Here is a 120,508-nt window from a genome sequence, read left to right as displayed (position 1 = left end):
ATACAACTGGCCCAAACCCATAACAAATGTTTAATGAACAAAGAAAGCATAAAGTTAAGATGAGTTTCCTTGCAAGATACGCCAATATCAGATTGCCTCATTGCCGACATTTTTAATAACCCAAATCGCCCATAACATTTCAGGCATATCTTTGAACTAATTTATAGCCTAAGTTGAATTTGAAGCTGTTCAGATTATTAAAAAAATATAAGTAGCATGAATTTTCCCCAGAAACTCAGTTTCGAATAAATGTATCAATTGAAAATATGTACCAAATAACAATTAAACATTAAATTTGCAATGTGTCTAAATCACAGGTTAAATTTTCCACTGGCTGACATCTTAGTTACACCTAAAATTAGCTTATATACAGAATTCCTAAATCTTCCCATAACAACTACAGGCTCACTGCTTACCGGGTATCACCACCATCATCATTAGCAGTTGTGCTATTTACTATGCTTGATTAATGATTATGAAATGGTTATTGTTATAAGTAAAGGCAAACACCCACAAACTTTTAAATCTCATGATGGAAACTTCCCATAATGTTTTTTACAAAAATCTATAAACTTATATAAATTTGAATCGCTTAACTAAATGATAAGATTTTTGAGTTGTCAATAATGCAAAGCACACAAAAAACACATAAGGAAATAATACATCAATAATTACACATGAAAAATCTAGTGATGGTTAATGTTACAACCAATTTATTATTTGTGTAAAGCTTGGTGAAACCAATTGACGGTAGCCGATATAAAAAACAGTGGCATGCCAAGCTATTGTGATACAAGTCATGCGACACTTCTTCTCACAGTAGATACTTTTGGCTGCAACAGTGTTGATAACGTTCTCAATAATGCTTTGATGCATGTTTTGCTGCACAATGCAGTAAATGGGTTGCTTGCCAATATATTAACTACTTAGTCATAACAGTGTGATCACCACCGCACAATGCAATGTCAATAATCTGATTTACTGTCTTCATAACTTTATGCTAGACCATGTACAACATAACGGGATATACCAAACAATAATGCTGTTTAGGTTAATTTTAAGTAAAATATCCACTGCAGCAAATTACCAACACAATTAGGTGGGAAAACTTCAAAAGTAGTAGTCCTCAACAGCCTTTTACTTCAAAAAGTAAGTGTTTTTCATTTGGTACCGGAGTCTTTAACACAGCAGTGCAATATATGTACCAGTAATAGAGTTACCTGCTAGACTCAAACTACTAACAAATCAGGTTAAGTAAAATGTATAAAAAAGCTTTGGTTAAGCAGATGATCGCAGATTTCTAGTATTAATTAACTTCAATGCTTCTAAAACCCCTTGACCCCATTTTCCAATTTGTAAACTCCTCAAATCCCAAATAGAGATATGTAAATAAGCCTCTCAAAGAAATCAAAAATTTTATTCTGTCCAAGTTAATTCTCTGCACAGAAATACACTCTTGAGAACAAACATTAGCAACAACTTAGTTTAGATATTATGTAGTATGTTGACCCGTTAGCGCCAAAGTTATTCTCTACAGATTGATGCTATATATTATTCTAAACTACAGTAAATTATTCACACAAAAATAGTAAATTATTTATCTAATCTCAAGTCAAAATCCGTGGTTGATTATTTCTGTAGTCGCATACGCATCTAGAGTATTTTGCAGCGCATATTTCCTGCAGCGGTTTTGAACATAAATGCAAATAATGGAATGGTAAATTTTGATAGCCTTTATTTTGTATGCATTATTCTTTTGTAGTGTGCGTCCTGTAGATCCCTTGCAAAAATCAAGATTCTGAGCAGTTCATCTCTCAATTGGACTAATTCGATAATACTGTGATGCCATTGGCTGTATGGCGAAGCATAACGGCTCTCCATAACACCGCTTTATTACGACAGCAATCACGTGACGTTAACTATATCCGGCCGAGCATGGACCGTTCTTCAGGAGAAAGGTATTTTATAAAATGTGTTTATGTGTTTACCCACGTTACGAACATGAGTTTTATTTACGCTCTGTTAGATTGTTAGCTGTATTGTTTACTACGCTTGAAAGTTTTATTATCGGTGACCGTAACGACAGATGTAATCTAGAAATTAAAGTAACGTAAATAAATAAGACGTCAAAGAGTTAATGCAATTTAAATTAAACAGATTCTAGTTGCAAGCAATCATAACAATTTTTCAATGATTATAACTTTACTTTTTGACACATTTTTTGTTAAATATGAATTCCATCAGCTCTAAAATTACTAACTATTAGTTGATTTGTAATAAAACGCATGGATACGTCACGCTTAAAATTTATATAAATGAAGTCTTATAAGTCGCAGCCATTAATGCATGAAATGTGTGATTTCTAATTAGCAAATCAATGATCACATAACTTGATACACAACAGTCGCTGTTTATAAGATCTATATAATATTTGCACCATACTCATTTGTATGCAAGTGTGAATAGTGGTTTCCTACTCACACGATTAATCATAAAAATGAAAAACAACATTGTTTCTTCTTAATAATTTTATTCTTTTTCAATATGAATACATTTTTCATTGTTTTTTTCTTAGGAAGATAACTGTACACAAACATTTTATTACTTTTTCCGACAATTTGGTCATTTCGGTAGTAAGTCAACCTCTGAGTTGCTATCGTCGCTAAACAATATCACTAGAACATCAGGCTATGGAATATAAACTGTATGTATAGATATGCAATTTTCAATAAACATTATTTAAAACTCTTGTAACAAAAGTAAAAAACAACAAATGTCGATTGAATCTACAATGCTTTTATTATAGCCTACCACAGCAGACAAATGAGTCTTTTCAAAACTTATTTGACTTTGGGTATTGCTCACCTGCAAAAAGTCTTCCGGTGTTTTCGATATTGTAGTTTACCATTGAGTGCAATATTTAATGTGTGGCTCACCCTACATATTCACAAATTGTTTTTTCAAGTGCAACCAGATGCCAAGCCATAACACATCCTATGTGTGCACCAAGTTTAGCTGGTGGTAGGTTACTTTGCAAAGAATAACTATTAATCTTTAAAATCACTGAAAATGATTTTTGCAAAGTTACATCTGCAAATTAATCAAAATCATCTCAATCCATTCTCAATAAGAATGATTGAGAATGGATTGAGATTCTCAATAATACACTCTAAAGTTTTCATAAGAAACTAAACAAATGGAGACATACTAGTTTTGCCCCGATATATTTTGTTTACTATTTTCTTTAGGGGAGTTTGTTATTTATCATCTATCCAAAAGCAAAACAGTTGTAAAAAGAAAAATCCATGACACTAATTATATAGATCAACATTAAAGTGTGCCGGGATTTTGCTATATTGAGTTTAAAGCCTTCTATACCTGTTAGTAATATGGTGTGGACTTATATGATTAAAATAGTTGATCATTAGTACAACAGTAATAATTTTATTGTCAAGATATGTGTTCATTCGAGATCCTATTACAATGAGAAAGTAGGCAGCCCATTGGTTTTGTATGTCATTTTAGGTTGTTTAATAATTGATTGAAATAATGGATTTTTGTCAGTGTTTTGACAAAGTATTTGGTCCTGAAAAAGTTGATAAATATGCCGGTTGACCATAGAATACCTAGTTTGTTTCATTCATATTAGTTCTTATGTTACGGAAAGCCTTTCATACGACTCACATTAGTGCCTATAGAAAAATATTGATCACGGACAACATAATTACCAGATTAACTCAAAATTTTGCCACAATAAATTTAGGGTATTAGATTATTTTGACAAAAACAGGCCAGTTAGTTGTTTTTCACTATCAATTTTCATTTTCAGCCTAGGATGGGTGAAAAGAAAAATGTAAGCAGCGACTGAAGCGTATTTGTTTTAGTGAAATTATTCAACATTCTGACTCAAATACTTTTGTTAGCTGTATTTTTATATTGGAGAGATAACGGTCAGGAGGATATCACTTTTGTTGCATTCAGTTTTACAAAACTACAAAAAATATTAAACATGGCTCTTGTTTTTAAAACGCATTGATTTTTGTGCAGAATTTACTGCGGATTCTAAAAATCTCTAGATTGAAGCCCGAGGACAAAAATTCTAGCTTTTTTCCAAGTGCATGTCAGCAAAAAAAATTTGGCCAGTAATTTATTCCGTCATAACGATCAAAAACTTCCGTAATGAAAGAGTTAATAATAGTATTTGACGGTTTATTGCTTTGGCCAATGTGATCAGTTGGGGCCGATAGATCAAGTTGTGGAGGCATTTGAATGACGAGTTGAAATTTTGGTAGTTTGTTAAATTATTTACTATTGATAAATCTTATGTAGTCATTCGCATTTATTAACTTCTGTTAATGGCTCTACAAGGAACTTTTACAAACTTTGTTTTATTTCACATTAAATCATAACATAACAAGATTATAGAAAAAGTGAGGTGCAATATGGGCCCATATTCGCACTAGCATGGCTATTCGAGGCGCAGTTAACAGATGAGATTGATTGTCAATGAACTTAACACAGTAACAACTTTTTTCTATCTTGATTTTTGTTAGAACCACTTTCAATATGCTTCTCAGTCCTCTCTATGCGCGATGTTATATGGGTTGTCACTTTTACTTACGAAATATTTCATGGAAATTATATAGTGAGATTTTAAAAAAGAATGTTTTCATATTTCTAGTGCAGCTGAAAATAGGGAATCATGTATGTCATATCATAGCCTGCTATATGACTATAATGACAAGAATTTTTGTGCGATTCCATGCTTGCCTAATGATTATAAATTTTTCCGATAAAGAGATCGCTCTTGATTAAAGCAAAGCTATTTATTTACCAATTGTGATTTTCTCAAAATGTTTCAACTTTGCAGCAGACACGCTGTTAAACAACTGTAAGCCTTGTGTACATAACGAATCTTTGCACGAGTTCGCAATACATGAAAGCAAAGGACGCGAGTATTCATGCTCATCAGTGATCATCCCTTAAGAGTTGATTTTCTCTCCTACTGAACTGCGCTACATTCATGCCCGATTCTCAGGGATGTTGGTAGTTTTAATATTTTACCATCTATCCTAGACAATACTTTTATTTTTCGTGACGTCATTTTATCGTTGTCGGCCATCTTTATAGACAATTTTATCGTTAACAACACGAAGCTTTCACAACAAATTTTTGAAAACGATGCTTTTGTTTTTTATAGTTTTATTATAGTATCAAAACAACACCTAAAAGTACTAGTAATGTGCTCGCTGATTTGATACATGTGTACTGCAGAGTGATTTGTTGCAGGCGTAACTTATTTTCCCACGCAAAGGTGAGCACACTCATTGGTCAATTGCGACCTTGTCAGTCAGTGTGTCGTGTGACAACAGACGCAGCAGATTTGTCGAATCACTCTTTTGGCTAGATTAAATTAAATGTGTAAAATGATTGAGAAAAAAGGCAGGTGTGGCTTAAATGTTCTGTATACCAGCAACTCAAAAACCAGCCTAAGTTTGGGGTGCGGCTTATACATGGTGGGAGTTGTACATGTGGGAGACACGTACACGAGGATTTATAGTATATCTGATAACAATTGCTATAAATCCATATCTGCAAATTTTGCAGCCATAATTCATAATCTAAACATGAGAATGTTTCCTATGAGAATGCAGTTGCCTTTAAGAGGTTATAATAAATGTTAAGATAAGGTTAAAGATAAATGATTTAGTATTGCGCTAGTTTTGGAAGGAATTATTAATAATAACCATGTACTTTTTAGTGTGAATTGATTTTATAAATTTTCAGACCGCTAAAAATTATTTTTCGACATAAATGTTATTTAACTATTTGCTTTCCATGTCGATTAATTAGATTTACAAACTTTTTAGGATGTTACAACATGGCTCCAAAATCATTAACAGCAATAATATATATATATATATATTATAGGCCATATAACATATATTATATATAACATATATTATATATATAATATATATATTATTCACTTATCGAAAAAAGTATTTCATTAAACCATCATGGTCAAATTTACTGTAGTCTCACTCAGGGCCCATGCTTTACTTCGTGACGACAAGGGAGTTCACTTTTTTATTTTTTGTAGGTTTGTGAAAGTTCTTGATAGTGCCAATTATATTATAAAATAAAACTGACCGTTTTAACCAATATTGGATTTATCCTTGCTCAAGCGAATCAGCGTTCTCATGAAGCTTTTGATGTGATTACATTTAGTGTCATACTTTGGTCTCACTATATGATCACTTTCACCTGTCATGATCACAGCTGTCATTTAGTCACACTTCTCATTGCCGGAGTTCTATTTGTCTTTTGTATTAATTGACATATTGCGATTAGAGATTATTCATTTTAGCCGTTCATCTAGTGATTAGACTATCCAATCACTTGCTGTTCAGGATAGACTAGGTGACACGTGAGTTTCCTTTTTAGCGATGCCTTATACCCTTTGGAAGGACCATCTTTTACGTCCGGCTCGTTAGATTACTCTAAAAATAGATCTTATCTGCACAGACAGCTGTATCTAATTTAGTCTTACAGTTTCATTTACACTGCTGCTGAGCATGTCCGTCTGTCCGTCCGTGATAATATGTAATGAACAGAGCAACTCTAAACCTCTGGGCTGCATCAAGTTACAGCAGCTACTAGTTCACAGGATAGACTGATTGAAATTATAGCTGAGAGCTGTGTCGAGTGTAGTCGCTTCATTAATTGAATGCTATCTAATTATATCATTCATTCCAACTGGTCTTAAAATAGATGTTATTAGATGCGTATTTGGTGTCGTGCCATCAAGTGGAGAGGCATTACAAATCTATAAACATACAGTGTTACATATTGTCCAGTGATAGCCATTGTTTGAAGACACTTGTACAGTTTTTTTTGTAAACTTGTCACAAAGTTTTTAAACACTAACATTTTTTATAGATTTAAGACTAAGGTTAAAAATTGTCAGTAACTCTCAAGTTAGACAAGTAGCGTTTCTTTCTAAAATCAACTTTGAGACTTGAATGGTTTCACTATTCTAAAAAATGGAACATTTTCATTTTGGTTATTTTAGTTCTAGAATCTTTAGTGTTTATATGAACACACAATCTTAATAACTGTGTTATGGTATAACACCTCTGTATTATTTCAATAAGGTTATAATATTTATAATTTATAATATTCAGGGAAATTGACATTAGTGAGAACTACAGTAAAAAAGTACATTAGCAACGCTATTTGTCAGTGTGTTGTATAACGATGGCAACACAGACCATCAGAAAGGCCTTAACAGAGCTTGACCTCTACAGCATACAACTTGTAATGCATAAAAAAGATATTGCAGAGGCTGAATTTGTATCATAACAAATGAATTATATCCAATGAGCTCGCTAGTCGTGCTATTATTAATACTAGATGTACCTGTGGATCATGTCAGTTTACATTCAGTTGCGCTATTTATGGGTTTATGTTGGCTGCGCACACTGGCTTGATAGGAATCACTGGAAATGCAGGCAGACAGAGTAGAGTAGCCTAGCAAGCTCACTCTAACTAAGTGAGAATAATTTACGAAATGTGTTTTGAATTAAAATAAATTAACGTTGACCTTCGACTGTGTGAGTGTTGAAACTTAGGAGTGTGAAGGATACAAATGGAGAGCTCAGTAGTGTACAACTGACTGTCATATCGCAGTACTTCAAGCTAATCCAACATTCTTCGTGTGAGAATAAAGTTTGTAGTAATTGTACTGGTGCAGGTGCAATATCAGTGTTGCCACCACAGAATTTAATAGACAGATTTCTCATAGATATACATGGAATGGAGGTTGCTTTATTTGCTGGTTTCATGCAGCAGCACGCCGGCAAACCTGGCCCTATTGACCAATTGACAGCTGCTGACTCTTTATAATTCATTTAAAACTGAGTGGGTGTATGTTATACCAAGTCAAGATCTGTATCTATTAAAGCATACTTTGTAGCAATTGACAGTTAGTCGTTACCATGGTAATTTAACTATGTTCTTTTTTCGTATGGATAATTTGGCATTTCTGAAGTGGTTTGCTAGTATTAAAAATCAAACAAGGCTAACAACCAATGACTTATTTAAACAGATCAAACTATATTTAGCCAAGTTTTAATGTTGCCATTGACCAATAAACGTGTGGTGATGACGCATGCAAGTTCCATACATTTTCTGTGCAATCTCGCTTGTCTCAAAACATGTAGGCTAAATCGCTGTCGTGATACTCTGACAGCAGTACCACCTTTGGCTATAATTTCTTAATGATTCCCACTTTAGTTTTTGGCTGATTGCTGGAAGACAGATTTAACGGTAGTCTTTAGCTGATTGCTGGGAAACAGATTTATTGGTCTTACCTCACGGGCATACATATTCCCCCAAAAATAATTTTTTCATCTAAATTGTAAATATAAAAAGTTTTCCATAGAGAATAGAAAATCTTCATGGCACTGTATTTTCAATTTTCCTATGCATTGTATATGTGCATAAATAAAAGTTTTATTAGAAACTAAATATCTTTTCTGGAAGCTATCTAGACTTTGAGATTTATTGATTGTCGAATTGTTCGTCATGAAACTTGTTCAAAGATTTTTAAAAACAACTTTTGTTACTGAAGAATGAAGCAAAGCATTTACCACTGTGTTCCCCGCTTGCAAGACAACTAGCAGAAGCACATTTAAATCTAGTTTAGGTTTAATACAGGCGTGACTGGCAATTTTTTCGATTTGTCAGAAGCATCCACATTTTCATTTTTGTATTGATACTAAAACAGATTTTAAAATTGCGTGATAGCGCGATGGCACATTTAAACGTTACCTATAACTCATCTCTACGACCACCGAAGTTAGAGCTCACATAAGCCTAATATAGTGAGGACTTGAAAATTCGCCGTTTTTATATTTTAAGATCAGAAAAAATAGAAAGTTATCTTTTTTGATCGCTTATAATTTAACTGTGTTCGTACTGACCCCAAAATTTCTGCAATAGGTCCAAATGCTGGCTAATTTTTTATATCACATCAGCAAATGCATGGCAATATTTTACTAACAAATATCAGCTGAATTATTATAGTTGTAGGTGTCGAGGACGTTTTGTTTTTCTCTAAGTTGTTTGTCATTGTCATTAATCTAATTCATTTACATTCGTGCATTTACTGGTCTAATTCAAATAAGTCTAGGTTTAGAACCCTTTACCTTCAATATAAAGAGAAGTTTTTTTGATGGTCTCAAACCATACGGTAAACGAACAGCATTCACGACGAATCATCTCGAAAATACATGTATCTATCTTAGAACTAGGGCCTAAGAACCATGATTTTAACCTAAAAACATAATTTTTCAGATATCCTTTAAAAGCTGCTGTAAACGGCTCTCTGGTTTTCTCGTATCAATTTGCAACCTATCTTCAGGTAAAACCTTAAAAAGCATCTCTTTCTACAGTTTTAATGAAATGTGAACAGAAAACTCTTATTTAGTGTTATAAATATCCCAATATTCTGACAAGGCTGATTATGCTAATTTGACCCAGAGTTCTTATTTTCAAGAGAGTTAATTTAAAATGTTTGGAAGTTTGTAAAACTTAAATAAACGAACTTGAGATCAGTGTGAACATAACAAGATAATCACAAGTATGGCTGTTTGTGTCTGACATTCATGACTCCTGACATCAATACTTATTGAATAGTAAGCCGAATGGCTTTAACTGTTTGTGAATAGTACTATGAAATATGTTTATGTAATAGTACTATGAAATATGTTTATGTAATAGTACTATGAAATATGTTTATGTAATAGTACTATGAAATATGTTTATGTAATAGTACTATGAAATATGTTTATGTAATAGTACTATGAAATATGTTTATGTAATAGTACTATGAAATATGTTTATGTAATAGTACTATGAAATATGTTTATGTAATAGTACTATGAAATATGTTTATGTAATAGTACTATGAAATATGTTTATGTAATAGTACTATGAAATATGTTTATGTAATAGTACTATGAAATATGTTTATGTAATAGTACTATGAAATATGTTTATGTAATAGTACTATGAAATATGTTTATGTAATAGTACTATGAAATATGTTTATGTAATAGTACTATGAAATATGTTTATGTAATAGTACTATGAAATATGTTTATGTAATAGTACTATGAAATATGTTTATGTAATAGTACTATGAAATATGTTTATGTAATAGTACTATGAAATATGTTTATGTAATAGTACTATGAAATATGTTTATGTAATAGTACTATGAAATATGTTTATGTAATAGTACTATGAAATATGTTTATGTAATAGTACTATGAAATATGTTTATGCGTTGTTTAAGAAGAACTTCTAAAAAATTTTAGTAGATTTTATCAAAAAGTGTAGGTATTTTTCTATCATTTGTGATTGTTTTTCATGTTTAAGGTAGTCTGACTGCCAGGATGTTTCTAGATTAAAATTGATAAAACCTGATTGTGATTAAAACACTAAGATCAAACGAAAGTGTGATTATGACGTCTATAGTTGCAAAGAGACCGGCAGAATGGAGGCGCGTAACATTGTAACTTGTACTCAATAGTCGACATCAACTATAGCAACGATAACGATTAGTGATGTCATTTCGCACGTGTTTTTCTTTTGAGTGTTTTGATCTTGATGAAGTTTTGTTGATTTGAATCTTGAAACATCCTGGCAGTCAGATCACCTTTAATATCAAAAACAATCGCAGATGATAAAAATACCTATACTTTTTAATAAAACTTACTAAAAAAAATGTTGTATGAGTTCATTTTTAACAGGTTTTGTATTTGTTTTAAAATGACTTCAATTTGTAACCTTCTGACTAGTAACTTACCGTTTTAATTCTAGTCTTCATAAAATTTGTTTGCTTCAAAATATATATATACAAAATATAAATTTTAAGCATTGCTTACTTTCAGAATGTTAAGAAATGATGCCATAGGTAATGTAGTTTGTACTTATCACAACAATGTCAATAGACCTCGATGATTTAACAATACGAAACAGAAAAACATCAATTTGGTGAGGAACAGTTAATATTGGTAATTTGTGATGTTAAACAATCATTGCTCAACTGTTTAAGAATGTTTTATGTAGACATTATTCTCTATTACAACAAATCTAAAAAATGCCTTTTGTAAATTCCTAGACTTTAGCGTCTATAAACGTTTACTGTCTCTCTGCTGATAATCCAGCAGATAACAAGCTCTGGTATCCGATAGATTTGGAGGGCCGCAGGTAACAAGCTTTGGTATTTGATAGATTTGGAGGGCCGCAGATAACACGCATTGGTATCTGATAGATTTGGAGGGCCATCCTGTTTTTAATGGTCTCTAGATACACTGATTTCTTGTAGGCCTGATTCACAAATTCACAAAGTATTTCGGAGGAATTTACCAGTAAAACTATTTTATGATAACAAAAATGAGGCTTAATGCCAACTAGCAATAGTAACAGTATAATAGTAACAACATCATTTTAAGTTGAAACTCTGGACGTTTAACAAATATGTACACATGTAGTCAATGACAACAAGAACTCTCATACGATCGCATTCAGGCATGTATTTTGTCACTCAGTATTTGTTTCACCAATACTAATACAGCTGTAGTGCTCAGTTACTTCTATCTCCCATAGAGTAAATTTATTAAGAGCGTCTCTATGGCTGTAATTGGTTGGCAGGTATGTGTTGTTGCGCATATGGTAGTGTTTAATCTGTTATGAACTTGCCATGACCAGTGCATGTCTAAGAAATGTTGAATACGTCAGGCTAGCACTAAATGTACTGCATAGGTATATTATTAAATGTAACAATCATATAAACATAAACCTCATGGTCTTAGTAGAGAACATCATATATTTAAAAGCATGCAAACCAACAGATACTGTATCCTTCTTTTTTTCGTGATGTCATTTTATCGTTGTCGGCCATCTTTATAGACAATTTTATCGTTAAAAACACAAAGCTTTTGCAATGATATTTTGAAAACGATGCTTTTGTTTGCAATTTTTTTATTATAGTATCAAAACAACACCTAAAAGTACTAGTAAATAAAAGAAAAACGATCGTTTTTTACAAATATGGCGGCTTTTTCGTGAACGAGCGCATGTGCAAACAACTTGATGACGTCAAAAAAACGATGGATTGTGAATTCCATATGCAGAATAGAATCATCGTTCTGTTGCTTGGTAAAGGATACTTGTATTTCGTTGACTGCTCAAAACATCTTCAAATGGTTGCCAAAAATGTAAACCGACCAGCTAAATGTAATTGTAGTTTCTGAAAAGTGGTGGTTATACAAGACTATTAGCAACTTTTTACAACATTAGCTCTTACATTGTGTGATCTGCCAAAACCAAGTGTCGATTCGTTTCCGTTTATCTGCCCTAGATGTTGAAATTTATATGACAGTGCATTTAAGTTGCTGAGTACGAAATACTCTACATATGGTTATATAGCAAACAATTTAAATCGTGAGCTGTTTTCATATTTTTAGTTAAACTAAAAATTGATATTTTGCATTTTTTTGGTAAATTTACATTTGCGTGATATAAAATACCAACCTTCAATAAATATTAAACTTAGCTTACCTTGCAGCTGTTGCAATAGTGATATATTTTTGCTTGTATGTCTTGTATTCTTAGGCAGTGGTATGCAATAGATTGAAATGTTTTAACGATCGCTGTATACAGGATATATTTTCGCTGCGAATATTAGGCCAACTTAAACTAAGTTCTTAAAAAGCTTAATTCGGAAAGTTAATTCGGGCTGCATACAGGTAACTGTAACAAGACCTTGGCATTGGCGTTAACTTGTGTTCTGTGCCTACGCATACGCGTGCCAAACAATTACAAACAGTTCATGAGGAGTTCCTGGGGATAAATTAAAGTTGTCTACTCACAATGGTTTTTGTAATATGTGTAGATTATTCCGCTGTTACATCTCCTCTAATCGCCATGAAGAGTGACAAGGACAGCATGTGGCTTATATTTGCTAACGTCTCATTGCAGGTAGATTTAGCGTGAGGACCTGCTGCCCGTGTCATGTCTGATACTCAGAAAAGTCCGAACAATGGATTGTCTGATGCAGGTAAGTCGACTGAACTATTAAATATTAACATACACCAACTTTTAGTTGATTGTATCAAAAAGTATCGGGAATTTTCTATCATGTGCTATTGTTTTCGATGGTTGAGGTGATCTGACTGCCAGGATGTTTCAAGATTAAATTCGACAACACTTGATGTTTGTTGAAACATTCAGAGAAAAAAAATGTGTGTGTAATGAGGTCACTAGTTGATATAGTTTATCTCGGCTATTACGTTCAAGTTGCAGCATTATGCATTTTCTGTGTTAAGCATCGCTATTTGATTTAAGCATTACACCTGCAAACAAGTGTTGTCGACTTTAATCTTGAAACATCTTGGCAATCAGACCACCTCAAACATCAAATACGATCACAATTGATGGGAAAATGTCGATACTTTCTGATAAAATCTACTAAAATTTTGCGCAAGTTCATCTGTAAACCTTTAGATGTCGGCACTTGAATCGGCAAGGGCAGCCTTGATGCTGGCCGATTTCCCAATACCTCATCGCTAAACACGTTTAGCTAATGCATCATGCTTTGTTTTTAACAGAAGATCTGTAGAATTACTGCTATTACGCACTTCAAAAGCGATTTTAAATCATTCTGACATATTGATGAACAATAAATCATAACAGAAGACTTTCAGCTACGTAAGCAGTAAATAGTTTTACATTTGAGGCAATAAACCTCCGAAATGAAAAATGTTCCTTTGTAAGTGTTTGTCAACCGCAGCTCATCCGATTCAAATATAACAAATATCTTTATAATATTCTTGTAATCCATTCCAAAGTATAGGTTTTGGTATGTTCAGCCAATGTCGCAATTGTGACTAAAGCGACTCCAGTATTGGTAGGTTTTCTTTTGCAAGATGCTGCCAGCCGTTCTAGTTATCAATTTGACTACATGTATTTGTTCTAAAGTGAAATTTTTATTACTAGTATCTCCATCTTTGACAATTATATAGCACGTTATATAGCACTATATAGCAATTATATAGTTTCGCTTTGTTTTCCGACCTTTCCGTTAGATACCTTTCCGTTAGATACGTTACTATTAGATTCGACGATTTGATTCTCAATATCTCTGAGCATGTTTGAGAAAGGGTAAAACTTGGCTTAGCGAAATTTGGACTTGCATAAATACGGTTCTCAATAGTCAGTATTGTTAAATAAACTGCAAAAAGACATTTCTTTCTATTATGTGACTTCTTGCAGTAATACTCAGCGCTCTCAATGGTATAACAGCCTGCAAACAAGACTGCACTGTTTTATACAATATTCCCAGGTTCATATTGGTACTCAAAAAATTTGGGATGATTTATGTAAACAAGCTTTGGGTTGATGTTGGCAGAGGGGATAAGTCCTCACAAATCATTGACTTTTGGCACAATTGTTGTGTGTGAATTTGTTATTAAAGATTGCATAGCATTTTCTTTGACATAATACTATGAAGCAAAATATTTCAAGGTTTTTGTACGATTTCTTACAGTCTGCAGTGTTTTTCACATGACGGTCTTAAGGTACAGCCACACATGCCAATTTTTTCGTTGGTTCATGCTGAAATCACGAAATGAATGAAAAACATAGAATTGTTCGGCTGAAATTCACAGAATTGTTAGAGCTGTGTATGCACACCGAAGTGGTCGACAAAACGCTTTTAATTGGCTAAACAAATTATTAGCGAGCATGATTCTAGCAGCTTTTGCAAGTTATTTAGTCCGAGACACATAATGCGACACGCAAGAAAAGTGCTAATGCAATTCGCCATAGTAAATACGATGCAATTGACTTGATTGCACTAAAGATGGCAATTCTTTCTAAAATGGAACTTTTGCTGCTAAAAAATTGTTATTATTTAACACGAAACAATTTGTAGCCATAGTGTCTGAATGATAAAAAACCAACAATAGCGCAATTTAGGCAGTTGCATCGTATGTACAGTGCACCCTCGAGATACGATGTTGATGCGTTCCAAGGCTGGCATCGTATGGCGAAAAAATCATATATCTGGGTATAGAAACCATTGTAATTATACAATGAAAAAAAATGGTAAAAGCCCGTCCAAAATTTTATAAAAATGCTGTACATATTGAAAATTAGTAACATAATAGTATGTTAACTTTAGTTACCTACAGTAGCTGCATTGTATTAAGTGCACTTAGTGATTATAATCTGCAATCCTGTAAAATTGTAATCTGTGTACCAAATGCAGCTTGTACGGTAAAAAGTTCTTACCTTCAAAAGGTACGCATAACATCAACTTTGAATTCACTTCAAGTAAGTTTAGCTTGCCTAACTCACTCTTAAAACTAAGTTTTTGTATGTATTTTGAACTATTTTAATGAATTTCGACTTTTTATCACGAAATTTTATCCTTGTTTCTGTCTTCACTTTCATTATAAAATTCAGCGTGTCTGGTTGAAACCTTTTTCAACCAGAATTCAATGAGAAAGGTCGAGTGATGCAGTTATCGAAAGCGGCCTCTCACACACCTGACCATTTAATGGCTACCGAAAAGAAAAATGAAATTTTATTTACTATTATACAGGACGTACATATCTTTGGAAGAATGTGACTTTAGCTGGTATATTGTAGCGAATAAAGCAGAGAGGAGGCAAAAACGTATCAATGCTAATTATGTTGCTGTAAACTCGAAGAATAATTTAATACGTAATGAAATGGAATTTTTAGCAAGCTAAAGAAAGTTGTCTAGTCCTGTCCAATTTTTCTTCTGGTTTAAAAAAAAATGCTGGTGCAATACAGAAAACTGCTAGCTAGCTAAAGCTTGTAAATGGGTCCAGAGAAGGTGCTACAGTAGTTTTTCTTGTATGAAATGTGCACAAGAATCAATGTAACCATATGTACAAAGTTTGTACGTATTTATACCCTAGAGGACAGGGCTTTAACAAGTTTCAGAAAGTAATGTAAATGCGTCAACTATCTTGAGTAGCTAGTTATATGAGTTACATACATACGACGAATTGTATTCACGTAGGAGATATAACAAGCCCACCTGCAAAGACATGGTTAAACAAGAAAATAAAACATAAAATCAAAAGGAAACAAATAAAATGAATAAAATATGAAAAACATGCCACACAAGAGATAAATAATATATATTATACATGCATTGTTTTAATGTACGAGTCCACATCAGTAAATTAAACACTTGAAAATATTTCTGCCAATGTGGGGTTTTTGTATCTTCTATTTCCTCGCCCTTACTAAATGGTTGCTCTTTTTTAATGCTGAATGCGTGCATGGCCTTCTAACTCCTTCAAATCTTCAGTCGTAAGCTCTTTCTTGTGCTTGCATTAATGGAGTTCTTGTTTTAATAATTGCAAATGCTGATTGGTTGCGATCATATTCCTTGACAATGTTAATAATATGGGTGCCTTCTTCTTATTTACGATATCCAACTTGGTTGACATAGAAATCATTTTTCCTTCGTTTTGTAACGTTTGTATCGGTCTCAGATTCCATAGCTAACGAATTAAATGTAGATATTTGTAGTTATATATGTATGCTGACTTGAAAATTTATAGTAAAAGATATTATAACGCTACAAATGAATATTTGCTCTCGCTTGTGTATTTTACACGAATTTTTCCATGCGGAATGCTGACATGAGAGATGTCGATCATCGTGTCTCTTCTAAACGTTCTGAAAATGTTTTCAGCAAACTATATTTCGGTGTCTTTTTTATTTCGACGTGCGTTATGAGCTCCCCGACCGCCAAATTTTAACTCGGGCGAAACTTTTCTCAAAATCGTATGGTGAAATAAAATTCATATAGCGAGGTGAAGATATCACAATGTTCGACTTCGTAAGGTGAAAAAATCGTACATCAGGGTAATCGTATCTCGAATGTACACTGTACTATGTTGAATTGCGCTGGTATTTTTATTGTGGCGTAATACGTGTCCCCGACTATACCAATTGCGAAAGCTTCTAGAATCGCGCTCGCTAATAATTTGTTTAGCCAATTAAAAGCATTTTGTCAATGATTCCGGTGTGCATGCCCAGCTCTGACAGTTCTGTGAATTAAGGTCGAATAATTTTGTGTTTTTCGTTCACTTCGTGATTTCGGTGAAAACCAACGAAAAAATCGGCACGTGTGGCCTTACCTTTAGTCATGCTTAGTTAGATCCTAAATGGCGTATCAAAGCTGTTGTCCTTGCATGATTTTCGTATTGTTGGTAAACAACAATCCAAGAATAATTTTTTCATTCAGATAAAAGTTGTAGCTCGATAGGATCGTGCCAGCTTCATTGCAAGGAGGGACAGCTCTAGATTCAAGCTCGATACAGTCACATATTTGATAGGGATGTTCAGCTTGCTTGTTATACTAAATATGAACACAGTAGTAATATTCTCCTTTTGTTTCTCTTTAACTTTTGAACAGTTAGATAAAGCCTTTCATCGCTATCACTAGGGTTTACCGCAACTCCCCATGGAGCAGCAGTATAAATAAGCGATATGAAAGAGTATTCTGGAATTATTTCAATAGGTAGCCAATCTGATTTGTATAAGATTTTAGATTTGTTGCAATTTAGCACATATGACTGGGATATTGATGCAATGCGATTGTATGGCATGAGTGTACTCACAAAAAAGGCTATAACTTCATTTGGTGTACGAAAACTGGATGTCGTTGTATATCATGACAAAAGTGACAAAACCTTTTGCGTCACTTTGGCTTAAAAAGTTGAATGAGACGAGAGGGTGTTGATGATATGCTATTAACCCTTTGGCAGGGGAAATGACCAAAATGTCGTTTACCGGTTGCGTGGGAAAACGACATTTATGTCGATTTCGGTAGACGTTTATAAAGCTGTCGCCTACTAATGTTAAACAAAGGATATGAACACTAGTAAGTTTTAAATATCATCAACAAGATATCGGTCGATGATTTACAATATGAAACGATTATCTGAGAGGCGTTGCTTTGCGCTAAAAGCTAAACAAATCGTGCATCCTTGGAAAAGAGTAAAAGTTGGAAAAACCAGTCAACATCGGCTCGACTTTCAAAACGGTAAAATAAAACATTATTTGATCCTGCGATCGTTAGTGATTTTTTGTCTGATCAGAATAAAAATAATTCAAATGATAGAAGTGATGTAAACTTTTTGGACTTTTAATATACTTGGAATATACAGAAAAAACGATCGTTATGGTGGCTCACACGGCTACGTTATAGCGTTTGATTCTACCGAAAAACAATGCTTCCAAGCATTTCATACAGGGACAATTGCACATGGTTGTATTTTTTTAGTAGTAGATATGTGAATGAATGTTTATGTACAAAAATTTTTGTTCATAGAAATAAATTTAAGATTGGAGCTATGCATGTTCATAAAATATCGATTTTACTGAATTTTCGAAAATAAATTACACGAGTTTCGGTCGTTTTTGGGGGGCTTATACCTGGTCAAAGGGTTAAAAGTAAGCTAAAGAAAAGAGGGTGTGATGAATCGCTAATGACTACTATAAATTTGTCAGTAGTATACATTCTGAAAACGCTGCTGTTTTACATGGACAGTTGTAGGCAATTTCAGACATCTGCTCTTGAAAAAATCAATTTGTTCTGTCATTTTTTTTCCAATGCTTTCTTGTTTATTAACAACAGAGTTTACGACTTTCGCAGTATTCCCAAAATTTGCAAACAATCGCCCCAATATGCTTTTACCTAATTAGCTTAGCTTATGCTACCTCTATACTATTAGTACTACCTCTATTATACTACTAGTACTACCTCTATACTATTAGTACTACCTCTATACTACTAGTACTACCTCTATACTACTAGTACTACCTCTATACTAGTAGTACTACCTCTATACTACTAGTACTACCTCTATACTACTAGTACTGCCTCTATACTACTAGTACTACCTCTATTTACTACTAGTACTGCCTCTATACTACTAGTACTACCTCTATATTACTAGTACTACCTCTATACTACTAGTAATACCTCTATGCTACTAGTACTGCCTTTATACTACTCTGTCTGCTCAACGTTTTTGTAGTTCCAAAAATCCTTGGAAAATTTTTCCTGGTGTGCTAAAAATTGCTCAAAGTGCGGTTTCAAAAAGGAAATCAAAATTGTATCGCCTAAGACACATCGTAGAATAATACACTTATCTATGATCATCGTTTTACCCACCTTCAACTATTGGTCCTTTGTATTATCCTTTGGTGCATCGGATACCATAAAAACTATAGATTTATTCCTTCAACCAATACTTTAGCAATGACTTAATCTTCAACGAGTTTCTGCCGTGAACGATCATTGACTAACGTTGGCAGTATTCTGATTAAGTTTCAGCTGCTACTCATATTAAGAAAACATCTGTTTTTTGGTGTGGTCATTCATCTAAATTAGCTATAATAAAAATACTTCATGTTTTTTCAGATTTATACAGACTTATTTTAAATATGAAGGAATTTCTCAAACCAGTGATTAAGAGGACAACTCCTTTATATAGGTTGCTTTTTATAAACATTAACCCTTTCACTGCCGCAGACGCATTTTTGCGTAGTCTATGGTCGACTGCTGTAAATGCATTTTTGTGACTTTCCCAGCAATTACGTAGTAACTTAATTTTATTATTTGTTAAAACATAACCAACGATCTTTAGCACTTTTATGGTATTGACAGTGTTGTCCAAAGATTTCTCTATGAAATCACAAAGCAATTTTAAATTTTTGTTTGAGAATTTTCAGCATAAAAACAAACATTTTTTCTTTCTAACGTTCGAACTATTTAGTGTTATTATGGATTTCGTAAGTGCCTCCCGAGTTAGAAAACTGAGAATTACTTATGTTGATGACATGTTATAGCTGATTTAGCTTCAGATTTTCGTGATTACACCGATAATTAAACTAGCAGCACTGACGCTAATGGTGGTGTAAGGAATAGTTTTGTAAGAGTAAGGAACATTGTAGAGGATCGTTTTAGCTTCGTAGTGATCGTAGCTTCATATAGCTTTAGCAATGCACAAAGTATAGATACTTGAATTTTTTGCATAGCCCTATTTGTTAGCATGTTGGCAAAATAAAATATATAACAAAAATGTTCTAGATAGAGTTTGAAGTTGAAAAACATTGTATATGTATCATGGAGCAAAATCAGCAATTTTCGGTAAAATGTCTGGCAGTAGGCCGATAGTTAAATTTGTACATGGATGGTAGTGTAAGGGTTAATCAGCATCATTTATTTTTAACTTCACATGCGGTTTACATACACTCTTTTTGAAGGTGTGTTTTTTTTAAGATTTTGGTCGCATCCAAGCAACCGCACTGATTTTGTCTATGACTGATATACAAATGAAGTTCTTGGGTTTATTCATTTGTCGCTTGTTTGTTATTGAAACTTCATGGCATAGAGTATAACGTCTCATGCTGGTTCATTCCCGAGATTTGGAAATCAAATCTCGCTCTTGAAACATATCCTGTGACTGCTTCCAAAGTATTGTCAGTACTATTGGGCCATATGCTATGTCATACGCATACATGTAGCATATATTTTATGCTGAACCAAAAGTAAGTGCGTGTTCTGGTTGACAGCAGCCCCTTAGTATGAACACAATTCTGCTACATATATAGCCTTTGGTACTGGTTGACAGCAGCCCCTTAGTATGAACACAATTCTGCTACATATATAGCCTTTGGTACTGGTTGACAGCAGCCCCTTAGTATGAACACAATTCTGCTACATATATAGCCTTTGGTACTGGTTGACAGCAGCTCCTTAGTATGAACACAATTCTGCTACATATATAGCCTTTGGTACTGGTTGACAGCAGCCCCTTAGTATGAACACAATTCTGCTACATATATAGCCTTTGGTACATTTCACGCCTACTTCATTAGATTATGTAATGGAGTACTGATGTGACTGGGTAGAGCTTCAATTAATCCCACTCGCTGCTCCATATTGGCTATTGATTATGTTTATAAATAGCTCCACTGAGGCTATTTGCATAAGTCAACAATGAGACTTAGTCTTCCCTGGATTTTTGCAGTTAGTTTGCGCAATGTCGATTACAATTTGCTTTTACTGTGGGTTATACTAGTCAAAATAATTTATATACATGTAGGTACATAATTATTACGCATCACTGCTGCACAATTTGTTATTATTTCTAGTCCTTGTTGTTCTCTTTTGCTATGTGTGGTTTTCCTGATTGCATCAGGCTATTTGTGCGCAGCTGCACCCAAGTATTCCATAGAAGGTTGGAAGTGTCAAGCTATGAAAAGTTGTTGATAATAAGTTACATATTTGTCAGGCCTATCATTGGATATGCCAAAATTTGACTTTATGATTGTCTGGCTTACAAGAAGACTCAACTGGGCTGTCTTATACCCTTGCCAAACTATGCCATTGTGTGGTTTTGTTACGTCCGCGTTTTGTGTCAAAAGCCAAATCTTTTATTCCGTCAGTCACACTCTGTATTCAGTTGTTTGTTGCCGGTTGTTTATCTTTTTGATGGTCTCATTGTTTACCCATGCTTACTCACTAGCTCTTGCGCACGGATGAAGCCTGGCAAGGCTAGTCTGTCTTGCTGATACTGCACGCTTTTACTAGATGCTTGTATACTTGGGAAGACTTACCTTCTCTTGACATTCGTTGAGTAGATAACTCTCATCAATTTTTATATTTGCAAGAACTCTAGTCAAATCTAATGTTAAATATTTTAAATTCGTTCATTCAAGTAGCCCCCCAGGAGTATAGGTCTACTACCTTTGTCATTGTCTCACTGACTGGCACTGGTCTGTTCCTATATGACTGGATGTGGCATATATCACTGTGCCAACAAACTCTTGAGGAACTCGTGATGAGTCTACTCCCTAAACACCAAAGATTTTGTTAATAAACCTTACATTTGACTACAACGAGCAAAACTTGCTTGATTGTCTGATGAAATATGCTAGTCAACCTCGTACACGCGTGTTTGGAAAAAAGGACCACTCCGAGACTGATTAGTTGAATTCAGCAGTTTCAACTGGCTACATGAAAGAAAAAGGTGAAGCAGTAATACAAAGATAGCTCAATTGCCCACCTTGCATTTCTAGGTATTTATGGTGAGTAGTGTTTTGGTTATAAAATACCATATTTGGTACTCGTGTCAACTGAAACCATACCCACTCTTTACGCCTTATCTTGTTTTATGGGCTAAAATATGAGCGCATATTCTCAGGTTATTCTTAAGAATGCTGCGTCAATGAAGGAAGACGTACATGAGAGATTGTTTTTGCTCAGTTGGCATACCCTTACTATTTTGCGGATGTTTATGAAGACATGTAAATGACAAGGTAGTTTGAGACTTGCTACTACTAGGAGCTCTGCTTACTGCCTGCTAAATTACTCGATTAAATCAATGGTACATGCCATACATCGTCACAAAGAGGGAGTTTTCTACCCATCAACCCAGCCTCCTGCCATAGCATTCGAGAATTGATTGATTTTTGTTTTTCTTTAATATATTTTATGTTGAATCTACGTTTGCATATCTCAGTTTATCAAGGTTAGTACTAGATTTGCTGATGTACTGTTTTGAGTGTGCTGTGGGCCTCCCTCTCCTCAAGCAAACAAAGTCAGATCAGGCGTATTGCTAGTAGCCAGGTGATGTTTGTTGATGCCGGGTGGCTGCATTACCTTTCATCATTGCCTCAAATAGAGGCTGCTCGAGATGGCATGCGATCTGTCAGTTTGCTATTGATCCTTAAAGACAGGTTCACACTATATCGCCGTATCGCGGTGTTGATGCCGTATCGCGGTGTTGATGCCGTATCGCGGTGTTGATGCCGTATCGCGGTGTTGATGCCGTATCGCGGTGTTGATGCCGCAATACTTTGGTGATCATCAATGATAACAATATTCACACTATCATAAACCCATCCACGTTGGCATCAGGAAATACTCCGTGACGTAGTGTTATCATTTCTCTATTTAAATTTTCGCGGAAAAAACCTTTTTGTTTTTGTGCGCTGGAATCAAAAACTAGTACCGCCGCGACAATCAAGAACGGATATGAATAAATCTCGCCATCCGCAACCGCGAATTACCATCGCCGAAATTGTTCGCATTTGAAAGGCGGTTGCCGATGCTCGGCGGAATATCGGGAAAGTTTGTCTGCGATGCTTCGTCGATGCGATCGGGTCACGGTTCACATAATTGACAATGAACGCGGAAAGGAAAACGCTGACTAATGGCAATATAGTGTGAACCAGCCTAAGGGATACCCTTTAATGGTGAGCCTGCCAAAGAGGTGACAAATAGTTTACATGCTTTGATATGAATCTAATGTCAAGGCGTTTCATGTTATCATAAAAAAAACATGAGCAGTCAGGTGCGAGACTTTTGGTCGAATAGTTGTCGAGGAACTCGATCTAATGATTTGAGTTTCTGGTTAGTACCATAGTCGGTTTAGTCATTTGTGTTTCCTAGTAGTTTCTTGCTCATAGCTATAGAATGTCCCAGTCGTGTAGTATAAGAATATAGAGCGGAAGGTAGCACATGATGCAATGTACTATTCATCATTGTCAAAGACAGCTTGTTAGAAGCTGTTATCTTTGGTAACATTGCTCATGTATTCAGTAATGGGATTAGCTCGGCAACTACCAGTATTTATTTGTCGGCAATAACAAGACGAGGTTTTGTTGGCTTTGTTGATATTATCAAAATGACGTCAGCATAGGTCTAGATTGCATCGGTTGTTTTCCTGCGAGGCAGATTACTGTATATGCTCGGTTTTTCTTAGCTATGCTCCAAGAAATGTGGTGAAGAGTAGCTCTGATGTGGTTGAAGCTGTAATGTTGAAATGGACCAGATGGGCAGCTAGTTTTAGCCTCCAAGTCGGCAGTATTTTTAGAACACCTACGCAAATGGTGGTCATGCTCTGATAGACGCTATGTGTTGATTGGATTAAGCTGTAGCAGCGCTTAGTAGTTTTGTACGGTAGCTTTTCGACATTAGCATAATTTTTTGTGCAGGTACTCGATGCGTCCTGCTGCGTAGTAAGTGTATCTCGGTGTGTTGAGTCAGTTATGTTTTCGCTCGCATTGGGGACTTACGTACTCGACTGGCAGTAGGGTAAGTTAAGAGAGTCTTGACCAATCGGTTACCATAACCTGATACTGTCCTAGTCTTCGTACAATACTTCATAGGCTTGATAAATCATGTATATAATAGATTGTTAGTATTTGTCTTGTCAATCGACGACCGGACAACCGACGTGTTAAAACTGTTTATAATAAGCCAAACATTCAAATCAAGCAATCGCTAGAGTTTCGCTTCGATGAAGTATCGCGCTAAGTTCGGTGATTAGTGGTACAATTCCACTGCACGAGGCAGATTTGTCTGCGCTTTTATCAACATTTGTTAAAATGAAAGGTGAACCATTTATTTGGTGTGTCATAACTTGTAATAGGTAATTGATTGTAGCGTACATGCGTGACTGGATCTCCAAACTGCTACATGGATCATCTAAAACAGTCACATAGCAATCACAAGTTGCAAATTTCCTATTGTTATGAACACGTCTGACGCGAGGGGTACTTAATACTGTTGACTGTTTGGAACATACACTGAAACCCTTCAGCGTTAATCTGGTATCCAGCTTTGAAATATATAGCTAGACTCGTTACTATTCGAGTTCATCGTAGTATCACACGTCCTTCTCTCAGCAGCCTCTAACTAATATACCATTTTGTTTGAAGCTGATGGAAGTAATCATTTTTGTTGACTGTTTTCTCATCGAAGGTTTTTTTTAATAGAAAATGTGTCTAGATCTGTCTGAACTAGTCCCTTCTAACAGCTTTCATTATTATGTTTCACCTGACCTTGAAATCATGTTCTTGCAGTTGTCTTTTTGCATGGCTGTTGCCAAGAATGGTGGCTTAAACTAGTCTGGTGCCTTTGCCAATTCTTGAGCGCTTGCTTGCACAATCTCTCTAACAGCCTATAAACCACCATGTTTGTTGTCTGCTTCTGACAGTGCGTGTGCAGCGATGTAACCGGGGATATATCCCGACAGCATGAACCTGGAGACCCACTTTACATACATCGATAAGACGATTGCATAGGCTGCGTGTGTGGGAGCAGAACGGCGCTTTTGGCAACCCCTTAATTGCCAATATTTGCTGATCAGAATTTATCAGAATATCAGTTAAGTTTCAAAGTTGATTAAAAATTTGGTGAGTTGAGTTCTTCTGACACGTATTTTGACCTCGCGTACTACGGATAAATAGCATTGTTACTCCAGGCGTTATGATCATACAAAGAGTTCCCGGAAAAAATTTGCTTCAGGTCACTTCAATGTTTCGCCATCTGAAAAGCCATTGAATGAAAACTGGTTATGCGTTTAAATGCCAAAGGTAACCATGGTTACTATGCGGAAATTACAACTCTATCTAGTAACTTATATATTTCCAGGCTCGTTTATAAACCCTGGCAGCAACTGATTGTATTACCTTTTAATGCTAGCAAAATTCATGGATCGTTTTATTTGCTGGGTGTTAACTATCATAATCATTGTTAATATTTACATCATCGTACAAGACTCATTTAGAAACATGCTCATGACCAAAGGATGGTGAGTATACATCGATGGCAAAAGTGTCTTAAAACATGACAGAACCTGATATTGTTTGAGGAAAATAAGGTCTCATTGGTCACAAAGCTGTTAGGAAATACTTCTACATACTGATGTTGTATCACCTCCATCAGCATCACAGACAACTAGCATAAACTGTGGTCATTTTAATGCTGTCATATAAAAATATTTCATGCTGTTTTTATTGGTAAGCAGTGATGCATTTCATTTCGTATAACTTGTTTAGTAGGATGCAAAGTTCTTCTATTTGGCATGCATATGTGCATTTTGAAAATCTGTTTTCCGTTATACCTAGGCAGTTTTAGACAGTTGTCTGCTCTGTCATGTCGAGCAAGTGCTTTTGCATGTCCATGTTCCCCTACCATCCTTTTTCTTCACTTCTTCCTACTCATTCGTAGCAATAAACGCACAGCAGTGGATCTATCTGAAATATTCATTAAGTTTGCAAAAATATCATTGTAGCAACTATAAACAAGATGAGTTTGGCAAATGTCTGCTAGTTAGCCATCGTATATGCGCCGACATGTGCCATGCGGCATGTGCCATGCGACATGTGCCATGCGCGTTTGCTTGATGCATCCTAGTAGAAGTAGCAGGACTGTGTTGGTTCGTTTCATATACCTCAATTCTATTTGTTGTTATATCGTCACCATAACAACCTCCCATGTTATTACTTGTATACCTCTCAGGTTATTACTTATAAACTGTTCAGGTTTATAATCAATAAACCGGGAGTGATTGATAAAATTTGAGCGATATTACTGTGCCCGTCGTTCCCCATTTGGGATTTATTAATGAACAGAGAGAAAGTCAAATAGCCCAGCTCCGGTTTGTTAATCAAAATTTGTTGAATAAGTTGTTTAGGGAGTGGTGTATAGCATAGATTTTCACAGAACTTCAACTATATCAACAATAGTAGGTCACGTTTGAGTCTTTTTTTATCACCCTCTGTCAAGATTGCATCACTTTAAAGAAGCTGCTGTTAGAGTCATCGTCATTTACTCTCCTCGCTTCCCAGAGAATCTCATACTTTTATTGGTGACTGAGCCAAAGACAGATACAAGACAGACATACATAAACCAATTACAAAGCTGGTACATCGCTGTATATTGCTCATAATGACTTTGAAATGTTTCTTGTTCTTGACTGCTAATCATAAAAAAACATTTGTTTTAGTGAGTTGGTTTAACGCTGTCACATGCCTGGCTCATTTATGTGTAAGTCGTAACAAGTGAATCTTATGCAATACTTCACATTTACTTCTCTTGATAGTGTTGTTAATTGTCTGCTCATATCACAAATAGACCAATGAGGCAAACCCTAGTAGTGGTGCAGGTGCCTAAACATACGAACACCTGTTTTTCAGGCTACATTTTGTAAACTTGCATTAACAGAACTTGGACAAAAGCAATCATGTTAGACCTAGTACTGTAAAAGTAATTTTTCATTAAAGAAAAATTTTTCGCAAGCTTCAGCAAGTGAATGAGTTGCAAGATCAGCCCAATGTTTACCGCTGTTGTAACTTTCAGTCCAACTCTGTTTCATCTACTGAGCATTTTTGTTGTACATTTCAATTTTTTGTATGAGACAAGGAATTTCCGTAAGGCTTTCACTTAGTTACTTAATCAGAATCAAATTTACCATTCCTATATGCATGCAGAAGGAGATTGCTTTAAAGTAGATGGCGTTCAAATACAGGTTTAAATGTATGCATTTTAACATAAGTGTTTTCTCTATTTAACTATTGTCCTCAAGTGAAGACTTAAAATGGCAGGAATCAACCTCGTAAATTGATATGTAAACAGGCTATTAGTTGTTGTCCTCATGGTTGCTGGTTTACTTGACCAAAAAATATTCTTTGCACAGAATTATTCATCAAATTATATGCAAAAATATATTTTGCTATTTATATTATTTATAGTGTCAGAAATATTTGAACTCTCATCATATCCTGGTGAAATATCTGAAAATATGATAGGGCATTTGCTATAGCAGTGATTTCTGTTCTCTTTTTCTAGCCAATGATTTGTGTCTCCATTATGAATCAGTTTAGCTTGCTTGACTTGTTTATTATGCTTGCCATCAACACCTGTCTCAAGTCGCGAGTACTAGCTTACTAGTAAAACAATCCTATCATGATTAGAACTGGTGAAAGCTTTACCGTAAAATACATGTAGTGTTGTTGGAAAATCAGTTAGGCATGCTGTAGTAGCAGGAAGGGTTATTGCTGTAGTAGCAGCTGGCAGTGTCGCTCACTTTACTCACTTTCTTAGTCTGAAAATCAGTGTCCTCCAAAGTTATCAACCGTTGTTTTACTGGTTACAGACTCCTGGCTGGCTGGCGAGTTAGTTACAAGAAAGCTAGCAAGAAAGTTACAATTCTGTATTAGTTGTTTTTAACTTTTAACTCGGGTTTAGAACAAAAATATACGTTTTAATGATGAACATGAAGAATAGCCCTCTGGTTGTAAGAACAGTAAATGTATGGTAATAAAATGTTTCTGTAGACAGGAAACTATTTTAAGAGAATCGGTGTTGGAATCAACATTGCGAGGACTAGTCAGTACAAGGGCTATTCATTTCAATATATACACTGGACCGTCGCCATACGATTTCAATTTGTTCCAGTATTGGCACCGTAAGGCGAAAAATTGGTAGAGAGGGGTAAAGAAGCCCATAGCAAATACCGAACGCAAACGCCATCTGGTAAAATCATCAAAATTTTGAATATGTACGGTACATATTAAAAATTAGTAGCAAAATAATATGTTAACCTTAGTAACTATAGTTCCTTAACTGCAGTAACTTTAGTGTGTTTAGTGGTTATGATCTATAAAAAAATGTAGCGTTACAATGCACTGTGCAGTATGTACCGTATGGAGCTCTTACCTTCGAGGCAAACGTATAACATAATCGTTGAATTAACTTAAATGAATCTAGCTTAATAAACACATACTTGACGCTAAGTGTTAGTGTGTATTTTTAACTATTTTACTGAACTTCAACATTTTCATCGCTCAAATTTTATCACCTACTTGTATCTGTTTCAGGTTTCATCTTTACGATAACGAATAACGCCGAACTGAGAGATATCGAGCATAATATCTCTTTCATTCGTTGAGGGATTTCGGCAAATAGCATATTTGTTATTCCAACGTATTCAGCACACCGACTTCCAGATTTTAATGTCGAGCAAATTTTTTGTTAATATCGTATGGCCACACATGTTTCATATGGAGAGATCGAAAAATTATTGTGTTCTACATTGTGGAGTGAAAAATCGTATAACGGGGTCATCATAACCCGAGGGTGCACTATACCAGGTTTTTTCCTACATTGGGAAATAAAAGTTATTATGCAGATAGTTAACTTGACAAATATCCTTTGGGCACCTCTTGCCAACTGGCATTAACAGACACTGATGCAGATGTCGTTTGATGATTCGTCGTTACGGACATCATGACATCATACTAAACTAATAAGTACTACCTAATATCATTAGTAGAGTTATATCATCTTGCATGACAATCTGCCTCAGGTTCTTGTCTTTCTCTTTTTAAATCGTTTAGTATAAATCGGTGACGTAGGTCTTTTGCAAACAAGCTAGAACAGTTCGATTATCAATACTTATTAGCAGCTGTAGCTAGTAGTTGTAGGGCTTGAGCTTGGTTTCAAGGCCAAATCAAGCTGTAGGAAGGAGGTCAGGCCTACTAAAACACTATGTATACAGTAGAATGATCCCTTAACGTAAATCTCTGTTTATGAAAATTCCAGATCACGTAGAGAGTTTATGTTAAGTTTGTGCTCGCATTACATAAGAAATTCCATATAACTTAAAGCTTCAAGTCGATACAAATTTTCAAATTCGATTTGAATAACTAGAGTCCCCATAATTAGCGTTGAAAATAGGCTATCACTTTCTCTCTTACCCTAGAACACTTATGTATTCGCCTCATCTAACTTTCGCGTTTTCGCGGAGTCATCCTCTCGCGAAAATTTCATGTGCGAAACTAAACTATCATAACGAACGAGAAAAAACGCGAAATTAAATAGCTTTGTTCATTGATAGTCCAAGAAACAAATGGCAGCAAGCGATCAAATTGCATTATCGATCTCGCCCACACCATTCTACCTGCGGTTCACAATTACAAACTAGTCCCAAATTGAAATTTGTTCTTATCGGTGAACTTAACCTGAAGAATCTAATTATGTTTGTTCCACTGCATTTATTTTCACATCACTATATTTTCGCACTCATCAGAGCTGCGAAATTAAGTTTCAGCGAAATTTTACTCTGTATACTACTCACGAAACTAAATACTAGCGAAATATAAGTGTCCTAGGGTACCACACTTGGGGGAGAAAACAACGTATAGGGAGTATCTCTATTATATATACTAGTACCCTCACAGTCTATTCCGCCGTCAGAGACAGTCAGGTGTGACGATAAAGCACAGGAAGTAAGTGGCTGGACAATTATTCTAACGCGCTGGATTGATGCAAGGGTTAAGGTGTCGCTCTACTTAGCTGGATGTCATGAGTTTGTGTCGCGTTGAAAGCAATCTTTTATGCTAGCCTCTAACTCTGGCTGCAGGCAAACAGCTGATCATGCAGACAACCTTTTTATTACAGTAAATATATATATTTTTTGTTTTGCTTTATCTTAAGCGTATACGATTTTTTGTGCAGCACAGACCTTGTTGTCTAAAAAATTGAAAAAAATTGATGTAAATTGGTGGTATACATGTACTCTACTTAACGTGAAATCATTGTAATCTTTAACCAAAACTAAGTGAAAGTGATAATTAAATAGAGTAAGAATAATACCACAGCTACTGTACAGTCATTAAATTAATAAATTGAGCCTGTATTCTCACAACTAATTATTTACATTGTAGAGCATCTACTTTATTTGTGTGTACAGTGGACCCATGCCATACACTTTATTTGCGTGTACAGTGGGCCCTTGCCATACACTTTATTTGTGTGTACAGTGGACCCATGCCATACACTTTATTTGTGTGTACAGTAAACCTATGCTCTACACTTTATTTGTGTGTACAGTAGACCCTTGCCATACACTTTATTTGTGTGTAGTAGACCCTTGCCATACGATTTTCACTTGTTTCATTGTTGGCATTGTAAGGCGAAAATTTCATATAGAGGAATATAAAAACCCATAGTAAATATCTAATGCAAACACCCCCTGATAAGAATCATCAAATTTTATATGCATACTTTAGGAATTAGAAATTAGTCACAAAATAATGTATGTTAACCTTAGTAACTATAGTTACCTATGGTAACTTAAGGTTATTTAGTTGTTATGATCTGCAATAAAATGTATCAGTACAATGTACTATGTACAGCAAGTGCCATAGGGAGTTCTTACTTACGAGGCAGACGCATAAAATAAACATTAAATTAAACTTAATTGGGTTTACCTTACAAAACACCTACTTGAAGCTAAGTTTTAGTATGTATTGTTAACTATTGTAATAAGCTTGAACTTTTTCATCGCTAAAATTTTATCAATTATCTGTTTCCGGTCTTGTTTTCGCAATAACTAATAACGCCGATCGCGGTAAGATTGGGCGTCGTATCTTTTTTATTCGTTGTTAGAGGGATTTTGGCAAATAGCCAATCGGTATATTTCTTATTCCGACGTAATCAGCATACCGACTGCAAATTTGAATTTCGAGAGAGATTTTTGTTGATTTCGTATGGTGAAAAATATTTCATATGGAGAGGGCGAAAATCAGTGTGCTCTACATCGCAGGGCGCAAAAATCGTAAACATGGTCATCGTAACCCGAGGGCGCACTGTATTTCATAACCAAATTGCCATTTTGATTCTGGGTAACCAATTGAGGGTGCCTTTAGATCCCTTTTTGTATAGGGTATGCATAAGGGCATGCCGCGTCTGTGGTCTTCAAATTCCATTTGTGGTGCCTTTCACAATTGTGAAAGGACTCGGCTATTTTGGTAAAGATTGAGGTACGTGATGGTATGCAGTAACTGCACTGAGTAGACATCCATGGCATATGGTAAATGTATACCTTTCAATCCATCATAGTGAATAATTAATGTTAGTTTGAGATCTTAGAGAATAGGTAATATTGGTAGGTTAGAATAAGCATAGGTCTGTTTAAAGAAAACAGCTGCTAAACAAACCTAGTAGGCCTAATTCACTTAACACAAAAACGAAACGGTCATGTACCAAAATAGATGTTGTAATATGGAATTCTATAGTGTTAGTAATTGGTTTAGATTATTGTCAGTCGTGGAGTGTTGGATTTCAATGGAGTTGCAAAGGATGTGTATGAATTTCGACATGTGGCAGTACTTGTTAATTCTCTCAAAGGATAGCATTTCCTGCATTGTTCGCAGTATTGTAAAAAATATCGCACCTGGGAAAGCCTTTTGAAATCAATATTGATGGTCAACGGACAAAATTTTAAAAGTACACATATGTAGAACCATATAGTCACGATATTTCGTTTTTCATTACTGACTTTGATGTCAGAAGAAGAAAACACCAATTTTAGAGATAATAGCACTTTCGATGCAAGCTCCAGGCTGTGACATAGGTCATTTTTTTGGCAAAACATAGATGTGTGATGTATACGATGCGGTGTAGCCAATGCGTGGACGCGAGATGAGCGGTTCTGTTGGCTGCCATTTTAATACATTCCCTTATCTAGTTGCGTGCTACTTTTCTGGTTACCTAACTGGCAGATGATGGTTATAACGCAAGGTCGAAGCACATTCAAGAATTACTGAAAAAGCATGTCCCATAATTATGTCCCGCATAACTTTTTGAGAGGTGGTTATAGAATTACACAAATCGGTTTGTGCATGCATTTTATGGAGTAGCAAGAAATTCTTCCTTAACACAATTAGGAAATTCAAAAAATTGATTGGGAAAATTAGTTATTCTCCGAAGTTATCTGTTTAAAACCTATTAACACACACTTTGCTTCCATGTATAAGGATTTTGATCAGACATTTTTTAAACAATTTAGTTTTTTAAAACGAGCAATTGTAATATAATTACATAGCGTCGCATCTGTTTTCGGGTGATATTTTGCATAGATCGTGATGCTTTCTGTTCATTGTCACAATTTGCAAATGTTGATAAACCTGGTATTTGATCGAAATTACGCAGAAGCGTTATTAAAACCCCAATATGTAAAATTAAAGATCTGTTACAATTAATGCCATAATATTTTGTGCTGTCAGTTAACTTTTAAGCTCTAGCAAATCTACACCCTCCTAACCCCGTATCTCGGAACAGCTTGCTTGTCATCATGGATGGTTGTTAATCACTCGCTTGCCACCTAGCTCACATCTGGATGTATCTCCAACGATGAAATAAAACATCAGTTTTGTCTCGGTAGTCACACCTGACCAAAAGTTCTCTGGCGCCTTCATCCGAGTCACCGATTCAGCCAAGGATAGCCCCTAGGCTAGCCTGTCTTGACAAACTGCTGTTTTTGCGGAGTTGTCCCCTGTTGAGCGAGGTGAGCAAAACAACAGCTTGTCACAAGACGCGCAGCACCTGATGCATCAGCTGCACTGAAAGGGAGTTGTTCTCTTCCGTCTATGCGGCTTGGCTGCGATGTTATGTCGGTCGCTCAATTGGTAATCATAATGGATTTCACGCAAAAATTCATGTAGAAAAAATAAGATACAAACGTTTAACCAGAGACCAGCCTCTGCGGTAAACTTGAGTAGAACTTGAGAATAAAATAAATTAAAAATAAAATCAATAAGAACAAATAAAACTGGCTGATACAAAAATAGAAATAAAACTGACTGAGCGCACAAATAACAACATGTTTACTTGCTGTTATTGCCTAAGATCTCAAGTTCTGCTAAAGTTTACCGCAGAGACTGGTCTCTGATTAAACGGTGGTATCATATTTTATTCTACATAAATTTTTGCGCGCAATCCGTTGATTATCAATGGAGCGACTGACATAACATCGCAGCCAAGCCGTATAGACGGAAGAGAACAACTCCCTTTCAGTGCAGCTGATGCATCAGGTGCTGCGCGTCTTGTGACAAGCTGTTGTTTTGCTCGCCCCGCTCAACAGGGACAACTCCGCAAAAACCACAGTTTGTCAAGACAGGCTACCCCTAGGCTTTATGCTACCAAACCTAATTATTATTACATTCCTGCAAGCAATCGACCAATAGCATATATCTAGCTTCATCCAATAGGAAGGCAACAACGGTTATAACCACCCAATCATACCGATTCTTTTCCCTAACGATTTTAGGTCTTTGGTTGCCACGCAAGCTTAACGGGTCTATCATTTTAATCCAAAAAAAATTTGTTATGTTTTGTTGTATTTTGAGGTTCATCCTTATCAGAATTGAACATCTGTTTACGAAGTAGCCACTAGCGAAACCGTAGTAAAAAAATCGTATTCAGAATCATCGCTTATTCCTTCTCACGAGGACTACAAGTAGATTTGCCGGCTATTTGTCCATTGTTGTGTCAGTAGATTTCTATAAGCTCCTACCTATTTTGAGGTGATTCACCTCTTTAAGCCCTGGCTACGAGACTTGGCAACATTGGCAAATATCTGCTGTTAAATGGCTCTCTAGCACTTCTTACACTACATGGACCACTCAGAGAGGAGCTTGTTTGGTGTGCATCACTGAGCGTTCCCTGTGGGAACAATTTTTGGAGTGTCTGGTTTCTGATGGCTCTAGGAGTTGTGTACTACTAGCAGGCCAGGCCTTGTGAGAAAAAAAACGGGGTACAAACCATTACCTTTGAGTTGAAGAATGACTATTAATCATCAAACGTCATTTTTCGTTTGCAGTCATCATTAACTGACCGAAATTGTAGTAGCCAAAACCTTGGGATAAATTACAGCGTAAGACATGGGCAATGCCATATCTTTGCTATTATAATTATTTCTCGTTCTTCAAGCTTTCGTTGAAAATTTAATAGTGACCAACAGCCTGTAAAATTTTCCTATCTATCACTTGCAGCCATCTATTTGCTAAATGGGTTGCCTCCAGTGCTGTTGTGGCTATAGCAAATATTGCTCAGCCTGCAGCTTTTTTCTTAAGCGCAGCGCCTCGAAGCACAGCTGTTCATCCAGGGTAACAGATTATGTAATACGAGCAGCCGGTGAGTATAATCTAACGCAACTCCCCGCGGCCTGCACAGGATGCCTATACCTGTGATACCTATATCACCTGTGACAGTTACAGCACGTGCTGCCACTCGGCAGCAATATAGATTCACTCAATACAGACAGAAAACGGATTGCATTGCATTTCATGGTTAGAGAGTCGATACTCACCATACTTATCGTACTAGCTATTGGTGTTAGTCTTAGTAGTTGATCTAAAACATTGGAATTTAATATCGCCAATCGTAGTTGTGAATTATTGCATACCATATTTGATCCTTTCCAAACATCAACTATATCTGATCTGCAAAACTCGTGAATATACATGTGAATGTCTATGCAATAATATTACCATATCGGTAATGTAGAGTTTCTAAAAAATGATTGTTATCTCCTACTGGTCAATCGTGATAGTGAAGAAATAATGTTAAAATCAAACTTGAGAACAAGCTGTGGCTCGGCAAATCAAATCCAGTTTTGTTGCAAACTTGCTAGTTTTGGGCGCAGTGGCTCAGCTCTATCCTGATACAGAAAGTTTTGGGCTGATCAGCGGGTTCTAGATGCAATGTGGGTTCTAGCTTTTTCACTAACGCACCTAAATTTCAATTTTGGGTGTGTTGGTAAAAGATCTAGAGCCCACTCGAGTGGCTGTGTTGCAATTATACATAATCGTTACGACAGAACACTTCATACATTTACATTCCTGTAGTTGATATCTGATATTTTAAGCACTGATCAACCTTTTGATTCTCGGTATTCCATAGGGATAGTAGGACAGATCAGCAGAAGTAGGTGAACTGGCCATTTACGTGTAGAGCTGGAATGTTTTTAGTTAACGATTTTATATTGAAAAGCTTTTGCTAGTTAGACATTCGTATGTATTGTTCTGTTTTTAGACAAGGGTGACTAGTGTTTGCTTTTCAGCAGCTCTCTCTTTTGCCGCGTGTAAGCTCAACTGTACATTATATTTTATTGATTCTTTTGTTTTATTTGTAGATATTCTCTCTTCAGCAGAGTCCTCCAATGGTCGACTCCTCGCCGGGCTGTCGCGGTCAAACATGGAGATTAATACAGCATCGAGTAGAGCGGCTGACTTGACAGCCAGCCTTAGGTCGTCAGCAGACAAAGGTCTGATCATTTGCTCTGCATGTGGTCTCAGTAGAAACTTGTTCATCATGGCAATTTCTTTTAGAAGATTTGGCTGGATGAACATTAGTTATCTTGATCGCTTTTGATGTGGTGCATATGAACAGAAGCCAACCAGGCAAAGATAAATGTTTATTGCATAATCGTGTCTATATATAAAAGATCAAATCTGCGGTGGATATATGGCCAATCAGTCGATGTTCGACCTGGAAAGAATTTTCAAAGACTTGTTTGAAATAACTTAGCTGGTAATCCTTGAAAAAAGGTCATACTGTGACCGAATGATCAATTCTCGCTAACCAACAACTGTTGGGATTATGTTTCAGTAGTGCCAATTCGTATCTGTTGGTTAATCCCGAGCCATAAATCTGAATAACCTGACCACTTGTTTCTTTTATGTAGACCTAGCATTGTTTTCACGTGTCCTTGTTTGTTAGAATTCACTGAGAGGAAGTTCTGATTTTCAAGTCTCACAAGTGCTTTTTCAACAAACACCGTTTGTCCGTCTACTAACGACTTCATCTGACTGATAGCGGGCATGTCAATTCAAACAATCGTAATAAGGTGTATACTCATTTTAAGAAGAGTTAAAATGAAAGAGAGGACAATTCTTAATTTTGTGTAAAAAACTTCCAATTGTTTGTGGTATATTTGCGATTTGTTTATTGTTCCATCTAAACTTGCTAAAACAAAGTTATGTATCGCAAGTTTGACTTATTTTAACGTAATGTTGGAATGCTAGTGATTCTCTCAGCTGTTATCTTCTTGTTCGAAGTATAACAATGACATACTATGGTACTGTAACATACAGCAATTTGCTGTCCTCATGTTGTCGATATTACAAAATGTTACGAGTTTATAAGTTTTTCGTTGTTTTCACTGTTCGTCCTTGACATTCACCATAATGCGCTGTGCCACAGCGAGCGCACTGGCAGACATTTCATGACAGCTTTGGTCAGGTGTCACCCAGCAGTAACTACAGCGCTATTTCTTTGCTAGTTAACTATGTGAAGACTTTTTTCTCCAGTTTGATAGTGCATAGAATTGTGGCATGGTTTGCATTTTATATATATGATGTAAGAATAATTTTATATAACTTGTTCATATTAAGGGGTGACTTGCAACAGTATTCACATTACAGTTATTTGGTATCAAAAGATTCACCATGTCTTACCATGCTGTGTTGTAAGTTCAAAATATGTGTAAATGTGATTACAAGCTCTTAAAAGCTCAAAAACGAACAGTTAATTGCAGCCATTAGAAAACGCCGCAGGTTGGAATCCCTTTCTAAAACGGCTCAAATGGGTCGTAGTTGAAGATCAATGGCTTCTGTTTACACTTTCATGCAACCTCATTCGTCGAAATATTTTCACAAATATACTTCACGCATTCAAAATACCCATGTCTATTGTCCTTAAGCATTTATTTCATCATCATTGTATTGCTGTCACTTTGAGCACTGATATCTCAAAGCCTACCGTAAAAATTCATTTAATTTTTTAACCTTAGCTCGAAGGAGTGCATATCATCTTCTGATAAACATGACGAGCCTGTTGGTTACCTGTTATAGTCGAAAAATGTATCAGAAATTGTTCGGCAGAAATTTTGCAGGAAGTATGGGTCACATAATCAGATTAGGACTAGATGATTAGACCAAACTGAAGCGAAACTGTAAAGTAGCGAGCGTCTATATTTGATAAGCGCTTTCCAATAAAGCCCAAAGCGTTTGTCATAAACTAGTGCTGCGAAATGTTTTATATTGAGCCTTTTATCATTATTTGATTTCACGTGATAACATCATGTGTCAAATAATAACCACGTCGAGTACGTCGTCAAAATAAAAAGATTCCAAACTACGGTGTTTTTGTGATGGCTGCGATTAACTGTTCATTTTTAGTTTTTAAGAGCTTGTAATCACATTTCCACATATTTTGTACCTACAGCACCGCAGAGTAAGGTATGGTGAATCTTTTAATACCAAATAACTGTAATGTGAATTTTGTTGCGAGTCAACCTTTAAACAAACATTTTTTTCACTATTCAGGCTTAGGTAAATATTGTTTTTGCGATTAGTATCAGTGGCAAAGAATAAATAAAATAAATGTAGTACATCTTAGTGATAGTTGTTAATCATCATAGCTTCAAGCCTCTCTAACGTGTCATAAAAATAGAATTAGTACCCTCATACGTCACCTTAATGACAGAAAAGTTAAACGCTTCTCATGATTACCGCTTCCCATGATTACCGCTTCCCATGATTACCGTGCGACAAAAATAAACTATTTAATTATAGGCTAAACAATGCTCTACTATCTTAGGCATACATATATGCTGACCATATATGTTCTTTAGGCCAGCAACTGTGTATTGATTTGCACTGCCCTGATAGAAGCTCGTTATCAAAGTCTAGTTGAGTTTCTCGAAATTTCGCTGCTATTACTCATTCCTAGCTGAGTTTCTCGAAATTTCGCTGCTATCACTCATTCCATGCCGATCCTCAACATAAACACAATGTGCTTAATTACAATTCTTTCCTTGATTGCGTTGAATTGCATTTAATGTTAAAATTAATACTGAAATTGGGTTTGATTTTTCGAGTTTCAATTCTTATGGCCAAATCAAATCTCATCTATATTATGCAATGCAAAAAGCTGTTTTGTCATTTAATTGATGTGAGATAAATATCGCCAAATATGTAAGTACATGTATGTACAGATTATTATAAGGGAAAACCTGTGTGTCTAGAGAATGTTGGGTCTGTTTTTAATACAGCTAAAATGACGTATTTACTATTTACAAAGAATATTGTAACTATCATCTCGACTTTCCCTGAGGAGACAACTTCTTTCAAGGAATACCAAGCGTTTAGTATATCGCAGGTGTCAAAAATTATTGATCTCTACCCATATTATGCTTAAAATCAGTCAATGTAATATTTTATTAAAATTTGTGTAGATATTCATTTTTGGTTTTGTCAAATCTTGGATATAGACCAGACCACCTCATCTATATAGTAGTTACACGTACAGTTGTGTGCGAAATACTTGGGACACCTATGCAATTATGCTATAAATGCTTACATGATGTTTAAATTGCTCTAGACTGAGTAATATTGAAGTTAATCTTATAATTGTACACATCAATGAAAAGCTCAAAGTGTAAGGAATGCACTCATCTTACTTTCGACAAGATAAAGTAAATTACTGATATGTTGTCTCCATGTTTAGAGCACATGGACCATAATCTCCTTTCACTGTTTAGACCTGTTCTTCAATTCATTTGTCTCTCTAATTTGGCTTTTGATGCGAGTGAAAATGTCAAAACTGAATTAAAGTTATCTCAAAGACATTGCTTTATCTCATTTCTGTGCATTGTTTATTGTAACTCTCTCAGACATTTACAGTTTTCGTATAAAAGGCTGAGCAGAAGTTTGATAAATTCATTTGATTTCATCATGTCATCTCTTCGCGACAAGAAGTATTCTGTGGTGCACCTTTACAGTAAACAGAACAAGACTGTGAGAGAAATTGCTGCAGAATTAAAAATTGCAAAGTCTACAGTGCATAATATTATAAAAAAATGGAAAGAAGTTGGAACGATTGACGACCAGAGAGCCGGAAACAGTGGACGGAAACGAAAGTCAGATTTTCGTAGCGATAGGGTCTTGCGTAGACTGGGTCGAGACAGCAGGCGTAAATCCTGTGCTGAGTTAGCTGTTGACTGGAAAAAGACAACAGGTGTAGAAGCAAGCAGGTTTACAGTGACGAGAAGGTTGAAAGAGGGTGGGCTAAGCAGACGCCGTGCCAGGAAGAAACCACTGCTTTCATCTGTTCAGAAGAAAAAAAGATTGGATTGGGCAAAAGCACATCAAGACTGGGCAGTTGAAGATTGGCATAAGGTTATCTTCAGCGATGAAAGTTCTATTAATATTGAATGTCACAGTGGCAATACATGGGTCACCCGACGACCAGGCGAGGAATATCACCCAGAATGCATTGATCAGACGATAAAACACCCTGCGGCGGTGATGGTTTGGGGGTGCATGTCAGCTAAAGGTGTCGGCAGAATTGAATTCATAGAAGGCACAGTCAACAGCACAAAATACCAGAAGGTTCTTGAAGAAAGATTGCTGCCAACTGCAAGACAGCAATATGGAGCCAGTCAGTGGATATTCCAAGATGATAATGCTCCGTGTCATCGATCCAAAGTTATCAATGCCTGGATCCGGCAGAATGGCATCACACGTCTTGACTGGCCTCCTCAATCTCCGGATCTGAATCCGATTGAAAACTTGTGGAAGACATTGAAAAATATCTTGAGGAAAGATGGGAGAGCTTCAAGCAAACTTGTACTGAAAGAAAGGATAGTGAAGGCCTGGCACAGGATGATATCTCAAGAAGAACTTCTGAGACTGATTGAAAGCATGCCCCATCGCTGCCGCATGATTATTTCCAGCAAAGGTGGTTCAATTAAGTACTGATGTACCACTACACAACCCCAATGGCCCTTTTCAGGGCCACCAACATATGCAAGAGTTGTTCATTAGATTTTATAACTCATTTAGTGACGCGAAACCCAGTTCGAATTATGAACTAAATTGTGGAAAAATACAGGTTTTCTGTAGTGACGAGCTTTGAAACCCAGTATCTCATGAGAAATTGCAATTAGTGCAATTATTTTATTATTATTAGATTTCTAACATTTTGAGGATTCCAAAAATGTGTGGGTTCATATATATGTAACAGGAATTTGATACAAAAATGATGTTTAACAGCTAAATATTAATATTCTTCTTTGCGTCCCAAGTATTTTGCACACAACTGTATTTACCAGAACAACTTCCTACTTGTTTTCTGTACGTTTGACTTTTGTTGCTAGGGTTAGTTGATGGAAAATTATTCTCATCAGCCAATCCCTACTTTCCTGGAGTGATGCCAGCAGCACCGCTGCCTCTGGTCAACCCAAACACGGAGCTCATGAATCAGCAGCTTCTCAAGCAGATGCGCATGCTTTCTTTTTATCAGAGCCACATCTACCAGGTGCAGCAAAAGAAGTTCGAGAGTGACAGGCTTCAGCAGGTGCGTTTTGATTGTCTTGACAGGTGCTCTTAAGACAATCAAACTTCGATACACCGAGCAGTTCCCAAATTTTCCTCTTGTGTCAAATTCCTGGTATGTTACAGAAAATATTCTTATAGGATAATACTGTATTTCATTTGCCTCGTTCTACATGGAAAACTAAAGAATAAGTCAGTCGGTTAGTTATAGCATTAAAACTAACACATTAAAACTGTTTGAATGAAAACTAAATTTTTTATGTAAGAAACTAAACTAAAGTTGTAATAAATAAAAATGTTTTTGTCGTATCGCTTTCATCCTAAAGATTGGTGAACGGAGGTCTAACCTTTACAACATGATAGATGAATGTATGTAATGTAGAGCGGATGCTAATAAATTGATATCGCAAGTTTACTGGTTTACTCAAAGCCATTTGGTTATTGTAAAGGCTTTTTAAACATCAAATTTGGTCATCAGCTGCAATCGGAATACAGTTATGGCAAGTTAGTCGATAAATGCTTTATAACGGAGTTTAACTGCAATGTAGAGAAGTATGAAGGGTAAGAAGCATTTTTGTATTGTGATCGTTTTTACAAATTAATCGCAAATACGTTTTCAATCATACTTTTGGTATGCTATTTGACTTCCAGGAAGACAAATTGGAGTTTTCTATTGTTTATACATTGTATGTTAGGCAATGACACAGGAAGTTCTAAATAGTTTGAAGTAGTTAGATGTTCTACATTCAGTAAAGCAAAATGATGCTTTTGAAAGCTGTTGTCTCAAATTTGATTAGAATTCATCAGAAGTTGTAATGGCTGTTTGACAGGGAAGGGTTAATTCTAAAAATAGCATTACCTCTTGCGCAATTTTTGTTTTGCATTCATGATTTGGCAACTATAAAAGGAAAGTATGCGGCACTGTTCAGTGTTATTTGAATACTGTAGAACCACACTATGGGAAGAAGGACTAAGTGCATATGTGATGATTTACAAAATAGCAATGTTTTGAAAAACCTTCAATTTTATATGTTAAAAAGACGTCAAATGCTATGTCAACTTTCTGTGAAATTTTATATCCATCATAAGGCGAGAAGTTTGTATGTTAAGGTAGTCATAAGATTTGTTTGAGAAGGAAATAATTTTTTTTTCTCAATGATAGCGTGTATCTCTACAGGCTAGGCTGACACTAACTATAATCTGTTTTAGCTCTGCATGGCTCACTGCGTAAAGAAACCCTTGATATTTGTTTGGTTCAGAACTTTTGCAGTGTGTAGAAAGTGTAAAATATTGCAATTTTATTTTTGGTGTCAAACTTTTTTCCTTCCTTGCCATTGTACTACCCTCGGTAATGTTTATCGCTCGCTTAACTTTGCGGGACTAATATTTCTGTTTAAATTATCTAAACCTTGGCTGGCTCGGTCGAAAGTGCAAGATATTTTTATCTTTATTTGGAAATTATGGATTGGAATATACATAATTATTCTGCAAAAAGGTTTATGAATGTACATCAATCATTTGGGAAGAGGCATGGTATAGCTGAAGTTTAACATAAGCTACCAAGAAGGTTGGACATCTGGCTGCATCCACTGGTACATCATGTCGAGGCTCAAGCTAGCTTTTTATTGCCTGTGGGCAACATAAAAATCCATCTTCCATAAAATTCTGCTTAATAGTAGTATTTAGTAGTAATACTGCTTAATAGTAGAAGCAGCAGCGGTAGTAGAATAGTGATGCAGATAACTTGGTTCACTCATGTCAGTCTGCTGCTTATCTTAATCTGAGGATGACCTCGTGTGTCTGATAAGTCTGATAAGTGGGGAGTGAATGAACCTAGGAAGGCCCTGCTGTCCACCCTTACTATATTTATGTTTGCTTTGGCATCGGTTTATACCTTTTTTATTATTTTCGATGCAGTGTTTTATGATTAGATCTGTCCATAGAGCAGTACATAGATTGGATCAGGTGGGATGAAGTCGAACACACCACTTCTACTCTACTGTATTCGCTGTATATTTCATCTTGCGATGAAATATTCTTAAGTCCTATCTTTTCTTTTCTCCTCGTTCACTTTTTTATATCTCCACAGTTTGCTTTCCTTTTGCACGACGTACCTGAATGTATATTGAATGTATGTTTACTTTAGTTAAAATAGGTTTTTACTTGCCCTCCAATACGTACATTTAGTTAACCTCACATTTAATTATCATTATCGACAGTTGGATGAAATGGTTAGAATAATGAGTATGGTTAATATTGCATGCAGAGCATATGGGAGCAGGAGCGGCTAAAGGAGGACCAACGAATGGAGGTGCAAAAACTCTCCATGATCAAACAAAAACCCAAGGAACAGGAAAGTACGTGTCAGCGTTTATCTCATATTTAGTAGAAGTTGCGTCTTTCATAATGCGCTAGTACGCTTTCCATTCTTGTGCATTGTGAGAGATCATCATGAGTAATCACTATGTGCATAATTATCCCATGAAGTGGCAAGGTGTCTAAGTAGTGTAGTGGTTAGCACACCGGTCTGCAATAAGGAGGGTCCGAGTTCAATACCCGCCTGAGGCAAATTTTTTATGCTGACCCTGTCACTGTGACTTTGATCGGACGAACAGACAGACACATCTTTTTTATCATAGTAAAGATCATTGCTCTTTATTTGTGTTTGTTATGACCAAACATTTCATAGCATTTTGTAACGTTGACATGAAATATTAAATGCAACACAGAAAACTCACTCTAACACATTGTCAGCAGTTCAGGGACTGTCATTGCACTCAACAACACACTGGCAGTTGGCCAGAGAGATATCTAGTGTTACTGTGTAACATGCCGCTAGCGACCAAAACACTTCTAAGGGATGGGCACATGAACTACTAAACAGCTAATTGCGCTCTGTTACAACTGCCAGCAGTCGTGCGAAGACTGGTGTAATGAAATTTCTAGACACGATTTCCGTAGCTCGCAGATCTGTACTTCTGTTGCAGGTGCAATCGCGTCTGATGAAGTGAAGCTTCACCTTAGGACAGCTCTGATGAACAAGCTCCGCAGGAATGTTCCTAATCAGTCGCAGGGAGACATCAGTGAGACGGGCAACCATTCCTGGTAAGCTAACCTATTGCATACAGTTCAGTTACTGAATCTTGATTAGCCTCGTGTTTTGGAAGTTTTTTCAGCTTCTCCCAATTGGCAGGAGACCGGTTGTCAGAGCTAACAAATTTTTTGTCATATGAACTTGACCTGAAGAGCATTGTCAGTACATAAACAGCATTAGCGAAGAAATCAAGCGAACATTGTTTTTGTTTATAAAAAGTTATCCAATCATCTCATTAAATTAGTATCATTTTATGTTTTATTTTCGTGGGATTCTATTTTATTGAATAAACAGTAAAGGTTAGCGACCAGTAGTGAAGAAATAATTGAAAAATTGTATCCGCTAATTGTATCTTAACCAATCAAACTTGAGGACTCGCCATACCTTGGCCTATCAAACCCAGTTTGATTTCAAACTTGTTAGTTTTGGCTGCAATGGCTTAGCTCTGTACTAATATAAAAAATTGACTGATCAGTAGGTTCTAGATGCAATGTGGGTTCTAGATTTTTCACTAAAGCGCCTAAAATTCAATTTTTGGGTGTGTTAATGAAAAATCTAGATCCCACTCGGGTGGCTGTGTTGCAATTATACATAATCGTTTTGACACAACACTTCATACATTTACATTCCTGTAGTCGAGATCTGATATTTTGAGCACTGATAAACCTGTTGATTCTCGCTATTCCATAGGGCTAGTGTTATAGTGGGTAGTAGGAATTGTGGAAAAGTTTTTGATGATTGCTTGTATATAGAATGATTGCGTGTCACACAAGCATACGACCCATTTAGCCAGCACCAGATAGGGTGAAGTGGAGGTTGAATAAAGGTGATAAGCTAACATTTACAGGTTACGAAGAAATTGTGCCGTTTTTACTCATGACTCGAAGCGTAAATTTATAGTCATCAAGAAAAATTGTTAAAAGTTTACATAGTATTTTTAATGTTTCAGAGCCGCCAGCGATCACTTTAGGATTAGCTTTAGTTCCTGTCATTGTTTTGTAAGATTACTAATTAAGTGCCTGAGTACCTGAGTACGTGATGTAACAATGCTAATATTTTTCCTGAACAAAGGCTTAACGCAATGGATTTAATGCAGTGTTAGGTGGCAGACAACCCCATTCGACACTCGCTTGGAAATCTGCAGGTAGAACAAAGAGGAATCGGCATTTAATGTCTTAATTTAATAAAAGCTGCTAAAATTTGGTTACAAGTTGAGTTTGCGCTAAAAACACGCTGATTCAAAACTATATTCTGTTGTGAAATGATGGTTATTGTTTAATACACTTGTTTTGGCAGCGGGTCAGCATAAATATTGTTTAGTCATGAGCAGTTACATGTTCTGGCATGAAGTGAATCAAATGAAGTCATGGGTGAAAATATAGATAATGATAATAGAGTTACTTTAGTCAACAGTTTGTCTAGGAGATTTCTTAGAAGTGAAGAGACGAAGCCTTGTTGCATGTAGTGCTTCATTGCATTTACTGTCTGCGATGAGGCACTTAAAATTCTGTTATTGAAACACAATGAAATCATCTAAATCGCGATGGTGGTAATCAGCTTGTTGTCGGTCGAATGTTATATCTCAGACCAAATAAGGAAATGTCTGCAAAACATCAGCCATCTGCACAAAGCAATTAAATTAAAATTAAAGTTATATTTTTATATTGAATTGTAATAGTTATTCAAGGGTATTGCGGAGACTATACCCAGGGTAAGTTTATGTTGAAGTTCAGGGTAAGTTTATGTTGAAGTTCAGGGTAAGTTTATGTTGAAGTTAAGGGTAAGTTTATGTTGAAGTTCAAGGTAAGTTTATGTTGAAGTTCAAGGTAAGTTTATGTTGAAGTTGAGGGTAAGTTTATGTTGAAGTTCAGGGTAAGTTTATGTTGAAGTTGAGGGTAAGTTTATGTTGAAGTTCAGGGTAAGTTTATGTTGAAGTTCAGGGTAAGTTTATGTTGAAGTTCAGGGTAAGTTTATGTTGAAGTTCAGGGTAAGTTTATGTTGAAGTTGAGGGTAAGTTTATGTTGAAGTTCAGGGTAAGTTTATGTTGAAGTTCAGGGTAAGTTTATGTTGAAGTTCAAGGTAAGTTTATGTTGAAGTTCAGGGTAAGTTTATGTTGAAGTTGAGGGTAAGTTTATGTTGAAGTTCAGGGTAAGTTTATGTTGAAGTTCAGGGTAAGTTTATGTTGAAGTTCAAGGTAAGTTTATGTTGAAGTTCAAGGTAAGTTTATGTTGAAGTTGAGGGTAAGTTTATGTTGAAGTTCAGGGTAAGTTTATGTTGAAGTTCAGGGTAAGTTTATGTTGAAGTTGAGGGTAAGTTTATGTTGAAGTTCAGGGTAAGTTTATGTTGAAGTTCAGGGTAAGTTTATGTTGAAGTTCAGGGTAAGTTTATGTTGAAGTTCAGGGTAAGTTTATGTTGAAGTTCAGGGTAAGTTTATGTTGAAGTTCAGGGTAAGTTTATGTTGAAGTTGAGGGTAAGTTTATGTTGAAGTTGAGGGTAAGTTTATGTTGAAGTTCAGGGTAAGTTTATGTTGAAGTTCAGGGTAAGTTTATGTTGAAGTTCAGAGTAAGTTTATGTTGAAGTTAAGGGTAAGTTTATGTTGAAGTTGAGGGTAAGTTTATGTTGAAGTTCAAGGTAAGTTTATGTTGAAGTTGAGGGTAAGTTTATGTTGAAGTTCAGGGTAAGTTTATGTTGAAGTTGAGGGTAAGTTTATGTTGAAGTTCAAGGTAAGTTTATGTTGAAGTTCAGGGTAAGTTTATGTTGAAGTTCAGGGTAAGTTTATGTTGAAGTTGAGGGTAAGTTTATGTTGAAGTTGAGGGTAAGTTTATGTTGAAGTTGAGGGTAAGTTTATGTTGAAGTTGAGGGTAAGTTTATGTTGAAGTTCAGGGTAAGTTTATGTTGAAGTTCAGGGTAAGTTTATGTTGAAGTTCAGGGTAAGTTTATGTTGAAGTTGAGGGTAAGTTTATGTTGAAGTTGAGGGTAAGTTTATGTTGAAGTTCAGGGTAAGTTTATGTTGAAGTTCAAGGTAAGTTTATGTTGAAGTTGAGGGTAAGTTTATGTTGAAGTTCAGGGTAAGTTTATGTTGAAGTTCAGGGTAAGTTTATGTTGAAGTTCAAGGTAAGTTTATGTTGAAGTTCAGGGTAAGTTTATGTTGAAGTTTAGGGTAAGTTTATGTTGAAGTTGAGGGTAAGTTTATGTTGAAGTTGAGGGTAAGTTTATGTTGAAGTTCAGGGTAAGTTTATGTTGAAGTTGAGGGTAAGTTTATGTTGAAGTTCAGGGTAAGTTTATGTTGAAGTTCAGGGTAAGTTTATGTTGAAGTTGAGGGTAAGTTTATGTTGAAGTTCAGGGTAAGTTTATGTTGAAGTTCAGGGTAAGTTTATGTTGAAGTTCAGGGTAAGTTTATGTTGAAGTTGAGGGTAAGTTTATGTTGAAGTTCAAGGTAAGTTTATGTTGAAGTTCAGGGTAAGTTTATGTTGAAGTTTAGGGTAAGTTTATGTTGAAGTTGAGGGTAAGTTTATGTTGAAGTTCAGGGTAAGTTTATGTTGAAGTTGAGGGTAAGTTTATGTTGAAGTTCAAGGTAAGTTTATGTTGAAGTTGAGGGTAAGTTTATGTTGAAGTTCAGGGTAAGTTTATGTTGAAGTTGAGGGTAAGTTTATGTTGAAGTTGAGGGTAAGTTTATGTTGAAGTTGAGGGTAAGTTTATGTTGAAGTTCAGGGTAAGTTTATGTTGAAGTTCAGGGTAAGTTTATGTTGAAGTTGAGGGTAAGTTTATGTTGAAGTTGAGGGTAAGTTTATGTTGAAGTTGAGGGTAAGTTTATGTTGAAGTTGAGGGTAAGTTTATGTTGAAGTTCAGGGTAAGTTTATGTTGAAGTTGAGGGTAAGTTTATGTTGAAGTTCAAGGTAAGTTTATGTTGAAGTTCAGGGTAAGTTTATGTTGAAGTTCAGGGTAAGTTTATGTTGAAGTTGAGGGTAAGTTTATGTTGAAGTTCAGGGTAAGTTTATGTTGAAGTTCAGGGTAAGTTTATGTTGAAGTTCAGGGTAAGTTTATGTTGAAGTTCAGGGTAAGTTTATGTTGAAGTTCAGGGTAAGTTTATGTTGAAGTTGAGGGTAAGTTTATGTTGAAGTTCAGGGTAAGTTTATGTTGAAGTTCAGGGTAAGTTTATGTTGAAGTTCAGAGTAAGTTTATGTTGAAGTTCAAGGTAAGTTTATGTTGAAGTTCAGGGTAAGTTTATGTTGAAGTTGAGGGTAAGTTTATGTTGAAGTTCAAGGTAAGTTTATGTTGAAGTTCAAGGTAAGTTTATGTTGAAGTTCAGGGTAAGTTTATGTTGAAGTTGAGGGTAAGTTTATGTTGAAGTTCAGGGTAAGTTTATGTTGAAGTTCAGGGTAAGTTTATGTTGAAGTTTACAATGAAATAGTAAAGCGACTGCACTGGGTAGTTGCCATGAATGCAAGCATTTCCGATCTGCACTCAATGGATGATGTTTACCTAACCTCCTGCTATGCTATAGATAGCAATGTTATTGTTAAGTTACCCAAAATAGCCTCCTCAATTCCTCTGGGAATAGAAATATATACAATAACAGCTGCTAATCAGGCGAATACTGACTGATAGCTGTTGAAAACTTTTTAGACTATTCTCATTGGACAGACATACTGTTTGTATGAAGTGCCCAAATTTATCTCTCTCTAAATGTGCCAAATATTGGCCGAAATGAAGCCTCAGAACTGGTGTTTATGTGAAATGGCAGCTTTTATAGTTGTATAGTTTGCTTTCTGTTGTTTGTTTTTAATAAAAGTAGGCTGCGCGTTACTTCTCTTGCTAATCTACATATCACGGACTGTTATAAATGCACCCTATCATGGGAAGCAGGCTAAATGGAGTATTTATGATAATAACAATAAGCCAGGTGGTCTCATAAAGGTTTGTAAATGCCACATCAAGATAGCGGATTAAGTTGTAAATGGAAGAGGCATTCTGTTGAAAAAATGTCAGAAAAGGTGGCGGTATGTAGGGAATTCATATTATATTGCCACATTTGAAAGGACAACTCTGTCTTTAGCCGAGTATCCAGCCGACCATTTTTCTCTTCTATTTCTGGCCAGTTTGAGTTGCCATGTATAGATATTAGCTGCCCCTGAAGACTTTCTCAAGTGCCCAACAAATCGCTTTCCAGGCTGCTACAATAAACTTTGGAGGTCAAAAGTTGTGTTCTCTCAGTGGCATTTTAAAAATACCTCTGAGAGAGCGCGAGAGGTTTAAAAATACTATCTTGCGACCTGGCTTGAGGCTACCTTTCGCTGATGGCTAACTTCACACAAGAAGCTTAAACCTGAGCATTAGTTATTGATGCCTGTTCAGAGACTCGATATGTAATTGCTACACTTCAAAAGTAGGGAAACGCTTTATAATTGTTTTGCTTGTAAGCTTCATGATCATTCTTCCCACTACCCAATATCAGTAAAATTTTAGCTCTTTGTTAATTCTATGTTGTAGGCAAAGATCTCAGTCAAGTACCAGTCCGCCCCCATCCGCCCTCGGTTCCAGTATGTCTCCACCTACTAGCTATCACAATATGGGAGGCGTACACAATTCATCCAGTAGGTGTTCATTTCAGCCTAGTTTTTAATATTCCTAATTATTCAGTTCAGACCGTGACTGTGATGTATACATACATCAAAACGTGTTTAGGTACTCGTTGACCTGCCTGTGTTTTTATATATAACATGTGATATCCTTGCCTGTATCGTTGAGCATTGGTTGGAATGTAGTATTTTTACCCTCTGTATGCCTTGCTGCTGTAAAACCTTGCATATTGATCATCCCTCACGTATTGTGGTATAGTATTTATACACATGTTGCATCTGCAAAAGCTCTCTTTCTCTAGCTGCCATTATAGTTCCGCTTGCTGGCGAACCTTTCAATCACAATCATAGAATGTGATGTCACGAGTCGGTTACTCCACACTTTCGTGCCTTGTTTATCTCTGTTTATAATATTGGAAATATCAAATCCATAATCATCATCTGTGTGTTTTAATAACGAGTGGTATTGATTTCTCTGCTCTACCCTCGTTTCCGTAGAAACCATTTCCATTCATTTCCTAGTCGCTCATCTGTATTGCTTGTTTTTAGGAGTGCAAGATGTAGAATTTCCTATACGCAAGACAGCCTCTGAGCCTAATCTCAAGGTTAAATCTATGTTGAAACAAAAGCTAGGTCATGAAAGGCGGAATAGTCCTATGATGGCTCGACGACGTCCACTAGATGTGTCCTACGGCAATCAGCTCCCAGGTGTGATGCTTGATTTTCTCTTCGTGACATTGTTCATAATTTAAACCCTAGTCTGCTTGCATCGACAACAGGTGTTCCGGTCGACCCTTTATTCTCTGGATAATTGGCTAATTTTATGAAAATAACATATTAAGAAAATATCTGTGTTTTATTCCGATAGTAGTTATAAATAGTCCTTATTATTAGGATGTATTGTAATGCTAGTATATTAATACACTAGCTGTACTACCCAGCGTTGCCCGGGTAATAAAAAAGTCTTTGGACAGAAAATTTGTTTGTATTTAATATATATCAACATTTTGCATTTCAACTTTCAAACTACATGTACATATCATAAAAGAAGCGTTTTGTGTTGTTGAAATAAATTAAGAGAGAAAATAGAAACAACTGTAAATGTTTTCAAACATTGTCAAACAACTGTAACTTTCAAACTTCATATCACGAGGAAAATATTTTGTGCTCGACAAATAAATTAAAAACAAATAAAACAACTATAAAGGTTTTCAAACTTTCTCAAACAACTGTAAGTTTTAAATTTCATAATTTGAAAGAAGTGTTTCGTTGAAATGAATTAAGAGGAAAAATAAAAGTGTAAAGGTGTTTAAATGTAAATGTGAAATCATTAGCAAGTAATGGCTAAATATAGTCTATTTTACTACGATTACAATTAAAAACTATTTGGTATACAATTAGATGATTTTAGTTTGTTTCAGTGTTTGCATGCAAAAATTGGCATACCGATTTTCGCAGGCCAGTGTTGGCATGCCAAAATATCGTAGGCTGTAGACATACATAGAGTAGTAGAGAAACCCATAGTAATTATCTAATGCAATCACAGTAAAAATCATCATCATTAAAAAATAGTAACAAAACAATATGTTAACCTTAGTAACTATAGGTACCTACAGTAACTTTAGTGAATTTTGTGGTTATGATCTGCAAGATAATATAACATTACAATGTACTGCGTGGAGGGTTCTTACCTTCGAGGCAGACGTGTAACATAAATGCTGAATCTAACTTAAATGAATTTAGCTTACTAAAGACATGTTTGAAGGAAGTTTGAGTATGTATCTTAGTAAACTTCAAGTTTTTAACTAAAATTTTATCATTTATCCATTTGCCATATCTGTTTTTACCATAATGGATAATGCTGAACTCGCTATGACGAGCAACGTATATCTCTTAATAATGTATATAATCAGTACACAAATCGCCAAATTGTAATTTCGAGATACATTATTATCAATATCGTTCGACAGAAAAAATTCGCCCAACGAAAAACCATCGTGTTTCCTACAGTTGGGCGACAAATATTTTATAACAGGGGCATTGTAACGCAACGCTCGAAAAATACGTCATTCAGCGTGTGCATACGCTATACGGTATATGATGACATCATGGATCAATACGCCTTGAATAGCTCAGTCGTAGAGTGCGAGGATTTAAACTTGCAATCTCCGTGAGTTCAAATCCATCGGAATACGAAATTATCATCCCAAGATGTTAATAGCTATAATTGGACATACGCGGATACACAGACACACATACACACAAACTTTGAGAGATATGTATATTGATTAGCTAAAATTGTATATTGGCATAGCCTTATCTAAATAATATGCTGTACAGTATGGGAATGGCCTTATACTATTGTTTTGTTTTTAATCAAAATACTGTCAATGGTGAAAGCAATGCTATATACGTATGTCCACTTATACTCGTGCCGGCATTCTAGGAATCACTTACGTAGAAACTGCAATATTATGCCTACATGGCTGTCAATCCTTAAAACTGTCTAGGCAATCCGCTTATCACCAAACAATGCTGAATATTTAATACATTGTAATAGCTCTAGCAATAGTATGGATAGCTTATAGATAGCTTATAAATAGCTTAATAGTAAAGATCTACTGATTCATTACATGACATGCGCTAAAATCATCACAAATCAAATCATCACAAATCATCACAAATCATCACAAATCATCACAAAATCCAAGTTTTGTTAAGCCACTTGGCACCTTTTGGTAGCTACTAAATGCCCAGAGTTAACACGTAACACTACTGCGAGTCATTCAAAAAAACAAATTTTGTTCATGATTATTGGCAGCATGTAGCATTATAGCTTTATGGTGCTTTAAAGTCATGAAATTAAATATTTACTCTGATGTTCATATCGGTTCACGTCGAACTGACGGGAGTTGCGCATTCTCATGCGCGTGTTCGTGTTTATCTTATAAGTTATAACTCGGTATTAAAATTCACAAACATTTGAGACAGTGAACAGTGAAGACAATTTTTGATCATCATAAAGTATTAGTACATCTGTTTAGCTTAGCTTTAAGAGAGCGATACCACCTACGAAGTCACGCTCTTGTAGCCATTTCGACATCATATGGCAGCCTCTCCTTTAGGATTATTCCGAATTTGCTACATGTAGGGGCTACTTGGTTAGAGTATATGTGTGGTGGTTAGATTCCAATCCTGTTTACAAATGTAGGAGAATCAAAGAGTAGTTTTTACCTTGATTGTGTGATACGCAAGGGTAAACAATAACTAAGAATGTTATTGTTTAATGGGTCCAAGAATGTGTGAGGCGATGTATCGTTAAATCTGTAGTCAAGATCTTTATCAATAGTTTGTGTTTGTAGGCTATGATAACCGAATGCTTGTCTGCTAACAAACATGCTCAGTGTGTATGCCAAGTGCCAGTATTGGATTCATTTGCAAGACATTCTTTTAATTGATAAAGTAATTACCATGTCAGCCGGATATTGTTGAAAGTTGCGTGTAGAAGATAACTCCGCGTTTATCGATAAGCTTAAATGTTTGCTTTTCATTTACTATCTAATATACCTAAAAATTCAATGCTTACCTTTATGGAAAATTGGCAAGCATTGCTAATATTATTTGTGTTTCTTTGTTTGATCTTCAGATGAATTGAACTTGCGAACTCATGCGTAGTACAGTACAACACTCTATATGATAACATTTATCTGCTTTTCATTTCTTGTCTTGGGTAATTCAGTACCACGAGAATGTGATGAAGAAAATATAGCTAGCAGAGATGTCATTTCTATTTGTGTCGGTTGTGTTCTGCAGAAAGCATCAATGGATTGGACCCGTTGTCGGTCTCACCTCCTATCAACCTCGGCTCAACGCCTGCCATAAGTGCAGAAGTGCACAAAGCTGCAACGAAACGCTCCTTTGAGGTAAGCTCATCGCTCATACAAACGGTATGTCGCTGTTTAGATACAGGTCAAGAGAGTAGAAGTATTTTCAATGCAATCTTTCTATGAGGCTATAGGAAACCCAGTAGAGTGTCGCTTGCGCTGAAATACAATGTACGAGAGTGGAAGAGACACTGTAACTAGCTCCACAGCAATTCATCATTTGGTGATTCAGTTAGCGTATTAATTGCTTCACTCGAATAGATAATTGTTTTATAAAATTGATATTAGCTATGAGGGCATCAATTGGGATTTATTGTTGCTTAGCAACCTTTCACCGCATCTTCATGCTCTGGAGATTGGTCCTTGATCATTTGATTAAAGGGAGTGCACATAAATACGAAGATTTTCCTAAGACACTCATTCTTGGAATTAACTGCCCTAAGAATGTCACTTGATACTAGGAACAATTATTCTACATTCAACAGTTACTAGAAATATTAACTTTGTATTTAAGTCTGCATGTTTTAGTTTCTACTCGTGTCCTCTTTATTTGTTTAAGTTGGATACAAGTATATTCAATTTAACGTTATTTTAATTAAAACTTGAAAACTCAAACAGCCGATCACTACGAAATAGTCACAGGTAAACAACCTCATGGAAACATTCGCAACTGCCATTTTAATTTATGATATTTAATGATACAATAGCATAAATATGTGCTCAATTACGTAGTTTTGTTAAACAAGTTGAGTTCCGCAAGATCTTCCCCGATCATGTGAAAATGTGTTGCCAAGTCTTTGCTTTCAAAAAGTAGCAACAGTTTTCACCACGGTTATCTTTAAATTTAAAACATGTCACAGCAGGGATGGTTGGTTTTCATCCAGTTGCTCCCCTCTATTTCAAAGAGCAAAGTTTTCTTCCATTTGTATTGGTTTTGTCATCTCGTCTTATTGTTTTGTCGTAAGACTAGTCGAATGCCCAGCGTTGCACGGGTATTAAAAACAGCTTATAAACAGTGGCTGGTAATGTAGTTGCCATTGGCTAATTTGAGTGAGCTACTATACGTATTGCTAAACGTACTAATAAGAGCTGTGAGAGCAAGTCTTAGTGACGCTGCGCGTAATACAGAGTGCTTTGGGAATTTTAACCCAGATAATGGCTCATATCATCTTCTAAATCCATTGCATCCTGTGTAGCTTGATGGGTTAGCTTGTCGCCTTGCAAACGGAAGGTTCTGAGATCAAATCTTCTACGATACGGATGTTTCATTGCCAGATTTTAATAGTTATAGCTGAACAGATGAATGAAAAACTTTGAGATTTATCTATGTAAATTACTAAAAAAAACTCACAGTAAACAAAAAATTTAGATAACAAACTTTGAGACTTATATATATAGATTAACACTATGTTGTGCTTGTTTGTACAAATTTGTCGGCTTTATATTTGAAACTGTGTGGAAGATTAGAATATATTTAAATATTTATGTGCTGTCACTGAGTCACAAAACATTTAATTTACTGTTAATACATGATTATGAAATCTTACTATAAATATGCTACGATTTCTTAAGTACATAGAGAAAGAATCAATTTGGGCATTAGTTCAAGCGGGTAGAAGACCGAGTTTGGCCAAAGAAATTAAAATGGTGGTTCACAAGAGACTGCCAGTATTAATTGCTAAGGTTTTGTTTCTTTCCTCAATTTGCCCAGAACATGGAACGTGGCTTCAACTCATCCTGAATACCTTCGACTAAAAATATGCTGCTTACCTGTTTAAAATACAGTTTCAAAGTTGTTTCTTTCACCTTTATTTTTGTTATTTACAGTTGCAATAATTTAGTTCACTGTTCCTACCTATAAAGAGTATATGTTTAAAGGACCATAAATGTAGCCTCTGAAACCCTCCTCTCCCCACCCCGCACCCTACCAAACTTAGGGAGTCACGACAACATTTCATTTGCTATGGCAATCAGTCAAGATAAATTATTTATAATAGTTTGAGAAAAATATTTTTTAGATTTTAACAAATTTTATTTAGATTTATCTAAATAAAAAGCATTTAAAAGCTTGTCTAGTAAATCAAACATTTCCTAAGCGTAAAGTTATTATTATTATGTATTATTAAGTTGTTGTATTATTATTAGAGTAAATTATCTAGCTTACCGCTCATAAATATATTAGCTATTATAACATAGATTAAGTTTGAAGCGGCAATACAAAAAATTTTCTTATGACGAATTGATGCTTTACAAAGCATTACTTCGTCGAAGTATTCCTGGCAGAATTAGAAGCCTATATGCGTGCACAATTAGCTGTGGTGCTTAGAAGGTTATGGCCTCGGAGCTGTGGTGATAATGCACATTATAGCAGCCATTTTTGTTTGAAGTTAGCATTATGGCAAGCCCTTTTGTGAAGCCGCATACCAAACTGTTGGATAACATTGCAGAGCCAGCAACTGTTACCTCTTTCATACAAAAAGTGTGTCGGCACTATTGGAGTAAGAGATGTCAACGTGCCTAGTGTTAGCTGCCTCTCACTGTTCTGTACTCCTCCTTCAGCTACAGTACCTGACAAAATAGTTTGGATGCAATCAGCAACGCATGGTTTTTCGGCCTGAATAGCTTTCAAGATTTTACAAATAAGTCACCAAAACTATATATATTTTGATTCCTTACACTGTTAATAGTCAAATGGGTTTGATTTTATCAATTTTGGTCAAGTTAAACTCCAATTAAACACTTAAGAACAATTAAGTATTTGAGTTATATAAATATTCATAATATCTGGCTGAAAGACAACAGATATGTTGAGATTCCAAGTTTGGTCTGAATTAGTCTAATGAACAATTGCGTCCCTGCTATGTTGCCCATCACTGGTCATATACTGTTCAGTAGGAGAACCATTGTATTGTAGGAGGTGTTTGCAAACTGACCCTTTAATTCCAGATAGCTTGTATATTTCCTGGCTCCTTGTATTGTAGGAGGCTTTGGCAAACCGACCCTCTGTGATTCCAGATAGCCTGTATATTTCCATGCCCAACATATCCACTCGGACTAGTCAACCTGTGAGTATGGCAGCATCTCTTTTTTCTTTTCAGTAAAATTGGCACTCCCGGTTACCTGCTGCCGGTTAGAGCTGCAACAAAATCAAACTGAAAGTATGCTGTCTTGGGGACTTAGCCGTTTAATTTGCTGTCGAAAAACATAGCTTGATCTTCATGATCTCCCACATTGTGGGTGCTGCCATTTTAGAACAAACCAATGACTGATGCGGAACTGAGAGCTTCTCAAGCAAGCAGTTACGGGCTTCCTCTCGCAGGGCATCTATATCCATCCGCATTCCAGCGCTCCATACCAGGTGGGTCTTCTGTTTAAAATGGTTGATTAGACATAAAAGGCTAGGAGGGAGATTAGTTAGTGGGATGTATGTAAAGCTCTCAACAGTTGAGATGCTATTTCGTTTGAAATGCTCCTGAAAAGGCTTCTATCGTGTCCATGTAAATGCATCATTAACACTTTTTCTCATAATATAAAGTGTAACGGATGGTTTTTGCTGCAAAACAACAGCTGAAGTTTTTACTATGAAGGTAGGGCAGTAGATGTTGCAACCCCGCTGCATAGAAGGTGCAGGATTCCGCAACTACTAAACACTCCATCTTGTTAACGCCTTAATTAAAATAAGTCCTTTAATAAAGATAAATCCTTTAATTAAAATAAATCCATGAATCTATTTTTATTTGTTCTTTAGAAAATTTTTGGCACATTTGATTCGTTACAAACTCAAAGTTGTTTCCTAAAACAAAGCACATCAAATAGAGTCAGGATATCATTAATTCTGGAATTGAATAGAACCAAGGCTAAAGTAGAAGTAAATGCAGTGAAGGAAGGAACTCTGGCTAGCAAAGTGAGGTCATTGAGCTAGTGAAAGAACCACAGGCTAGCATTGGGGAAGCTAAGACTATATACCTAGAGCTATACACACACGGATGTCTAATCGCAGCTGACATCTTATGCAATCTTATGAAGCTTGCACCTACGTATGACAGAGTACACCTACGTATGACAGCGTACACCTATGTATGACTCATATTGTTGTAAAGTCTCCTTATCTTTGTTATGATTTATCTAAATGGATTTATGGCAGCTCGACTAGTGTTACACGGGATGTATCTGATGTGCCATCGTCAGATCGTGTAAAACTGTCAGATATTCTCAAAGCTATCGCATGCGCTGTGTAATGTGGGGCCAGAAATGCAGGATTTCTCACTGTAGACCCAATTCTAAACTCGGCCCTATGAGGCAAATTTGATTGATTTAACTTTGTTGTGGAGGGTAGGAGGGTTCACTTTGTGTCTTCATGTCACTGTTGGTATCCATGGAAGTCACTGCTCATGGTAGCTACCCTTTGCCTCTACCCGTAAACTAGCTGTAAAGGTTACATATTCAATTTATAAGTTCTTTTACAATGCAATAGAGTGAAAAGCAGGTTGATTCGGTAAACTTGTTCCTTTATGAGAAAAGAGTCTGGTGCATCAGCGCTATGAGCCGCTCTGTATATCACAAAAACTTAGCACATACCCACTGATGTCGCCCCGGAGTATATCAGCAAAAAATTGATCAATACAGTTGTTGCTATATAATTTCAAAGACCGATTTACAGGAAACGTTTTGCTCATGGAAAAAATTTGGCCATGAAAGGTAGATTCGGTTTGCTAAAAAGAAGCCTAAAAGCCATTGCAAAGCAGTAAATATGCTGTATAATTTGCCCACATGTGCAGAAGTGTTTCCAACAACAAAGCGAAAAAAGTAATATAACAAAATGATAGCTATTTCTGAAATTATGGAACTACTCGCACGGCCACTGTAATTTTTATTTCGATGTTCATAAATGAGTAGAACGATACCTTGTTTGATAAAAAGGTGCATCTCATGTCGTACAGCAAATATCACAAGCTTAAGTTTTGGCAAGAGCAATCTTTAAAGGATCGAGCAATGTTTGTCGTGGACAGTTTCTGATTGCGAATGATCATACATTAACTTCACATTATTACCCTTTCATATGGACTGTCAGGGGGCACCCCAAATACCTGATTTTGGACGATCCACAAAATTAGCAAAAATCGATCTCTGCAATTTGTAATAAAACTATTCACGTCGCAAGTGCATTAGGTTAGGAGTCGGTATGTTTTACGACGATTTCTGTAAGCTAATAAAATGTCAGGTAGTTGCTTTGAACACCATTTGTGATGCAATGCTTAATTGAATTAACTGAATGATAATTGAAAACATTAAAAATTCATATTGAAATTTTGTAAAATTGAAAATGAATTTATTAAAAATTTATGTCCGAATTTTGCCTAAGTATTCATAAAAAGACATATAAATTTTTAGTTTTACTTTTTCATTCTAATTTTTTGTACACTGCTACATGCAAGTTTCTATAATTTGTTTTAAAATTGATCAATATTTTTACAATATTTTCACCGTATAGTGATGCTGAAGTATTCTATAGATTATACTTTGAACTTATAATTAGAAGACTTATAGTTGAGTTATTTAATCTTTCTATGGTAACATCTTAACTCCACCCTCAAACTGATTAAAATTATTGTTTCATCTAAGTTTAACGATAAAATTTATTACAAGTACTGCCTATGTATCTCACATAGGAACAACATTTTTAAGTTACTTAAGTAAATTTGCACCGAGTAACTATATTCTTTATTACTACACTATATCACAATAGCCGTTCATCGTGAGGTTTTATGGAAATTATGTGTATGACATTGTCATTACCATGAAGCATGTTATATATGTACCCCAGTAAAATATTTAGCCCATTAGACTAAGGATATTTTCTCTGTAGGCTAATCGTAAAAACTGCCTCATATTTTAAAAATCAGTGGCCCACTAAACTGTTCTTTTCTTACCTATAGAGACCCACTTGTGGCGCTCCTTTTCAAGTGCCGTTTAGCTGGTGTTCCTGAAAACTTGTTTTCTCACATGGGCTGATATCTGCAGCACTCCAATCTAGGTACACCCTACCCTGAACGATCTCTGTAACAATGATTTATCTTGCTGCAATACACCTGTAAATCACTCAAGAGCTTAAGAGAGGTCTGAGAATTAAGCAAAATTTTAGGTGGCTTTTGCGTTTTTATTAAACTTGTCCATTCAGGCAGCTTCTATCTCTTGTATATCTCATGCGTAAATTCTGTTGGAGTTGTCAACACTTAGTATTTTATAGCTAATAATAAAGACCTTAGTTACACTGCACTAAATATCGTATACATATAATATAAATATAGAAAATAATTATTGAAATGTTAATAATATATATTATGTATTGGTTGGTGTACAACTGGGTTAGCTATTAGTAAAGTAGCCCATATGAAGCCTTGTGAAGAAACCATTGGTTTGACTCATCGTATGCAGACAATCAGGCCACAGTCTATAACTATCGAGTCATTAACTATAACTATAAACCACAGTCTATAACTGTTTCAAGTGCTGTCACTAGGAAACATAACACTGTAGGCCTTACAATGACTCATATCTATGCCCAGCCAGCCCATTACAATTGTTTACACCGATAAATAGTGATTCGTTGGCCCCTTCTCCTTCCTATCAGTTTTTCAAGTAATGGATGTCTGGCGACTGACTTTGATGTAATGGAAAAAACCCTGCTTCTTTTGTTTACATAAATACCATTCGGCTAGTAATCAATTAGTAACCTGTTGCAACTTGTACAATATAGAACATACTTTGTGAGTCTAGCGCAGCGACTGAATGTGTCAAGGGCAGTCGTCGTGTGTCAAGGTCTCTTCTAATACTACCTTCAACTCATGCAGCACAATTAATACTCACCCTCAACTTTCTCAATTTCTTTGGAAAGTTTCGACTGAGCTTTGCTGATCAAGTGTTTCTCATTCCCTATATAACCCTTGTCCTATTACTCTCACCACATCACTTATGTAATGCAAGTTTGAACGACTGATTTTCTTTTTAAAGAGATCTCCTTTGATTTGTTTAAATATATGGAAGATTTTGTGTTTGATGGTCGATGTGTGTCGTTTATATGTGTAATTTGTTTAATTTGGCACCACAGTTTCGGTTACTTTGGGCAAGCCTTTGACAACTAGTCCTACCTTAGTGGTTGGACTAGCGACTTAGTGACGCTCTAGTAACGTCACTGAAATCCTTTATTTGTACATGGTTTGTTCAGTGGCTCGTGCAAAGGTAGCTCAACCATGAGCGTACCGTATAAGAATTGTCATAGATGGTTACTGGTATTATCTCAACCATTTACGGCTTTATCTTGTTTTAAAGAGTAACTACAAAGGTTGGCAGGCTAGATTACATTGAATTTTTAAACTGTTGTTTTATATGTTTGTAATGGAATCATTCAATTTGTAGAAAAAATTTTGAGCATATTATTTGTGACTATTTTATCAATCTTTAAATTGTATAATGTCCTAGCAGACATTTTAACCTGTATCATTTAGTTTGCTTCTTTCGCAATATATATACATGTATATATATTGCAAAAGAAGCGTATCTCTTTGCAATATATATATATATATATTGCAAATATATATATATATTGCAAATATATATGCAATAATATAATACATAATATAATAATGTATATTTTATTATGCATTAGATATAGCGTTACTGGTTTGGTAATATCAGTTGGTATACATTCTACAGATTTGGGATTTGGATTCCGTAGGCAGGGCATGGCATGTATTCATCAAAACCGCTGTTTCATTTTGTAACAATTTGTCATTCATCAAGATCATAAAGAAATCTACTTGATTCTTTACATACTGATCAATAGTTGCGCTTCGGAATGGCTCAGGTCTGTTGCCAGATTTAGCCTTACGCTTGTATCGCAGATTGCTGACTTATCGCTGCTGTCTTACAGGGATTACAGAAGAAGAGTATGTGCATAGCCTAGGCGCTTTGACAGCCATGCATGATGCGAGGCGTCTAGCGCACCCCTACCTTAGTAAAGCTCCTAATCTAAACGCAACGATTGACCCGCAGACATTAGTAAGTAGCCAGCAGGTATGGTAGGCAGGCAGCGAACACATTCTTGTTCTTTCTATTTTATTTTAGCTCATGTTTTGTTGTATTTGCTTGTGGGTACCTCAAGGATTCCAGCCAGAAGTTCTTGTGATCCCGCAAACTGATTGATGGATTCGCTTTGTTTGCCAACATTCCCTTGCATACTTAAAATTTTACTTCCCGTAAATTTTATAGCTAATTATCTGGCAATCATGCAAAGGTTCTGGTCACGCTGATGAGCGTGCTGCTGTTGTGCCTCTAGTTTTTATTTTTGAATAACTAACTTCATATCGTGTTGGAATACATCAATGCAAGCAGTTGACTGAGTTGATAAAACTAATTCCGTAAAGGTGGAAAGCACTGGCTTGGCTCTCTCTATAAACTGGCTGGCTCTCAACACAGGGCTGGCTACATACATAAGTATATTTGCATCAGTAGTGTTCAGCACACGATTTCGATCATCTCGGCTCGATGTTCCATATATTAATGTTCGCTTAGAACACTTTTGGATGAATCCCACCTTATTGGCTAGTTGTGTTGTTGACCCGCGTCGGCTGGCAAGAAAAACTGGTGAAGAAAATAGTTCTTTTTGGGACAAATAAAATAAATGATCACCAATAATGATGTCGGACTCCAGCCTTTCGCAGCCAATAAAAAGCTTGCGCAGGTGTCAATAATCATACTGAATCCGTGCTGTAATAAGAGCTCCGTCTGTGCGTCTGTTTTATGCCAATGTTAAAAGTTAGGATAAAAGATCCTGCTCTCAGCAGGATTTGAACTCGTAGCACTCAGCTCAGTAGACTAACACTCTAGCACCGGTGCCGATCAACCACCCATGTTTTTAAGTAAAGTTGTGTAGATAATTAATTATTCACAGTGCTTGATTGGCACATCTGGCCTTTTCTCACTCACCCTAGACTGCAAGAGGAATTGCACATATGAAACACGTGGGAAAGGTCTGTGTAACTACAAACACATCGCCGCATGACCTGTTATGGGCATTTGTGGACCAAAACAATAGCCTGTGGAACTATCTTTAGTTTGTAGCAGCTTATGTAAGTATGTGTAGGTCCCCGACTTCATACACCAATAGCGTATAATTTTGTAGAATGCTCAGAGACATATTCGACATCAAAAGCCGTTGTCAAGGACTCAGTCAGCACCGCTGCCAGTAATGACCTCTGTGGCAGCGAATCTCCTTCTCCCACAGCAGCAAGCGCTCCTCGAGCAACAGGAACTAGTCAAACAGCATCAGGACCAGATCAGCAAACAGCATCAGAAGAAGCAAGTTTTAGGGGTGCGTATGTTGATCACACTGGTGCAGTAGTTGAACTAGTAACTCCTGGTAACTCTTTGTTTACGTGGTATGTTCGGTGGCTTGTGCCAAGGTAGCTCACATCTGACCGTACCAATGTAAAAGTTGTCATTGATGGCAACTTGTGTTATCTCAAATACTAGCTGTTTTATCTTGCTTGTAAGGGTAACTTCGAAAGTGCCGAGAGGCTAGAGCGGCAGCATATTTCTTTGCTGCCGTTATCTATCTGACGCTATGCAGATTTCTAGCGGTTGCATATGACTATTCGTTAATTCTGGCATTTGATAACAGGTGCTCAGACAGACGCTGCTGCAACGCAGCTCTAGTAAGAACCACATGGAGCAGGTGGATGAGGAGTCCGAGGCAAGACTTCTGCAGGTGAGATTTAACTACTATACTACTATAGTATACATGCGCAGTGGAACCTCTACATGTATATTTATATCCTATCAATATCGGCTGGCCACGTTTGTTGAAACTGTGCTATGTTGGGTCATGTGTTCTCACCAGAATACCTTTCACAGGAATTTTGATTCATTTTATTTTTTAGTAAATAGTACAGGTAGTTACACCTAGAAATAAAACAGGTGCATTATATTAGACAGATTTAAACAACGTTAATAACATGGGAGGTTTTTATAATCCTTAGAGACAAGCTGGGGTTATACAAAGGACATCGCGTCAATCGTATGTTGATACAAACCATTGCTCACTTAGGAGACTCACCAGCAAGTCATTTAGTAGACATCCATATTAGTACAGCTGCAATGAACACTGGATTAATTTAGCAAACCCCTTTATCGGCATTGTTTTTAGAAATGTCACTTGATCGATTGAATAGAAAAGACAATATCTGCTTGTAGGAGGCACTGATGTAAAACCTTTCATTTCTCTTTAGCCACTTTTTATAGGATAGAATAGTTTTACGGTGAATGTGCAATTATTTGCAATAATAAACCCCATATTTAATCTTCATCTCAACTAACTCCGACAGAAGTATCTGTAACGGGGGGGGGGGGGGGGGCAGGATACCAGGTGTGTCTGACACCAGCTCTCGCCATCACCAAATTTAAAATTGTCAGACAAGGAAATAGCCTAAATTTGATGTGTGAGCGTGGAATTTCGGCCCATTATCATCACTAGGTGACAGCAACTGATTGTTTCCACGATTAAGCACCTGCCTTGGAGTGTCGGAAGAACTCGGGAATTCCATTCCTAGGATTCTATGAATGTTTGTTTCAGGCATTCGTTACGCGTGTAGTGTACCACATATATACAGCTGGACAGTACTTTTGGTTGTGTGCCTGCTTCTCACGCAAGCCTACTACATGCGGTATCTGGTATTGCGAACATTGTCATAGCATGCTGTATTTTATAGGGTAAATGTGCATTTACGCAACACAATTGGTCAGTCATGTTGCTCTTCGTTCAAGGAATCATATTTATTAGGTTGCCATTCCATGTTTGAAGAACTCACCGTGTCTATGAGTAGGAACTGTTCTCTATTATAATTATAACCTGAGGCTTGCCTCAAGATCTTGCTTCTGTCTTGTCATCCACAAATATCTAGCGGTAGTGTACCTATCTCAAATCTATCTTAAATGGTATGCTGAAACTGTAAGTAGATCAGAGGTTTGCTAACAGGCCTTTATTGACTGTTTTAACTGTTTCCAGGAGTGGCATTCCTAAGAGTTCCTTGCTAGCAGAGTTCCTTGCTAGCAAGTAATTCTGCTAGTAAAATTACTTGCTAGCAGAGTTCCTTGCTAGCAAGTAAATGCAAACACAATCATTCAAGACCTTAAATACCTGGCTTTCATTTCTAGTAGGCAATCGTAGCTCACTGCCTAAAGAACAATAGTTGCTTGTCAAGAATATTCTAAAGTTTTGCCGTTTACCTGAGAAATTCGTCAAACATGAGGTGCGTAAAGGCATCCATAGACTTCGAAGTATCACAAATGACAAAATCTTTCAGAAAATTTACTTCCCACTATCTTAGCTCATAGCGCAGCTATCATCTTAACTGTTAATCTCAGTAAAACAAATGTGAATATTTCTATGGCAGCCTCAGCTGAGCGATTAAACTCATTTAGAGATGAACTTGCACAAAATTTTAGTAGATTTTATCAGAAAGTATCGGTGTTCTTTTATCATATATTCTTTTATCTTTATAATAAACAAAGTTTGATCAGATCAAGCGATGTATAATTGCAAAGAGACCGACAGAATACGCGTTAGACACGCGTAAAGCTGCAACTTGATCGCAATAGTCAATATCAACTATAGCAATGTTAACAACTAGAGGTCCCTTTTTTCATGTGTTTTCTTTTTAAGCATTTTAACCGCGATGAAGTTTTGTCAATTTTAGTCTCAAACATCCTGGCAGTCAGATCACCTCAAACATAAAAAAACAATCGCAAATAACAGAAAAATACCGATACTTTCTGATAAAATCTACTAACATTTTGTGCAGTCATCTTCAAGTCAGAAGGACTAATAGTCTAGCTGAAAATAAGTACTGATGAGGTACAACAGACTCTTCAAATCTATTCTTTTCAGTTGTCTGCTCCCGCAATGCTACCCGCATTCTTTTGTTTACATATAGTCTATGTAAGCAAAAGAGCTCTGAAGGTGAACCAAAAACTTTAAAGGTTATTTTTTCCACATTTTTATGGATTGTAAAAATTGTTTTATGGTCGTTGTTAAACGTTTACTGGACGTACCTACAGTCAGTAGAGCGTATGTTAAGCGAGGTTTAATGAGTCACTGTTAAAGTTGAACAAGAGGAACCTTAGGACCTTCCAAACTCGATCTTTTTTTCTGTGATTTTGGAGTCATTGTTTTTATTTACTGCTGTCCGGATGATAAAATAGGTTGTACTATTATGTTCTACACATTTTGTGTTTACTGTTTCTCGATAAGGAAAGTTATTTACAAAATTTTATTTAAACGCTTTCCCCTTTTTTCGTTTCCATATGGTTTATAAAATGATAACGTGTGAGTGTTTAGCATGACTTTTAATTATCAAATAAATATTGTTGTGGTATAACATTGTAAAATAATTATGTGGCAAAATGAGTGATATTAAAGTTAAAAGTCGACCGCCGCATTAGATTGAATGTGAGCGACTTTTCCTATCACTTGTACATATTAAAGACCTCAGTTTTATCCTTCACGTTCCCAAAAAAGCCATGATTCCTGCAGTTTGACGATGCCTGAGAAACAATGCTGCGACAGCCATTAAGTTTGTGTCTGCTGTTTGTGCAATCTAGTTTTTACTGCTGTCCTGTTTAGCAATTGGAAGACTGAGTTTGCTAGCCTTACATATGTCGTCAGCATGACGTTAGTAGTATGATAGATGGGACAGCATTAGACACCAAACCCCTAGGTTACGAACCATTGGACTGTTATTAGTGAGTATTTCTCAATGCCAGCTGTAAGCATGCCTCATGTTAGCGGAGGTCATTCTTTACAAGTTTTCTATGACCTGGTGGCATTTCTTACGAGCAGCAACTGCTGGAGCTTTTGGCAGCAGTTTATAATCAGTTATGTAAAGTATGGCTCATGGCTGGTAATGAGCTAAATTTAACGATATCTGTAATATTCCCTCTTGCGCAAGTCTATCAATTATCCCTATCAGTTGGATCGATCGCCAAGGAGATGCCTCGCACTCAGCTGGTCGTAGAATGCTCGGCGGTATTTAATAATAGACCAAGGGATCGTGTCCCTCTATTAGGCGAGTTAAGATATTTCTAGTACCTATCAGAGCAGATGTTATTCTGTTTAACATGATTATACAAAACTTATCCATTCGTTAGCATTTAACTGCAGCTCTGACGTTAGGCTCGCTTTATTCCACTTTCATATCAATTGACAAAAATAGCCCTGGCTCAACCAGCACTAGTCCCAGGATACACCCTGTTGCTGCTTACGATTTATATTTTCTAGTAGATACGTGTATGTGTTCCTATTTAAGGAAATGCAAGAGTCAAGAGAAGATAACTTTGAATCTCAACAAAAATCAGTTCATTCATCTCATGGCTCCATCTATGCTGCGGCTCTTGCTGCCAAGGCCAATGCATCAGTCAATGACGGTAAGGGACCTTAATTATGATGGTCTTCACTTTTCATAGATTCTACTAGCAATTCCAATTAACGTCTTATTAGTTGTGTGGGCGAGAGATGGCGACTCCATAGGGAAAGGGCAGGTGCATCATGGTGTGTCTATATCGCTAGGAGTGCCATGTTATGATACATTGTTTCAACTATTTCTCCGTAGTGTTAGGTTTTATTGGATTAGAGTTCTTATCTGCTGTGCATATGTTGCAGGCCTTGATCTCTCCACGCCATATAATTCGTCAAAAAGATTTCCGCTGCGCTTTCTCTCTCGTACAAATTCGAGCCCTCTGGTTGCCTTTGGCTCTCTGCCATCTATGGAGAACCCTCTCACGGAAGCTCCTATCGACCTGGCCACCAAAGTGTCTGTGGATGATCGCAGCTCCACAGGGGTTGTTTATGATGAATCCATGCTCAGGCATCATTGCCCGTGTCAGGACAACGCAGTCCATTTGGAAAATCCCAGCAGAATACAGGTTGGACTATCATCCTATTGGTCACTTTTTATCAGTTTCATTTTCTATCTCTTGAAAGGTTTCCTTTTTTAATCTTTAAGAAGGGTAGTGCTTCTGTACTTGCTTCTATACTTCTTGTATGTTTGTTAATAATTTCTCTTGCATAGTCTAATTCATTGAACAATTACTTGCCTTTCATTGAAATTTTTGTGGTATGAGAGTTGGAATGTATCTACTTTTTCCGTAGTCAACCTAAAATTTTGACAAATTTATCATTTGTAGAGTATTTGGAACAGACTTAAGTCTTCTGGACTCGCTGATCGCTGCCGAAGAGTTGAATTCAAAAAAGCTACGATAGAGCAGCTGCAGTTGTGTCACACGGAGAGCTACTCCATCTTTTTTGGAGTCAATTCTCAGAATCGACAAAAACTAGGTGAGATCGCTACACCTTTTGGTACACATGTCGAATAACACGCAGGCAAAATTGCTTGTCTTTTAGTAGGGATGAGTTGATATTCAAAAGCTGTTGGTTGACATTTGACAACAGCAAGTTGATTTGCAGTGGCAATCCTCATTCAATAATGGCATAAAGGCATTTTTTGTTGGTATACAAAGGTAGTGAGTTGACATGCAGTAGCAGTCGGTTGACTTGCAATGGTGGTTAGTTGACATGCAATGGCAGTTAGTTGACATGCAATGATAGTCAGTTGACACGCAACATCAATTAGTTGACATACTGTGGAATGGCAGTCGGTTGACATCCAGTAACAGTCGGTTGATCACGTAGTAAAAGTTCATTGCCATATTAGAGCAGGTAGTTGTCTGTTCAGTAATATTAAGTTTGTTTAGGCTCTCCATTGACAAGGTGTAAAATTACCAAAACACAATCTTGTACTTTAAGATTGTCTACGCGGTTGTTACAAGGTATGCGGTTTTTCTGTTCTTAAAAAAACTTTCTTGAATGGGACCACAGTTTGTAGGCAAGTTGTGGGAGTCATAGAAATATCATTACTATAAAAGTTGAATAATCAGATGAAATATACCGGAGCATGCTTTTTATTGCAATAACATAGCATCATTACTTTTGCTATTTCTTTTGATGACTGGTAACCTTTTCTTTGCATCGATATTGTGAATAAAAATAGCATGCTATCATCTGCAAAACTACTTTATAACTCAAGGAGTAGCAATCCTTTTTCTGTTTCACGCGGAGCAGTCTACTGGTGATATGCGTGTTCAGGCGTGCTCCACATGATAGGGCATTTCAGTGGTGGGTGACAGGAAACAGTCCATGCAATAACTGTTAATATTGTTGACTCCTCTGCTGACATACAAATCGAAAAATTCAGGAGATTCGTTTGGTTGAGGCTAATTGCAAGTAATTTTGTCTGGTCATCATATTAGACTTACATTGAGGCTTTTCCTTTGCAACTGCTATCCATATCCTAGCATGGTCACCTCTCTCTTTGTAGGCCTCACTTTACCAGAACTCAGGTTTCAAAGGCTGACTTGTGGAGGAATAGGGGTGGATGCTGATACAGTATGGAATGAGGACTGCTCTCCATTAGCCACCAGAATGGCTGTCGGCAGCGTCATAGAATTGTCTTCTAGGGTTTACGAATCGCAATTGAAAAATGGAATCGCTATAGTGCGTCCTCCGGGTCACCATAGTGAAAGCGGGCAGGCGATGTAAGTCCTATTCCATATAGCTGTCGGTTTTTAGTGTCTCAGCTAAATGTAATCTGTTGTTTTTTCGGTTTGTCAGTTTAGATAATTTCCACATTTTCCCCTTTTTCTAGGGGCTTCTGTTTTTTCAACGCTGTCGCTATAGCTGCAAAACACCTCAAGCACAAGCTGGGGGCTAGTAAGATACTGATATTAGACTGGGACGTGCACCATGGCAATGGCACACAGCAAATGACCTATGATGATCCGTGCATTCTCTATATCTCTATACACCGGCATGACAATGGTAGGTTCAGTATTGCAGCGGTCCACGCATGGGTTCCATTAGGGTGTTATAGTGAACGATTATTCACCTAAATGTGTGATTTATGCATTTTTATAGCGACGTGTCAAAAGCACCATTTCGACAAATAAGATTAGTGGTTTACCATATAACTACCTTTGTAGTAGTTGCCTAGCTTGTTTACATTCCAATGGTAGGGTTGGCATTGCATTGACTCCTGAGAGCTAGGAATTCCAGTATTACTGAGAAAGCATTTCTCTGTTTAAAGATTCCTGTTTTTATAGTTTGATTATGTGTAATACTCTAGGAATGTTCTTCCCTGGGACTGGTAGCCTTAGAGACTGCGGCAGCAAGCAAGGTCTCGGGTTCAACGTGAATATAGCATTCAACGGTGGACTTGAGCCTCCCATGAGCGATGCAGAGTACATGGCTGCATTCAGGTAAGTCAATTCTGCCTCTCTTCTTGAGGCTGAAGTTTTTTAATGTTATTATCACTAGTTTACCAGCAATACAGTGCGCCGTGAGAGATTATCATATGTAATAGCTATGTGTACAATTATTCCGCACTACAGCAAGATGGTCGAGTGGCACCGTTGGGAGTGTACCGGGCTGATTATTCGAGTTTGATTCCTTGTCTGATGCATGATTTTACTAACCTCTAAGCATGGCGACGGACAGACACGGCTCTTATTATAGTAAAGGTTTGCCTTGATACTGTCCTAACAGTGATACAGCACCAAACTTTCCTCATACGAAGAGGCATCATGCTGCTTGTTTTCATCAGTACATCATTGTGTTGTTTCAGGTCAATCGTGATGCCAATAGTGCGAGAGTTCAAGCCTCAGATCACGTTAGTCAGCGCTGGGTTTGACGGAGCTGACGGGCACGCCAATCAGCTCGGAGGATACAAGATCAGTCCGGCGGGCTTTGGATTTATGACGAAAGAGTTAATGAGCGCTTCCGACAACAAAGTTGTGCTTGTCCTAGAAGGTTTGTTGTTTTACTTCTTTAGTCAGCTATCTGTCTCCGTGCCCCATGTCTGTCACCTCTCTCCTTTCTCTATTCATATGTCTTACTGCGTACATTCACCCTTATCTACCTTTCATGTATCACCCGTTCTTACACCCTTCATCTACCTCTTCTTGGTAATGCTGTGAATAATCATTCCTGAGTATTGACGTCATGGAATTATTGTAGATCAGTTGAAGCGGTGGAGCTTTTTACATGTTATAAGTCATTGGCCATCAAGCCTAAATGTTTTCTAGCTTAAAACTTTTTATCGAGGTATGCGAGAGTTCGAACAGTGATGGCAACTGTAACTCGAATATCGCTGCATATTCAACTATCTATACGAATTTAGGTAAGAATTTGGGTTAGTTTTATTAGTATAAGTGGGCTAAAGCTAAGAATTTTAATATTTTGGCTGCTTATGTCTATTATTTTGTTTATGGATAATCAAAATTGGCCAGTTCAAAGCTTTGATCACATTGAATTATGGCGTAACATGGTCTTACAGTAACACGCTTTGTTTCTTTAGCCATATTTATAGATCACATGAATCAGTAATAGAGTACTTGCAACTTTGTCAGTTATAAAATTTGCTTACTAATTAATAAAATATGATAACACACCGTAGAGACGACTCCCTGAAGACAGCAAGTATGAATACATACCATCGACATGGCGTTGTCGATGCATCATTTTGAAACAAACTTGTTGGTCTGTAAAGGTAAAACCGTTGCACCTGTTATTGACTGAAATAGTTTACTGGTACGATCTCGATTCTATTTTATTTGTTTTAAATGCATATTAGTTACATCCGGCGACACGGCTTGTCACAAATGACTAATAATTTGTGGTCGAAGGTCTTTCTTTCGATATATGGAGGAAAGCTACTAGTATAGTTTGGAACATTGTATGAGCCATTTTAGGTAATTTTATTAATGGTTAAATAATTTTCCCTATAGTTAAATTTGTGTTATAAACTTGGAATTTTGTTAGCATTTATTTGTGTATTGTTTATACGTACAAATTTTTTTTCAGGAAAAGATAGATATGCAATTAGCTGCACAGATGCTATTGCAACACATTGTTGATTATATGTGTTACAGTATCAATATTCTGACGATGCTCCAATAACTTTCTGCAAATTCCAGTATTTATGTCATGGTCTTCATACGACTGAGGCCAATTTTCATTGGTCAATCTCATTGTCAGAATAACACATAAGTAGCCTTGGTGTGTGTAGCCACAGCATAATACATGTTTAGCTTTACAAGTGTTAGATCAAACGAATTGAGGATTTGTGCTATTTTAGGGCGTTATAATAACTTATTATATAATTTATAACGTATAACAAATACTTTTATCTTAACCAAAATGAAATTTCTACAATGTTTGTAACAATTTGGAATTTACTAGCGTTTAAATTGATAACATATACAATGAAAGGGCGAGTAATCATCATACATTACCTCCTAGTAGCTGCGCGTAGCTAAATGCGTAGCTTGACGCTGCCCGCTGCCAGGATACGTTAGACTTGTTTAAAGATAAATACTAGATTCTTTTTGCTACAAAATTGTTTACACGAGGCATCGCTCTATTCAATTGTTTATATTACCTGCTGCCACTAACTTCAACCTCGACTAGCCAAAGTTACTCTGCACTATTGACCCAACTGCCAGCCATTTAAGGAAAACATGGCTTCAGTTTACTTGACTAATTAATTACTGCATTTCTTTTCCTTGTCAGCCCAAGCTCTCAATTGCTGTCACTTCTGTTAACTACTCTTCCTATTTTTACTAAATTCACAGTTTTACCATTCCTTGCGAGTCCTTTTCTCTGCATTTATACATCCTGTGCTCTAAGTCTCTGCATACACCGCAAAATAGTTCTGTCCCGCATTCTGCCCTATCATTGTAAATAAAAGTAATTTGAATATTTAACAGGACAGCTTTTTTTATTCATTATCAAATATTCAGCTTAAGAAGAAGTGGGAAGTGATGGTTTTGAACAGATTCTATGAAAGATGTTATAACAGTTCTATGTTGATAGGATGTCTATATAATTGACTAGTAGAGACGTAACGAGCGAGCAACTCCAAATTTAATTAATATGCAAGCATTTCTTGAAGAAGTCCATCATTTTTTTACGTCATCAAGTCATTTGCACATGCGCTCGTTCACGAAAAAGCCGCCAAGTTTGTAAAAACCGATCATTTTTCTTTTAATAGTACTTATTGGTGTTGTTTTGATACTATAATAATAAAAATTGCAAACAAAAGCATCGTTTTCAAAAATTCGCTGCAATAGCTTCGTGTTTTTAACGATAAAATTGTCTATAAAGATGGCCGACAACGATAAAATGACATCACGAAAAAACGAATGATTGTCTTAATAGAACTAAGCTGAGTTAGTTGATAATTATGTAACCGATATTTAAGACTACTTGTGTGAAACTAGAATGAGGCAGCTTTTAGAATAAAAAACGCTTTGGTATAGTACTCCTCCTGCTTCCTGGTAATCATAAAAGGTTTTTGTTCCTTTAACTTGTTGTTTTCCAAAGAACCACTGTAATAATTTTTTGCTGGAAACTGGTTTATAAGTGGGTAAACAGACATATTTCTACAATTATGTTTGGTTTGTTATGTAGCTTATAGTCGGTGTGAGTTTTCAATTCTTATTATACTGAGCTCGCAATGCATCTTTATACCGACTGCAATTATGACATTTAAACAGCCTTGCAAACGCGTTGTTGCAGCAGCGTTGTGTGTTTGTGACTCGGTTTGTCACCAAAAGTTTTGCGAAACATTACTCTAATAAAAAAGTGTGAATTAGCTGGAAGAACAATTTTATAACAATTTCAGATAGTTTGTCCACTATTGTTTTACTACTAAAATGTATATAGCTTGTTGTCTCAAGTTTATCTAGTAGAATGCAGCAAATGCTGTTTTCCTCAGTATCATCTCTAAATAAAAGTGTATGCTTTGGAGAATTCGGTTAATGATGTGTATGAAATAGTTACAAAAATGATGAGCAACTTCAAGTTTTGTTGCTAAATTTTCAATCCTCAATACAATATAGATATCAGAGTGTAATACTTTAAGTTGGTGAGACTAACTAGCCTTTTGAATTGTTCATGTTGATACTAACATACAGTTTGTATTCTCATCGCTGTGATGTAACGTCAGTGAATTTGGATTAGTGTTGAATATCTACTAACGCTGTCACTGAGCTCTTCGTTGAAAAAGTCCAAATTTGACAGGGATAAAGGATGGTTGAAATTCTTCTAAATACCACATCGCATTACTGACCATTTTTTATAGAATGATTCGCTCTGCCAATCTGCCAGTAAATGCCATGCTTGTTAATGTAGTTTTGACTTTGTGTATATTACACTGATACATGTGTACAAAGTGTTAAAAATCATTGCATGCGAGCATGTTAGTATTTTAGTGTCTTGTACTTATTCTATTACGTTTTACAAATTATACGCTGCCAATCATACGCTGCCGCCAAATTCAGCGAATATCTAGTCTTAATAGGTACCTATCTCTCTCCAAATATGGCCGCAAGCAAAGGCTCTAGTCTTCATTTCACTGTCGGCGCCTCTCCAGTCTTCCTTTGTCCCTATTTCTGACTTCCCATTGGCATTTGTTGATAAACATAGAACAGCAAGGGTTATTAATGTGTGGGCAGTATCCAACAACGTCTAATTAACATGCTGCTTGTTTGTCACTGCTGTGAGATTGGCTATATTTATGGAGCTCATTACGTAAGCTCAAAATTGCGAAAGATGCCTTGCTGAAAGGAAAGGTAACTTCAAAAACAGCGTGAGCCCACTTATTTTACAGTTAATCACTGTATATGCCTTTGCTTATTTTGATGAGCTGTAACTAACAATATGGTTTAATAAAATCTTTGCAAGAAATGAGTATCATTATTGTATTATTATACCCACATGTCTTTTCACGACGCTAAAGTTGGCACCTACGAATGCTGACCTTCACTGTATGTCCATATTCATATACGCCTTTCTCAGGCATGTCTAATTATTGCAAATTCATGTTTTACTACGAGATTTTATGCCTCTCTGATCAACAATAAAGTAATACATAATGCTTATGTTTGCACTACTAGACATCAAGGAGCAGGTGTTTATTTTAACTACTCCATGCTCATCCTTAAGTTCAAGCAAGACAATGGTACTACAAAATATTGGCTGCCTGTTTTACGGTTCATCAACAACTCAATGGTTGTATTGAAATGTTGAGATTAGAGATTATTTGTAACGAGACAGAATCAGGAGAATTCATTAAATTTGTTGTCAGACTTATCTTTGTTCAAATAACGGCAAAAGTAAACTAGTCCGTAGCACCCATAGACCTATCAACTATATAGTGTAGTTAATAGGTCTATGGCAGCACCATTCAGACGTTACGAGTTACTAAATCCTCTCTGTAAATGTCACTAGAGCTAAAATTCTTCCTTTTTTATTTTTATTGGTTTGAAATCTGTCTTAACAAGCTGTTCTATAAATAGATACTAGACTTTTGTAGTCAATTTTGCTTTTTTGCTTCATGTTTTTTCTGTGAAGTCAGCACGGTGCAGGACCCAACTCTAATATTGCTGCTGTCAATAGTTATTATCATAGATCAGAGTTTCTGTCGTCACAATATATAGACATACTTCATACTTCTATGTTTTTCCTCAAATATTTTTTTACATTTGAAAGTTTACTCATCCTGCCATTGGGTAAAAACATATCAGGAATTTGTTCTGTTGCAGGTGGTTATAACCTCTCTTCTATATGTGATGCGAGTGAAATGTGCACACGAGCACTGTTGGGGGAAAGTGTACCGCTGCCAAACCAGGAGGAAGTGATGCGGCCTCCGTGCAAGAATGCTGTTGAAACATTGGAGGAGTGCTCCCGAATACAGAGTAGGTTGCAAAAACTTAGACAGGGAAGCTACATGGGCTTGTGTAATTTTGTCAAGTAGATCAGAAGCATATAAAGTTTGGAGGGGAATGTTGTGTAACAATTGAGGATATTGAAGTCCTGAAGTCCGAATGAAATGTAAGCCAATATGCAATATTTAAAACATGGGTTAACAAATATTAAAAAAAATTTCCACGCAAATTCATGATCATGCTCATTCATAGTGAAATGGGTCTTTAGATGAACGATTCATTTAGAAAAGCAGCAAAGACAATTCCACAACTATTTCACATAGTTTATTCGCTGCTGCCTCAGTATTAAAATGAGTAAAAAGCTCGCTGTCTCTAGTTTATGTTAGTAGAATGCTGCTAACGATTGGTCAGCACATTTTTCAATATCATCTCTAAATAAAAGTATGTAAATAATTCGGTGGATATGAAATGGTTGCAAAAATGGTGCAAAGGTTGCAAAAAATATCATATTTCGTTGCTAATTTTTTTAATCTGAGGTAGATATCAGAGCGTAATACTTTAAGTTGATGAGACTAGCTTTTTGAGTTGTCCATGCTGATACTAACATACAGTTTGTATTCTCACTGCGTTGATGTAGCATCAGTGAATTTGGATTAGTGTTGAATACCTGCTAATGCTGTCACTGAGCTCTTCGTTGAAAGAGTCCAAATTTTACTGTTTTTGAGTTGCGTTGGTGATGAGCACTAACTAACTAACGTTTCTTAAAATGGTTTGCAGCTCAATTCTGGCCAATGGTGGCAGAACACAAGGATAAGATTGTCATGTCCTTTGTGGATTCGCTGAGGCTAGCTAAGCCGACCCTTGATAGCTCGACGAGTAGTTCCAAGTCTATCGACAAAGACGATGAGCCAATAATTGTTACAGAACCTATGGAGGAATCATAGCATGTGCTTTTTATATACCACACAAACATGGCTCTAAGGCTAGGTGTAACAAACGCTTGTGCTTCACACGTGTATGTACATATTTACATATACTTATATATATATAGTTACATTTCTCATTTTATTTGGCATGTTTTTTTTGTAAAGAGCATTACAAACCTTATGCTTGTCAGAATTTAGCTTCTACGACATGTAAATATTACAACATGCAATATCAAAGCTGTTACCGTGGTTATTTCATAATACCTGTATTACCTTTCTCTTATTTTATCCTACTGGTTGTCGATAGGTTTAGAAAGATTTTAAAACACACAGGTTCAGTGTGCTTTATACATAACGATACAAACAGTCGATGCTTTATGACTGCAAGATTTTGTGCAGGTATGCTATTTATGTATTATTAGTGCTACTTTTTGCCATAGTCTGATTTCATATGTTGTAAATTTGTATACAATTACTAATAAGTTCCTCGCCAATACTTAACTCGTTGGTCTGGGATATTATTATTGGCTCAAAATCAAAACAATGAATAAAACCACATAGTAAATATGAACTATGCAAACCTTCTTAGACACATGTACAAATCTTTGTAGACTGAGTTTTATTAATAGAGCAAAATGAAGTGATGAGGTGCAGGTGCACGAACTTACAGAGATATGGAACTCAAGCTACCTTGCGTCTCTTTCGTGGGCTTTCATTATTCGTATCTTCGTGAGCGCTAAAGCTTGTTGGAGAATCGATGGCATAATCATAGCTTACCCAACCACCTCCTTTCTTTATGTACGGCTGAACAGTTTCCCAGATCTTGCGCTCACGGACCAATGCCGCAACTGCGTCCATATCGAGATTGGCCTGCCTGTCTTTGTCCCATGGTCTGTCATCCAATCAAAATATAGGTGAAGTGAGACTGGTCATGCAAAATCTTTACACGCAGACCAGTTACAAGATAGTACTAAAATGAGGCTGATTTACTGCCAGTCACACAGGCATTTAAAATGGTGTTTCTGAAGGATTTGTAGCATGCTTTTAGGGCGATAATTTGTTAATTTTGGTCCTGATGGTTTAGGACCATTATATTTAAAACAGTATATAATGATATAATATATATAATTATATAAAAAATTTTGGTGGAGATCTCTGTTTTGACATGAGCAAAGGAGACTTACTCTTGTCGCTGGTGCAAGTATTTAGATCTTTAAAATAGTTCTTTAAAAAAGCAAGTACTGTATCTAGATGCTTAAAATAACGAAAAGGCTTCGATATGAGCAGCTTATCAATGGCCTTGTGATGCCCGAGACTTCATTTTTACTAATTGGGTTCGAGCTTGACATTTGATGTAAATAAATAGCAAAAACTGACCCTAAGATGACGTAAATTGTCACCCTCCTAATATGTGTCTGTGTACGTATTTCAGTGTCACACAGAGAACAAAATTGATTTTTATATAAAAATGGCAATAGTGGCTTTCCTGTTACCAGGAATGGTAGAGTTACTCTCACTGAAGGCATTATATAATACCAATAGGAATGGCTGAACAGAAATAGCTGTGCCCCAGGAGTCATGTGACATTACATAATAATCTCTCGGATCAAAATATGCGAGCAAACATGCACAGGGTGTGATGAGAAGATGTAGCATGGAGGTGAGTAGTTTTAGAATGGTTTTCCAGGAGTTTATCATTAATTGAACAAGTTACAAAGGAATATGCATGTGAGAAATGTTCACAAAACTATTGATAAAACAAACAGTCAAACCTCAACTGTGATCACCTCAAAATATGAGTCTTGACATACATCGAATTCAGCGAATGTTTGTCATCACATCCAAAGTTATTTTCAACATGTGTGCCCAAAGCTTTTAAAAACATTGCAATTTTTGTAACCAGTATATATCTACAGCTCTTCAGAGTTTGGTTCTACGAATAATATCAAACCATGTTGTATACCTTCCTTTTTAAATTTTAAATTTAAATCTTAAGACAAATAGCAAGGCAGAAGTGTTAACAAGAAAATACTAATACATTTCTTAAAATTAGAACAATAGAAAAACCTAAGCCAACATCGTCAGATCAGCTCATAAAAATCTGCCTAATTATCACAAGTCGTCATAGTTATCCTGAGAAAACAATGTAAGCTACGTGAACAAAAGAAAGCGTGAAACGGGTGCAAGTGGAAAGGCTGAACCGATAATCGGGGATAACATTAAAAAAATTTATACAAAACTATATATATAGATATATCAATTAATTACACTAATTTAAAACTCATGTCGTCAAAACTAGCCTACTTTTCATCCCTATCACCATATATCTCTTTAGGCTCCACCCGTCTCCTGTATCGCCCGGGCCACAATTAAAATTGTCTATCATGAACATGAAGGAAGTGTGACAATAACAGTCTCTTTTTTTATCGATTATTAGTTAGTTTATTGAGTTGTTTGCTTATAATTTAGTTTTTTAAATTTCATTTTAACATTGTTTCATATCACGCATTTGTTTGAATGCAATATATTCTTGTCTGAAACATGTATTTTTAAGTTTCAGAGCAGTGAATTATCTTGGCAATAGCGCAATATATTATAATAAAAAATATTTGCTCCCATTATGTGATGGTTTTGACATATGAAGCAAATATTGGAGCGGGTCCACTTAAATGTCGAGATTTGACTGTGGTTATTGTATATAGTAAAAATAGTAGCCTTTTAAAGACATGATGCTGCCTAAATGGAATAGGCATGCAACTTACCGCAAAACTTTTATTTGAACACCCATGTGGCTGTCTATTTTTAACCCTTCCCCTATAGTGGCATTTTATTAGAGGTGGCGTTCAAATAGAGGTGGCATTCAAGTAGAGGTTTTATGGTATATCCACAATGTTGCATATTGGTGTAATTATGGCTGGGACAGAAATAACTTATTGACATCATCAAAATCAAAGTATAATTTGCATCTCCCCAGCTATTAAAATTATGCAGGCCCCAATGATGAATCACAAACTTTCGTGCAATTTAATTTATAGGGATTTATTTTATTTTTGGTGTTGTATTTGATACTGTCATTTAATTTAATGTAAGAGATACTATAACAAAATTTTGAGAACTCCGGGCATTCATCTAGTATATATATAGTTACATTAATTTAAACTCTTACTTTGCAACAGTCCTCACAAGCTTGTAAACCTCCTCAAGAGGTTCTGTTGTTTTCAGAGGTCGGAGAAACTCTATTGCTTGGCATGCGGCAAGTAGCTCTATGGCCAGTACTAAAACACACAAGAATTGATATGATATAGCCCTCACTTTAGAAAAAACAATCATGTCTACAATCTAGTAATTAAACGCTAGCATCTGTCAGAAAGCTTGCAGATATGTCACATAATTTTTAAACAGCAGATTCTGAAGCTAAAGTAAAATGAAAAATTTATTCAAATTAACAGATAAAAAATGGCCAGCAAATTTTTGGGGTGTTTTAAAAAGAGCGTAAAACAATATGCTGCAACCACTTGATACAGAATCAAAGTTTAATACTGTGCAAGTATGACAGAATGCAACAGACCGTTTTCTACATTGTCGACAACTTGAATGGCCTTCCTGGCTGACCAACCACCCATGGACACATGATCTTCTGTACCAGCACTGGTGCTCAATGAGTCCACACTTGAAGGATGACACAGAACTTTGTTTTCTGATACTGCAAATTTAATTTAAAAAGATTGGCAACATTTTTAATCATACATTATAAGAAAATACGTACAACTATTATAATGCTACAAAATTCGCATAGTGCGTTATGTATTTCAAGTCACAAAATGTTTAACTTAAAATACGTAATACAATACTAATCCTCATATTTCACATTTTTTACCAAACTGTTTTATAGACCGCATGCTGCCTGTTACTCATCTTTGAATCTCCGAATATTGCATTATACCTAAAGCAGCCGCGGTACAATGATGCATCATGAAGCCTGAGTTGAGTCCACCATCAGAACAGAGGAAAGCGGGCAACTCCGAGTAAGCAGGATTCACCAATCGCTCGATCCTCCGCTCAGACATGCTGGCTAGTTCATGGACCCCGATAGCCAGGTAGTCAAGAGCCTGTGCAAGAAAGGTTGATATCAAAAAAGTAATAGTAGATTAGAACATACGTACATAAGCTTATTCTAGAAATTTAAAAACGTGTTCTGGAATAAAATTAAAATATGTGATAACGCAAAAAAGGTATCAAAATCCTTACTTAGTAGTATATCAATCAGTTCAAAGTTACTGTGATGCTTACCTTGGCAGGGTATTCTCCATGAAAGTTTCCTCCAGAAATGATCTCTCCACGCTCAGCGAAAACCATCTTTACATTATTATGTTAAGGCGCGATACCAACTTGTTGATGCATATAGCAAAGAGAATATCATAAGAGCATATGATTGAGTACTAAACACATATTAGATACAAACTTGAACAAACATATGGAGCAATTCGGTCAATGCATAGTTAGCTGCTGATTGATTAAGTAAACAAGAGAAGATAATTCTAAAACAACGAAAATCTGAATTGAATGATTCGTTAGGGATACAGGATTGTCAGTTCCGCTGTTTATTTCAACAGCGAGAATGCCACGAACAAACTCTATTGTGTCATAGACAATTCCATGAACTTGAGGACAACATCGAAGAGTGTAGGCATCCTGTACTTTGTTGCAGAATCGATGACTTTCGGCAATCTCTGACCTGCAAGCATTGAATCTAGGTAATAGTTGGATAAGGGCTATCAGCATGTTTTCAAATAAATCCTGTAGCGGCTACTTTTGGAATTCAAACCTTTCGTGTTTAGCCTATTTGTGACAACTGAAGTTTTATCTGTTTAACGTATGATATCGAAATAATATGCATGTCTTACTTTTTATGGTATAAAATATTAAACACAACCCTTTTTAAAACTTAAAAAGAAAACTAAAGTTGCAACCTGTACTCATCTGAGTGGAGAATTGCTCTGAGATAGCCGGCAACCTTCATCTGTCCTTGGTGTGGTCTAGCCTTGTGAATATCTACAAATAAATTTAAATACAATTGTGCCTCACACCCCTATTGACTTGATTTTCATTACAAAACTAAGTTCTATCTATATTTGTTCATAAAAATCATTTTTCCTGCAGAATTGAGGGTTTATGTTATTGTAACACGTTATTGTAACTAGATGAGACTCTCAATCAAACATCTACCCATAAATCAATGATGTCAGCATCATATATAACATAGGTTAATGAAATTACAAATTTTGAGCTATTTTTCAAATTGAGCTAGAGATCTTTTCGCTAATCATCCATACAGATTAATACTGTAACTAAAATGCTAAGTGATCAGGAAACAGGAAACTTAGTACAGTTCTAATGGCAACTGTATATGATAGCGAGCAAAGTATGGATTATTCACCAGTCCATGTAGACGTACTTATATAAATAAAGATGACCTTGATAAAGATGATATTCATGTGATTGTCATCAACTAATCACCAATAACCAATGATAAAATGTTTACTATAGATTTGCGTTGAACATGATATCATGACTTACCGGCATCAAAGGCTCTTGTGCTTCCCTTGAGCACTTCAAGAGAGAGTGCAGCGACAGCATTGGCCGTGTCGCAGATAGCCTGAGCTCGCTCCAGGGCCTCAATACCCAGTGAAGTTATGAACTGTGTACCATTGATGAGTGCGAGACCCTGAAAAGCATTAAAAATGTCTTTGACAAAAACGCAACGAAACAAGAGTTGCTCTCTCCTACATACCCTTAAGTTGAGTACACCATAATTAGGCTGACAGCAGAAAGTAACATTGCTAGAATATGAGCCACATAGGAAACAATATAATACAGCATACTCTTACGTATCACTACAAACACTTGACATACTATACCATACCCTTACATATTACTACAAACACTTGACATACTATAACATACCCTTACATATCACTACAAGTTCTTGACATACTATAACATACCCTTACATATCACTACAAGCACTTGACATACAATAACATATCCTTACGTATCACTAAAAGCACTTGACATACAATAACATATCTTTAGATATTACTACAAGCACATGACATACAATAACATATCCTTACATATCACTACAAGCACTTTACATACAATAACATACCCTTACATATCACTACAAGCACTTGACATACAATAACATATCCTTACGTATCACTAAAAGCACTTGACATACAATAACATACCCTTACATATCACTACAAGCACTTGACATACAATAACATGCTCTTACATATCACTACAAGCACTTGACATACAATAACATACCCTTACGTATCACTAAAAGCACTTGACATACAATAACATACCCTTACATATCACTACAAGCACTTGACATACAATAACATGTCCTTACATATCACTACAAGCACTTGACATACAATAACATACCCTTACATATCACTACAAGCACTTGACATACTATAACATATCCTTACGTATCACTAAAATCACTTGACATACAATAACATACCCTTACATATCACTACAAGCACTTGACATACAATAACATGCCCTTACATATCACTACAAGCACTTTACATACAATAACATACCCTTACATATCACTACAAGCACTTGACATACAATAACATATCCTTATGTATCACTAAAAGCACTTGACATACAATAACATATCCTTACATATCACTAAAAGCACTTGACATACAATAACATACCCTTACATATCACTACAAACACTTGACATACAATAACATATCTTTACATATCACTACAAACACTTGACATACTATAACATACCCTTACATATCACTACAAGCACTTTACATACAATAACATATCCTTACATATCACTACAAGGACTGACCTCCTTGGGACTGAGCTTTATCGGTTTTAGGTTGTGGACATCCAGAACATGCTTTGCATTGTCCCAGCCTGTCTTTGGACTCCACATCTTACCTTCACCCATCAGCCCTAGAGCCATGTGAGCAAGTGGTGCCAGGTCACCACTAGCCCCAACCGTTCCTTTTTCTGGGATCCAAGGCAAACAGTTAGCTATAAATAAAAAGATCCCTATTTTAGATTTTATAGTTTAGAGATTATAACTGACCTTAACTGATCCTACAGTCTTGCACAAGGTACCTGTAAGCTTGTAAATATACATCTATTTACATACATATATACGTGTATGCCTAAAGTGTTAAAACTTATAATAGGTCAACTACTAATACTTAACTTAAATTAGATATCGCTTTATCTCTCTCTAGTTATATTACCAGTCTGTATTCTTAAAAGTGTATCTATATTCTTCAAAGTGTATCTATATTCTTCAAAGTGTAGAATGCTGTTTACAGTCAGTCTGACTACTTATCGATTACATATGTACATATAATATATATACATGTATATATAAATTGTTTTCTCACCCCGGATACCCCGTATGGGTGGTAAATTCTGCTCTAACTCGGGTCTCCTACCAGAGACCTGGGAGCTTGAGCACTCGCCTCAGGATCTTAGCTGTTCCCAATAGCGCACTTTTCTGCAACTCACCTGAGTTGATTGTTGTTGGTATTTGGGCAAGCCACATTTTATGCGCCGGTGTTATTGCGCCCAGTGCCCCAATGACTACTGGGATTACAGTTGTTCTTACATTCCAGAATTTTTCAATTTCTTCTCCAAGAGGGAGATATTTCTCTACCTTTTCTTTTTCTTTGCTGGCTATATTGTAGTCATTGGGTACTGCTATATCTATTATAGTAGCCCTCTTGTTCTCCTTGTCTACCACCACTATATCTGGTTGGTTTGCTAGGACATGCTTGTCAGTTTGGATGTAGAAGTCCCAGAGGATCTTGGCGCGGTCATTTTCATTCACCTTACCAGGAGCTTCCCACCAGTGTTGTGGTTTATTAAGGCCATACTCATCACATAGACTTCTATACACAATACCTGCGACATGATTATGCCGCTCAGTGTATGCGTTCCCTGCTAGCTGCTTGCATCCACTGATGATGTGTTGGATGGTCTCAGGTGCATCTTTGCACAGTCTGCATCTAGGATCGTCTCTAGTGTGATAGATTTTCGTTTGGAGTTGTCTTGTTGGGAGCACTTGCTCCTGGGCTGCCATGATTAGCGACTCTGTATTGGCTGTTAGGTTTCCTTTGTTCAGCCACATATATGTCTGGTGAAGATCGCCAACCTTAGATATTTGTTGGCGGTAAGCACCATGAAGAGGTTTCGTGTGCCAGTCAATTTCCTCATCATCAGGGCGTAGGTCCGTTGTGAGAGCAGCCGATTGAAATTCAGCTAGCAACTTATCTGAGATGGCCATGGAGGCTGCATATGCTTTGATGCTTTGCTCCTCCTCTTTCACTGTCTGCTGTACACTTTTGAGTCCCCTACCGCCATCTTTCCTATCAAGATACAATCTAGTAATATCAGATTTTGGGTGGAGTGCGCCATGCATGGTCAGCAGTTTACGAGTTGCTATATCTGTTTCTTTGATGGCTTCCTCAGTCTACTTTATTATGCCTGCTGGATATCTTATTACTGGCAGTGCGTAGGTATTTATTGCCATGATTTGGTTTTTGGCATTGAGCTGGCTCCGTAAGACCTGCCGAAGGCGTTTCTTGTATTCGGTAATGGCTTTGTGACGTACCTCGGCTTCGTGGTTGATGTTGCTTTGCATAATCCCCAAGTACTTGTACCCTTCTTCTATATCTTTGATGGTACCATTTGGCATTCTTAGGCCATCTGTGAGCATAGAATGGCTTTTCTTAAGAATTAGCCTTCCACATTTCTCAATACCGAAGGTCATTCCGATGTCCTTGCTGTATACCTGAGCGAGGTGTATTAGCGAATCAATGTCCCTTTCTTTGTTAGCGTACAGCTTGATGTCATCCATGTAGAAGAGGTGGTTTATCTTGGTGCCACTCTTAAACTGGTACCCATATTGAGTCTCCTCCAGCATATTGCTTAGAGGGTTTAGGCATATGCAGAAGAGCAGCGGTGATAAGGAGTCACCTTGATAGATGCCGCGCTTAATTTGTACACTCGCCAGCTTTTTGCCATTAGCCTCCAGTTCCGTCTTCCATTTGGTCATTGACATCTTGATGAATGCCACAAGAGCAGGGTGAACATTGTACATACTGAGGCACTCAAGTATCCAACTATGGGGAATTGAGTCATAGGCCTTTTTGTAGTCAATCCAAGCCATGGCAAGATTGGTTTGCCTTCTCCTGCTGTCTTGACAGACCGTCCGATCCACCAGTAACTGATGTTTAGCTCCTCGGGTGTTGCGCCCAATTCCTTTCTGAGCACTAGTCATATAGTGACTCATGTGCTCTTCCAGTTTGTCTGCAACTATTCCTGAGAGCAGTTTCCAAGTGGTGGGCAAGCACGTTATTGGTCGATAGTTTTTGGGAATCGGCCCCTGCTTTGGATCTTTTATCAGAAGTACAGTTCGTCCTTTGGTCAGCCATTCTGGATGGTCACCTTGTTCTATTAGGCATTCCATCTGCTTAGCCATTCTAGTGTGAAGTGATGTCAATTTCTTTAACCAGAAGGCTTGAATCATGTCATGGCCAGGTGCTGCCCAGTTCTTCATACGCTGCACTCTGCACTTGATGTCCTCTTTGCTGATGGTGAGTCCTTGCTGAGCCACAGTGTGTTGATGGTTCTCTTTAAGCCTCTTCAGCCAATTTGCAGTGGTGTTATGAGTAGTCTCTTTCTCCCAAATGTCCTTCCAGAACTTTGAAGTGCTAGATCGGGGAGGCTCAGACATTGGCCTCTGCAGTTCACCTTTGAACTGGGAATACTCTCTAGATGGATTATTGATGAACAGTTTGTTCATTCTCTTGTTATCCCGCTCTTTGGTGTACCGCTTCAGTCGTGCCGAGAGTGCTACTAGCTGCTGTTTGGCAGATTCTAGAGCTTCCCTTTTTGGACGCTCCAAACTGTGGTTAGATCTCTCACTGAGCCTACTAACTTTCTTGCGCAAGCCCTTGATCTTATTTTGTAGCCTCAGCTGCCAGGATGGAATGGCTTGAAGCCTTGTTGGCATTGGCTTAATATCCATCTCCTCCAAGATGACGGTTGCTGTACTGTAGATTAAGGCATTAGTCTCACTGATTGATCCAGTTGAGATCGACTCCAGTGCCATGTTGATGTCTTCTAACAGCTTCTTAGGTATGGCCTTGCTAACTCTTCGTAGTGGTACCCTGCTTCCATAATCATTAGCAGCTGACATCTTGTTGATGATATTTTCCGCAAGCTCTCTCACCCTTGGGTCAAGGTGTAAGTGCATGTCTTCTTCAACCCGTGAGTCTACACATGATCGTGTATGCGTGACAGTGTGTGTTGATATGCACTCCTCGTTGGTTGAGGTTACTTGGGTGAACTGTTCCCTAATTTCATCTACCTCAAGCTCCGATATGAGGTGCCGCTTGATTATGTTACTCCTCTGAGCTACAAGTTGCTTAGCGATTAGTGGCAATTCAGGGCGCATATTTATCCACAGTTGCCGCATCCTTCCCATATAGCCCCACTTTTGAGGTTCACTCATAAAGTAGCACTGCATGAGGTCCGTGTTATCAGTCCGAGTCCATTTCATCCGTTTTGAACCAGTAGGCCATTTTTCACTGCCTTGTCCTGGTTCAGCTACAGGCAGCGCGGACCTTGTTTGACCGGGCGACGTCCGAGCCGGCATGGTTTTGGTTATTGCGCTCATCATAGAGGTTGTAGACGTTATACAAGCAAGGGTCTTGTCCAAAGACCACCAGAAAAGTGCAGTTGTTGGGGTTTGAACCGAGGTCCTAATGATCACGGTCCCGATACCTTACCAACTGCGCTATCTGTCCTGTATATATGTATATATATATATTATATATATATATATACTTATGTACATATAATATATATATAATATATACTTATGTACATATAATATATATATAATATATACTTATGTATATATTATATATATATATACATAAGTATATATACATAAGTATATACATAAAATATATACTTACATACATATATATAATACAGTCATACATATATATATAACATATAATATAGTTATATGTATATATAATGTAGTCATATGTACAAATAATATATACATATAATATATAATATGGTCATATGTACATATAATATATACATATGTACATACAATATATACATATGAAATATAATATAGTCATATAATATACATGCATAATATAGTCATATGTACATATAATAAGTCATATGTACGCATAATATATAATATAGTCATATGTGTATATAATATAGTCATATATACATATAATATAGCCATTTCTATGTATAGTATATAATATAGTCATATGTACATATAATATATATCTATCTATATATATATATAAATGTGAAAGTATGTCTGTCCTTCCAGCTATTATAGCTATTATTAGAATAGCGTAGCTGGACAACAACGCTGTGACACAACATCACGCCTACCGGCATTATTAACTAGCTTACTGGAACTTTCCATTGGCAATGTGCCCGGCTAATAGCAAGCAACTCTCACTACTTCTCATTGTTTATAAGACAAAGCACTTTTCTCATGATATGTAGTTTAAAAGTTAGAATGGCAAATGTTGTTATAATATGTTAAATACAAATCAATTTTCTGTCCAATAAGGTTTTTCTATTACCCGGGCAACGCCGGGTAGCACAGCTAGTAGCATATATATTTCTCAAAGTATGTCTGTCATTCCGGCTATAGATATAGCTACAGCGCACGCTGATTATTTTACCAATGCGGATAAGCGTTACGATGCCCCTGTTAAGAAATATTTTTTGTAAGTAATTTTTTGTAATGTAATTTGTTCAATTACTCCAACTGGGGTCAAGGCCAATTTTTCTCACGCAGACAACTATTTCGTCTCCGCGGGAAAGCCTCGCCATTATCTCTCTGTTTGGTCAGACAAAGACAGTACCATATTTCATTTTTACATTTGTACCGGTATCGAGAGGTACCAGTATCGTCGTATTCCAAGTTTTCATGGATAGCTTCGGCTGGAACAGTAACCTTTTCTATACACACACACTTCTATCCAAGAATTGTTATTATTAATTCAACATATTCAGGATTTTTATTTTGTTTTCTCAGTTCATATTAATTGTATCATTACCTAATCATCTTTCATTGTGATCGTAGCAAAACAGATTTAATTTAGATATTACTTGCTAATTATTTCACATTTACATCTAAACCCTTTTACAGTCGTTTTATTTTTTTTAATTTATTTGACTTGCACGAAACATCTTCTTCATGATACGAAGTTTGAAAGTTAGAATAATAACTGCTGTTATATGTTAAATAAAAATAAATTTTTTGTGCAAAGGCTTTTATTACCTGAGCAACGTCGGACATTCATCTAGTAGATATATATCAATCTCATTGTTTGTTTGTCTGTCGTATGTCCAGTTTATAGCAATTGTTTAAAATACGTCCGCTTGCAGCGTTTGAACTACTTGAAGCAAACTACAAGAACCACACTTAAAGTACTAGAAGAAAAACACATGCCCAGACTTTCCCAAAAACCACGCTTGCAGTCCGATGGGCTGTGAGAGGTTGTGACACGTAACGATTATAATCACAGTTATTCCAAGCCATGGCAAGCTGGCTGCGTGGTTTAGTAGTGTGTTTGGCTTCACATTTGTGCATCTGAATGTATGAGTTTGATACCTGTGGGGGGCAATATTTTTTCCTAACTGAAGGACGGACACATTGCTATAATAATAGAGTTTTATTACAGTAAACCTTTACACTAGCTTAAATTACTAAAATTCTTTGAGTTAAGAAACTTAGCCAATGGCAACTACACTATCTCCCGCTGTTTATAAGCTGTTTTAAATCTTGAATGAATGTGTAGCATAAGAATAAGAAATTTTTTTCAACGATCTGTTTTAGCTATGCCTCAAGCTTTCAAATATTGAAATTTTGCATTGGCCGACACAGACAGAAATAAACAAACGCCTTTATTTGAAAGTTAGAATGTTAAATGTTGTACATGTTGACTAAGATTAAAATTTCTGTGCAAAAACCTTTTTATTACCCTTGCAATGCTGGGCGTTCAGCTCGTATTCACTATAATAGAGGCTTTTGTCGGATAAGCCGCTCTCGGATGTCCGCCTACCCGAAGAAGTTAGGAAAATTTTGCTTGCACCAGCATTTGAACTCGCGACATTCCATTTGGTAGACCAGCTAGCCACCACCTACCCCAATCAACATCTTTGAAGCATTTTGGAATAATTGCGCAATTTGTTGTTTGCCCTGACGATATGAAACAGCATACTAGACTGCCAGGGTGCTAGCTATTTCCATATATTTCACTGATGCTTGATAAAGATAAACAAAAAGTTATATTATATAAAATACATTATTTAGCATTTTTGCCTTGGTAACAAACAATGCAACTAATAGAGGCGTAGGTGGCTGAGAAAGAGCATTCTGTAAACTTTAATCCAGAAGGTTAGTCGCTTTGATGACAAAAATAAGAATATTATAAATAAATTATTCAATGAATGAACAAACAAAAGTACCTCAGTATTTGCAGTACAAAAACAAATTGATTTTGTTAACTTTTAATTTGAACTTATCATTTTTTATTTGATCATCAACAAGTTTTAGCAACTCTTTCAACAGCCCACTCTGTGCAGAATAAACACCTGGTCTTGTTTGTCATGCCTCATATATGTAGCGAAACCTTCCTTGAAACAATGGCTCACATCGCAATTCTTTACTCATAAAGACGAACAGAGATTTGGCTCGAATCATGGCTAGTAAAACAACAAACTCATATACATCTATTAGGATTATGATAAATCGGGGTTTGACTGTAGCAAACTCATATACATCTATTAGGATTATGATAAATCGGGGTTTAACTGTAGCAAACTCATATACATCTATTAGGATCATGATAAATCGGGGTTTGACTGTAGCAAACTCATATACATCTATTAGGATCATGATAAATCGGGGTTTAACTGTAGCAAACTCATATACATCTATTAGGATCATGATAAATCGGGGTTTGACTGTAGCAAACTCATATACATCTATTAGGATCATGATAAATCGGGGTTTAACTGTAGCAAACTCATATACATCTATTAGGATCATGATAAATCGGGGTTTGACTGTAGCAAACTCATATACATCTATTAGGATCATGATAAATCGGGGTTTAACTGTAGCAAACTCATATACATGTATTAGGATCATGATAAATCGGGGTTTGACTGTAGCAAACCCATATACATCTATTAGGATCATGATAAATCGGGATTTGATTGTAGCAAACTCTTATACATCTATTAGGATCATGATAAATCAGGGTTTAACTGTAGCAAACTCATATACATCTATTAGGATCCTGATAAATCGGGGTTTGACTGTAGCAAACTCATATGCATCTATTAGGATCATGATAAATCGGGGTTTAACTGTAAAAAATTCATATACATCTATTAGGATCATAATAAATCAGGGTTTAACTGTAGCAAACTCATATACATGTATTAGGATCATGATAAATCGGGGTTTGACTGTAGCAAACTCATATACATCTATTAGGATCATGATAAATCGGGGTTTAACTGTAGCAAACTCATATACATGTATTAGGATCATGATAAATCGGGGTTTGACTGTAGCAAACCCATATACATCTATTAGGATCATGATAAATCGGGATTTGATTGTAGCAAACTCTTATACATCTATTAGGATCATGATAAATCAGGGTTTAACTGTAGCAAACTCATATACATCTATTAGGATCCTGATAAATCGGGGTTTGACTGTAGCAAACTCATATGCATCTATTAGGATCATGATAAATCGGGGTTTAACTGTAAAAAATTCATATACATCTATTAGGATCATAATAAATCAGGGTTTAACTGTAGCAAACTCATATACATGTATTAGGATCATGATAAATCGGGGTTTGACTGTAGCAAACTCATATACATCTATTAGGATCATGATAAATCGGGGTTTGACTGTAGCAAATCTTTACAATAATAATAGCCAGGTTCATCCATTCGTCTGTCTTAAGCCACAATTGGAGATTGGAAAAAAGATCGCATTGTATGGGATTCAAACTCACAACATTTTGCTAATTGTTTAGCTTCTAGAATGTTAGGTTAGTTACTCACAAACCTGTTTCTCTGTGTTCTTCTTTCATGGCACACTGGACTACCAGGGTATTAGTGTCCATAATAATCCATATCAACAACAAGAGAGATAGTTATGTAGCGCTGGTAAATGCTAGGACCGAGAAACCAATGTTGAAGCTATCTGGTATGAAAGCAAAAAGAACTGTCTTTTATATTAATGTGCGCCTATCGTTTTAATCGTTACCTATTATGTTTTAATCGCTATAGCTGGACAGACAGATAGAGACAGACGACAAACTGAGATTTATATATAGATGAGTGTCTATTGTTACAAATAGATCATCTTGTGGTGACTAAAGAAAATCGACTAACCATTGAAAGCAGAAATGAATTGGTCAAGAACCTGTGTAGAAATGCCACTGTGCCCTTTAGCAAGCACATTGATTCTTAGAGACATGAACCGACGGACCCTGTCAGGTGATAGAGGGTCACCTAATCCTACGCAGTGAGATCGGATGAGATTCTCTTGAAGGGATCTGAACAATTACAAAGATTGTTAGATAGAATTAGTTAAAAAATTTCAAATCAAAACATAAAAAATATATGATATGAAACATGCTTTCATGAAAGAGACTCATTTTAAATCAAAAAACTTAGATTTAAATTAAAAAACTTACGTAAGATTCTCCTTTGAGATTACGACATTAGCGAATTTGCCAAAGCCGGTAGTAATGCCATACACCACTGAAATAAATTCACCAAGAGAATAGAATTAAGCACAACACAGCTTCAAGTTTTGTAATAAACATCTCTCTCACGGGCTTCTAATCTAATGAGCCATTCGTTTCTGGCAGGTTTCTGGTTTCAGGTTTTGTACAATACCTGATCACATCATAGAGCAAGGATATTGGCCATTACCAACTACACCTTACTGAGTTTATGTTTGGAGCTAACAGAGTGCGACAACCAGCATCTAGACCGCACTCTTTGCTAAACATTCTAGCAAAGCTTCACTACAAACAATTCTAAAAGATGACAATAATATTTGTTTCAGAGTTTTAAATTAACTAAAGCCAATTTTATGGCTCTACCTTTTTGATCCTGGATTATCTTGTCGATCATGTCTCGGGCCATTGTGACTTTGCTGAGAGCTTTTGGGCAAATCTGCAATAAAATATTCATTTGCTTATCGCTAATTTGTAAACAAAATATTCATTTGCTAATTGCTAACCTGGAAGGACAATATTCATTTGCTAATTTGTAAGGAAATGAATATTCATTGCCAATTGCAAAACTGTACATTAGAGAGTGAAATGTTGATTTTGTATTTGTCAATAGGATTGTTTGTTGATCTGTTCATTGCCTTACTGTAATTAAGTGTAAAACGTACTAACGCTAATTTATATTAAAATATTGCTCTGTTAATGGCCTAAGCTCTTTGTAAGTAAATTATTTAATATTTTAAGAACAGAAATTTCACCAGCAGATAACAAAATGCACAGAATTTGGAATATCTTCGTATGGAGATGCATAGCCACCTTTATTTTGTATTTTCCCTTTCCCAAGTCCATCACTTCACCGGTTGTAAGAGACACTCCGTCTAGAGCGAGATACTCACTGGCAGAAGGATGATCTGCAGAGGTTCTAGCAGGAAGAAAATGTCAAGGACAGACAACGAGGACTTTGAACGGCAACACCAGGAATGCACTTCCAAAAACAACATAAACATGTAAACGGAGTTATGGAGAGGAAACGCTACTAAAGTTAGATAGTGAATTATTGACTTTGGAACTCGAGCTAGTCATACTTGATTATGTGGGTTTAATGAGGACCTTTTTCGTTGACTACTGCTTTCAATAGCAATGGAAGGCAAACAGTAAACACGTGTCTCTTTGCTGAAAAAAGACATTGAAACAAAACCACTTCCAACGCCTCAAGGTTTCATATCTACCAGTGGCCACTGTTTACATTCCATTAGCAATCAAAGCTTCTTGTCTATAAGCCTTGTTTTGAATGAACAATGCTTGTGTTTCTGTATTCAATGAACAAAAAAAGTTTATAATTTGCTATTGACGTCGTTATTCCTTAGGAAAGAAATGGAGAGATAGTAATATTACAAATAATACTCCATAATTTAAACTGATATTCGTCATCGTATCTACCACAGACAGTATTATGATGGCGTGCAAACCTCCTAGCATCTGTTATTTCACAGCTTGGTGTTTGTAAGTTTAGTAGATGAGGGGAAATGTTAGAAACTAAGTGATCACCTGTTTTGAAAGTTGGAGGGATGGGGGCAGCCTAAACAAAGCTGGAAACAAAGAGACAGAAATTTAACAATTCAAATATTAAGTGTGAAAGAAAAGGATACGCTCCGTGAATGTAGTTGTAGTTATGTAATCCATTCCTCTCTCCCTCCATCACTGTAAACATCAACATAATTATGATTCGCAAGCCATTGCATTTTAACCACAACAACTATACTAATGATAATCTTGAAAAATATGCCACACATACTAGTATGGGATAAGTAGCACATCCTAGCATTAATATGTGCGCTCCATATTTTAACCATATTTTCTCTTATGCAATCATGTTTTAGTCATTTAAAATCTATTTGAAATCTGTTTTGTTTGTCAAAGTCGTGTTTCCGTGAATTTGTAAATTATTTTAACAATCCTCAATGGCCCCTATGTTAAGAGGTAAACCAACCCCATAAAACTTTGTACCGAGCTCCTTGATACAACAATGGCAAAATAGCATTAGTTACAAATGATACGCAACTTTTTGTCAGTGATCACAAAACCAATTTCAAGTCCCAAAAACCCCCTACAGAATCATACAAAACATTAGCAATCTCCACAAATGAACTATAGGGATACTCTGATCACTTGGTACTGAGCTCAACCATAATATTTAATGGCTTTTAGCACGTCATGCGAGTTAATGGTTGTTGGAAAATAACTTAACAATTTGTAAATGCTTAAAATGATGTGATACTGACCAACTAGAGCCAGTCTATCTACGGAAATCACTAAAAATAAATGGATTAGCTAAACAACTTAACAATTCTGGAAGCCTTTATATAGTTGATTGAATGAACTCTAGAAACATACCAATGGTGACAAAGTCATTGTCATCGAGGATATCTTTGATGATGTCATCTGGGTCTAGGATGGCGCCTCCCTTACTCTTTCTGATTTCTGCCACTCTCTCCACACCAAGCTGTGTTCCACTCTTCAACTTTACATAGCGTTGGATGGCTGTTTCACCTATCGTCCGAACAGTCCCAGCACCCTTTCCACACGGTATCGCTAAGATTTCTCCATTCAAATGCACAGAAAGTTTCATGACTACCGGCTCCGTTTAACTACAACTCTTTGTGTGCACTGCTATCATGGAATTAAGACTAGCCAATAACTACCAGTAGAAGAGAGATTAATGTTGCCCACTTAAATCTTGCGGGCATGCTTAAGCCATTGCTTAGATATTTGTGTTGATGAAACAATACAGCGCCGGACCTCGCTATTGACTTTAACAAACTGAAAAGGAAAGGCTAATGAAGCAGGCCTTTTAAATGGTTACATATTTAAAAGCCGGAGCTGTAAATGGATCATAACTACGAATGAACTGAAACCCTCAAAACAGCTAGCATTTTTACAAAAATATTTTTCAATAGGTTTGATTTCCTTCACATGAACATAAACCTAAAAAATAGATATAAAAACTTCTTTGTGACATACTATATGCGTAGGATCGACTAGCATATGGTTTACAAATAGATGCATTACAGCGATGCAAAGCATCTCTTGACAGTTAGCCATGTTTGTTACAAATCGCATTAACAGGGGATAATGTAATATTGATATATAATAGTGGCTAAGATTACCAAGAGAGACCTCTCAGTCATTTGACAAACTGCAAACAAAAAGCTTTAAGGACAATAACCTGGTTGAAATCCGGATTAAACCGGGTGTAACCGGTTTATTCTGATCTGGTCAATGCAGTTTATTATATGAATTGAAAGCTATTTGTTGACTGCTCTTACAATAGTATAGCCTCAGGAAACAATTTTCCAGCCGAAATGAATATATAGACAAATGCTTTTATGATTGATAAATGGATAACTTGTAACATCTTTGTTAACAAACAACCCTGATAAAAAACCGAAATCAGGAAACATGTGCTGTCTGCGCAAGAAACTTCAAAAAGGTCAAATCTTACAACCACACATATTTCAAGATTTTTAAAAAGGTGTTCGAATGTGCTGACTGTCTTATGTGGTTTTCATAATAGTATATCATGATAGTGAGTTAGCTCTTATGGATTTATTGTAAGCCTGGTTCCCATATCAATTGCGAGACTACGGCGGTAACTTGCGCAGCAAAACGTTTGCGACATCGCTGCATCGCTTTACATAATCGCGTAATCAAATAAAATGTTCGCTTGCCATGCCGTTTCTATAATAGTGACCTTCACCCGTACAGTGCATTTCGGGAAGGTTTTGCCCTGCGGCCTTTTGCGAAATTTGAACAACACTAAACTATTGCGATGCCGTCGGCAACTACCGGCGGTCCTCGGCACGTAGGTTCCCATTTCACCGCCAATAGCCTGCGGTGCTGTCGCCTGTATAGGAACCAGGCTGTACATTGGACTGTGGATTACAATCCAGTGGCTCTCAGATATTCATTGAATAAACACACTAGTTGTCTCATACATTACACGATATGTCATACGTATACCTACAACAAGCCATGCACTAAACATGGTGTCAGAACAGTTGAATTAGGACCCACGCGTAAGTTAAGGGCTATTACAGCGTTCTGGAGCAGAACTCATTGGACAGACATCTATACAAAAGGTATGGGACCAAAGCCGTCGTGTAATTTTGACTTTACGAGGCCAGAGACTTGGCCCGAATGGAAACAAAGGTAACAGTGTGTCCATAGGATATCAAAAACGGACAGAGTCCGAAGAGTTCCAGGTAGATTTGCTGCTGTATACTATGGGCGACACAGCAGACAAGATTGTAAAGCTTTTTGAACCGGATAAGCTGAGAAAATATGAAGATTTGCTGAAACAATTTGACACATATTTCCAGCCATCATACGTATGCCTACAAGGCATGCACTAAACACTGGCAAAACACTGAGTGTGAGCGCAAGTGTTCATATAAATATTTCTATAGAGCAATGCGGTGAGAAAAAGTTGATATACCTTAGTGAACAAAGCAATTAATCATAGCAAATAGTTGCGCAGATGGTAGATACCAAGTACTAACCCAGCAGGTGTCAGACATTCCATTTAGAACTTTCTGCTAGAGCATATTTTATAGCACAATACTGTTCTTAAACTGGTCGCAACCTGTTTAAACAGTCAGCTAAAACATGGCAGTCAACTGTCTACCAACACACGAACCATCTTAGAGAACAACATATGTCCCACAAATCCACGGCTTTAGTAATATTTTGCACTTATCAGCTCTTTGTGTGGGTAGTTACTACTTGAGACACAAATGTTTTATTTCAGTGATCACAGTGTATTATGGTCATATATTAAGACATGCATATAGTTGTGGTCGTCAAAAAGTGGTTACAACAGAACAGTAATTAATTCAAGTCAGCAAGGAAAACTACAGTTAGTGATCCTTGGAGACAAATCCAGAAAGGGGCACTCATTTATAAAAACTTCTGAACATATGCGTGTAAAATGATGATCAAAGAAAAATTTGAATTGAAACTTGAACACTGAAGGGATAATATGAAATAAGAAAAAGAAGGCAAGGCCAGTAATATCAGAAAAACTGACAAGCATAGTTAGTAGACAGCCTAGTATGTCTGGCTGCGCTGGGAAAGAGAAATAAAGGAATGCATCACTGTCAATCAATTAAAATAAGAATAAGCAGCAGTCTGAAAACACGAGGAGTCGTCCTACCAGAGAGGTGGAGGCGATTGTTTTTCATACCGACAGTATGATGGATCAATAGGATTGGCATCCAACCCTCTCCTAAAACAGAGACATATGAAAATATTCAGAGAGAAATGACGAGAAGCTGCCTACTGGAGTCTACTTGAAACTCTAACATAGAGTGAGCTTGTTTCACAGACAAGGAAAGACAACTCACTTGATCATACGGCACCGGTGCCCCTCAAGTCTTTCCTTCATATCATCTAAGTCTGTAGCGGTAGCTGGACTCCAGAGCCTCTCAGCTACGACGGACGCCCTTGGCCACGTCCTTGACATGACGTTAGTGCCATCGACCCACTCTCCCCACATACACCCCTCACCACCCATCACCAGAGCCTTCTGAGTGTCTGTACCGTTGAAGTCCTGCAGCAAGACAGAGAAGCCATTCTAATACACGATTTCCAATGCCACAATCCAACCGTGTTTAGACCAAACTAAACGCTGATGATAATATTATCATTATACTTACCAGTTTTTTGTATAATCATATGGAACAAGCGAGAAATTTGAGCTATGAGGTAAATTCTGAACAAACTCTCGCCTTGAGATACGAGACAAATTTGAGATACGAGATAGTTATCGATGCACCGCTAGGTGGCTGAGTATTGCTTGGTCTTTCCAGTCAGATCAAAAAGGATTTAAAAATGCAGGTTAAAATGAGTGAAAATGCGAGGCAAAAAATCAAGCCGGAAGATAATAAAAACGACGAAGACAAAAATAGAGTTAAGTTTAGCGTAAGATTAAAACTTATTTTCAGTGTGTACATAAAAAGTTAAATTCATTTATGTTAAAATTTAAGATTATGTTAGCGTCACCAAAGGTTGTGTACCAAACACGTTGCCGCCAAGTCTCTTTCAAACTATTGTTACTCGCTGCCATCTGTCTCAAAGGTATGAACTCCATACAGTACTGTGCTTAATAATGTTACATTTTATTGTAGACCATAAATACTAGATAAATATTTGTTGCTTTGTTAGCATGGGTGTGAATTAGAACAACAATACATGTGTTCCCATCATAATATCATATTTTAGGTGGTTTTTTCAGAGGGTGGAAACGGCTTAATTTGCATTTAATTATTTTATATAGGAAATAATGATTTGAGATACGAGATAATTGGCATACAAATGTGGTCCCGAAATGCATCAAGCTCGTATATCGAGGTTATGACTATAACGCCTTATTAGAGAGGACACAAGCTAGATACATCAGTCCACTTCTGTTTTTACCAAACTTATGTTCCGATTGAATGACAGAAAAAACCAGATAAATAAGCAGCCAATCACAAGTCTAGCCAAGCGGGTAGATGGGCTACACTCCATCTTAAACAAAACTAAAAGGTGCAACAGAGACGGGTGCAGGTATTTGACAATCAACTGCATCAACAGCCAACGAATCAAATAGGTTAAAAGGGAAAATCAAAGGAGAAATCATGAATTACCTGAGGATCGCATTGGTAGTATTTGTGCCAATCCTCACCATAGCTTAATATATTCAAATACCAGCAGGCAGAAGTGATCGCTTTATAGCCAGCTTTCGTTACAAATGCCATCTCTTGAGCGGCCGTGCGGCCCCCGTACCATTTCCACACATTGACGACAGCGTCATCAGCGAGCTACAAAGGAGAATCAGTTGAGCATTAAGCTGACTGACCTGCGGATCGCACATGTAGTACGACTGCCAGTTCTCTCCATACGCTATTCTATTCAGGTACCAACACGACGAGCTGATTGCCTTGTACCCAGCAGCCGTCACCTTTGACATCTCAAGAGCAGGCTGCGGAGTTGTCTTCCATATGTTAACTACAGTGTCATTGGCTAGCTGCAAGCGAGAAGTGTGAGTGATAGCATAAACATGTGCAAGCGATTGAAAGCGAGTCCATAGAAGTTGAACAGCGTACATGATCACAACATGGCTGTCTGCAAAGGATGCAGAAATCGTGTTAAACAAAAGATGGGAGACAAATTAATCCAATGAGCTTTGAGCAGAGATACATAGAGAAACCCTAACATCATTTGCATGTGAACACACAAGCACTTACATGTGCGCAAACTTGAAAAAAGGAATTGAGACAAGTAAATTAAAAGATATGAGAATTCTAACAACTTTAGACAGCAGTAACTACTTCATGCTTGTATTTATGCCTACCTCGGGCTGCCTCTGGTGCGAGAGGGTAAATGCTGACACTTGCGCAGATTAATTGCCGAGTATGTAATACTGTACATCATATATACAGTCATGTAATACTGTACATCATATATACAATCATGTAATACTGTACATCATATATACAATCATGTAATACTGTACATCATATATACATATATATATATATATATACAGTCATGTAATACTGTACATCGTATATACAATCATGTAATACTGTACATCATATATACAATCATGTAATACTGTACATCATATATACAATCATGTAATACTGTACATCACATATACAATCATGTAATACTGTACATCATATATACAATCATGTAATACTGTACATCATATATACAATCCTGTAATACTGTACATCATATATACAGTCAGTATAAGTCAATACAGTTGGACAATCTGTTGGCATATTTACTTTGGATGTTAAACTGTTATTTGTTCAAGCAATTACTTTCATAAAAATACACTGTATTTTGTTTACTTCATTCAGTCAAATTATCAAGAATGAATACTTTAAGTAGTTACATAAATCATTAAAACAAGAACATGTAAAACTATAAAAATTAATAAAGAGATATATAATAATAAATACTACTTATTTGTGTGTGGTGTGTGTGTGTGTGTATACAGTGTGTGTTAGTGTTGTGTGTATATGGTGTGTATATGGTGTGTTAGTGTTGTATGTATATAGTGCGTGTGTGTGTGTGTGTATGGTGTGTGTATATAGTGTGTGTGTATGGTGTGTGTATATGGTGCGTGTTAGTGTTGTGTGTATATAGTGTGTGTATGGTGTGTGTATGGTGTGTGTATAGCATAAATGCTACGTGTTTCCTCATTTGCTGTCCAACCTTGTCCAAACTCCACACGCATATGCTCCATGCCTTTCACCAGGTCCCCAAAATATTTGGTTTCAAAACTTCATCCGGTTCCTGAATAGCAGCCTCGTAAACACCCCCACCCCTGATTAGAAAGTTACGCATGCGCTTTCGCTTGCATCAAGGACAATTGCCCTCAATGAACAAATGCGTTCATTGAGGGCAATTGTCCTCAATGGCTTAACGCTAGTTTAACATAATTCACAGAGGTATTTGTAGAGGCTTACAGGAATTCATATGAAAAATAAGTATAATCGATTAACTCTCATCTTCCTTAATGGTAGTAATCAGGAAAAAGAGCTATTTTATTGTTACTTCACCTTGAAAACACTTAAATAAAAGTGAAGACATACAAATACACAGCTGAAATGAATAAACAATACAAATACACAACATAACTCACTTAACTTGCGCCAGATTTACTTTAATTTAACCCTACTTTATATTTGTATTAAGGTTAATTTCTCAAGTTCTTAACTTTGATGTTGCGTGTCAAAAAAATTATATGTGGCATAGAATTTACCAAGTGTAACTGAAAAAAACCTCATAGTCTCAGATTTTGATGATTTTTTAATATGTTGTTGCCCATGTTGAAAACCGCTCAAATCCCAAATTTTGATCTTCTAGGGTCATCGGTTCAGGTGCTATGAGGATTTGAACTTTGACCATTTGTCGCCTGAGTTTGAGGGCATAGCGCATCTAGCTGACTTTAGGCTCATATAAATCCAAGAATATACAAGTTAGATGTCTAGATTTGTTTGTGTTCACACGCAATTTCAATATTTACACAAACAAATAGGTTTGAAATTTTTCGGATAAAAAATGTGGGAGATAACTCCGACCAAAGATGACCGAAAATGCTATTTTAGCGACTATTCAAAAGCAATTATCACCTCTAACATATAATTTACCATTGTTTCTGTCGATATTTCTGAATTCCTCAAGGCCTTAGCTATCCAAAACTAGTCTCATCTTCTCTGTAGCTGCATCGGGTCAGCGTCTAGAAGCCATACATGGTTAACCTCTTTGTCGAAATACTGCAAAAGTAGAGGTCAAGGTCAAACCTGTGGTCTCAACAAAGTCACACATTTTCTCATGTTTTACACCAATTAACGTATGCAGATTTCATTTAAATCATCAAAAGTGTGTGTTTCAGACTGTAAAGTGCTTAAAATTGAGTTCCAAATACCCTCCAAACACCTTTGTAAATCGCCTTAATTAAATGGGATTATCCCCCCTTGTCAAGCTTCAACTTGGCTGATTATTATCCTATCAAGTTCAAATTTGCTGTGTGCTTGTGTTTGTTATTGTGATAATAATGAGCCTTAAAATATTTTGTTAACTTACATTCCTCAATGTTACCCATTGTTGTAGTTTCAAATGCATATGTTTTGCCTTAGTGGGTGGTAGATGGCGGCGCCACAGCTAATAGAACATGCTCTTGTGGTACCCAGCAGATGTCATCTCGCTTTGGTCATATGAAACTGTTTGTTGAGCCTTTGTGCATGAATCTCACATTAACATCATTGTTCTCTTGGTCATAGCCAATTGCCATCCTCATATACCACCGACCATCATATATACAGGCAAGATATTGTTCAGGTTGAAGTGTTAAGGTATTGCTGGTAACATGTGAGTCATCATCAGTCTTCCCAACTTTGTATCCTTGTAGCATACATTTTTCATCAACCAGTGGTAAAATTTTGCAAACTTCAATAGCTGTTCTACTGAATGGCTTGCACCAGTGCTGGTCCCGACAACCAATGACTCGTTGAGCCGCTTTGAACCTTGGTTCCAAAATCGCTGCTCATTCTGCGACTTCTTCAGTGGGTACATAAAACACCTCCAACCCAGCAATGTTTTCCCTAGCATACCTGTACAGTTGCTCAGCACTGAGCAGTCTTTTTTTTCCTGACTCAACTAACTGCTTGGAGTGACGGGTGGCCAGTCTCTTGACTACCCCGCCAGTCCCATCGCACAGACCTTTTCCATGTAAGGTGGCAAAGAAGCTCCAAGATGCTGTAAGATTGAAATCAAGCTCATGGTGACATAAGTTGGCAAAGGTCTTGTAATTCTTGTATCGGGCACCAGATCCATCACTGAAACAATTCACATGAGTCACTTGAGGTAGGTTTTCTTTGATGAATCTGATGAGCGTTCTTTGGAAGGTATACATACATTCCAGAGAGCGCTTTCTAGAAAGTATACATACATTCCAGAGAATGCTCATCAGATTTATAAAAAAAACCTATCTCAAGTGACTCATGTGAATTATTTCAGTGATGGATCTGGTGCCCAATACAAGAATTACCAGACCTTTGCCAACTTATGTCACCATGAGCTTGATTTCAATCTTACAGCATCTTGGAGCTTCTTTGCCACCTCACATGGAAAAGGTCCGTGCAATGGGACTGGCGGGGTAGTCAAAAGACTGGCCACCCATCACTCCAAGCAGTTAGTTGAGTCAGGAAAAAAAAGACTGCTCAGTGCTGAGCAACCTGTACAGGTATGCTAGGGAAAACATTGCTGGGGTGAAGGTGTTTCATGTACCCACTGAAGAAGTCGCAGAACGAGCAGCGATTTTGGAACCAAGGTTCAAAGCGGCTCAACGAGTCATTGGTTGTCGGGACCAGCACTGGTGCAAGCCATTCAGTAGAACAGCCAGTGAGTGAGTTTGCAAAATTTCACCACTGGTTGATGAAAACTGTATGCTACAAGGATACAAAGTTGGGAAGACTGATGACTCACATGTTACCAGCAATACCTTAACACCTCAACCTGGACAATATCTTGCCTGTATATATGATTGTCGGTGGTATATGGGGATGGCAATTGGTTATGGTCAAGAAAACAATGATGTTAATGTGAGATTCATGCACAAAGGCTCAACAAACAGTTTCACATGGCCAAAGCGAGATGACATTTGCTGGGTACCCCAAGAGCATGTTCTATTAGCTGTGGCGCCGCCATCTACCACCCACTAAGGCAAAACATATGCATTTGGAACTACAACAATGGATAACATTGAGGAATGTAAGTTAAGAAAATATTTTAAGGCTCATTATTATCACAATAACAAAACACAAGCACACAGCAGATTTGAACTTGATAGGATAATAATCAGCCAAGTTAAAGCTTGACAAGGGGGATAACTCCATTTAATTAAGGCGATTTACAAAGGTGTTTGGAGGGTATTTGGAACTCAATTTTAAGCGTTTTAGTCTGAAACACACACACTTTTGATGATTTAAATGAAATCTGCATATGTTAATTGGTGTAAAACATGAGAAAAATGTATGACTTTGTTGAGACCACAGGCTGACCTTGACCTCTACTTTTGCAGTATTTCAACAAAAAGGTTAATCTTGTATGGCTTCTAGATGCTGACCCGAAGCAGCTACAGAGAAGATGAAACTAGTTCTTGATAGCTGAGGCCTGGAAGAAATCAGAAATAGGAACAGAAAAATCAACAGAAACAATGGCAAATTATATGTTAGGGGTGACAATTGCTTTTGAATAGTCGCTAAAATAGCATTTTCGGTCATCTTTGGTCAGAGTTATCTCCCACATTTTTTATCCGAAAAATTTCAAACCTATTTGTTTGTGTAAATATTGAAATTGCGTGTGGACACAAACAAATCTAGACATCTAACTTGTATATTCTTGGATTTATATGAGCCTAAAGTCAGCTAGATGCGCTATGCCCTCAAACTCAGGCGACAAATGGTCAAAGTTCAAATCCTCATAGCACCTGAACCGATGAGCCTAGAAGATCAAAATTTGGGATTTGAGTGTTTTTCAACATGGGCAACCACATATTAAAAAATCATCAAAATCTGAGACTATGAGTTTTTTTCAGTTACACTTGGTAAATTCTAGGCCATGTAGAAAAAATTCCAAGTCGGGGTTTGAGTGGATAGTGAAAAATTCAGAATTGCATTATTTCAGTACAGCTGAAAATGGGAAACTTTGTATGTATTGTTTTTGCAATATTTCAATATACTAAATAAAAACAAAATTTAACTTAAAACTAACTTTGCTGACTTTCAAACTATAGCAGTACCAACAATGTGTTGGTATGTGAGGAATTGCCTCCTCTCGATGGATTAACATAAATAAATGAGTATATTCACAATGTTTTACCATCAAAATCAATATTAATAATCACAAAAGAATATAGTTTTTTGTGTATGGTGAGTTACCAGTAGATGTGTATGTTTTCTTTTAGTGCAACCACATACACACAACACTGATTGAACATGACTAGCTCACAAGAAGATGAGTCTCTCCAACAATAACTAGCATGAAATGAAACATTAGTTTGGCATGAGTGATCACACCTCACCAAAACTTATCTGGCCGCTTCATCTAATCGAGTTAGATGTAATGCTGGACATATTCTACATAAAAAATAATTTTTCGCACAAAAAATTGAGTAATAACATAGATGCCCGTCATCTAACAAGCTATAATTAACCAAGCATATCGATTCTCCCTCTAATGATTCTATGAAATCTAACGCAACTTGATCAACATTTGACTCTAACAGAGCCATATTTTTGGCCTAAACCAATTTTGTTGCAAGATTTGGTTTTATTCTAAGATCTGTCTTCAAGTGACAGAACTACGTATCAAGCCTCATCTTACCCTACACATACTAAACAGCGGTATTGAACTATTGTTTTGATCTAACGATAGTACAATTATACATGATCTTGAAATATGATGCTTTATAAAGCAAACTGTCCAGCAAAAAAGAAAAACATAATTTCTCCCTTTTGTTAACTAAGTATACTTGTGAAAAACATTAATCAAAGGACACTTTACTTAAACAAATAATACAATACTGCACTAAAAATTTGACACACCATGAGAACACAACCCTAAGAACGTCGGAATGGCACCAACCTTGACCCCATTGTCGAGAGGCTCCTGCCAGACAATGTACTTGCTGCCAATGCTGCTGACAATGTCCGTTAGTCGAGATATATAGTAAGACTCAAGTCCTGCGTAATCACCAGCTTTGATGCCAAGTTTAACCATGGCAGCGTTGATGTCAGGGTTGGACTTCCTGTGGTAAAATTTTTCACTAGTGAATTTAATAAGAGTGCAAATGCAAGGCAGCGGGCTTACTTTAAGACAAAAATTATATTGATAAATTCCTTCTTTATCAGCGCGTGTCTGTCTGTTAGTGTGCGTAAACACCATGCATTTCCACATTTGTTTTGCCAGATATCCTCAAAACTTCAAATGCTCAAGTTCCGCGCCTTCCGCCAGGTCGCTAAAACATTTGGTTCCTGAAAACCAGATTCTCAAATGCTCACCTGCAGGCTATCTGATTAAAAAAAATATATTGGGCATTGTTGGTGACCTCATGCTAATAGCTATTACTCATAGTTCGTAATTAGCTCTGTACGCTTACCAGCAGTCAAAGCTGACCTCGTCCCCACCCAAATGGACATATTGATCTGGAAAGACCTGGTGAACTTCTGAAAAGAGCTGCTCAAGAAACACATAGGAAGAGTTTTTGGTTGGATCTATCGGGCCATAGGTACCGTCGGGCTTACCATCAGAACCATAGCACGGTGTTAGAAGTCCAGGCTGGCCGAACCCCCAAGATTGTGTGTGACCTGTTAATATACGTCACATAACCGTATAGCCTTAGAGCAGTTGAGCATAGTAAGGGGGACATAGTAAGGGGAACATAGTAAGGGAGACATAGTAAGGGGGTCATAGTAAGGAGGACAGAGGAGCGTTTAGCAACAAAGCATGCTGGAGTTGCAAAGATAAAGTTCAGGGAAGGACAAACAATATTGGTCATAGTTCATTCTAGAATGTTACAGCAGATTCGGGTCAAACTTCCCAACAGAACATTCAAATCTTGTTTACAAGGCATCAATGTACAAACACGACTATACGGGTTATGGATGACAATGAGGAAACACGACTATACGAGTTATGGATGACAATGAGTAAACACGACTATACGAGTTATGAATGACAATGAGTAAACACGACTATACGAGTTATGGATGACAATGAGTAAACACGACTATACGAGTTATGGATGAAAATGAGTAAATTTACTTATTGTCACATACTTTACACAAGAGTTTTCTTGTGTAAAGAAGCAAATTAAGAACAATAAGCAAAAACTAGAAAAAAGAAAAGATAAAGCTGACAGAAAAGAGTTTCTCCATATGATTAAACTTTCAAGTTTGTCAAAAGTAAATTACACAAATTTATAATTTTAAAAAGAGGAGTGCTAGAGCGATTATCCATCAGAACAGAGTCAACTCACTTCAAATATTCACAGCCATGTTACTGCACTGATATTCTCTAGCCATGTTACTGCACTGATATTCTCTAGCCATTCTAGCTTTTCAAATAGTTAAAATTTGAAGAAATCTTCAATATTTAAACTTTAACAATCTACAGAAAATGGAAAACATTTTAAATGTGATTAGTAGCTAGCGTAGCAGTTTGACTGAAGAAAAAGTCACTCAGATCATGATGAAAATACCTTTCACTGGAAAAAAAATTATTCTGCAATTATTCAAATAAAATGTGAGAAAATCAAATTGAGGATTATTTCATCGAATGTAAATGTGACGTCTTCCAACTGACACATGTATCATCAAGTTTTCTTCTGCAATGGACCTGTGTAGCCCCCAGTTGTCCTTGCAGTGCAAAATTAAACCCAGAATAAAACCTACACAAGCGCTTCAATATATCCTACCTTAATTTTGCCTATTTGGAGCGTGTTTCCTAAAGTTAGTAAGAAAAATAAATGACATGACAATTTTGAGTCGACTGTAGTATGGACTGTAGCATACTACGTCCATAAGGCTACCACTGATAGAGATTTAGACGGCTTTGGAGCTGTCAAGCCACAAAACAGATAAGATCTCAAAATTGTTATCATTTTGCTGCATCAGATGTGCCTGCAAGGGCCAAGGGTCCATTTGCTAACACAGATAAGTTAAGTGGCATCACGAGTAAGAATAAACAACAACCCATCAGCCTCTCCTGCACACCCACCCACTAGAGACGACTAGATTGATAGGGCCACAGAGGGATGATAAGGGGGCCATAGAGGGATGATAAGGAAACTAAATGGTGGCATGTTATACCATCAGCATAATAAATGCTGGCATGTTATACCATCAGCATAATAAATGGTGGCATGTTATACCATCAGCATAATAAATGCTGGCATGTTATACCATCAGCATAATAAATGGTGGCATGTTATACCATCAGCATAATAAATGGTGGCATGTTATACCATCAGCATAATAAATGGTGGTATGTTATACCATCAGTATAATAAATGGTGGCATGTTATACCATCAGCATAATAAATGGTGGCATGTTATACCATCAGCATAATAAATGGTGGTATGTTATACCATCAGTATAATAAATGGTGGCATGTTATACCATCAGCATAATAAATGCTGGCATGTTATACCATCAGCATAATAAATGGTGGCATGTTATACCATCAGCATAATAAAGCAAATTATTCCTCAACCAGCGCTTCTCTAGTGAACAACCAGTCTTGAAAAGCAACACCCGCTTTCTCTATCACCATGTGTCCATGACACGGATTCAAAGTTGTGCACACATTCAGTTACCGTGTGATAATTGTTTCAAGGGACATTCGCATGTTGCGGATTAATGCGGGTGCTTTGTTAACCCTTTGGCTGGGGAACCAACGAAAATGTCGTTTATCGGTTCGGTGAGGAAACGACTTTTCTGTCGCTTTAGGTAGACGTTTATAAAGCTGTCGCCTAGTAACAATAAACAAAGAATATAAACGCTACTAAATCTTAAATATTATCGACAAGATATTAGTCGATGAATTACAATATGAAACGATCATCTGAGAGGCGTTGCTTTGTGCGAAAAGCTAAAGAAATCGTGGCTCCTTTAAAAAATGGAAGCTGGAACAACCAGTCAACATACGGCTCGACGTTAAAAACGGAAAAAAAAATTTATTTGATCTCACGATCGATAGTGGTCTTTTGTCTGATCAGTGTGATAATAATTCAGATGCTGGTAGCGATGTAAACTCTTAAGACTTTGAATATACAGAGGAAAATGATGGTTATGGTAGCTCGGACGATGACGTTGCTACTGGTGCGCTTCCAAGCCTTTCATTCATAGACCATTGCACATAGTCGTAGCTTTTTTGTAGTAGTACATATGTAAATGAATGTTTATGTACAAAAGATTTTGTTAATAGAAATAAATTTTAGTTTGAGCTATGTATGTTCATAGAATACCAATTTTATTGAATTTTCAAAAATAAATTACACGATTTTCGGTTGTTTTTGCGTTGCTTTTATCCAGCCAAAAGGTAAAAGAACGGGAATTCTGCACCAGAGGTCATAGTGGCGTATTATTGCCTGGCTTGCTCGAATCAGACTAGGAACAGCTGAAATGTGGAAATGTTTGAAATGGAATAGCTTGCGCGACAGTTTTTACGCATTTTTGCACGTGCTATTTTCATCATTGGCAAACATAAAACATTCAGTAAAAACTTGCGAGTATCAAAACTTGCTCAACCTGCGGGTTTCCGCCACTTTTATCTTCTGCCGATTCAACTCGCAGATTCACCGCGCCAGGGAAACAGCGCCTATAAACAGTTCACCCATATATCCAATCTACTATTGTAACAGCATGTCAAATGCCGACAGCAAAGGCTCACATCTTTAGTTGCTCTCTATTGGACGGTAAAACGAAATGTGTGTGTCCACTGAGAAAATGGTACTACCTACAAAATGCCATTACAACAAAAACGTGGATGTAAGTTGAAAATCGAGCTTGAATCACTGTACATTCACATGTAATGATTCCTAGAATGCTGCATATATTTAATACAGTGCACCTCCGAGTTACGCTGTCCCGGATTTACGATTAGTTTTGCCTTACAACGTGGAACACGATGATTTTTTCGCAATGCGACAACTACAATGTCTCTCGAAATTCAAATTTGGCGGCCGGTGTGCCAAATACGTCGGAATAAAAAAGATGCCGATATGCTATTCGCCGAAATAAATTCCCCGACGCTTGAAAGAGATACGATGCTCGCTCTCGCTCAGTCCAGCATTATTCGTTATAAGTTGTAGTAAAAACGCGACCGGAAACTGGTAACAAAGATTAAGACTATGACAAAATTCAAGTTTAGTTTAGTAAGAATACATATTAAAACTTAGCCTTAAACGTGTGTTTAGTAAGTTAAATTCATTTAAGTTGAATTCAAAGCTTATGTTATTATGTCTCTCTCGAAGGTAAGAACTCCCTACGGTATGCACTGTACATAGTAATGTTACATTTTATTGCAGATCATAACCACTAAACAAACTAAAGTAACTGTAGGTACCTATAATTTACTAAGGTTAATATAAGATTTTTTATTAATTTTAATATGTTTAGTACATATATAAAAATTTGATGTTCATTACCACGAGGTGTCTGCATTAGATAATTACTATGGGTTTCTATACCCCCTATACGACCTTTTTGCCTTACGATGCCAGCACGGGAATTAATTAATGTCATATGGTGGAAGTTCACTGTAATGCTAAACATGCTATAGCAATGGCCTGTGGGGGAACAACTGCGAAATTCAGAGTAGTCTACCTGGCGTGTCAAATTCGGCAATCACTCTGATGCCTCGCTGTCGAGAGAACTCTATAACCTCATCAATATCTTGTTGATCATATATGTGGGTGTCTGGATCATACGCCCCTTTCTTACTCAAGTCAGGAAATTTCATGCTACGGTAGGGAAATGACTGGTCATCCACAATGTGCCAGTGGAGTACATTGAACTTTGACATGGCCAAAGCTGACTACAATAAAATCAGCATAAATGTACTATCAGCATTGTCAACTCCTAAGTTATAACACAAATAAGCAACAACAACCAGAAACCATATTTGTGCAGCTCAATATGAAAACACTCCAATACTGGCAGTACTAGTATTCAACAAAGTACTGTACATGTATGTACAGTAACTCCTCGATGTTTACCTTTCATGACTTGAGTACTTCGCGTGGTAAAGATATATTCTTTCAAAATAAAAATTGAAGAAAATAAATTTAAAAAAAACTAAAATACATGAAACGTATAAATATCTCTCATGCACTGAACCAATGAGGCCCTTCCCCGAGCATCATGGTAATTCCGGTTATCACGGTTCAGTTTTCCTGTTAGGTTTTATAAAGTGTAAAAGTGCAAAGTGCTTGTGACACCCTTTATCATGCCTCCTAAATACCCTCAACCCTCAAAATCGTCTATTGAACCTGAGAAAAAGATGAAAATGCTTATTAATCAAAGCGTGACTTTATTAGATACGAGTTTAATAGTTTCTATTTCATGGATTTTCACTTATCGCGAGGAGGGGGGTTGAGACACCAGCCCCCAATCCCCTTCCTTGTGAAAAGTTTATACAATTATAGAAAATCGCTGCGAGGGATTACTGTAAAATATATATAATATAATAATATATTTTATTATTATATATTATAATATATATTATATATATATTTCTATATATAATAATATATATAGAAATACAATATATCTACAGTTTCACATATCAAACATAGAATGCAAGGAAAGATTTGTTGGTGCCTTACGACAAACTGAAGAATGATATTCTTCTCAAGGTAATGTCTAGATGTATCTAGGAGGAAGCCTCTGTGCTGGAACCTTGGTGTGTCTTCTATTACGGTTTCATTCACCATCCACTACACAGAGCAACAATGACCTGCATTTCGTAGCATTCAAACAAGACATGTACCGACAGAGTTACAAAAGGCATGGGTACCTATAGACATGGATAGAAGACATGTCTTGAAGATATTGTAGTTATTAGAATTATATAGCAGCACTTACTATTTGACAGCAGCGCTTACAATTCTATGGCAGCACTTACTGTATGACAGCAGCACTTACAATTCTATGGCAGCACTTACTATATGACAGTTGCACTTAAAATTCTACGGCAGCACTTACTGTGTTACAGCAGCACTTACACATCTATGCCAGCACTTACTATATGATAGCAGCACTTACGATTCCAGGACTATCAGAAGGTGCTTCATAGACAAGTTGGCTGAATGTCTCAAGACCTCGAAGGGCTCCCCACAAAGTGTCCGCACTCAGCATGGCACTACCCTCAGATATCTGAAGCTTGTCTACATGTACCAACAATCACCAAACTGTAAAGTGACTACCTTAATAATGTCTCTCAATACAAAACAAATTTGAGTCATAATCTTACTAATTGTAAAATTTGAAAAAAGACCATATAACCAATGTCTGACTTAGTAACCTTCCTACAAATTGTGTGAGCCGGTAGCAGCCAGGGTTGGGTAATTGATTTTATTTGCAAATTCAAATATCAATTACATGTACTATATTTATTTGATTTGGTATTTGGTTTCGAGAATTTTCAGTATTTGATCTTTTATTTGGTATTTGGTTCTTAGATTTCTCAGTATTTGGTATTTGATTTTGTATTTGATTTTGAAATTTCCCAGTATTACTATTTGATTTGGTATTTAGTTTCGAGAATTTTTAGTAATTGTTATTTTATTTGATATTTGGTCCTGAGATTTCCCGGTATTACTATTTTATTTGATAGTTGGTTCTGTGACTTCCTAGTATTTACTATTTTATTTGGTATTTGGTTTGGAGAATTTTCAGTATTTGGTATTTTATTTGATATTTTTGTTCTGAGATAGCCCAGTATTTAGAATTTTATTTGGTATTTGGTTCTGAATTTATAAATATTTGCTAATTTATTTGGTAATGTTCGGTATAATTGAGATTGTCCAGCATCTTTGACATTTGCTTTGTTATCATAATTTGATTTACAATTGGCCAATATTTTTTCTGGTATTTTGGTTAATTATTTGGTGTGAATATTGCTGATGCTGACAATCCCCCTCCAGACAAGCAACCACGATTGGAGAGGACTTACACAAAGCTTCTCGTCAGGAGTAAAGCAGCCCGGGCTGAAAAAGATCCTGCGCTGACCATGGTCAAAACATACCTAGAGTCAGCGTCCGAAAGTGAAGCTGTTGATCCTATGGAGTACTGGGAGCGATCCAGCTCCAATACTCATCTAGCTACACTCGCCAAAAGATACTTGGTTGTCCTCGCTAGCTCAGCCCCTGTGGAAAGACTGTTTAGTTCGGCCGGACGTTTCCTAAGACCAGAGCGCATGCGTATGGGGGACGATATGTTTGAGGCCCAGCTGCACATCGGCTCAAACCCGTTCTTACAGAAGTCTGGCAATATTTAATGTTCAATAATGTATACAGCAGTTTACATTGTAACCTAACCTAATTAGTCCTAATCCTAACTAACTTGCATCAGCATACATAATTACCTTGATATAATAGTGTATTTTATTCTTTAGAACTCGCAATCACAATAAGCCATTCTGTATTTGTCTCGATTTTCTGTCAATAGTAGCTTTATTAAATTTGAACATACCATGAATAATGTAGTACCTTTAAAATTACTGTCAACCATAAACGATTTTTTGTCTACATTATATTGATTCAATTTGAATGTAATATAAATACGTAATAAATAATGTATACATTTTTATATGGGCAGAGTTGTTGGATGTGAACGTGATCAGTGATTTTTAAATAATTTGAAAATTCAGTCTGCAAATAAATTTAGTTCGGTCTTGATATTTTCCAGTATTTAATATTTAGCATAGTTAACATAATGATGTTGATATTGAATTGACATTTCCCATTATTCAATTTGGAGTCGGCTCTGTAAGATTTTACATCATTTGGTTCTGAAATTTCCCAGTAGCCCACTGTTATTTGATTTGATATTTGGCTTCTAAAATTTCCAGTATTTGGTATTTTGTTTGGTATTTGATTCGGAAATTTCACAATATAACTATTTGATTTGATGTCGAGAAATTGCAGTGTTTGGTAATTTATTTGGTATTTTAATATAAAATTTCCCATTATCCCTATTTGATTTGGTATTTGGTTTGAACAATTGCCAGTACATGTATTTGGTATTTCACTTGGTATTTGGTTCTCAAATTTCCCAGTGGTACTATTTGATTTGGTATTTGATTTACAAAATTGTGAGTATTTGATATTTTATTTGCTATTTGACTCTGAGATTTTCAAGTATTTGGTATTTTATTTGGTGTTTGGTTATGATATATGGTTTCCAGTATTTGGTATTCTAATTGGTCCGCCAAATTGACCAATTACCCAACAGTGGTAGCAGCCGATATCTTTAATGACGGACAAATTTCAGTCGTGATAACAGTGAATAAACTACTATAAAGAACAACTAAATAGACTCACAGGTTTCACTCATGCCAAGGGCGGGCTGAGGTGTCCCATCACAAATCTGGTTCACATTGACCTCTAGGCTAGTTATATTTGATTCAGCTGAATGCTTGTTCTGGTGGTATCCATACTAAAATTAGAAGTATATAAATAAATGTATGCTACATCTAGACAAACTGTAGAGGGTTTTGCTATTAGCTTTAACTTACAATCATTGCATATTTCATGGGGCTGTTTATCTCCAAACTGCTTGTACTTTGTCATGGTAAAAGCACACCGGTTAATTACATAACACGACAAAAATTTAAACATGTCATCTGAATCCATTGTTTTATTTTATATCGTTTTGTTGCTATACGATGGAGAAAAACAGTTGACAAACAACACTTAAGACAAAAGAATTTATCTCTTGGACATGCATTTTCTTAGTGTACGTACGAAGGATCTGAAAAATCATACACACACGTAAAAGCATAAAACGCTACAAAGCTAGACAGCAAGTTGTCGGCAAATGACCACCGAAAGAGCATGAAAGTTTAGCATACTAAGTACCGCTGCCAAAATTAATTAAAGAAATTCTGAGAATAACATCTGTGAGTTTGCGCTGAAATAACTGGTTATTGGTAACTGGTAATTGCTACTAGGAAGCTCAAGAAATTCAATCAAAAATCACATAGAAATTAGTAATTTCAAAATTAAAACATGACTATATACATGTATAATAGTTGAATGCCCAGCATTGCACAGGTAATAAAAAACAGCTAATAAACATTCCATATCCTTCTACATTACCTTTACGCTACCTGCAATTGTTTATAAGCTGTTGCAGGTAACTTACAGGTAACATTACCTAATGAGACCAGCTGCTAATCGTTACATGTGACACAACATCGTTACGCGTATTTTAACCGATGTAATAAATATCTTCACCATTATTGATCGCTATGCTAAGTTGAACGGTGTAGTCTAATGGATAAGCTCAACGCTTCTATAACTGAAGGTTCCGAGATCAAATCCTATGCGAAACGGAATTTCGTTATTCAAACATCGCTGCAACTGGACTGACACACACATTTATATAGATACACACCCGATTTTGAACAGGTTATTAAAAAAAAAGTTTTTCCACAGAAAATTGACTTATAATTAACATATACAACACTTACTATTCTAACTTTTAAATAAAGGTGTTTGTTCGTTTATGTGTGCTGTGTTAATTTCTGTGTAATTCATACTGTACCGGTTGCAGTGCCTAATACAGCTCTATACAGGTTGCAATAGTCTTGCTGCCCATGTCAGTTTAAACACTTTTCTTCTGGCCAGCAATTCTAGCATAATTCTAGATGAAATGTTTAGCATGAGGCCATGAAATATTGATATGTGTAATGATTATGCGCATAATTTATTCCATAGTATAGCCAGTTAGGCGGCATAGTGTATTGGAGAAAAGCCTGTCTGCAGAACCAGCGCACAGCAGATTTTTCATTCCAAAAACTGGTTGCTATAACTGGACACATGGACAAACTAACAAAAACAAATGCTGAGACCTATACTAGCTGAATGCCCGGGTAATTAAAAAGTCTTTGTACGGAACATTTAGTTTTATACACCATATAGGCCTACATTTACCATCATCACTTTTAAACATCATCTCATGAGTAAAGTGTTTTGTGCAATGCCAACAAACTTTGACAAAAATCTAAAACATCTGTAAATGTGTTTAAATTTGAAATAATTAGCGAGCAATGGCTAGATAAAGTATGATTTGTTCCAATAGTTACAATAAAAAGTGAATTGATACTGATACGACTAAAAATAATTGAAAAGTAAAAATTAAAATCATGAATATGTTAAATTAAAAATAACAAAGCATATATCATCCGGGATTGTGCGAGACAGGACATTTTTTAAAAGCTCTCTTAGACTTTTTAGAACGTTTTTTAAAACAATTTTTTTATCTTTTAATCTTACCTTCTTTTATTCACTAACGAAACACACTATATTTATTTGTTGAAAGCGAAGTAACTCGGCCGCTTCAGGCGCTACTGAGGCTTTGTGATACACTGAGAGGAAATTTTTGTTCTTTTTAAAATCCAGATTTTTAAATTTAAATTTAGATTTTGGTCAAGTAAACAATCATGGCAACAAATAGAACTGGCCAGAGCTCAACATCTCAGTGCGGCCGTGATTCATCAGCCAGTTCGCCTCTTTCTGGCAAACCAGGCAATGTCATAAAACCAAGTTGTTTAGCAGGCTGTAAAGCTGCTGTTCTAAGTCAGAAGGCTATGCTCTGCGATTTTTTGTGAGGAATGGTGTCACCTTGACTGTGACAATCGTGTGTCAGCCAAAATGTATACAGAAATGCACCGCTGTCAGTCTGAAGCATTGTTGTACATTTGTAGAGAGGGTGCAAGGTTTCCAACTATAAAACTAATGTGAAACTGGATAGTAAGATCAATGAAATACCTGACCAAATTAAAAAACTGGACGGCACCATCAACAACATTCAAAACATGCTGAGTAGTATGGTGGAGCTGAAGCTGAAATCAATGAAAGCTTCCTATGCAAGTGTAATCAAGTCTAGACAATAACTCCACACTAATAACAAACGCTACACAAAAGGTCGTAATCTAATTGAGAAAGATTACAGAGAAGCCAGAGATAAAAATCTGATTGTTTTTGGAATTGAAGAGAGCCAAAATAAAAGTGATGCTGTGGGCAAAGTTAAAAGTTGACTCAGTGAATGCCACATATACACATCACAGCATCGAAGCCTTCAATTGAGCAATAAGTTTAGTAGTGGAAGCACGCTTGGCATGCTAGTTTTTAAGTCATAAACATAACAATAAGACCAAATTCTTAGTGAGATGTCATCAGAAGAGACCACAACACCCCAGGTATATCCTGAATTGCCCATAACAAAACAGAACTTCAACTCAAAACAAAAAGTTCTCAACAATATCATAAGCTATCTATGCCGATTAAAGACACCAAGCTGAAAGCTGCTAGTGGAAAATAATAGGAAAATCATCATCATTTTGTCATTGGTTTTGAGTCAGCAGCCAAATCTGTACATGACATTGCTCAATATCTTTTCAGCAACTACCCTTACATCAACTACTTCCTAACCTTTAAGATCAACCAGGATCACATTGAGATTTTGGTTTCTTCTGGATTCTGGACAATAGCGGCTAACGCTAGCATTTGCCAGAGAGGGAGAGATGAGTTATCCTTCATTACGACAGTTGACTTTGATAAATTTAGATTTTATCCAAGTCTTAAAAGACAAACTTAAAAGCAAACCTAAAAGCAAACTTTAATCTTTAACTTAACGTAATTAAAGTTTCTTCGGCGTTCATAGTTTTAAGTTTCTCGCTGGTTAGCTAATTTTTCTTTTGTTTCGCTCTCACGACCAGCCGGCCGTTTTAAGAAAAACCTAAGGACATTTGCCTTTGTCGGATGTCTTTCAACGTGTTGCGATCAGGATGAACACAGGTGTTGTCACCAAGGGTTAATGCACGACCGCTAGCCAACTTGTCCGAATGTCTATTTTTTATAGTCTTGATAGATAGCACCGGCCATTTCACGTAGCATCGTTTCAGTTACGCGGTCACCGGCCAATTGTTTGTCTTTTATCCAAAACCTGAGCAGTCTCTCTATCAGTGGTCGTGAAGATCGCTGCATCGTTTAGAAACTATGGTTAGTCCTTTTGCAGACTAAATGCCTTGAATATAATCCTTGTTTTTGATAATTGTGGATGTATTTCTGTCATATTGTGTAGCAAGCTCAATCAAGCATACATCTTTTGCATATTTTTCAATAATTTTCCATTTAATATCAATTGTTATCATTCGCTTTTTCTTTGCATTATTTATCCTTTTACTGGCAAACTTTCGGTCTATGCACGGTACTTTTAATTCACATAATTCTGCACTGAAAATCGCGTGCAAAAAACATGGTACAAAAGTATAATCTGAGCAGTTGAAAAATACAGAGTGATGCTGTTCTCATAAAACACCTCTGACATACTTGGCAACTGTCTCATGCGCTCGTATCTCAAACATGGCTCGTATTTTAGTGCTAAAACTTGCTTAAAAGCTGGCTCGTATCTCAGGTTTCTCGTACGTTAGGGCACTCGTAAGTTGAAGTATTACTGCATATAAGTTTTACATATTTTCAATAAAATATGCAGTCTCAGATGCACAAACTATGGAAAAATTGAGCAGTTTTTAGTGCTAAGTCAATAGGAGTTAATAGATCAGCTGATTCGCTTTGCACATCACCATGACATTGCGTCATGCTAATTATAGGCCTCACTTGTTTTGATTATTTGCATATCTAGGGTTTACTATATCTATGGTGATATCTTATGCGAGACTGAAACTAATCTTGACAACATGGTTCTGAATTCAACGCAAAAGCTTATATACAGATGTGATAGGGACAGACATGGCGGTGGAGTTATGATTGCTCTACCACCTAGTTTATCAAACCAATATGTGCAACTACGTAGGTCATTTTTTCCTATTGAATTTATTTGTACTCATATTCAGTGTTCTAGGAGTGGTTTTCACTTTGTTGTTTTGTGTGTATATATTTCTCCTAGTTTAATTAAAGATACAGCAGATCCACTCGATGAGCTGTTGGACTTGATTTTTTTGAATTATCCAAAAGCAACTATTATAGTTACTGGGGATTTTAATTTTCCGGACATCAATTGGTCTGAGTACGGGGTTTTAAACCATCTTCTAACCAAAGATCAACTCACAGATCATTTATAAACTGCATACTGTCCCATAACTAAAGTCAAATAGTAACTGAGCCTACCCAATACCTTGGTAATACCTTGGACTTAATTTTAACTGATAGGCCTAGCTTCATCTATGACCTAAACGTTGTAAATCCTGATCTTAGTGACCACTACATGGTAGAAATTAATCTGGAAGCACAGTTCAGTTATCCGGAGAATGAAACCTCTTTTAGGACGTATAGTAAAGCTAACTTTCCTGTAATCAATGAGGCCTTGAATCGCACCAAACAGGCGATTGAGGAAAAGCAAAACATTAATTCAGTCTGGAATTTGTTTGAGAGTGATATTAAATTTGCTGTCAATCAGTTTGTACCTAGATGCGTAGCAAAGAGTAAACACTTGAATGAGCCTCCTGGTTTAACAATCACACCAGAAAAGCAGTGAGGAAACAGAGAAATCTGTACGACAAGTTTAAAAAGTCGAAACTTGAAACCGATTTAGTTAAATATAAAACTGCACGGCGGAACAACAAGAATCTATTTTGCAAATTAGAACACGATTATTTCTATAAAGTATTTAGTTTTAATCGTTATAAGGATATCGTAGAGAAGCCAGATTAGATGAGAACAGCTTCGCCTTGTGGTTAGGTGCACGTGTTTGCACACATGCATTTACAATCGTCTTGAGTTTGCTTCTAGTACGGTGAGAAACTTTTTATTGCTGGATTTTAATCGCTATAAATACACACAGCGATGACAGAAAATTAAGACAAACAAGCATTATCCACCTAACACAAACACTAGTTAATTATCTAGCAAAGTTTGGATAGGTACTAACTATAGCCAAAATATACAGAACTCTCAACAGACAACGTTGTAAAAGTTGAAACACAATACAAAAAACTACTTTGTCTACCTTCCAAAAGCTTAATTATTAGTTTCTTTTTCATTAAGGTTTCTTGCTAATAAAGATAGTTATAAATGTATTACCTTGCCTGACGAAGTGCTGCTTTTACGTAGGTCTTCGGGGAATGTATTAAATATCATTTTGTGATATCTATCAAACGCCTTGCCTAAATCTGCACACATGTGTCCAGTAGCATGAAACAGAAATTGGCCACCAAGCACTGCAAAAACTTTGTCGCTTTTTATCCACGTTCTAGGAAGTGGCAGAGGTAGACCATCTCTAATAGGTGGCTGATCCGGTGGGAATATTTTAATATTTCCACTAAAATTGTTACACAATGCTGATGCAAGTAGCAATGAAAACGTTGCTAACACATTCATAGTCATTTGTAAACTTTCCACGAGTAGATCACAGCAACGACTACTAAAAATGTCAGAACAAAAGGCGGATAATCAACTAAGACTTAGATTACAAATGTTATATGGGTTATCCTTGGTTCCAACGCATCAGAAAAATCGATTTACAAGAACATAAATACGCGTTCAGGTTCACAAAGAGCGTTGCAGAAACATAATATACCTCCGCTCTAAGTCTAATACGTATTGTCTAGGAAAACAAAAGAGAAATTTTATATAAAAAGATAATGGGCTCGTCAAAATATTAAAACAAGTTGCTCGGATGAGACAATTTCAGTACGGCTAGTCGTTCCGTTAAACTACGCACTCCGCATATTTCATTGAATATTGTTTTTGAGGCCACGCTGGCCGCCAGTTTACAAGTTCAAACTGCGAGTTTTAATAAAATTTTGTGAACTTTAAAATTTTTAAACGTATAGCAAAGATCAGCCACTTCAATGTAAACATAACTTAAAATT

At 36.4% G+C, this 120,508-nt stretch overlaps 3 protein-coding genes across 5 annotated transcripts; 1 reads left to right on the top strand and 2 right to left on the bottom strand.

Annotated features, from left to right (window-relative positions):
- Positions 1-1,917: 1,917 nt before the first annotated feature.
- On the top strand, positions 1,918-76,997 carry LOC137388608 (histone deacetylase 5-like). 2 transcript variants are annotated; one of them, XM_068075087.1, is made up of 23 exons: positions 1,918-1,958; positions 13,054-13,132; positions 35,904-36,035; positions 40,932-41,131; positions 43,376-43,466; positions 44,097-44,214; positions 49,694-49,797; positions 50,332-50,490; positions 53,596-53,705; positions 56,648-56,731; positions 56,919-57,024; positions 61,597-61,724; positions 62,848-63,036; positions 63,346-63,432; positions 67,028-67,145; positions 67,381-67,643; positions 67,905-68,055; positions 69,095-69,311; positions 69,422-69,594; positions 69,899-70,031; positions 70,397-70,581; positions 75,378-75,530; positions 76,278-76,997. In XM_068075087.1, the coding sequence occupies exons 2-23, from the start codon at positions 13,087-13,089 to the stop codon at positions 76,442-76,444; spliced, it is 3,114 nt and encodes a 1,037-aa protein (XP_067931188.1). In that variant the 5' UTR covers positions 1,918-1,958; positions 13,054-13,086; the 3' UTR covers positions 76,445-76,997. The 2 variants fall into 2 exon arrangements, with proteins under 2 accessions (XP_067931188.1, XP_067931187.1); XM_068075086.1 differs by having other exon boundaries at positions 61,597-61,739.
- LOC137388609 (histidine ammonia-lyase-like) lies at positions 76,931-95,064 on the bottom strand. The gene is made up of 15 exons (XM_068075088.1): positions 94,723-95,064; positions 93,978-94,029; positions 93,145-93,250; positions 92,698-92,770; positions 92,284-92,350; positions 91,979-92,142; positions 83,319-83,506; positions 82,004-82,151; positions 81,397-81,478; positions 81,008-81,161; positions 80,717-80,782; positions 80,370-80,535; positions 79,995-80,129; positions 79,593-79,701; positions 76,931-77,318 (listed from the first exon to the last, which is right to left on the bottom strand). Exons 1-15 carry the CDS (start codon positions 94,955-94,957, stop codon positions 77,108-77,110), a joined length of 1,956 nt encoding a protein of 651 aa, XP_067931189.1. The 5' UTR covers positions 94,958-95,064; the 3' UTR covers positions 76,931-77,107.
- A 2,043-nt stretch (positions 95,065-97,107) lies between these two features.
- LOC137388826 (beta-hexosaminidase subunit alpha-like) lies at positions 97,108-120,096 on the bottom strand. 2 transcript variants are annotated; one of them, XM_068075286.1, is made up of 10 exons: positions 119,718-120,096; positions 113,994-114,108; positions 111,715-111,836; positions 111,276-111,386; positions 110,275-110,485; positions 106,046-106,253; positions 105,532-105,694; positions 99,227-99,394; positions 97,731-97,936; positions 97,108-97,612 (listed from the first exon to the last, which is right to left on the bottom strand). In XM_068075286.1, the coding sequence occupies exons 1-10, from the start codon at positions 120,018-120,020 to the stop codon at positions 97,537-97,539; spliced, it is 1,683 nt and encodes a 560-aa protein (XP_067931387.1). In that variant the 5' UTR covers positions 120,021-120,096; the 3' UTR covers positions 97,108-97,536. The 2 variants fall into 2 exon arrangements, with proteins under 2 accessions (XP_067931387.1, XP_067931386.1); XM_068075285.1 differs by lacking the exon at positions 99,227-99,394 and adding an exon at positions 99,015-99,188.
- Positions 120,097-120,508: the final 412 nt, after the last annotated feature.

This window comes from Watersipora subatra, chromosome 2, assembly GCF_963576615.1.
Source record: "Watersipora subatra chromosome 2, tzWatSuba1.1, whole genome shotgun sequence".
Classification (NCBI taxonomy): Eukaryota; Metazoa; Bryozoa; class Gymnolaemata; order Cheilostomatida; family Watersiporidae; genus Watersipora; species Watersipora subatra.
Note: the sequence above shows the minus strand (reverse complement) of the source record. Positions and strands in the feature narration are given on the sequence as shown.

Excerpts from the sequence above, each read along its gene's own strand:
- LOC137388608 (XM_068075086.1), top strand. The coding sequence starts at position 13,087 with ATGTCTGATACTCAGAAAAGTCCGAACAATGGATTGTCTGATGCAG. Across the intron at positions 44,215-49,693 it reads GAGACGGGCAACCATTCCTG|GCAAAGATCTCAGTCAAGTA; the intron begins GTAAGCTAACCT and ends TCTATGTTGTAG. Across the intron at positions 69,595-69,898 it reads TATACACCGGCATGACAATG|GAATGTTCTTCCCTGGGACT; the intron begins GTAGGTTCAGTA and ends GTAATACTCTAG.
- LOC137388609 (XM_068075088.1), bottom strand. The coding sequence starts at position 94,957 with ATGAAACTTTCTGTGCATTTGAATGGAGAAATCTTAGCGATACCGTGT. Across the intron at positions 81,162-81,396 it reads CTCCACTCAGATGAGTACAG|GTCAGAGATTGCCGAAAGTC; the intron begins GTTGCAACTTTA and ends CAATGCTTGCAG. Across the intron at positions 77,319-79,592 it reads CTTGTGAGGACTGTTGCAAA|ACCATGGGACAAAGACAGGC; the intron begins GTAAGAGTTTAA and ends ATTGGATGACAG.
- LOC137388826 (XM_068075285.1), bottom strand. The coding sequence starts at position 120,020 with ATGACTATGAATGTGTTAGCAACGTTTTCATTGCTACTTGCATCAGCA. Across the intron at positions 111,387-111,714 it reads CTTCTGATAGTCCTGGAATC|TGGATGGTGAATGAAACCGT; the intron begins GTAAGTGCTGCT and ends TGCTCTGTGTAG. Across the intron at positions 97,613-97,730 it reads CACCGGTGCCGTATGATCAA|GAGAGGGTTGGATGCCAATC; the intron begins GTGAGTTGTCTT and ends TCTCTGTTTTAG.